At 40.4% G+C, this 118,430-nt stretch overlaps 6 protein-coding genes across 7 annotated transcripts; all 6 read left to right on the plus strand.

Annotated features, from left to right (window-relative positions):
• Positions 1 to 19,156: 19,156 nt before the first annotated feature.
• On the plus strand, positions 19,157 to 69,963 carry LOC117267478 (uncharacterized). 2 transcript variants are annotated; one of them, XM_033643452.2, is made up of 7 exons: positions 19,157 to 19,328; positions 26,369 to 26,444; positions 58,713 to 58,763; positions 65,327 to 65,496; positions 66,114 to 66,227; positions 67,378 to 67,535; positions 68,686 to 69,963. In XM_033643452.2, the coding sequence occupies exons 1-7, from the start codon at positions 19,307 to 19,309 to the stop codon at positions 68,722 to 68,724; spliced, it is 630 nt and encodes a 209-aa protein (XP_033499343.1). In that variant the 5' UTR covers positions 19,157 to 19,306; the 3' UTR covers positions 68,725 to 69,963. The 2 variants fall into 2 exon arrangements, with proteins under 2 accessions (XP_033499343.1, XP_078032176.1); XM_078176050.1 differs by lacking the exon at positions 19,157 to 19,328 and adding an exon at positions 19,565 to 19,691.
• Positions 69,964 to 72,131: 2,168 nt separating this feature from the next.
• LOC117267559 (5-hydroxyisourate hydrolase-like) lies at positions 72,132 to 74,347 on the plus strand. Its single transcript, XM_033643567.2, has 4 exons — positions 72,132 to 72,364; positions 73,385 to 73,524; positions 73,644 to 73,779; positions 73,946 to 74,347. Exons 1-4 carry the CDS (start codon positions 72,311 to 72,313, stop codon positions 74,033 to 74,035), a joined length of 420 nt encoding a protein of 139 aa, XP_033499458.1. The 5' UTR covers positions 72,132 to 72,310; the 3' UTR covers positions 74,036 to 74,347.
• Positions 74,348 to 75,340: 993 nt separating this feature from the next.
• On the plus strand, positions 75,341 to 81,355 carry pdcd5 (programmed cell death 5). Its single transcript, XM_033625074.2, has 6 exons — positions 75,341 to 75,538; positions 79,646 to 79,689; positions 80,019 to 80,080; positions 80,445 to 80,536; positions 80,631 to 80,702; positions 80,788 to 81,355. The coding sequence occupies exons 1-6, from the start codon at positions 75,473 to 75,475 to the stop codon at positions 80,833 to 80,835; spliced, it is 384 nt and encodes a 127-aa protein (XP_033480965.1). The 5' UTR covers positions 75,341 to 75,472; the 3' UTR covers positions 80,836 to 81,355.
• A 1,137-nt stretch (positions 81,356 to 82,492) lies between these two features.
• mvda (mevalonate (diphospho) decarboxylase a) lies at positions 82,493 to 89,166 on the plus strand. Its single transcript, XM_033647879.2, has 10 exons — positions 82,493 to 82,718; positions 83,430 to 83,500; positions 84,049 to 84,163; positions 84,268 to 84,414; positions 84,627 to 84,826; positions 85,056 to 85,130; positions 85,269 to 85,487; positions 87,398 to 87,513; positions 87,736 to 87,844; positions 88,290 to 89,166. The coding sequence occupies exons 1-10, from the start codon at positions 82,658 to 82,660 to the stop codon at positions 88,368 to 88,370; spliced, it is 1,194 nt and encodes a 397-aa protein (XP_033503770.1). The 5' UTR covers positions 82,493 to 82,657; the 3' UTR covers positions 88,371 to 89,166.
• Positions 89,167 to 89,610: 444 nt separating this feature from the next.
• Positions 89,611 to 92,811, plus strand: cyba (cytochrome b-245, alpha polypeptide). Its single transcript, XM_033617369.2, has 6 exons — positions 89,611 to 89,768; positions 90,026 to 90,095; positions 90,609 to 90,683; positions 90,776 to 90,859; positions 90,982 to 91,063; positions 91,898 to 92,811. The coding sequence occupies exons 1-6, from the start codon at positions 89,711 to 89,713 to the stop codon at positions 92,090 to 92,092; spliced, it is 564 nt and encodes a 187-aa protein (XP_033473260.1). The 5' UTR covers positions 89,611 to 89,710; the 3' UTR covers positions 92,093 to 92,811.
• A 2,631-nt stretch (positions 92,812 to 95,442) lies between these two features.
• tcf25 (TCF25 ribosome quality control complex subunit) lies at positions 95,443 to 116,573 on the plus strand. Its single transcript, XM_033632866.2, has 18 exons — positions 95,443 to 95,791; positions 98,121 to 98,267; positions 98,391 to 98,462; positions 98,657 to 98,781; positions 100,051 to 100,116; positions 100,241 to 100,323; positions 101,596 to 101,726; positions 102,173 to 102,272; positions 103,433 to 103,526; positions 103,736 to 103,828; positions 106,550 to 106,655; positions 106,776 to 106,935; positions 108,546 to 108,633; positions 109,900 to 110,058; positions 110,145 to 110,235; positions 111,665 to 111,744; positions 111,853 to 111,928; positions 116,295 to 116,573. Exons 1-18 carry the CDS (start codon positions 95,570 to 95,572, stop codon positions 116,460 to 116,462), a joined length of 2,061 nt encoding a protein of 686 aa, XP_033488757.1. The 5' UTR covers positions 95,443 to 95,569; the 3' UTR covers positions 116,463 to 116,573.
• Positions 116,574 to 118,430: the final 1,857 nt, after the last annotated feature.

The following is a 118,430-nucleotide window of genomic DNA, read 5'->3' on the forward strand; positions in this document are numbered from 1 at the left end:
CTGAACTAACACAACCAACACTGATAGAAAACCTTCTCCACACACACGCACACTATAATCCAATGCTCATTACCTGATTCACACATATGATGCTGTCAGTAGGAAGCGGTCACACAGGGTCCAACCTACCTGTTGAGAGGTTGTTTGCTGTGTGAGGACGACTGAATTGTCAGGCAAGTTAAGTGTCTTCTTGGCTTGTTAAAAACAAAAAGTATATGGCTCAAAGATAACAATGAACTAATACATAATCCAACATGAAAGACATGTTTAACATAATTATCTGGCAGATCTGACTGACAAAATTAGTCTTTATCCAAGGACAATGAAAAGTTCTGATTAGTTAAACCAGATTTTTTAAATATTTATTTTTATCTTATTCATTGGCCATCTGGAGGCAGTACAAGAAGTTATAAACACAACAGGACACTTAATTACCTCATGAAGTTTGTTTGGGAAACATGCTAGCAAACATCCATCAGATACAGAGCAACTTAAAGGTTTAGTGAATAGGATTTAGTGGCATCTAGTGGTGAGGCTGCAGATTGCAACCAATTGACACCTCTCCCATGTGCCAAGCGTGTAGAAGAACTATGGTGGCTGACGTGAAAATGCAAGTGGCCCTCTCCAGAGCCAGGGAGGCCTGCGGTTTGTCTGTTGTGGGCTACTGTAGAACAACATGCAGGACTGTGTGGAAGACATTGATGTATAAATAGAAGTGAATACAGCAGTGGAGGCAGGGCTCGATTTTATTCCTATGAAAGCTGCTCAGTGGTGCGTGAAGCCAAAATGGTTAAAATTACCGCAGTGTATAAAATTACCTGGATGACTGGCACTGCTTCAACAGTGAGACCCATAGAGCAGGTGCACGTGAGACTTCCGCCAGCTGAGCCTGCTATTTCTGGTTTAGCACTCTGTTAACTTGAATGGGAATAACGTTATTCAATCATGTGACTCTTCTAGACTTTCCAGTTTTTGGCTGACTGAATAGATTAAATTCCAATGGTGAAACAAGAGAGATTGTGGTACAAAACAAAATGTATCCACAGATTTAAAGATGTCTCTTTTTTGATGTAAGTCTATAGCACAAAATTTGTTTTGGCCACAGGGCATCACATAACAGTGTTATTAGACTATTTGGGCCCTGCAAATATTGGCTTCAAAGGCTAGCGAACTTCTTAGGGGCCTGGTGGAAGAGGGCCCACTCCATATGTAGATATCAATGGCTCATAAGGTAACAAAAGCACGATGATTCTTAGTTTTAGGTGATTATACACCAATGAAAACATAGCTGTTTACTTCTACCAATATATCCCCGCAAGTCTACACACTGGTCCATTCAACATTCCTTTAGAGAGGTGTTTCTGGCCACCTAACAAATCTACTGTAAGTCCAGTATTCACTCTCCATTAAGCTCTGTTTTGGTCTCCACCATCTCCTGAGGGAAATATTTGGCTCTTTAGCTCCAAACGCTCCACTATGTTCACCAGCTATAGTTGCTAACTTCAGCTGTCTGCCATGTACAGATGGTGCAATGGTTTTATCGGAGCTTTATGAGAACAGCTGCCTGCCACAGATGGAAATAACACAGATGAGAGCTGTGGGAGTGAACCAAAACAGTCAAGCTGCAGGCTGCAAAACCAAATGCTGTAACACTTGGTAGATCTGAGGAGTTAATTCCCACAACCGACCTCTTTTGGTACACATAGCCATTTGATCCATTGTTCATTCTGTATGATATATTAACTGTCAAGATGTTAAGTTAACAATGTCAAAGGTGGTTTGAAGTTACATCACATAATCGCTTTTAGTCTGGCCCCTCCCCTAGGACCACCTTCCTTGGGAGACCCTACCAGGTGCTACGGCCCCAGACAAATCAGCTCTCAGGATCACAGGGACTCACACACTGTATCACTATGTTAAGGTGGTGATTTTTTGAACAGTCACGTCCAACTGGTAGGAGGCCCGGGGTAGACCCAGAGAGCTCTGGAGGGATTATGTATCTCATCTGACCTGGAAAACACCTCGGGATCCCCCAGGAAGAGCTGGAAAATGTTGCAGAGTAAAGAATTGTTTGAAATACCTTGCTTAGTCTGCTGCCTACCACAATCTGGCTCGGGATAAGCGAAAGATGATGGATGGACGGACAGATGGATGATGGATGTATAGAGGTTCCTTATAGTCACATAAATGAATCAATTTAGATGTCTATTGATGTTATTAGATAAAATTATAGGTTCATAACACATACATTTCTTCCCTATACACAGCAGAAGTTTGGGATAACTGTCATGCTCAGGGCCACTTCAACAAGAGCTGAGCATTTAATTGACAACCCTACACCTGGACTACACAGCCTCCATCTGTCAGGAGTAACACAGACGTCAATCAAGCTTGTACATAATGTAACATTTGTTTCACATCTTAATTTGAATGAATTGTGATTTCTTTGGTTTATTCCCAGTCACATGTCAGCAGCATTAGTCTTGGTCTGTCATACGCAGTCTGACAGGAGCCAGCAGACGTCTGCTAAGACACTTTGATCGCCATGAAAGGTGCGTTATCAGACAAAGAGACGCTGTGTACGCTGCATCTGTCTCGCTGTGTTTCTCTGCCTTTGATTTTTTCACCATGATACCGCTACCAGCCATCTCCTTATCACATATAAAAGCAACATATTGATTTTTACTTCGTGCTGTAAAATCCATAGCTGGAACAGAGAGGAAGACAATACGATAAGCTTTATGTGTACTCATATGGAATGGCTTCATATTTCTGAATAATGAACTTGACATAAATAAGATTATACATCCCAGATCAGTGGCAAGTCAGACACACATTTAAATATTTATTTGATATTTTGAAATATGGTTTAATACTCTGCAGCAGGGAAGGAGATCAGTGATTGATTTGATATGTTTTCTTCATGTTCATCCTCAAATTAAAAACTCAGTGCACTTTTTAATGCATCTTATAACTCACTTGTTTAATTTGTGTTTTGTTTGTTTTGAATTGAAGACACTTCCTATCTTGTCAATTTTTCCCCTTTTCTCCATCTGTATCTATAACCTCTACATTGAAAGTTGCTATATAAGTGAAGTTTACTTTCTTTACTTTGTGCAGAGTCTACAACCTTTTTCATTCTTGACCAGCAGGAGACATTTGAAGGACTTTCTTCAAATTTCAGCGTACACCTATAACAATACCATCATAGTGCAGGTAAAATGTGATGAATGCATGTTTACAATGTTTTCATGTTTTTAGCAAAGAGCAATTCTTTGGGTCTTTTGTACAGAATGGAATAGTTGGAACAGTGTCCTTGCATATTTGGATCACATAGTTTGTTGTACTCACTTTGCATTGTTGTCCCTATTGTTGTGAATCTGCTTTGTAGAATATTGTTTGATAAAGCTACAGTGAATCCATTCACTTTTAAATCTTTGACATATTTTAAATTCACATTGCAGTCTTTTGTGCCTCACGGCATCAATAAAGTGACCTGGACCGATGATGGAGCTCATGGAGCAGGAAAAATACTCCCCAAGCCAGCTGTTCCTACACTCTGGACAACAACCTTTTATACCCTCAGTGGTGGCTGCTGGGCTCCCCCAGTCACGTCTGCACAAATTTCCTTGTCCAGATTCCATGCTGTGTTAATCTCACAAGCTCATATCTCTAACCATCAGAGTCCCGCTGCCCTCAGATACCCTTTGGTTAGCTTGTGTGTGCTTAGTCCCACAGGTGTAGTGTTATTTTGTTAAGTACCGCAGAGCACATGACAAGCATGCGTGCGTGCATGTGTGAATGTTTGTTTGGTCGTGTAACCACTGTTCTTACAGTGGCAAGTTTGCATACATCATTTTTAGTATTAAAGATGAATTTAAATCAATTTTAGTATAAGTTTATGTTGCAAATCAATCAACACACTCTTTTTTTACATGTTAATATGGCGACTTTGACCATTCCATTTGTTTTTATCGCCTCTCTTACACTTTAGTGATGACTGGATCTTCAAGGTCGTAGAATGTACATGATATTCACCTGGATGATGCAAACTGTGAATATCTTATTTGTTCTTTTGGAGAAAAAAAGTGAGGAAGCATCATTCCTGTGCGCTGCAGCAGCGCTACACCTCTGGGTCTTTTATTTACTGCAGCATTCTGAATAATTTGTTTGCATAAATATTATGTACATGATGTTAACCTCACTCAGACAGCAAAATACCTCTTAAACACTACACACACACACACACACACACACACACACAGCGTACAGTGCTACTAACCATAAATAGGCCCATACAGCACAGAATAATTGTCCTTGGACCTGAAATTGAAGCTCACAACAGGCAGGAAACATATCATTAGTCCATTAGCTTGCTTTATGTTGCTACAGTATATGATGTAAATGGCAAAACAAAGCTTAGCTGACTGTCATCTGATGTAAGACACATAGTTTTGGAGATACTGTATAGAAGAGAAAGAGAGAGGACAATATAACGATAATATTTGGTAATTATCTAGTTAAGTGTCAGTCTTAGGCCAAAGAAAATCACCCAAAGCTGAATGCTTAAATAGCCATTAAGTCACCAACTTGTTCCTCTCTCTGCAGCACAAGAAATCTGCCCTGAAATGGAAATCAGCTTTAAATCAACAAAGGGTCATGTGTGTATTATCTGTCAAACACCAAACACCATACAGACAATGTTAGAGACCAGCTAGTGAAAACTGTATGTTGCATTTAGCAGCTAAAAAGAGAGAGATATTTCCCTCTGGAGTTGGTGGAGACAAAGACAGAGCAAAAAGAAAGTGAATGTTGGACTTGATTTCATTGGATTGATGCAAACATGACTCCAAATGAACACTGTTGGATGCGTAACCAGGCAACTTTTTGCTCACAAGTTGGGCACCTTACATGCAGGTTTAAGAGAGAGTAAATGTGAATCACCTTACTTAGTCTTGTGTAGATACCTGTTGCCAGTTGTCTACAACAACTAATATTTTCCGATGATATTTCACGCATCAGACATCAGAATAATTTGGTAGTATACCTTTGCAATACACACTATAGATCAGAGGTTCCCAACTGGTGGGTAGTGGTCCAAAAGTGGGTCGTGAGGTCATTCTGATTGGACCACAAATGACTTGTAAATGTGTCAACTTTGTAGAAACCCACTTTATTTTTAAGTACTGTGAATATCAAGCACAGAGCTTTTATTTTGAAGTGCTGTTTCCTGCTGTAGAGTGAGTGACTAACAAACAGCTACTTAACAGAAACAGCAATCTAGCTTGAGAACATGGCCAAACGCAAGTACGACCCTGAATATTTCAAACTGTGTGGACCTTGAACAAATGTCCAAGGACAAATCTGGACCCAGTGGCTGTACCAGTGGGAACAACTTTTATAGATTATTCAGCTAGATTCAGGAGTTAATGTAATAAAATTAAGTCATCACCTGAGGCGTAATTACAACTGAGGATGGGGAGACATGTCTCCCTCTCTTTTCAAATTCCTGTTAGTGTCCCCCCTTTTTCAAAATCTTATTTTTTAACCGCAAAAGTCATGCTTTTGCCACAGTGCATATTTTGCATATTTAGATAGCACATAGTCCCTAAATGTATGTAGATATGCAAGGGGAGGACCCCCAGACCCCCCCTTTTTACTGGAGAGGACCCATCCCCCACTTCAACCAAAGTAACACCCTTGGTCACCACTGTCCATGTTCTGCAGAAATTAAGTGACAATATTTACTCTGTAGCACCTTGAAAGATGATAATCGGTCGGTGAAAAAGACAGCGAATCCAACATACGTGAAAACCAGAGTCAGACTCAGTTTCATGTTTCCTTTGTAGTATTTTGCTCTGGTATGTTATTTATATGTCTCTCTGCTCTGATTTCTGTCAGGCTCACTGGCTGACGCAGAAATGTCTGGTTAGTTAAGAGGTCCTTTTGTTTTGTTTTTTCGTCACAGCTGGGCAGTCCGAGTGAACAAGGCTATCCCTGACGCAGAAAGATAGGGCTGTGGGGGATGATGAATGGGGCTGTTTGAGAATGCTACTCAGTTCAGCCACACTCTCCATTGTGTCTGTCTCAGTGCACGAGGAAAGGGAAGAGGCGCTAATGCAAAGTTAACTGAGTTTTACACTCTCACTATCTCTGAGCACATGGTAATTGAATCCTCCTTCTAATTGCTTCTTCAGAGACTGGCCAATATAAGTTGGATTATCCTCTGAGGAACCTGCTCTGTTCCTCGTCGAGCCTGCTGTCTTTGTTCAATACATCACAAGTTTGGAAATGGCGCAGAGTCGGTACGTGTGTTCTGCATCCGAGAGATGCTCCAGGGAGAGATAGCTCCATCCAAAACTGAGATCAGGCTGGACAGAGGACACACACTGTTATCTCACATTCAACTTATCAGCATTAAAAACAGATTCTGACAACAAAGACAATGTCTAATTCCATGTTTTACAACACTGCGCACTGGCAAACATTTTTCAATCAAAACAGGAAATAAAAAATTGACTCCAAGGCTTTGATCCTTCTCCATCATATCCAGATTTCGAAACGTTAACAAAATAAGAGCAAATAAAATACATATGAATCATAAATTCCCAAGATAATGTATAGCTATACACACAAAAACGACACAGTGGTGCTAAAGAATGGTTTTTATTGAACAAGAGAGTCTGTTAAGTGTAATAGCTGGGGGCCGGCAGCAAAGCAGAGTGAATGAGGTGCCAGTTAGAGCCTTGTGAAATGTGTAGCTGGCCGCGGGCCTCTTATCATCAGCCTGGCCAAATCACACTGCCGCCACAGTTACCCAATGCTTGAAAAAGGGGGAAATCTCAGCACCTGGGCACTGTCACACTGATGGAGCCCTTCCTGATTTATTCACCACTGATCACACATACAGGTGCCTGCACACGCTCAAACAGACATGTATGTGCATGCATCCACACTCACACAGAAGCACACCGACTCAGGCCTGTACTAAAGCTCTCTGTCCAGTTGAGTTTGCAGGTCCAGCAGCAGTACATAATGAGGTTTTCACACTGAGACACTCCAGTTAGAGAGAGCGGCGGAGGAGGACGGTGTGAGGGGGAGTCAGTGGGTGTGACACGGAGAGAGAAGGGGAAGGAAAGAGAAAAGGCACTCAATGATAATGTATGAGCTGTCGGCAGTGCTCTATGGTGGGGGAAAAGAGTGCAGCAGTGCATTTAAAAAGAAGATTATCATGTCAAGATATAGCAATACCTCGGTGAACACTGATTTTCATTTGGATGTTGGTACTCTGCTCCGTCCGTCTGAATGTGAATACTCGGAGTGGCTAATCAAGAGAGGAAGGTGGGTGTTGGCTCCATGTCGTCTCATAAACTGACCAAGTTGAGTTAACCACTGATGTTTTCCTCTGTATCTTATACAGCTTTACTGTCTCTTAGAATTTATGATTATTTATATTAATGTGGTGGCTGTGGCTCAGGAGAGGGTAGTTCACTAATCGGAAGATTGGTTGTTTGATCACCAGCTCGTCCTGTCCACGTGTTGAAGTGTCCTTGGGCAACATACTGAACCCTAATTTCTTTTGGGGTTTGGAATGTGTTTGTACATTTGAACTGAGTAGCAGATGGCACCAACGCGTTCTCATCATCTCTAAATATTACGCACTAGGTATCCTTCTGCGTCTGCTGTTCATGTTCCAAGATGCTACTACTGTACCAAAGCAGGGACATCAACAAAAACACATGGTTAGGATTAGAAAAAAAGCTCTATGCGGGGAACACCAGGTGAAAACCCAGGGTTGTTGGATCCATCCACCACCAAAGTTTATGTCTGGCTGCGCTACAAACTTATGTCACCCATGAAAGGTGGCTTTTGATGTCAGGTGTCTCACACTGAAATCACTGACAAAGCAGCGTTTGTGATGACTTCAGAATGAGAACCGGCTGTTGGCACCTTGTACAATAGCCTTGGCCACCAGTGTATGAAAGTGACTCTGTAGTGTAAAAGAGCTTTGAGTGGTCGGAAGAAAGATGCTTTACAAGTCCATTTACCATACCATGGTTATTAATACACAGTAAAATGTGCTAAACGTTGGGTGAGCATTTGTAGGGAAGCTCAGTATTCCTATTAAGTGATGTTTTGACCTATAATTAGGCCCCGTAATGTGTTTCAGGCTTTGCCATCAAAAACCAACTGGGCCCTCTGGAAGGCAACACAATTCTGTTTGTCTGGCCTATGATACGATATGATACGATACGACACGACACGACACGACACGACACGACACGACACGACACGACACGACACGAAACGATACGATACGATACGATACGATACTATTTGATAAGATGCAATACAATATGATGCGATACCAGGGGCAGCTGGCCAATAGAGGGCGATAGGTCGCTGCCTCTCCTTGAGCCACAAAAGAAAAGAAAGATGATGATAATAAATGTATGATTATCATCATCATTATTGTCATATATACACACAATATATTAATTATTCTGATAATTTTCACTTGGAACAGCTCGTCTTGCCTCTGAATATCCAATCAGCCACAGTGGGAAGATGCGTTCCGACCCATTGGGGCGATATCAGCCTGGCTGGAAATTGCCCCGATTCACTCTCATAGACTTTCATGTAAAAGGCTCCAACGTATTTTCGTCATACCACCAAGTTTCATTCATGTGCTCCTCAGGTGGTCCGATTTCCCATGTTGGGAAGTCGTTTTCGGTACTTCATTGTGTGTTCATGAGCGTTTAAGTCATAATATGGAGACAACATGGACATTACAAAGAAGATGTGTTGTATTTTATCACTTAAAATGTTTAAAAAACACATTGTCAACCATTTCCACTGAAATATTGCTTTACGGTCAGAAAATCATTTTTCCGATTATTCCAACATCACATGAGGCAGCACCACTGCGCAGCAGTCACATTCAAGATCAACATGGCTAAAGTTTCCAGCGTGATCCAAGAGGCTTTTTAACCATATAGATTAAAAAGAAACGACGCATAGTGTGTCCAAATTCACACCCATTCTTCTCTATGGATTTTCTCCGCGACCATTAGTGAGAAGCCACTCTTATTACGTGAAACAGTGGAACTGTAGCTTTCCGACAAAACCAAGCACTTGCCGGTAGTACAAACTTTTTCACAGCGAAAAACAACAATAAATTTACACTAAAATCATGAATAACAGAGCTTTCATACAGCTTTGCACATTAGTCATGGATAGATTACTCGCGAATGCAGGGTCACGCAGGGTCACGCAGGGTCACGCAGGGTCACGCAGGGTCAAATGACACGCATATCACATGAAAGCGCAGGACCGGAGCTTTCCAGTGATACCACACACATTATTGTGCTGTCATCCCATCACGCTATAAATCCAGATTAATTGTCTACAAAATTACATTTAATTACAATTCATGATACAGATCTTGTTATCAGTCACTTCATATAGTGAGGAATATCGTATCTTACCACGTCTTAGGCTTGCGTGTGTTTCTCCCTGTCTATCCACATTTGTAGTCCAGCTTTCAAGATGCAAATATCTCCATATTGTCCAGTTGACACTCCATCAAACTTTGTATGTCAAGACCAGCACACTTCACACAGACAACTAAGGCCTAATTATGCATGCCTGACGGGGCAGTAGTCACCATATACATTGTGGGGGACACGTGCCCCCCAATTCCCAAAATGTCCCCCCAATATATAACTGAAACTGAAAAACAACAACAAAAAAACGTTTAGGTCAGGTCAAAGAGCAGTGATACTATGTGATGTGCATTTTATTAAGTTGTAGGGTATGCCTGCATTTATTTCTTTAATCAGAACACAAAATGAATTTCCACTTAGCTATGATAAAATGTTTTCTGATTAAGACTGACAATGACTCAGTGAATATCTTACTCAGTTTTATTTGATTAATGGTAAAACAGGTCTCTGTTCACATTCAAAGGTATTTGTGTGGACAAACTGATGAAAATGTCAGTGACCACAGTGGATTGTTCAGTCATTGTAGAGCCAAATTAATTCAAATTTACCCATTGAACGGGTCACCTCAGCCATCATCACAACAATTACCGCCCCTGAGAAATTTGGCAGGAGCCGCCACTGTGCGATACGATACAAAATACTTTATTTTCCCCGTAGGAAAATTCAGACTCAGGAGCTGTACAAGTATTGCTGCCTTACAATAATAGTCATGGCCTAGTGCACCTTTAAACTGCTTTTCAGGGTGTTTTTACACCTAACCAGTTAAGTTCAGTTAAAACAAACTCAGGTCTGTTTGTACGGTTAGCACGCTTCCTTTGGGCGGCAAAAACTGTCAACCAAACAACTGAACTGCATTTGGTAACCATGGCAACGTACATACACATCAGCATGGGTATTTTCCCTGATGAACAGGTCAAAAGCTGTTAAACCTGCTGTGTTTGTATCTGACTCTGTGTCCTCTGTCAGTTCATCAAGTCCATTAAGAAGTGTATGACAGTGATCCCACAGTAATAAGCCTCGAGTCATTACACATAAGGCACCTCCTCTCATCCTGTCTCCACCTGTTAGTCATCACTCAGAATGTGCGGTCAATTTGCAGTCTAATAGTACTAATAATAATGATCAGTTTTCTCTTCATGAGCTCTTTGTGACAATGGAGAACATAAATATACATGCAGGATGTAAGTTGCATAAACTTCTGTCAGTCAATGGAATTTGATTTTCCCACATGGGTACTGACGTAGCAGGATGACAATCACCAAAACCGTCCAATTCGTGAGTTACCTGTCAGTCGTTATAATTTCATGTTTACTTCTATTTACCAGAAATACAGGTAAGATGGAAGAAATTTGAATGTGTTGCACTGTATGTTGATTTGGTGCTCCTAAATGTTTTAGTAGGGAGCACCAGTGCTACTAGTGGGTCATGTCTCCAGGTATATCACCCTTTAGACAGGCTTGTTTTATAGCCTGAATTTGCCGGAGTGAATCTGTATCTGAACATAAACAACACTTTAGGTCCTCTTCTCTCCATTTACTGAGATTTTTGGGAGCTGGAAGCACGTCATAAATTGCTCCTAGCATGAATCTTCTTGTGATTGTGCCTCTGTCCATGCCCTCCAGCTAGGCTTCTTCTTTCCTACACTTTCCCAACTCATTCTCTGACCTGGTTGCCTGAGAGACTACACATAAAGCAGGCTCTTTCTGCCTCTGAATCTCCCCTACAACCACTTTTCTCCAACTAACTGCTGTATCTTTGTCCCAAGAAACCTGTGCTATGCTCAGTCCAAATTTAACATGCTGTTCCAACCCTACAATATCAGACCAGGTTTCCACCAGTGTATTGCAAGCCTGAGCACCACTAATTCTCGTTTCTGTGATTCCGTCCGACACCAGTCAGTGAGGTGAGTTGAGTGAGTTGAGTATTTAAGTTAACGTTAGTTGATGTTAACAGCCAACATTTGCATACAGTAAGTGAGCTGAAGATAGCGTAATTTCATCGGCTCAAATCATGTTTCTAACTTTAACCACTTACTTACTTATTAACTCCTTTTCAACCACTATGGGACATAAGACTGCAATCAGAACTCTCCATCACATTTTGTCTTGCTGTGCTTCTCCCCATTACAGGTACATCTTGTCCAGCACCTCCTCAAACTCACTGTAAGGCCCAGACACACCAAACCAACATCAAAGAAAAAGTGATGAAGGCTGACTGTTGCATAGCCTTATGTCGCCTGTATCTCCGCCAAAAAGTTTCACTTTAACACACTGCAAATACTACAGTAAACTAGCACATACGTTCTGTGCCTGGATTAGAGGAAGTATGTAAGTGTCCATACCAGCAGGCAGCAGTAGTCTGTACTGGTCATTAAAAAAGGGAAACTGGAAGACTGACATTTTATTTAGTGTACGCTAGTGAGCCAATAATACAATTACGAACCTGCTAAGAGCTCCTTTGGGTTCTACACGGTCTAATCTGTAATGCTGTAAGTTCTTTAACAAAACAATGAAAAACCCTAATCATGCTGCTACAGGGCCATATCATATTGCAAGAGTGAATACTGTGGTGGAAACAAATGAAAACATTAATGAACATTTTGCAGATATGTTCAGTTTTGCAACTTTGCCAATGTAGTATTATTTATAATATGAATTTTTCAGCAGTTATCAAAAAATGATAATGCAGGTGACATTACTGCACATTTCTCCATACATTTTCTACATTTTGTATGTGTATTTAAAGAAAAGAAAAAGAAAACCTTACTCTGGATTCTAAACAAAATGGAAGAAAAGGAAACAGAAATGTCACATACTAGAAAAGCAGGACCCAGGTAAATGTTTTGAACAGAAAGATGTGACATAGGTAAAACAAAACCATCTGATGAGCTATTTCATTTTGTTCATGTTCATGTTATTTATGGTGTGTTGTCGCTGTACATTAATGTACTTTCCACATCAAAAGACTGTAGTTTAGGTGCAGGGATAGATGTTAGATCTGTCACTGCAAAGACATAAATAACCCACAGTGTGTCATGGTGTGTCAGAATTTCATTGGTTTGTGTTCTTTTTTTATTGAGGTGGGGTGTCCCTGTGGTGAAGGTGGCTACAGCTGACACTAAAGGTTATTTAAAAAAAAAAAAACAAGACAAGAACAAAGAACAAAAGTGCATTTTTCCTCAAGTAAACTTAAAAACAATTGCATTAAATAAAACGCATGGTTAACAGTAAATACAGCACGTCAGGAAGTTTCTCTTTTAGTCCTCAGTCATGATTCAGTGTTGTTCGTGATACCATCACTATTATGATATTAGGATATTGTTGTTTTGCTCTAATTCTTAGTGTGTTTGTAGATGTTTTTGCCACCATGAATGTAAACTACAAAAAAAAGATAGATATTTGGAGTTTGTGGTTAGGTGTCAGAAGCTCATACTGAGCTCAACACTTTTGATATCTTATTTTCAGTTCTCTCTTCAAACAATTTGCATTTCAATCTTTATGAGAATTCAGCTGTGACTTGGTTTTAAATTACCAGTTTCAGTGTGAATAAGAAAAAGGGGCGTAAGAATCTTGGTTATCAATCTAGTACTGACTTCTCAAGACCCATCACACACCCAACAAAAATATGACCTGCTGTTTTTTTCCACACTTAAGTTTCCATGCAGGTAAACTTTTGTCTCACATTTTTTTGGAGGGCCTATGCTACCCATTTTTTTTGGTTTTGTTTTTAGTTATTATTAGCTGACTGCTGAACCTCGGAGTGGCTGCCTGCCTCCTCATGAGAGTTCATCAACACTGTATAGCCCAGAGCCTATATTCTTTGCCATGTGGTCAATTTGTCAGTTGACTAGGCACAGCTTGAATACGTCAGCTAAAGTAAACGTCTTTCTGCATGCCTATAGTTTCAACATATTATAGTAATGCTTCTGTAGGAAGAACCAGGAGTTTTTCCAAGGAGAATCTATGCTAATCAATAACCTCTGGTGAAATATCTTCAGCTTAAATGATTTCTAATCTATTTACATTTATTCCATTCATTTCTAAACATACTAGTTTATCCTAATGTCCTCAGCGAGGCTCCTGGTTATCTGCTTTAGTTTTTTTATTGCTCCTGCACTTGTAGTTTTTTGTTTCATTTTTCCTTGTTACATCCCCGCTGTCATACTGTGTCCATATTTGTTCTGTTCCTTGTACTTTTAAACTCATTCCAACCATTTCCTCAGCCTGCAGGCTAATTTTCCCTCTCTTTGCTTCCGCCCTCCCCCTCAGCTCTTTCTGTTATGGTGAATCAGTCAGCTGGGCTGCATCAAGCCGGGTTCTGCTCCACTACCTCTTCCCCTCCCCACTGTCCCTCTTTCACCTCCCTCGCCTCTCTGCTGTTTCTCTTTTAATTCCTCTGATAGCCCACAGTTCACCCAAATTCACCTATCTGGAAAGACCGGATGAATCAAAGCCATAAACAAATAAAGTAGGAGGAAACACCTTTCTTCCACAATTTATAAATAGCGAGGGCATTTATGTTTGGTGTGTGTGCTAGCACATATATAGAGAACTGTCTGTACATGTCCCTGCTCTCCCGTGTGCTTAAAGAGCTGGAGCAGGGCTGTGTTGTACTGCACTTTAGCATTATGGTTGCAGTCAGAGCTGGAGTTCATGTGATGCCATCTGGCAATTCAAACTCTGACAAAAACTATCACAAACATTTAAAAATAAATAAATTATCTTAAAGTTACCACAATCCAAACCATTTGGTCCGTCATACAGTAGTGGAAATGTACTCAGATCTTACACTTCAGAAAGAGTAACAATACCACAGCCTGGAAATACAAGTAACAAGTAAAAGTCCTGCATTCAAACTCTTACTTAAGCCAACGTATTTAGGTTGTTCTCATGCACTGCTCTCACATATACTTATGAAAAGTTATGCACCACAGTTCATATAACTCAGGAAGATGGCAATCATATGATCAATGCTCTGACAGGAGTAAAGGAGGGAGATTGAAAGTCAATGTCAAGAGGAAGGGGTGGTGGAAAAGTGGAAAAGAGCACAAGACTTAATCAAACCCACATAACTTCAGTGGCCTAAACCTAAAGACACCCTATCTTTGTTCTCCAAAACCCAACGAGTAATTTAAGTAATTTAACATGCCCAAACCTTACCTACGTAATTTTACGTTAAGTATATAACTTTACACTAAGTGTGTAACATCATTCATGGGGTGCTAATTCATTGGTCGTGGCTCTAAAACGGTGATCCTAAGGTTCCGGCAGTGTCAGAAATTTGGGATGACCATCTCACAGTGTGGCTGCTGCTACGACCAATGTCTACTAACCAACCAACAGAAACACACTGGCCTCAACCCAAACAAATAGATGGATAGCAGCTCGCAATGGATGGGCTTACCATGATCACATTAAGAAGGATGAAGCACGGAAGGAAATAGCAGCGGAGTTGCAGCCACTGCGTGAGCAACCTCACAGCTAGCAAACACACAGACACCAATGCTTCACCAATGGAGAGGTAATAACCCATGCAGCATTCTTGCACACACAGTATGGGAAGCTATTGCATCGTGCATTGTCGCCTGCGATTCAGTACGCTCTGTCGTTGTACAGTCTGCATACTTCAAACTTAATGTCGTACCCAAGTTTATTAGATCCATGTCACACAGTGTAGGTTGCACTCAATGTATAAGTCTGCTAGGAGGCTTAATGTGTTCTCTCCTGCAGGCATGGACTGCAGTATCTTCAGCAAGGTTAGATATGACATCTTAGCACCTGCTTGGTGGTAGATCATAGTATTTTATATACACTGTTAATACTGTTGATGATGATAATAATAAAAAGCTAAAAGGGTGGGAGAAACAATCATTAGTTGACAGGCAGATTAAATAGACACAATGAAAACTAAAACTGTTGCATGTCAATACAGACATTCCCATATACTACAAACTAGGACTGGGCCACTCTGTATTTATTGCAGAATATTTCAGTTATGACAATAAATGATAAGGTTAAAAGGCTGAGGATGAAATAAGTGCATCCATTAGTAAATAATAGTGTCATTGTGACCTTCTTCAGGCATACAAGACAAGTGAATGCAGCTGTACATAAGGGTTCGGGCAGTAACATCGCTTGATTGCAAAATGCCAGACACCTGTGTCAAACGTGGCAAAGGCTAGAAAAGCATCATGGGAATTGTAGTCCCAATAGTTATTCTAATAGCCTTGAACACAAGTGTCTACTGAAAACAGGATTACATGTGATAACTCCTCTTACTGGAAATGTTTTCCCTGTTCTGGGATGTGCAAAAGTATTAGTTTTCCATGTATTGTGGCACTGAGCACACCCCACAAGGGTAAATACAAAAAATGTTGTATATATGTTAAAATGCACCTGTGATAAAATCTACATTGGTAAAACCATTCGTCCTCTCAACCAAAGGATTAGTGAACACAAAAGTTCAATAAGACGAAATGATGTTAATTACCATGTAGCCTGTCATTTTAATAATCACTCTCATCCCATCTCCTCTCTTAGGTTCCAGGGAATAGAGCAAATTACTCTTCAGAAAGGGGGTGATGTTGACAGGCGACTATGTCAGAGAGAGCTTTATTGGATCCACACCTTAGAAACTTTACAACCACTAGGTCTCAATGAGGAATTTGACATGAGCGTTGTACTTTAAACATATCACAATAGATTTTATGCTCTACTATGCTTTATGATGGCCACTACCTGATGTTTGCATAGATTTTGTTGCTTTTCTCTATCGTGTTTTTGTACTCTTACTTTATGTGTACATATTGTACACATAAATAATTTCAATGTATTGGTGTTTCCTGTTTTCAGTAGACACTTGTGTCCAAGGCTATTAGAATAACTATTGGGACTACAATTTCCATGATGCTTTTCTAGCCTTTGCCATGTTTGACACAGGTGTCTTGCATTTTGCAATCAAGTGATGTTAGTGCCTGAACCCTTACGTACAGCTGCTTTCACTTGTCTTGTATGCCTGAAGAAGGTCACAATGACCGAAAGCTTGCATTAAACTGATATATGCACAGTGTTTGAGTGTGTGGCTGCTGTTTTGTTGTTTTCTTAGGCTCTAAGTTCAGCTCCAGCACTTCTTCTAAGTGTTTTGCCTACGGATGAGCTTTTTTTCACTTTGATATGCATTTAGTTAAAATGTGTGTGTACATTTTATGACACAGCCAGGCCTTCATCATTTCTGCATATACGCATGACGCAGGTCTAAATTTGTTCACAGAGCAGGGAAAAATCAGGTAAGAAAATACTGATGAATCCCAGATTTCTGCGAAAACTTCCAAACGCATGGTTTAGGCACAGTATTGCGTCTACGCACTGTTTGTGAATGAGGCCCATTGAACTTAGAATGTCACTTAAAATCACACATAAAATGAAGCTCCAACCATCCCAGTTTAATCATGCCTCCCATGACCTAACTTGTTTACTGTGGTTGTGGCTCAGTGGTAACCCTAGATTTGCAAAGCTCTGCCACTTCATCTTGTTCCTGGCATCACATATTATATCAGTCTCACCAAATAAATCTGAGCTGAGCAGACTGCACCTACACGAGGCAGCAGGAAGGCTTGGTTATAACCTGTGTGTTTGAAGGGAATACCCATACAATGTATTATTATTATGCAGCATCACACACATGACACGTCAGTCTGGGTTTAGATATTTTGATACGTCACTGACTCACATAGTAGCTTAGTTTACATATGGAGACAAACAAAAACACTTGCAGAATTTAACTGTAGCCATCAGCATTGCAATCAGGAAGGTCTTTGTATTTTACAAATAAACAAAAACACAACTCTTCACATTATGTTTTTTCTAACTTAGAGCTATTGTGTCTTATAGATCGACAACCCAGAGCTTATTTAGCTCCTTGTCACACAACAGAGAGCCCAGCTATCCGAGGGTTAATAGTTTAATAATGCAATTGTGCCTGGGTTAAGTGTAGTGTGAAAAGAGGTAATAATCATTTTAGACTTGACCAAGATTCAAGTTTGGCTTACAGCCAGTCTTACTCTGTGTTGGTTGTTAAAGAAGCTAATTAAACCCACATGAAATGCCTCTCCTTGGGAGCCAGAAAGATTAAACACCCTCAGGTGTAGTCTCTCTCCGACTACCACACAAACAAAAACGGAGCAGCGATTAGACAGCATGCAATATGTAAAAAAGTGATTCAGCTGGGTGTGTTTTCAGATGTGGTGTTAATCATAATCAAGATCTCAGTGATGGAAATAACGTTGTGATACATAGTAATAATGATGCTACTGGAGATTTATTAAAAGCCTCAGTTTGTTTACATGTAGCTCACCTCGCCAGTATGGTCCAGTGTGCAGATTAAGTCACTGTTTGTCTGAGCATTTTCAATTTATAATTGCTTATTAGTTCTGCAAATTTACCGTTGTGAGACAGCAATTGTTGTACTCACCGTTAATCCCTTTGTCTCCTGTCTTGCATAATCACATAGGAGATGTGTCCATGTCCTCGGTGTATATTATTGCATGAATGCCTCTACTTTAAATAATCGTTAACGCATAAATGATCCTCTTAAAACATGTCAAGTCTATTCTCTCCTCTGAATCCCCATGTGAGTGTGTGCATGTATCATTCTGTTTGCTTTTGTATGTCTATTACTCTGCACATTGTCAGTGTGAAGTGCACAGCAGTGTTCTCAGTGTTGGGAATAGAATGATGTTATGTGTTTTACTATAAGTTGTGTTTCACTATATAAGTTTTAGATGTGTGAACAATGAGAATACTGAGATGATTTCAGCTGATCTGAATGTGTTTGCTTTGCAGAAGTGGAGAAGTACAGGAGAGGAAGAGACATGAAGTCTGAGGAGCACATACCGCAATGCTTAGATAATTAGTTTCATATATGGTAAAAAGAATAGAAAGTGATATACAGATAGTAAGGTACAGCACGTGTAGGGAGTTGTGTTGTTCTCTTGTCTTTCAAAACAGGAACCACGCCCCCACCGCCAGCGGGAAGGAGTCAGATTAACACGAGGCAGGGGCGTGGTGTGGTGAAGGAGGAAGTGGAACTGCCAATGAGAAGAGGACAACGCCTTGCGTGCACAATGACACTCTGTTACGCTCAAATATACTGGGTCAGGGAAAGGACAGGAGGTCAGACTTCGTGAACTGACACACCTTTGTTGTTCGTCATGGACGTGAAGTTGAGACCCAGAGCTCTGTAATTTTATTCCTTTACTGCTTAATAAACTACATTAACTGAGACCGAATATCTTCTCCTATTGCTTCATTAAAGAACACGCAGGACTGAGCTCACACATAGCACATTAGAGAGTAGGATGAGACTCTTAGTCCATCATCAGGTTGCTGCTCTTTGACATGTGTATTAAAACACATGCACACACACACACACACATGCACACACACTCCGTCAGCTTCCTCTTCGCCTGGCTGGGATCTGTAAGCCCTGAGCTCCAGCCAAGCTCCTGTTGCTGAGGGGAAACCAGCTGCACACTCATCCAATCCTCCTGCCAGTTCTCCTGCTAATGGAACAGCCCAGTGCACCCCTATCCACCCCTGCCAAAGGAAAACATTTGGTACATCCCATTGGTGCTTCTCTAGCTGGTTTGTCACTGACTCAGTAGTATCACAGCAGTTAGCCAAATGGCAGCCTGAACGCACACACACACATTCATACACACACAGCAAGAGTGAGGACGTAAAAAGAGAGAGTTGCAAGAGAGACGAAAAGAAATCCTCTCCTGGTTGTTTTGCATTCCTGATATGACCCTGTTCAGCCCAAGATGTGAGTATACAGGGGTTTATCCCTGTGTGTTGGTGTGTTTATGCATGTGTCAGTGGGTGTTTGCATGCAGCACTGTGTTTCTGACAGACAATTTTTTTCCACTGTGCCTCATGTTTTGCCCTCCCCTCCCATCTTTCCCTCAAGCCTTTCTGTTCACAGACTGAGCCTGTGTTTGCTCATCTGGATCCCGCGATCCTTCTCACTTTTGCCTCTGAACGTTTTTTTCCTGTCTCTCTCCGCACCTACACCTTGGTTCAATCAGTTTGAGGTTTTGATGGTTGGTGCCGGGATGTTTTAGGTTATGGTGTTAACACTGTGATGCATTACGAGTTGTTTCTGACAAGTTCACCAGACACTGTGAAGGTATGTATGATCAAATCAATCTGTCTTCCACACTAGCAAGGTCAGGACCTGCTCTCTGAGTGCAAAGGTTTGTGAAACAGAAACATCCGAAGGCTTAATTATGTCTGGTGATGGACTGAAGCATTCTTTCTTTTTTCAGCTGTTGAATGAAACGTGCATCTCTTTAGTGGACACGTCCTAATTTGAGCTGCTGCATCTCCTTACAACTCACAGCTCTCTACTCGCAGTGTCTGTTGGGAAAGTCTTCAGCAGAGTTCAACACAGGCTGAGAAAGTGAAAGTGAAACTCATCTCAAGTTGTCTGTCTGTGGTATGCCATGATGTGAGATCTTTTCAGGGTCTATGACTCAGATCACGTACAGTCACTGAGCTTTCACTCACCTCATGTTTCACCACTGTTGTGTATAGAGATCGGTTTTCTCTCTGACTCACATCGGCATCTCTCTCAACATGCCGTCTGTTCACATCAACCTTTCCCACCTTTCCTGTCTGCTTCGTTTTATTCATCTGTTAAGGTTATAATCCATGTTTAATGTTGACAGTGACGCCTGTGATTACTCTGCAGTTAGTCCTGAGAGTGGAAACTAAAGCTTCATGGTTGCCACTTGGCTCTAAGTATGACCTGAGGTCATTTGCAGACAGAAAAATGGAGAGGATGCACTATGACAGAGTGCGGAGCCTGGCAGCAAGAAGCGTGCACGCTGTGCTTTTACATCCATGTTTGACAAACTACCGTCTCTTCCTATGTGGGGTGCCAGACTGTGGCCTGATTAATAAACTTTGAGGCAAGTGAGGGCTAAAAATGCTGTGTGCGTATTCAAGTGAAACTAGGCTCTTTTCTGATCTATTAAATGGTTTAAATATGCAAGGATGCAAATAGAGAGTAAGACAACAGAGCACATAATGTACAAAATTGATTATGTAATTAATTGGAAGTTTAAGGTGAAATACGAGTGGAACAACCATTGTCATATTTGAAGAATGGAACAAACCCTGGTGGAGAAATTTATTTTGTACTTATGCCTCTTTCTGCTTCTTTATCGCAACTAGAGTTTTATCTGGACAGCTTTGTTCTGAGCTAAGATTATCAAAAAGTTATAAAGTTTTAGTAGCGTCATTGCCTAGATTGAAAGAAGTGGCAGTAATTAAGGAAAATGTTCACTACAAAAAAAGAAAGAAAATAAGTGTCGTACTTCAGTTTTCACCAAGGTATGAAATAGTTTCTTAAATCTGCCAAAGCCAGTTAAAGAGAAATCAATTTTGCACTCTCAGTTGCCATAGTTTCAATTATTGTTGCCAAGACATTCAGTCATAATTGTTTTGTCTTCTTTGTCTTTTTTGGGTGAAATGTTTGAGAAAAGAAGACGTACGAGCAGCAGGATAACAAAATATAATTTTTTCTTAAATTGAAATACCACTGAAAATATTTGTGTCAATCATCAGCTTGTGCTTTTGTGTTCCGCTCCGAAATCAGCTGTGTGATTTTGAGGTGAAGAATACATTTTTAAAAAAATGTGTTTCAATCCATTGCATGAAAAATTGAAGAATCAAGAGGAAAGAAAACGATGGTAGAAGTCAGAAAATTGAGTGATGCTTTTATCTGATCGTGGTATTATCCCATCTCCGACACATCAGTGACTTCAAAGTGTTCAGATTAACAGAATATACGGTGGTAAATTATATTTTCTTATGCCCATTACCACATGTTAACTATTGTCTTGCTGTGTGAGTGTGTGTCGGTACAAGTTTCAAAGCAAATTAGGGTGCCTTTTTTTCCAAACAACCAGTAATATTCTGAGGAAAACGATAGTAGTGGTGTGTTTGCACAAGAAGATGAGGCTGCTTACCAAAAAGGTCTGTGAACATACTGTACACTAGTTTCAGCAGCGTCCATGACTGTCTCGATGTTTCTTTCTTGAGTTGATTGCATACAGTACATGAATCACAAGAAGCCTTATATTAAGTAGCGATGTCAAAAAACAGATTAATAAAATACTTAATTTAACCTGATAGAGTGTACACAGGGAGGTGAAAGCACAGGTTCAGACAGAGCAGTTTTCCGGGAGCTGGTAGAGAGGACACTTCAGGTTGCTGACAGACTGACTGAGGTCTTTAAAGGCTGTCCGGTCCCCCGCCTCCTCTGGAGATTAAGAATAATTCAGAATAAGAGAAGCTTCTCCACGTTGTTACTGTGTTATTATGTTCCCAGGTTGTGATTAAGCGGGCTCCCACTTTGGCTCACTATGAAGCGACAGTGTGGCACTCACCCTGACATCCGCTGATACAAACTGCAGTGACAGACCGCAGACCGTGGCAGAGGCGGAGGCTTTCTAACTCATTACAGCTGATCATGTGTGACCTTGATGTGTCCTCTGGTGTCCTTTGCTCCTCTTTCACAAGCACAGTGTCTATTATATATACTGTCTGATTCCTGTATGATCTACTTGGACTGGAGTCTCTTGGGCTCGTCTTTGATTCAGCTGATCTGTAGTGAGAATAATGGCACCCTACAGAATGTTATTATGCCACGATGCCACCCATGATAATGATAATATCACCATACGTACAGTTTTGTGATTTGCAATATCATGTACAGTACTTGTCTTTGATGCAAGAATCAGTTTTCCATATGCTATACTAGTGCTGTCATTTGCACATAAAAGTAGAGTTAGAGTCAAAACTTTTCACCCAACCAAAACATTAAAAAAGAAACATTAGAATTAAATTAAATTAAAGGAATACATTTTAAAAAGCACAGATGAGAAACAAAAGATCAGATATTGGTAACACTTTAATTTAACACCCCCATATTTAATATTTTACAAGCAGCACTGAAGCATTTTGACACATAGTTTACAACACTATAATTTAAAAGTTAACATGCATTTATGTATTTGTCAGTGACTTTAACTCTTCCTGTGGGCACCCATACTGTAAGTAGAAGCTGGTGTGTAAATTAATGACACTGCTGTAATATGATAAAACAGCCCACATCCTCATGGAGGAAGTCAAATACTGCGCATTAATAAGCACTTAAAACATCCTCATATTTGCATACAGCTACATTATACTGTGTTCTAAATTATTTATGATTGTGTATGTAGTGCTTATGAATGCTAAAACAGGTGGGTTAAAGTGAAGTGTTACTGTTACAGGTAATATTCAGGGAAAAATGTATAACTGCATCACAGCAACAACAATGATCAATCGCTATTATCATCACATTCATCATCACCACAGTCAACACAATTACTGAGCACAATATAGATCATCACTGCCTTAAGTGATATTTATACAGGCCTCTGTGTTTAAGTAGTCGAGCAAACTTCCATAAAAATTGCAATTCTCAATATAAAAGCTGTTATCAATACTTTTAATATAAATATATGAGTATGTATTTCCGTTTAGGTGTGTGTGTGCATGTGTGTGTGTGTGTGTGTGGAGTCTGCACTGGAGAAGTTAATTGTAGCACATAGGATTTTGTTTACCAAATAACAGTCTGATTACCTCCTGAGGTTTTGCTCCCGTAGAGCGAGACAACTGTGCTCAGCAGCATCCTCCCCTCTTCCTGTGTAATGGCTTCTTCATGCAGTCAATCATACAGTCGTCATGTCGCTCAGCAAACACATTATAAAACTCAGTTTTCTCCTGCCACACAGTCACCCCTGTCCCAGTCTGTGTGGATGAGGAACTGTCTAGTATATTTTTAAAGATATCTTTTAGTCATGGAGGGTGCAGTTACTGTCACAATAAAATATTATGCTGGTGCACAAACAGTACAGCCTATCCAGTAGAGGTGGGTAACAATATATGAAACTAGTTATCAAAGTGACTTTAAAGTAATATGTATAATAATATGATATGCCTTATAGTATACTGTTTCATTTTCTGGCCTTAGAGGCTGAATAACAACTTCTGAAATAGTTGAAATAACTGTTTTAAATGAGTGAAATTAACAATGAATGCCTCTACTCGTTTGGGTATGACATTCCAAAAGCTATATTTAGCATATTTCTAACATATCTTTTATAATGCCAGTATTTTCTACACACAAATATTGCCACTTAATTGTGTTTTAGAGATATCTAAAATATCTCTTTATATTAAGGCTGGGGGATATGGAGAAAAAATCTTATTTCCTGATATGTTTAACGAAATACCGCAATGTTGATCCTGCAACAATACTGTAGGGTTGACAGTTGGTACTTTCACAATGTATTTACACAATTACATTTCTGATGAATCATGATCAGTAATGTAGGTATAAAGATCAAATGGGTAAAGACAAATAATAGAACAGCTAGAATGATTTGATAAGTCCAGAGAATTACGTCACTTTACTGTAATGCAGCCTTTAAAACCAGGAAAAGACAACACTTTGGATATTACATTATCCAAAATTTAAGACAATATTAAGTCTCATATCATGATATAAATATAACATTAATACACTAACATTAACACTAATTAAGTTGTAACACTGTGCATCAATTAGATCCTTTTTGGGAGTCCATAAATTTACTCCAGTTTTGGCCATTAATGTAGATACGGGATGGGAACCTCCAGACATCAGACATAAACTTCAAGTGCATCAGCTTTGGAATAGACTTGTGAAGATGTCAGATCAGAGACTTACTAAAAAGCCATTTAATTGGGACATCTCCCACGGTCATCTCTAGGCCAGTGAGTTGAGATTCTTATTTTAATTGAATAACTTGTCATTTACACCCCAGAACAGGTTACTCTGTGAAATCGGGGAGAATAGGAGCAAAAGGTTTCTTATGTATAGAGAAAAAATGGTCTGTTAATATATGGTGTAACCCAAAATTATGAACTTAATGTCTCATAAAGATTAGCTGCAGCGTAGAGCCTTATGTGAAGTATAATTCAAACAAAAGACAAAGGAACAGGAACATTACCATTACCATTAGCCTTAGAGACAGGAAGATTTAATGTGACCCCAGAGGAGGACAGACTTTGTTTGTTGTGCAATAAAGGTGAAATTAAGAATGAGGCTCATTTTTTGTTTTACTGTCCTGCATATGAAGACACAAGGGATGTACTTTTAAGTAAAATGACCTCCATTTATGTTGATTTCTTTTGATAGGATGACCATGTAAAATTAGCCTTAGGCTATAAAAGTGGAACTTTTTTTGTGGCTGAATTTGATTGTCGGGCCTGTGAGAGAAAGCAGAGTATTTCTTTTGGGGACTGAGCAGTAAGATAACATGTACTTAAAATCAGTGATTCACAACTGGTCCAGCCATTGGGTCCAGATTCCTTCTTAGTCATTTGTTCAAGGTCCACACAGTTTAACATATTCAGCGTCATACAGTACTTGCGTTTGGCCATGTCATTGAACTAGTTTGCTGTCTCTTTATGTAGCTGTCCATTAGTCACTCACTCTACAGCAGAGAATGGCACTTGAAAGTAAAAGCTCTGTCCCGGAAATTCACTATACTTCAAATAAAGTTGTTTTTTTTTTACAAACTTGACACACTCATGAATCACTTGCAGTCCATTCAGAATGGACCCGGGACCCACTTTTGGACCAAGACCCACCAGTTGGGAACCACTGCCTCTGACCACTGCAATGATACTGTGATGGCGTCTTGTAAACCCTTGAGGGTTGGGCACATGATTGTGTGCATGACACAAAATAAAGAAATCAATCAATCAATGTATTGCCTAGCCCTCTTTTATATTTAATTTCTCTATATTCCTCATATCTATCACACAGTAGTGGTTTTCTGGTTGTGCATACATGCACAGCTCAGGCGAATAATAGTTAAGGTGTCAGCAGCAGGGGCCAGTTCCTAACCAGCAGAGTTGGCTGCAGAGAAGCTATAGCCAGCAGGTCACTGTTTGACTAAAACTGTCAGGAAATTATCACTGCTGTGGGAGGTAAAGGCGCATACACGTGTCTAAATTTCTTTTCACACATTCAAACCCCATACTTAATTAATTGTAGCTTCCAGCCATTTGACAGTCACGCTGTGTGAGTGTATGTGCAGCTGGCCCAGTCACACTCCATTCACCACCCATCTGTCCATGTCAGACCGGCCCCCTCTCCTCTCCTCCTCTTTTTACTCCTTCACTTTTTTCCTCTCTTTTACACTCACCTTTGGTAAATCACTGCTGAGCCACGACCAACGTGAGCAGTGAGCTGTTGGCGTATCCTGTAATCAAGATGGCTCGTGGTTAAATGGCCCATTGGTACATGTGTACAGGGGTGTTTGCAGGAGAGACGCACGAGCACACAGGGAGAGAGAGATGGGGTTTGGCTTTTGAGACAGGTCTTAAGCTGCACCAGGTTTCTGATGTTTGCTTGCAGACAGGAGACAAAAATGGAGGCGAACAGCTGGCTCGGAGTGGCAGAAGCAATCAACGGAGATTGATAGATGATAGATACACATGGAAAACAGTCACTGTCAGTCTTAGCCAGCCCTTCAGTCATTATCATGTCAAATCATGACAGCAGCTACAGCGGTTTAGGTTCGTTATGCTCAAATAAAGAGTAATTCTGGGTGCAGGATAAACACAACCAGTCGATCCAGAGAGGTTTCAGGTTAGTTTATCATCTGAACGTTCTTCCGTGTGCTTTGTACCCCTGTTGTGTTTTGTTATGATGCTCTTTACTGTATCAGCACAAAGTTAATTGGTTGCTTTTCCATGCAGACATGAGCATGAGTGGAGAGTTGAAGTCCAGCCGCTCCAGGGCAGCAAGTAAGAGGGCCAGCAACACCACTTATGGGTGAGTACGACCCCCCCACACCCACCCACTCCATGCGCTCTATTCTTTGCCGCAACCCTTTCTCTGTAACTCAATGGGTGCACCTCGGCGTTGCAATCAATGCAACATTATTCGTTATTAGCTTCATACCAGCTGTGTATGTAAGCTGCTATCGATTTTAGCCAGAGGTGCTGTCTCCATCCGTCAATGTTTTAATCTCTCTGTTGATGTAGTGCACACATATGAGTGGAGCTGATTACTGTTTATTGCTAGCAGTTCAATACAGCGCTGTGGAGCTGTACTAACACTAACGGCGTGCTTAGATAGCTGGCGAGGGGAATGGAAGGGCAGTGGGAGAGAGGACGGTGTGAGAGCTTGTTTAAATTCATTCATGCCTTCATTACTCTTACCTCCAACACTCTCCTTGAACTGCATCTCTTACTCTGACTGCAGCTCTGTAGGCGCCAGCTCTTCTAATGAGCATAAACCACAGAAAGTACTCTGTGTGAAGTTTGAGTTCTCAACCTACTGACTCTCCTATAGTACATACCCTCTGGACGACCATATATCATGCTTCTTGCAGCAGAGCGATGGACATGGAATCTATAAGCAAGGCCCTTAGAAGACATCACATTATCAGAAAAGAAAAAAATTCAATATTCTTAATTCCATAGATGTGGAATAAGGACGTTACTGTGTATCACTGCGCCAACACAGGCACATGAGCCTTTTTGCTGACAATGGAGATAGTGAGATATTCACATTAAAGCAACTGGGGTTGACATAATAAATAATACTGAAATAAATTATACTTAAATACTACTGGAATACAAATGAGAACTGGAAATGAATATTAACAGATGTAATAATACTGATGCCGAGCCAAATCAGCAAATCTCATTATCATCCTGCATAACTGGGACTCCACATATGTTTCCAGCTCCTCTATAAATACTGATATTTTTCTCACTCCTGGCAGCTCTATTTACTGCCTGTGTTGGTTTCATCACGGCATACTATGTAGGGTAATGTGTGAATATTGCAATATGGGGCTTTATATATTATGTCCCCAGCGTGTCCTTCAAAACAGTTAATCCAGCTCTGGCTGTGCTCCCTCCTCCACTCCCTATGACCACCTCTGCCTAAACCTTAAACCCCCCCAAACGTTATTTGCCTATTCCACCATGTAGTTATTCAACAGCGTGCGGCCGTGCATTAATGATGTTAGTCATACAACACACACACACACAATGACTAACCACAAATGGAAAACACCTGAGGTAGCAGTCCTGATATAGCCTGAGATTACATGGACTTAAAGTCGGCTCTCTGTGACCATTTCGGGTTTATGCGCACATTCAGTGAACTAAACCAAGCTGAGAACCCGTCCAGCCTGTACACTCACAGAACAGAGCAAGATTAAAAGTCTACAGGCGTGTTCGCAGCTCTGTGAAGCCGTACTTAGACACAGCAGGGCTTTGAGCAAAGTGCGAACATCAGCATGCTAACATGCTCACAATGACAATGCTTGTGCTGATGTAAAGCAGGTATAATGCTGCTCATGATCACCATCTTTGTCTAGCGTGTGATTATATTTGCTAATTAGCACAGAAAATTATCACAGCTGAGACTAATGGGAACATCATTAAAGGGATACTTTGTTGATTTTCAACAAGCTTTGTATCATACATGAGTAGTGTGTGTAAATGAATTACAGTCCACCTACCAGCTCCCAGATCTCCCTGCTCATCACCCAGCACAAATCTGCCCAGTTTCACTGGTTCTGGGGCTGTTGCTTGAAAAACAGGTTGTACTTTTCATATAGAGGCAAATTGAGAGATAGAGATGTCCCTCTCTCTGTCCTCAGATCAAACAGTAAAACTAAGCAGTGCTAATCAAATATTAACCAAGATTCTGTTACCGCATCACCTAATTCATTAGTAAAATGTTTTCAAAAACATATTTCAGTGGAATGTTTAGCTGTAATTGAAGAATTTGTGAACACAGTGGCCACCACTTACTTTAACTCAATAGTAACAATGGAGGCCAAAAAAACTGAGATCAAACAGTAAAACTAAGCAGTATTGATCAAAGATAAACCAAGATGACCTATTTCTTATCTAAAATGTTTTCAGATTTTCAGAAACATATTTTAGTGTACTGTTTAACTGTAATTCGAGATCTTTTGTTACCAGCAGGCCTCCATATTGTTTCCTGTGTCAAAACAAACAACTCGCATTGCCTCACCTACCCACATGTTTACTGGTCCAGTGTGGTGTAGTGCATTCTGGTAGTTGTAGGTTTTCTACCTCTTTTCCTATGTTTTCTCTGGCCGTAGAGCACCAATTTCAAAAGTAGCATTTTTCTACTGCACAGACCACCCAGTTAAATGAAAAGACCAAAATTATCACCAATCATACTGAGAGCAATGTGAATGAAACATCTAATTAAATTGTAAGGAGTCCCTACCTGTCTGTCTGATTTTCTCGACAACCATTCATCCAATCGACATCACACTCAGCGGGTGTTTTGTTGAGGACCCAAGGAAGTGCAGCACTGAGTGCGATCAGTGTGAGAGCTATCAATAATATATGGACACACTGTGTTTTGAAAGGGGTCCCCTATTAACTGTAACACTGCCGCACAGCATGCTGGGTACAGCTCGCTCTGCATTGCTCGCTACAGTACGTTCAAGAACAGATGACGAGAGCGAGAGGTGTTACACTGTAGCAAACTCAACCATTTCAAGCATCGGCAATGTAACTTCCAGACTGATGGCTTTTGATTTAGGACCCAAGAAGGCGCATGTTGAGTGTGAAGTTGTTTGGATGAGAGGTTCTGGGAAAAGCTGCAAGCAGCAATATTGGAGGACGAGTGATCAGCCTGTTCCAGAGGCAAGTTTTGAATTGGCGACAGTGCCAGCTTCAGTAAAAAACACAAATTACAGCATCATGGAGGCACAAGAGGAAAAGTCAGAGGATCACCAGAGTCAGTAGAGTTCATCTGCTGGGCAACATGAATGTCTGTGTATCAAATGTCATAACAATCCATCCAATAGTTGTTGAGATATTTAAATGTGGACCAAAATTAGCTGGCACCAACACTGCCATCCCTAGAGCCACGCTGATAGCATGGCTGAAAACATTCATATGCACATGATGATGTGAAACTACAAACATAAAAAGTGATTAAAATGGTTTTGCTTTCATGTTCATTGGATGGCAGCATCTAAATGTGTTTATCCCTTTCCCTGCATAACTCTATATAAATTTGAGTCCTAGGGAAGAAAGAAATAAATCATAAGACAAGCCAATCTACACGATCATTTCCCAGAAACAGAAACTACAATACAGCTATAGCCACAAATGTAAATCACCACGAGACAGCCACCAAAAATTTCTCTGTCCAGACTCCAATAATCCTGCTCCGTGCTGCTGGCAGCAGCGTGCCCCGTCTTCTCCCTCCTCCCACTGTTCTCACAGAGCTGGCCAACAAACACTGCTGCCTGTGGCCTAGATTACTTTGCAAACAAACTTTCCAACTCATGTCTAAGACGCTAAAGCAGTGTAATCTCCTCATGAAACACCGTGCGCGTTGCCAGCATTTTATTATTGCTAGAAAGTTGGATTATTTAGCTCAACAATTACATTTTCTACCTTCTCTCTACAATTAAACCCAATAAAAGTTTCTGTTTCATTTTATGCCTTAATGTAGCCCAAGTCATTTCTTGTCTCATGATAGTAGCTGCTTTTTTCTCCTCTTCCTCTCCTCCCACTTCCACTCTCACACATGTCTCCCCCCAGGCCATTTGCTCCAGAGCGACCCCGACAACACAAGGGTTTTGTCATCATTTATCGTCCGTGCTTTTCTGACTGTCGCAGGTCCCCTCTAGCTGGGTGAGCCCCAGCTGTGGAGGGAGACATGGGGTTGAGAGTGTGGCAGGCATTTCACAACCCAGATGCTGCTGCCGCCGCTGCAGCCATGGCCTTTGTGTGCTCCAGTGCACTACTATAAAAGCTCACTGCACTGTGTGGCCTGTATAAGAAGGCTCAGGTGCCAGAGGAAGGGCCCCAGAGGTGTGTGTGTGTGTGTGTGTGTGTGTGTGTATGTGTACGATAATCTAACGACTTAAAGAGCTGTATGGGTTAACCAGGACAAAAGGCTGCTGTAGTTAAGCAGTTTTTTGTCTCTCCACCCTGTTATTGTTATAGAAGAGATAGAGCAATAAAACTGCAAAGACTCTGATGTTTCTCTGCAGCCCTCCCGCACTGATCTTCAGTTTGTGGCTCTGTGGTTGTACCTCCCTTTGTAGAAATGTCCAGCCTGTGTTCAGGTCATTACAGCACTCATTTCATTATCTGCTCCATTTTGCATCCGAAGAGCGGACTGGCCTGAACACCAAGTGGCAGGGTGTACTGAGCATCTGGTCTCTGGTATTTTTGTCTGCTTTTGCCACGCTCTTCACTCTTTTAATATTCTCTCATCTGTTCTAATTATCAAAAAGGCTGGTCATAGCGGAGTTTAAGTTAGGAAGCGATGCAGCGGGCCCATCTGTCATACAGGCTAAAAGAGACTAACAGGGGCAGGAGAGGTGGTATAAAGTCTGCAGTTGGCAGGAGCAGTGGGTGATGATGTCCTCTCTGTTTTGTGTGATACACAGCATGTCGCAACTTAAAGGCTCTGAATCAGATTTTACAAAAATGTGTACAAGGGTGACAGGAAATGGGTTATATGTGTGGGCCAGTGCAGCAGAAAATATAATTCTGGTTTATTACAATTTGGGTCTTACTGTTTTGGTTTTGGCCATCAATTTCATTGGTTACGCTTACACTGTGCATGCCACTTTAATTGCTATAGTTACTATGGTGCAAGAGGAATGAACAGTCATATGATCATTACAGAACAAAAAACACATAAGTCAAACTTATTTGGAAGAGAAGACAAAGGTGAATGGTAAAAGGCAAACTGAAAGGGGCTTAAACATCCATCGCAGTTCACAGACTGACTTCCTGTTTCAAATTTGACCTCCCATTCTTGCCTTAGTTGTGCTTGGTTTACATCTAGCTAAGCAGTCGCTTGACCACTTGTTTCCAGCCCTGTCAGACTTATATTGATGTCACCATCTCAGCTATTAGTTTGGTAAATGTGATGTCATCATAACTGATGACAAAAACTATGGAAATAAAGACAAGGTTTCAATAGACCTGAATTATCCTTTGAAGGTCTATAAGATTTAGTGGCACCAGTGTTTGGTTTGTCCATCCAAGCTTGAAAGACAGGGGTCAGAAACCATTTTGATATGAAGTGCCATTTTTAAATTTTCTTGTTAATCAGTGTGCCTTATCAATACAGTGTCAGTCCATTTCACCTTTTGTTGACTGACGCACAGCCAAACATGATATGTTATTCACATCTATGCTCTCTTCATGTGTGATGCTAAATACCGTGGTTTCTTTCAAACCAATGCCATGCAGTGAGCAGTGAGATAGCTTGCTTCAGTAGTATTATTTTTAGTATCGGCTCACATTTTGAGGATGTGTGCTTGCTTTCCATACCCAGGTACCCAGCATGTTTGATGAGTATTTAAAATTTTCTCACATATGGTTTCAAAATGGTATTTAACACTTCCATATTTGCAAAGAAACTCTCTTGCAGACTTATTCCTAGTGTACCACTGGTTAAGCTGCACCAATGGTGGCACACGTGCCTAAGGTCGCTGACTCCTGTGTGGGAGAACTGTGGCCAAATCTAGAGCCAGCATTTGATTTATTAAAGAACAACATGGCGGACTCTGTGGAAGAGGATCCACTCCATATTTAGATATAAACAGCTCGTTATAAGGTGACAAAAAACACAACAATTCTTATTTTTAGGTGATTATAAAATAATGAAAACAAAATTATGATTATTATATACAATTTCTCCTAGAAGATAACCCTAAATCCTACACAATGGACATTTTAGGGTTTTCTAGAGGCAGGTATGGCATTGGGAATAGGGCTGGGTAATATATAGTATTACTATTGTGTTGATGTTGTGATATGAGAGTAGGTAATAATAATAATAATAATTTTATAGTATACAGTTATATCATGTATGTTGTCTTTTCCTGCTTTTGCATTACAAAGTTACAGTGACATAAATTTCTGAATTTCCCTGACTGTTCTAGCTGTTCTATTATTGCTTTTACCCACTTAGTCATTATATCGACAATACTGATGATTAAGTGTCGTTATTTTTTGAAAGCCTACGATATCCTCACAATATCAATGTTGAGGTGTTTGATGAAAAATATTGTGATTTTTGATTTTCTCCACATCACCCAGCCCTGATTGGGAACAGATCTGTAAAGCTACAGGAAGCAGCTTTTTTTTTTTAACAGAGTGTATTTTTAGTCACGTCTTCCTCCATCTCATTTGTTCCCGTGCAAGACTTGTCACTTATTTTGTCAGATTGTATATGTGTATCTCGCCTGAGGCTTGGCTGGCTGACATCTGTGAAAACCACCACAAGCAGTGAAAAAGCAGAGGGCAAATATAGAGAAATCTGCAGTTAAGAAAACAATGTCGAAGCTCCCCCTTTTTTATGGATGATGTCTTTCTGCTGGACATATTTCTGTGACATCACTCTCATTGTCACAACTCGACTGACCACCAGATGTTATGACACCTTCCCACATCTACATCTGTACACACAACATCCTGATTATTTCTTTTGAAAAATGACTGTGATAAACATCTCATATTTAACAAAACAACTCATATTTAAGTATTGTTAATGGGAAGAAATAGCATGGTGTTGCCTGAAAAAACACATGAATAAAAATATGTAAAATACAGTGCTCGATCTAGTCCCGCCCTCTACCCTTTTCCCAGTGTGGTTGTCAGGTTATGATGACTAACTGTGAATAGGTTGCTCCTGATCCTTGCAGGAGTCTAGTGTGAGCTCATGAATGGGGCAGTGTAAAGGGTACTATAACCATCCTGCAGGCTACCATTCATTTCCTAAGTGCGTATATCTGTCCGGTGTTTCGTGACTTGCCCAGTCAGTGCAGCATGAATTTGATAGTTTTTGATATATACTCAGAAAATCAACTACCAAAGGAAAATGAGAGGGCTAAAAAATCACCTACTGCAGCATGACCTTGGTTTTTGATGTTCATTTGTTGTATATTGAAAAGCACTCCAGTTCACAGTGAGGAATTTCTCACCATTTAGTTTCTCCTCACAAATAGCACCTGCACCTCAGTGAAATGAGGTTAAATGAAGTGTGGAGAGAGTTCTTGACCTGTGTGTCACTGTTTTCTGGTGTTCTGGCCATGTCAGACACTATGCAGCCAGTTACTGTAGGTCAGTGTCTGACTGTAGAATGAGCATTAAATCTGTTGCCTGGTGCATATTTAAGACCCTGGCTCACTCCCAGCGCAATACAGCAGGACTTTTGAGCGTTGTATCACATAATATATATATATACATATGTCCGAATAAACATTATTCTATTCTAAATCTTTAAATTTAGCCATACACACGTTTCTAATATTAGAATTTAGTTGGACCATGACAATTCATGGTAACCTTCTGAAACTGACAATCCAATTATCAAGTCCACTTTACACAGCGACTGACCAGATGTGTGGCAGTGAGAAAGTAGGTACCGGTCTCTCAAAGGTCCAGTGTGTAGGATTTAGGGGGATATATTGGCAGAAATGGAATGTAATATAATAAGTATGTTTTCTTTAGACTACAATCATCTAAAAAATAAGAGTCATTGTGTTTTTGTTACTTTCGATGAGCCGTTTATATCCACGAGGGAGCGGGTCTTTGTCCACATGTTGAGTCCACCATGTTGCACCACCATGTTTCTGTGGTAGCTCAGAATGGATAAACCAAACAATGGTTTGAGAAAGGGCCATTCAGTTTTCACCTCGGCTACTGTACTTCACGCCTCTGCCATGAGCAGCATTGAAAAAATCTTGACTGCTCCTCGTAAAAACCTCCTGAACATCTGGATCAGAAAAAAGGTGAGCACACATTAGCGGGTGTTCGTCACAGAGAGGCTGAACTGTGTCAAAGAAGCACTGATTAGTATCATGAAACTGCTTTATTCTGTGTTTTTACCAGTTTTGATCACTGTGTCCATTTGTCTTGGAGAGGAAGAGACCTTTGGATAATTCAGCTCCTGGTGCAAGAAAACCCTGAACAATGAGCACTGAAGCAATTCTAACTGGGAGTTCATGCTTGGCACATGGGAGAAGTTTCAGCTGGTTGCAATCCTTCTCCTAGATGCCACTTAATCCTACTCACGTCTACTTTGAGCTTTCTTTTTATTCTTACAACAACTTCAGTTGTGCAATCGATTGCCTTTAAGGAGAGACTGTCTTGTTAGTGTGTGACCATACCAGTGTCTTGTGGGGTCATTTTGTAACAGCTATAAACACTTGCCTTTAAACATGTTGGAACGACACCTGGTATGAACTACTTCATTTGAGGCCGAACCCAGCATCCTCACACACTATCCCTGAGTGAGCAAGTGAGTGACCGCCATTGGCAACAAAATGTAGCTAAAGCAAGCTTTTGCTGGTGCTCACTTCAGCATCAATTTTACAGCGTCGCTGCTATTTTCATTTTTCTGTCCAGCTTTTCCTTCTGCTCCTTGTCGGCTTTCTCTCTGCGTGGATGCACAGACGATGTGCTGTCTGCAGTCCATTCCTGGGAGAGATGATGGGGGAGTGTACTGTAGGTAAAGGTCAGTGCAGTCAGAGGTGGATGTACTGCTGGGGAAAAGGTCACTCCGTGCAGAGTAGGGAGGAGGGTGCGTCTGCCGGTTTCAGGGCTGCCGCCACAGCTTTTGAGACAGCGGAGAGCGACTGAGGATATGAGACAGGTGGATATAGAGAGAGTGATATGGAGGCTGTAGACATGATGCTCTGTGGCACAAGGTCATGAGTCAGCAGTGGTGGCACCGGCTTAGTGCACAGTGGCAAGAATGACCATGATCGCATAACTGAGAAAATGAAAATATTTTTCCAGCCATTTTGGTGTGTGTGTGTTGGTATCTATATTCTGTGGCTGTGTGCATTACCAAGCCAGATGAGTTATCGCTCCTGTCCTGCAGGCTTATCAGTCTACAGGGGTTGGTCCCTCTGCTAATGAAGTCATCTCTATCCCTACTGCCTACTCAAGGCTGGGAAGAGAAAAGAGGGGGAAGCAGGTGAGAGAGGGAGAAAAGGAGGCATGAGTAAGGATTGATGCAAAAGACACAAAGGGTGTAATACAGAGCAACAACAGTACAGTGTGAAACAACCGAAAGAGAGAGGAGTAGATAGGAGAGAAAAATGCAGAGAGAGAAAGAAATAACAGTCGGGGAGAGTGAGGGGTGAAGAAAGCAAAGGAGAGAAAGCAAGTGAGCACTGCACTGCGTGTCATTGGCCCCCTGGCGTGAACAATCCATCTCAAATTGATCTTCCAGCTCGGCCCAGCAGGGCATTCTGAATCAATCTCAAATTGATCTCAGTGCCAGAGGTCGGGAAAACTAGCAGTGGAGCTTATCAGAAATATAGTGGTGCTGGGAGGATCTGACAGGGAAACTTATCACACTGCACAACAGGAAATGGGCTCTGAGCCCCCGGGGCAGCGAGAGGACGAGTCTTCTCCCTGCACACACACACACACACACAAACCACACACTCACCAGCACACACAGATTCAATGTTTCTGCATGTACCCAACACAACCATACACTGACACATGCTCCCCAGTGTTCAGCTCAGTACTGAGAGCGTATATTGCATAGACACAGACACATAAACAAGCACACACATATACACACACACACGCTGCTCAGGCATCAGTACACACCCAGAGGCTACGTCAAAAAATAAAAAGTTTGCCAGAGCACAATATGTCAATATATTTTAAGTTAGACAGGTGAGATTTGAGGCCTGGAGCTCTTAATGGCTTATAACACATTTAATGTGTCCTCAGCAAGGCTGTGTGAAAGGCCGCAGGAAGGACAATCAATACCGGCTTGCATTTAGACGGTCAGTCAGCTTAGGGGAGCAACCTGCCTCTCCAGGCCCGGTGAAAAATAAAACCATATAAACAATTGTTCAAAAGTGACTTTTACCACACAGTATCTCTAAAAACACTTAAAGAATCCAGTCCAGGAGCAGAAGAAGTTCACACACGCGCCACAGCTTCCTAAGCCCACTGAGCTTGTGTACTCATGAAGTTATGAGCTAATGAAAACTCAGCTGGCTGCTGATATTTGACAACTTTTGGAGACTCCAGTGTATTAGTGTCTGGTGGCCAGTGTTCCCTCTTGTGTTTCTAAGGGATTGTTGAGTGTTTTTCTCACTTCTCATCGCTGCTTTGGTCATCAGATTGAAGCTGACAGCAACTTTACAGAGCCCGACCAGACACCAGAACACACAGAAAACTAACTCAAAGTTCATTTTGATGACAGAGAGAGCTGCAGAATGACACAGAGATAGGGCGATGGGAGCAATACAGGCAATGAGAGACTGAGGGAGTGCAGGGAAAAAGAGTGAGGAGGAGGGGAGGGCTCTTTGAGCATGTCAGCGATTGGGAGGCAGCAGGAGAGCCTTTGCTGTGGCCTGGACTGGAAAAGCTCTCTGTCAGCACAGAGGGGTAATGGGGGTTAGCAGGGTGAATGGAGGGAGTGGGGATAAGTGTGCAAGTATATAAAAAAGTGTGAGTGTGAGCACAAGTGGGAGAATGTACAAAGGGGCACTGCAGGATATCAGTGACCCCAATGACCCTCATGACACATGCATGCATGTATGCCCTTGCAATGCCACATAATGACAGTCACTCTCTGGAACATTGCTGCTAAAAGTGTGACTCTACAGACCAATGGCGACCCTCATGAACATTTTGTGCAGCCCTCGAACATTACATGAAATGCATATATTACATTTTAATCATTTGTAGTGCATATCAGTTCTTTCACTTTTAACAGCTTACATGTTATACACTACTAAGGGACTGCATCAAATTGTGTCCCCCTCAGACTGCAGGAGTTTTGGGCCGATTTAGTCCAGATTCACCTCTCCCAACAATTCTGTTCTGGGACCTTGGTCGGTAATAATGTTCAGCACAGATTATCTGGTAATGTGAGAGGCTTACAGATCCAGTCTTTAGGAATGACTTGTAAAAACCTACTGGTTGAATAGTAACTAAAGTTAGTAGCTTTCGATGGACAACTTTCAACTGCGCTGTGCGGCAATCATTTGCTGACTCCATAAATTGGCATGCATTCACCAAAACTCTGAGAACCCAAGCTCTATAAACTTAGGTATAAATATTAAGTAAATTTATTAGAAATGGCTTCTTCCACTTGGCAAAAAAACATCCCATAAGAGGGGGAAACCAGCACCTCTGCAGAATCAGCTGCCACAATACAACGGCAGGTGTTGATTCTAAAGACACATCATTAAGTGGACATCCTGTTGTGGCTTGGTCTTCCTCCACCACAGTGCCCAGTGGGCAAGCAACATATTATGCTAATGAATGTTTCAGCAAAAACAAGCCAGACCTGTTTTTGACCTTTGGCCCCCATGAGGAACACACACACGCCTCAGAATCTCCTCCCTGCAGCTGTACTGTACACTCCATTATTCTTTCAGTCTAACCTGAGGTACCCACTGACGAATGCCCTTCAGACGCTTCACTCACATTCCGGTGTTTTATCATTTTGTCGACCTTCCTCTGTTGACTAAATTAATCACAGCAGACATTTTGATTTGTTGTAGCAGGAAAAGCACATTCATTCATTCACTGTCTGTAACCGCTTATCCTCTTCAGGGTTATGAATGTGCCGGAGCCTATCCTAGCTGTCACTGGGCAAGAGCTGGGGTGCAACCTGGACAGGTCACCTTACTGTCACAGTGCTCACACATGGAGACAGACAACGATTCACACTCACATTCACACCTACAGGCAATTAAGAGTCATTAATTAACTTAACCTGCATGTGTTTAGACTGTTGGAGGAAGCCAGAAAACCCTGAGAACATGCAAACTCCACACAGAAGGGCCTCAGGTGAAACAAATTTCATAAACGCTGACTCGGTTCCATCAAGTGTCCCAATAAGGCATGACAGTGAGGCAGCATGCATCCTGTGATGAGCTCACCTAAATGGAATGAAGTCATTATTGATATTATTGATTACTCTTGTGCTATTTCTGCAATGACAAGTCAAATGGTACACAACAGTGTTTTGTGCATGTTGGCTCACTGTCACACTGTCATGGCTTAATGGGACACTTGAATAGAATGGAGCAGTTGTTGAGCCATGAGTTATGAATAACACCTGTGATTTTCCTGCTATGATAAGCCAAATTTCCGCTGTAAAAAATGATCTATTTCTCCACCCCGACCTCAACCATCACTGTGGAGGTGGGCAATATGTAATAATTATATCATGATATGTGTATATATGGAGAAATTGTGAAAGGGGAACCCCCACAGAGTCTTTTTATAGGTGTCGTGTGAAAAACGATGTACAAAGCCCCTTGTGGCTCCAGAGGGAGCTGTGTGAAGGCGGATAATTGTCCTCAAGTGATGTCACTTGAGTCAGTGTCAGCTACATGTAGGGCTGAATGCTCAAGTTTGAAAATGTTAATATCTTAAAGTGTGGCGTTAGAGAGAAGTGAACTTATCACATTAACAACCACCAGCATAACACACTTGAATATCTGAACAAACTGTTGAGTTGCATTGTAGGTAATGTAGTGTGTGTCAGGTTTTGACAAGGAAGAAAATGTGTTAAATAAAAAAGACAATATCTCCGGTTCTGCTGCATCGATTTATTTTCACTAGCCATCGTAAATCTTATATTTTTTAGGAGTGCAATGCTGAGTCACATTGATGCATAAGTTGCATTGAAATGCAATATTTCCACTTAATAGTCCCACTACTTGATTGACTACAATGAACAAATCCATCTATCTATCCATCCAGCCGCTTATCCTCTGAGGGTCTCGGGGGGGCTGGAGCCTATCCCAGCTGACATTGAGTGAGAGGCAGGGTACATCCTGGACAGGTCGCCAGACTATCGCAGGGCTGACATTTAGAGACAGACAACCATTCACACTCACATTCACACCTATGGACAATTTAGTGTCACCAATTAACCTGCATGTCTTTGGACTGTGGGAGGAAGCTGGAGTACTTGGAGAAAACCCACGCTGACACAGGGAGAACATGCAAACTCTGCACAGAGGGGCTTCCGCACCCGGAATCGAACCAGGAACCCTCTCGCTGTGACACAACAGTGCTAACCACCACCGTGCTGCCCCTGAACAAATACAATGGTTGTCAAACTTGTTCTACCTTGTACCACCTTAGAAAGTATTAGGTTTCTCAAAGTACCACCACTATGACCAATATTAAAACACAGTAGCGCAGGCCTACCCTATTCAGGACAGGCCACGCCTGAGGCAGGTTTATTCCTCATCAGATTATTTATTGTTGACTGTTGTCAGTCACAGCCATGCTGTACAAAGGGATGGCACTAGAATTGGCACTTAATCTCTTCCACACAACTCTCATACACAGCTTGGGCCAGACCCTCATCAGGTTGCTGTGGAGATTTCACTGGCACTACTTAAGAAGCCAGCAGCACTTGGGCTCAGTTGACTGTTGTCAACTTCAGTTTTAACAGCGCTGCTTGAAATATTCTCCTCTTGATCTGCACTTCTCTTCGTAATAGTTCCTGTTTGGAGCCACGATTGCAGTGTTCTTAAACCATTCATTTTACATATATTTTTTGCCATCAAAGTTTAGCTCGTGCCTTATCATGGATGCATGCGTGTGCTACATTCACATACCAGTGACCTAATACAACCAGAGAAAGTAAAGGAATAGCTAGCATCACATAACCATAATGAAAAAGGGTCTGATGATGAATATGTTTATGTTGTCTTGTTTTTAAAATGTGTACACATTATCATATTCACTACCAGTAAATGTAGAAATCACCATTTTCTGTTCATGTCCTTTATGCATACAGAGTCTATGTGAACACTCAGTTGTGTTGCATTGCTCTCGGATCTCCTGAAACTTCCGCTAAAAGCTTCTTTTCTGCAGTACCACCCCACTTAGTTTTTATCTGAGCTCTACAAACACAATGTCTTAAAGTCGTAAACTTGTCTCCCTCCTTTAAAACATCACTGTCTCGTCACTTTCGATTCCTCTGCCTTCTCTCAATCTCTATCTATACAAAAGCAAGGCAGATACAGGGAGGCTGTTGACTTAGCGCCGCTAATGTTAGCTGAGGTTAAAGTTTTGTCCCAAGAGGATTGCAGACTGCAGTCTGAGGTTGACTCAGTAAATGTCAGCGCTGTCTATCACCGTTAAAACCACAGACAGCTCTTCTGAGGGAATTTCTGAATGGCAGCTTATTATTTGCCCTTGATATCCCCCAAATGTTCAGATCCTCTCTTGCTGTCCGAAGAGAGAATTTGTTTGCTCCGTGGCTGGATGACAAAGTCTAACTAGGCACAGCAACACACACACACACAGTTGAAGCGTTGGTATTTTTGTGACAGTGTCTTGTCTTTTTCACTTTCCTTTTGGTAGCGAGCACAGAAGTTAATTTTAGCTCAGTGTAACCATGCTGCTTTGCCCTTCATGCGGTTGAGCTGGAGTGACTTTTAGCTTTTAATTCTTTGATAATTTCAGGACAACAGCGCAGCTCAGGACAACGAAACGATGCAGGGGCTTGACAGAACTGAAAAGGCTGAAAGGATTAATTACTCCAGGCAGCCTTGGGTAACCTTTTAACTTTGTGCTCTAAGTCGGTTCTTACGGGGACAGTCGCCCTGTTAGAGGAAGTGTCTTGATATCTGTGCTCTCGTAGCTCTTTACGGGTAATGGGTTGAGGGGAGGGGTCTCTGTCAGTGCCCTGGATGTCACTTGTCACCTTACTGCTGTCTAATGCTGCTAATTAGCACTAAATAACCTGAACTCTGAAATTTCCAATTACTGCTCCCAGCGAGACCCTGCAGCTTTTGATGAATGGCACCGAGCTAAAGCAGTTGGCCCTCCTGGAGAGAAGCCACACATATTCATATACAAAGCGGCACTGCATCACTAACAGGCAGATGACATGTCGACCCTCGTTTCCAACTACCTCTCACTTCCCCATAAGCTCCAACAGCAAGCTTTAATTCAAAAGAAGCTTTTCAAAGTTGGTTTTAAAAAAAGAAAAAGTAGCATCGTTTGCTCATTTTGTTACGTGTTGAGTTGTGTGCAGATGGTCTCAAGTCATGCAGAAGAATTGGACTTATCCCACTCCAAACACTCTGCCTCCAGGAGGATTAGGCCTCATTGTCGACGCTACTGAGGGGTGCATGTTTCTACAGCACGTACACATCGAGCTAAACCCACACTTATCTACATATGCACATATTTATGGTGTGCAGACATACCTACACCCACATACAGTGCCCGCACGCTCAGGCAGAAATCACTGCGGCACACACACAAACTATAGATTATACTGTATGTCCTCCAGTGATTTAAATTCAGAGGTTGGAGTTTTTGGCTCTGTGATCTTATTTTTAGACTTGCTCTGTATTTCTGTATCAAACAGGGGCCAAACGCAGCACCTGATCAGACTGGATTATAGGAAGTGTTTTTACTGTGACAACAAAACATGTGCAGTGTTATTCATTTATTCACATCCAGTCCTGCAAGAGTGCTAAATGTGCAATTAATATAAAAGCTCTTTGGGCTTTTAATCACAGTAAACACCTGTAAGAACACCTGATTTGAAAGGCAGATTATGCTAATCTTTTGTTTAGACAGTCCTTTATTTACAGTCCTCTCTCCTCTCCTCTCCTCTCCTCTCCTCTCCTCTCCTCTCCTCTGTACTGTATCTGCAACATCACTGTGTTTCCTCTCACTGATATGTTTCTTTTATGTTTTTAGTGTTGTGGAGCTTCTGTTCAGTCTTTTGAAGCTCTTCAGTTGCTGTGTGATCAAAGCCTCGTTGCAAATGGTGACATTAAGGTTTAATGGATACAGACTGTGAGCACACGATCTTCTGTCCCTTATGGGAAAACATTTAAAAACAGTCTCTTATATGGCTTAGTTTTGTCAGATAGGCATTTGCCACATGTCAAGCTGCGATGAAGCTGTCAGTTTTCCATCACTGTTTGCTGGTAATGATGCTAAAAACACAGGCTGATTCATGAGACTCACTCATTATTTCCAACTCTGACATTCTTTGGCTAATCAAACAGTAACCATACCATGCTACACCCCGCCTTGTCCCTGCCACGGCTGATCCTACAAGCCCGCCGCATCAGTCAGGAATGTCCACACCCCGACAGCTGAAGGGGAATCTGACTCATTCCTCTCTCTGTCCCCATCCTCCTTGTCTCTTTAATAGACACTCCACTCCACCCTTTTTCACTCTCCCTGTCCTCTCCATTTTATCCACTCTGGCTTGAGAGCTTTGGCAAGGTGGCTTTGCCTCCTCCTGCCATTTGATGAGTACACCTACGAGGGGACAAGAGGGATGCATTCTGATGGACAAATGGACCAAAAAAAAAAAAAAGAAAAAAATCTTTCTCCTATGGGACACTTTTTATTGAGTCTCCTGTTCCCTGATGCATGTCTATTGTCCGATATCATGTACTGCCTGTTATGCCCCAGCTCTGGTCCTGGCTCCTGTTCAATATTGATGTAGCAGCACTCCCCAGCTCCTCTCTATCAATGCACTGTTCTTACGCTGCTCTTTGTGACGATGTGGCTGCAATCAGACCTAAAGGGCTGTCAGCCATTCAGGGCTACTTAAACTAAAGTGAGGAAGGATGAGTGCAATCTGACACATAACCCTTATCTATGTACCTCTATTTCTTCCCCTGAATAAATTGCTCTCGGGCTATAACTTAACCTTGATGCATGTAGGATATAAATTTATGAGCAACTGGAGTTGCCATTACTCTAGTACCTCTCATGCTCCGGCCTGTAGCTGTACATCACCATCCTGCAGCGCGTACAGTATATCCAAATGATGCAGACCAGTGGGCCAAACAGTAATGGATGTCAAGGAGCAGATTACATGGTAATGTGTTATTGATCAGCCACTGTCTCGCAAACGTCATTGATTAAACCAGCAGAGTGTGTGATCGCTGCATGTTTAAGTAGGAGCTCAGGAAATAATAAAGATGCTATTTGTCAAATGTTAATTCTCCCTCAGGACGAGTTGTAAAAGTGTGTGTGTTTGTCTGTGTTTGTCTGTGTGTGTGTGTCTGAGTGTAAGGGTTGGCAATGTGGATGAAATCATCCATGAGTGTGTAGGTAGTTTTATACTGCAACATTGATATATTATACATAAAATAACCAGATGGGAATGTCATATAATGTCAGGTAGGAAAATCACAGAAGGTCGTAATAAAAATCCTGTAAATCCAGTGTTGCCATAAAGCAGTCTTGCTCATTGATTTGCAGCCCTGGATAAAATGTTGGTGTCGTACATTTCTGCAAACCATGAATATGTCACATTTGACATAGTTCAGATGATATGTATATGAGCTGAGTTTTTCATCAGGCACAGGAGGGGATGGTGGGTGGCGTGACACCCAGGTGAGATCGCTGCCAAGCAGCAGACAGCAGCAGACCACTGTTTGAGACCAACAAAAGCTGCTGTTTGTTAACAGCAGTTCGGGACATTACCCGTTTTGTTTGTAGTGACAAAGGCAGGGATTTTAAACAAGTTGTTTTCCTCACCCTAACAAAGTAGTTTTTGTGCCTGAACCTAACCACACATTAACCACAGTGTTGTCACAACATAAACTTGAAATGAAACATATAAATGTAACAGAGCCATTGTTTGTAGTCTTGAACAATGCCAATGTTTATTCTGGCAGTTGGTTTGTGATTTGCAGTGTTGCCTCCAGTGGAACCAAAAATAGTAACGAGATTATGTAGTGTAGCTACTGTGACTTCACCCATCTGCTTTGAAGCCTTGAGTGTGACATTTCGGCCATTGCCATCTTGGTTTTTGGAGCCAGAGGTGACCAAATTTGGGCAAGAGGGTGGACCTGTGGAGGAGCGAGCGGTGGATCTGACTCATAGACTGTAACAATACCTTGCAAACAACTGGTGTTTCTCAAAGTCAAGGATCCTTCCTTGGTAGGACGAGTCCTACAGAGGCAAGGCAACAGTCCTTTCTAGCATTCAGTGAACACACATTGGAACAGGCTAACGAGTGCCCCCGTGTGTGTGTCATTAACCCTCAGCAGACTGGGGTTTCAGGGTAGCTACTGTGATTATTTTGGCACTCTCTGGTGTTGTTTGAACAAATGTCAGTAGTGTTTCCAGTCATGACTTTTAGGCTTGTTGAAACTTTTGTGACACTCAGCGCTCTATCACTGCTGTTAATTATTAATTTAAAAACTTTTATGTTTATCTTAATCACGATATTTCAAGAATCTCATTAACTGACAGTGGACACATTGGAAAGTGTGAATTATGAGGTTTCTGTCAGTAGGCTATCTTTTTATGCTCGTATTATAAAAACTCCTGGATATATTAATCCAAATAAATTTTATCTAAATCCTGCTGAGCGCAGGTCTTATAGAAGAGGCCCTGTCTCCACTTCCAGCAAATCGTGCACAAAGAATTGTGGGTACTTTATACCTGCTGAGGATACACACGTGCATCCTTAAAAATTCTCTGAATGAAGGACTCTGTCCTTGACACATCCTTAGGCAGGATTTGATGACGTAGCATCCTTGAAAGTCTGCCATTTAAGGATCCTTCCTTGGCTTTGAGAAACACCTAATGTATCACTCAAGCAGCCAGGCCCTTAAACAAATATAAATCTTAATAAAATATAAATAGGCGAGTTATATAGAAATTCAGCCCCTGTACAGACCAAAACCATTTTTGCACCAGGCTGTAAACATGCTTATCCCTGCTGTAAAGTTGGGCATTTTAACTTGCAGATCTACGGGGATTGACTCTGTTTTGGAGCCAGCATCAAGTGGCCATTCAAAGAACTGCAGTTTTTGGCACTTCAACACATTTTTGGCTTCATTTTTCAGCTACGTAGGATGTGGCTTGTTAGTACCACAGTGTAAATGGCATAGAAAGGTTGCTGACAGGTGACACATTTGATTGACAGTTTATGTCTTTATGTGTGCAAAACCCCAACCAGAGCAAATTGGGGTACGTAGCTAATGTGGCATACAAATAACATCACTGATATGAATCCATGAGAAATAGTGTAGAGTTTTGTGGTTGTAATCATCTGTGTCCACGTGCACATACTGCACCCATACTGTAGCCATAGAAATATGTACAACATACAACATAGTACATAGACAAATCAACATTATATACAACATAAGAACCTCAAAAAGATAAACAACAATGTTTGCACAGATGCATGTGTGTGTATAATGCAGGTAGCTGTATCTGAAGCATCACTCATGCTTTTTCCACAAAAACAAGACAGGCTCAGAGAAGAAATTGTGAATGTGAGTAAAATGGAGAGAATAACAGCGACAGTGATTAAATGAAGGGAAAGGGGGAGTAGATTAGCTCAGTCTGTCCTTAGAGAGTGTCTGAGAGAGAGAAGGAGCTGCCAGCGCTCCCTTCATCTTCCCCTCCTCCCCCATCAAAGCTTCTCTGCTCTCATCTTGATCATACTCACCCTTAACATCCTATGGTTTCTCTTTCTTCTCTTTCTCTCTGTCTGTCTCTCTGTCTCTCCCCTTATTGTCAATCCATGAACACAAATGTAATTTTCTTTTTTTTTACAGGGTAAGAAGAAAATTCCACGGCACAGTTTTTGCGCACAGTAATCTCATTTCTCCTTGACTGCATGCTGTTGTCAGTCTCTGTGTAGATGTGGGCTGTCCAATGTGTTGTCTCTCGATTGTTCGGCTTTGTTATGTTTTTCTCATATTTTACAATAACTCTGGATAAGGGGGCCATGTTGACTTGTAAACACACCCTGTGTTTGTAGCTGAGTTTTTGGGTCCTTGTGAAGATATTTCAAAGTTTTCTTAACCACCAAGGTCATGAAAAATGCATGTTTGTGATTAAACAAGTCGTCCAGAATGACACATTCAAGCGTCCTCTGTTCTGATGCCACTATTGATAGGATGCCATCGTTTGTCAGTGTCCTCCAAAACCATTTCAAATCACCATTTCAAAACGGATTTATGATCTGATTCTGCTATAGTTAAGCTTTGGTTCGGTCTAGGCACTAAAACAACTCAATGGAAAGATCAAACAATGACTGCTTTGTTCACATTAGGGTACCGTCATTGTCATGGTTATTAAAATAACCAGTTGGTTAAGTTTTGGAAACAATCACGGTCATGGTTAAAAGAAACCAGCATTGAGTGTCAGAAAGAAACTGACATTTTGTTGACCCATCCATCCTCCCAGACCTTCACTCTTTGCCAATATAGTCATTCAAGAACCTCACACTATTTTCTTTTTGCTCCTGACAGACAAGATTCATCATTCCTATACCAATTGAACATAATTGGATACATCATTGGTGAAACCAGCTGGTTGCTGCCAGCTTCACTGTGTGGGTTTTGACTTTTGCCAAGTGATAATGCTATTGGTTATGCAGGGTTTTAAAGCATATGCTACATTAACTGGTACTGAATAAATTAGGGATTGTTTTTTAACCACAGGATGCATTTATTTAATTGATTGATTTTGATGTGAAATGTTAAGACACCCTCAAGATAGCTCTGCTGTGTCGCATCGCCTCTGGTACAATGAGGTATTCATTTTAATCATTTTAAAGAGACTACAGTTGTACCTGTTGCAAGGCCACAGATCTGCGTGCAGAGAAAAAATAGACCAACTACGTAATAATAGCTTCGAGCCGCACAATGCCAAAGTGAGTGGGCAAGGCTTCCGAGTTCAGTGTAGCGGCTTCAGGTGGTTATAATGGACATGCTTTGCTGCGGGCATGCTGCAGCAGATGTGTTGCACTGTGTCTGTGCCCCATGTATTTTGGTCTTTAGTCACTCACTGAAAATTGTAGTCAAATTAAAGTCATATTTTACTCCTCCTGGCTATTAAAATTCCAATGAGAAGTAAGCATACCTTGAACTATTTGTAGGCTCAGAGTGTGTTACTGACTTACAATGTTTCTTTCATATCATATAAAAATGAATGCCTAAATGTATTTTTATTGCTACAACTTTATACGACTGATATTACTGAAGTCTTCCGCTAAATTCAGCATCATGTTTTACTCAGTAGAACTTCGATTTAATAAATTGGTAGATAAAAAGATGGCATTGCTAAGGCATTATCTGAGAAATATCATATTTATTCACTTTACATGGGGCCAAAATTAATACCAAATTATGTTAAGAGCCAACTATTTCAGCTTGTCTTTACGTGAAATGATGAACTGAGATTTAGCTGTATTTTGTGTTGCCAGTATTTTTGCTGACATCAATATTGTTAAGCAGGTGTGTGTGTTAAAGTTGTGCCATATAGGAAAACATCCTGTCGTTATAAAATGGCACAGAGTAACTGATAGCTGCCCTTGACACATTTTCTACTCTACAGTCTAGCAGTCTGTCTTAAGGTTTCATCAGCTGTATTTTCATCATGTCTCATTGCACTTCACTTTGACGTATGCAATATAACAACCTTTTTTTGACCTTTACGTGTCTATCACAAGATACAGAGCTCTGGGAGTGACTGCTGGGACTTTAGGGGTAGTAAAACTAAGAGAGAACATGACAGGTTTGTAACCAGGGAGTGTCTCTGTCTCATTTTCAGTTAAACTGTGACTTGACTTGAATTTTTTTTTTTTCTTTTTTCCAACCCATCAGCATCTCTCTTATTTATCCACCTGCTGCCTATTTGTCAGTGTTTGCTGAATGAAAATTGAATACCACAGCTACCACACATTACCACAAGTACGATGTGAAATGACAAAAGGTCAAACCATCTACACACGTATCTTCATTGTAGGAACAGTTTGCTATCTAATCTTTAAGTCACAAGGACCTTGGTGAGACATACCGCATTATGTTTGTCAAATAAAAATGGGTATTCTTTCTGCACACTCTTAATTACTTGTTGTGAATATGATTAAACAGCAAAGTCTCAGCACTAGACCCTGATCTGAGTATTATTTGTTTACTAAGGATGCAGAATTCTGTTGCCCCTATATGCGCGAAAGAAAATTAATTATGAACTATTTGTTCTGAGATTAAGTAAGTAAGAAAGATTTATAGACCTTCACAACACATTTTCTACAGTGCTTCACTATTAGAACTAGTAAGTACAAAGCCAGGGAGGCAGGCTTGTGAAAAATGGAGAGGAATATAAATATATATATTGAATGCAGTACGACAGGCAATACATCAGTCTGAAAAAGTGAGGGACTAAAAATGAGTCTTGAGATTTTTTTTTTTTTGATTTTTTTTTTTTTAGCCAATCAAATTGGAAGATCTCATGTAGGAGGTAAATGATTCCAGATTGCAGGTACAAAAACAGCCAATGCATGGTGTCTCTTAAAGGCCCAGTGTGTAATACTAAGGTGGATTTAGTGGCATCTTGTGGTGAGGATTGCAGATTGCAACCAACTGAAACTTCTCCCGGTTAGAATTCCTTCAGTGTTATTTGTTTAAAGGGAACTGAATTATCCGCAGGGGTTTCTTCTTCCTCAACAAATGGACCTGATGATTTAAACCAGTGAAAAAAAACAAATAAAGCAGATCACATCACTGATACAGATCAGTGTGTCTACTAAGTTGAATGGCATGTCACAAACTGGCTGTTCTCCCAGCAACTGCAAGCAAGGGAGCATGAGATGGATCGGCGGTTTAGTGCTGCTTCTGCAGTGACCGCTGGACCGTCATGGTGAAGAGGGTGCAGACCTGAAAGGCAAAGCTTTCGACTTACTGGTCCATCTACGTCCCAACCCTCACCTATGGTCATGAACTCTGGGTAGTGACCGAAAGAATGAGATCAAGGATACAAGTGGCCGAAATGAGTTTCCTTTGCGGGGTGGCTGGACTAGAGATAGCGTAAGGAACTCGCACATCCGGAAAGCTGGGAGTAGAGCCGCTGCTCCTTTGCGTTGAAAGAGGTCAGTTGAGGTGGTTCAGGCATCAGATCAGGATGTCTCCTGGGCACCTCCTGTTAGAGGACTTCCTGGGCACGCCCCACGAGGCAGACCCAGACCAAGAACACGCTGGGAATGTGGCCTGGGAATGCCTTGAGATCCCCCAGGAGGAGCTGGAAAGCGTTGCTGGGGAGAGGGATGTCTGAGGTGCTTTGTTTGGCCTGCTGCCCCCTGAACCTGGCCCTGGATAAGCAGATGAAAATGGATGGATGGATGGTTTTCATCATGAACTAAATTTTCTGCTGAGGTTTCCCCCTCTCTAAAACTAACAGAAACGGTGATTTAAACCATTTATTTCCAAATTGGTTAAAACACAAATTTAAGCAGTTTCACATTAGAAATCAATGTTTTTCAAATGCTCTTTGGCATGACAGGCCACTAGCTTAGCACCTGCTAATTTGTGCCCACCTTCTTTACTCTGATAATGTCACATCTAGGCATTCGGGAGATTTTTATCAGCGGTCAAATCATCCACAGAGGTCTCTCCATCTCCAAAACAACCTGAACTGGTGTTTTAAACCAATAAAACCACTAAAATTACTTTCGCCATGCTCACTATGGTGGCTGATGCAAACATGCAAATGGCCCTATCTAGAGACAGTGTTTGGTTTTTTGTTATGAGCTACTGTAGAAACACTGTGGCACAACATGTCGGACTTCATGGATTAGGACTTGCTCCTAATGTAGATATAAACAGCGCATTCTAAGGTAATGATGACACAACAACTCTTATTTTCAGGTGATTATACGCTAAAGAAAACATACGTATTATATTATATTCCATTTCTACCAGTATATCCTCCTAAGTCCTACACACTGGACCTTTAAATTGGATGATCTAATGTAAGAGGTAAACTATTCCAGAGTGCAGTAGCAAGAACTGCCAATGCAAGTTGCTTCCTGTACTTGGATACAAGCCCAAACAATCCAGAGATGTGCACAGGTGCTTCACCCTGTAGTAGTACTTGATAGGTAATTACCAGAGTTTTAAATTTAACTCTAAACTCCACTGGTAGATAATGGAGAGAGGCCAACATTGGAGTAATGTGCTCCCTGTGCTTTCTCTTTGTTAGAAGATGAGCTGCAGTGTTTTGAACCAGCTGAAGGCGAGCTGCAGCTCCTTGGCTGAGGCAAGCACACAGAGAATTACAGAAATCTAAGCGTGAAGACACAAAAGCATGGATTAATTTCCCAACACTTTAAAGGAGGGAATGTGTCTCATCCTAGAATTATTTCTTAAGAGGAAATAGCATGACTGAACAAGTTTGTTAATATGTGAGAAAAAAGTCAGACAGGAGTTAAGATGGGAAGTAAAAAGATAGCAGGAGGTAGCCTAGTTTGCGAGGTCTGATCTCATGATTCTCTCTCCATTTTACTGCATTGCTTTTGGCAACTGTCCCTTTGCACCGTTTGCAGTGGGGGGAAATATGGAAATATGCTCCCAGTGTTTAGACAGTATTATGATGAGCTGGGGTTCACAGGTCGGAAAAACTTAGTGACAGATCTCTACTTGAACTGCAGCTTTACTGACAGGCACACCATAAGCTCAGCAATAAAGCCACCTTTGTATTCACACTGAGACTGTCACCAACTGTCACACAGCATCACTCTAATCTGACTGGATTTGCTCCTATGACTAATTGTGTAACAACAGGTGAGATGTGAAAACAATGGCTATATTACAGAACACAATGAGGAGCACATTAACACTATTAAAAATGACGGCACTCACATAACATGAGACTTATGTCCATTAATCCTTTTCTACAATGAATGCATACACACTTAACCCCCTGCAGTGCAACAATAAGTGAGGTTTAAGGCTATATATTAATAAATAGTTATAAATGAATAAACTTTGTCAACTAATGACCTTTTTGACCGACACTTGGTCGACAGTTGGGGGGCAGCCCTATTATCTACTTAATGTAAAATTACATACTTACCATTAAGTTACATATCTAAGGTTTAGGCAAGTATAGTTACTTGGGTTAGGTTTAGAAAAAAGGATCATGGTGATGATGTACTTTAAAATTGCTCTAAGTTCACACAGTTCCGAATGCTGGTTTCTTGGGGAAATCCTGCGCTTTGTGACCCATCCACCATTTAAACCTGCCTCTTTACAGATATTTCTTCCTTATTTACTCCCGTCAGTCCGTTGATGTGACGAAAACCTTCCCAAATGCACGAGTAATACACGAAACTGGCTCATGATTACATGAGACATAAAGGAATTTTGTTGCATTACTTACAGTGCATGAGATCCTGTCCAGGTCAGGCTTGGTATCCTAACTCTGCAGCATCAGAATTGGTGCCTGTAACTGGTCCGAGAACTATTACCACAAACGTTTATGAGGAAAATTAATTAAGCAGCTCATGCTGCTCATCATAATATGTAATATGTATGGAATAGTGCATGATTACATGTGCTTTTTGTGCATAATTTCCAAAATACATCTGTATGCTGACGATGCGACTTTTGTCCTGTGCCGCTAATGTTATTCATTCAGCCATTAATGTTTTAATGTCAGATGAATTGGATGATCCTGGTGTCCTAGTACCAGAGTCAGAAATATTCAGGTCATTTTTTAATCCGAATAAAAAGGCTGGCTTTTTGTCCAGAAACAAAACCAGTTCTGGGTTATGGCAAAATAATTTCAACATATGCTGCTTAGATTCATTTCAGTATTCTACTCTCAATGGTTCATTATCAGTGATGAATGCAACACTCACACCTGTGTTTTACATGCTCTGGAAATTCAGATAATATCTCATCTGCGGTAATAACAAGCTGCTGCTTGAGGAACCCTGCAAAACTGATTTAGGAAAGACCTTTACTGTTAGCACACTGGAATAATCTGCCAAACCACACCCCCTCTGTTATTTCTCAGTGATCCTCCAGGATTGGCTCCTATCATTTTTTTAATAAACCTGCATTTTGTCCTGTGTTAAATCTGTATTCTCAATAGAGCACAAGACACTCATGAAACATATCTGTCCTTCCCCTAATTCCAAATTGAAATGTAAATCAATGACCATCACATTTTCCATGGGGGGTGGAGGAGAGAGAGCTCATAATAGGTGTTGCAATGCAGTAACTGGAACTAATTCCTCCTTTCCCTGCGACAAGTGTGCTTTACAAATCTTTGTGTTATGCATGACGAATGATATCCAATTGTTATTCTGTTTCATTAATTCTGGGGAAATTTGAGTTTATTGCACACGTTGCCTCATGGATCATGAGACTACAGTATATCTGAGTGTGTGTACATGTGCGTGCACACCTAATTTCATGCAGTCACAAGCGTGTAGGAACATCATGTACTACACGCACATTATGTTCCCATGTACTTAAAAAATTATTACTGAGCTATACTGCAAAGAAAAAGGGACAGTCTCAAACTGACAACCCAACATTTACCTTAAAAAGTATTCAAAGATGAAAAGGTACTGAAGAGTGATGCAGGTGTGGATCTTCACTGGATTTTCATTTTTATTTAATTTATTTTTTTCGGCTATTTTTAACTGCAATTTACTCAGTAACTTCTTTTGGTTGAGCCTCAACTCAGCTGCTGCTTTTTAGATCTACTGTCCAACTGCAGGTCGATGTTTCACTGTAACATCCACTTGCTATATATCTATGTACAGAAATAATGATCATAATTTGTTGAAATGACCGTATTGTCAGTGGCGATTGCATGTTTGACGCATGTCGATTTTTAACATCTTTATATAGTTACTTTCACTGTTTGTGCCATACGTTGTATATGTTGTATTGACTTCAATATTATTTTAACTGTCCAGTCTGATAACTAAACAAAGAACTGCTGACACTATTGGGAATTGATTGTAAAAAAAAGTGCAGGACAAAAAACTGCAGCGGTAAATATTTATCACCAAAGATGTCACCACAGTCGAGAAAACAAGAATCTTACATGAAATGTCACTTTGATTCATTGTCAGTGAGATTTAAATTGCATCTGTCAAGGCTCTAAGCCAATTGAACTACATCTCTAATAATTCATCACACACACACACACACACACACACCTTCGAGGTTCTCTCATAGATTTAGCTGCGGTGAAACTGATGGTTTTCTGCCTTCAGCGGGTGTTGAGTGTGCATGTTGGAGGAAATCTCTGGGATGCTTTGTTCACAAAAACTCGTCTTTGGCTAATGCACACACACACACACACACACACACACACACAGGCACGTGCCTACAAACACACACACACACACACAGAGGGAGACAAGCACGCTGAGGCTGAGATGATTTATAGCTAGCCATGTCTAATGGATTGCTTTGGCACTTGAGAAATTATGAAAAGAAATTAATTAGCCTTTAGTGACCCTGCTGTCCATCTGCCTCTCTCTCTCTCTCTCTCTCTCTTTCTTTTGCATGCACACACACACACACACACACACACACACACACACACGTACACACGCACACACCCAGCTAAAAACACACACACAGTGACCCAGGCACTTGGCTGCTCACATCGGATGTAATTACGCTCTAAATGGTTTGTGCTAACCTGTCAAAGATTTAGTGTCGCTAAATCATATGAAAATACCTGTTTGTGTCATATCATGGCTGCACCATGGTTACATATTTAATGACCTGACCCTCATTACAAAATGAATATGGAAATATTTATTATTCAGCATTTAGCTGTTAAAACTGAATGATGTATGTGGTCTATACAGTTTACATTTTTTTATGTTGAATTCTTTTTTATTTTCTCAAATAATGTGGACTGTATCATTTAACATTAAAGGTCCAGTGTGTAGGATTTAGGGGCATCAACTGGCATAAATGAATATATTATTCATAACAATGTTTTTATTACTTTAAAATCACCTGAAAATAAGAATCATTGTGTTACCTAAGAATGAGCTGTTTTTATCTACATAATGAGCAGTTCCTCTCCTTTGGAGTTCAACATGTTGTTTCTATAGTTGCCCAGAACAGACAAGCCAAAAACTGTCTCTAGATTGGGCCATTAGTGCTTTATTTTTTCTGCATTGTCGGGTTTTCACATTGGCCACTGTCCAGCCAGCCACCAATGTCATTAGACGTTGATATTTGATTTAGGTTGTGACGGCGGGCGACCAAATTCCAATGCCAGGACAATGTCCAATGCAAACGTCAATTTGATGTAATTCTGACGACAGATGATATTTTGTTGTTAAATAACTAAAATCCATCGTCTGCCAAATGTTTCATGCCAACATCATCTTGACGCAGAATAACTACATTCAGTTGTAAGGTATGAAGAACAAAACCTGACTGTAAGGTTGGTCGAGCGGTGAAGTCAAAAGGAAGAGGACTTTAAACTGTTCAACAGTCCAATTTTTTTATTTCCCTTTTCTCTTCCAGCAGTGGGTTAGGTGCAGCAATATGTACAGTGCAGTTCAGCTGGCCAAAACTGAAGAAAAACTAAAACAAAAATCAACTCTGCACCAGGCTATGCCCCCTTTAAGTTTGGGCCCCAGGCAGTAACAGCCGCTGTGGCCGGCTTGCTAGACAGATCTCAGAAACTCGAGAGAAGCTTCCAACTCCTGCATATATAGACCGTAGCTCCTCCTACACATGGGAAATACAATTAATAAATCAATCAACAATCAGTAGTGATTAATTCATACTCTTCAGACTACTTTTTATAAGCCAACAGTGAAAAACATTGCTACACACTCCAAAAGAGTAAAAATGTTCTTAAACTGCTCAAAATCAACACTTGCACAAATATCTCCCCAAAACTCCCCCTCATCCATACTACACTTGGCACATTCCCCCAGGAACTTGACTATAAAAGGAATCCAGATGGGTGGGTTCTGGTTTGGCAGTTCCTGAGTCCAAACCAGAGGTTGGCCAAGTGCAGTCTAGAGGAGAGGCACACAAAAGAATTAGTCAAATAAAGAGATTTAAAACCACAATATTGTCAGACTTTTCTTCCTGACTTCATGTAAATGTGCCTGTGACACTGAAGCACCAAAACAACTACACACCTACAACTACCAGGTTTCAACCTTAATTGTGCTAATTACCAACCCCAGACACCTGCCGGCTAGATGGTGTGTGAAAGTGCCTGGAGGTGGACAAGCATTGTGTGTGTTTGTCTTTTACCATTAGAGGTCACGGGGCATCACTGTGACACTGACCTCTTAAAAATGTCATGTCAACATCCACACAATGTGGAACTGTAACGTTGCTAGGCATTTGAAATATTGTCAACCTGATTTTCCTTCCAACCAAAATTAAACATCTGTCTGATGTAAGAGTCTCTGCTCAGCAGAGATGGCTAGATGCCACTGAATCCTACACACTGGACCTTTAAAACGAGGAATATGTAAGAATTTATCATTATTTATTATTGCCACATTTTAAATGATTATGATATTAAAAACTAGGGAAGGTGGAGCCAAATGTATAAAATAACAGCATATAAGACAACAGAAATAATTAAAAAAAGATTAAAAGCCAAAGATTATAAAATTACAAAAATAAGTGATTTAACAGTTGATAATTACTCTGTGACAGAGGCCTATAAACATTAGGATGATGAAGGTAAACCAGTGACACCAATGTGAGAGTAACAAACAGAGAGTGAACAGCAGCTTAGTTCCCCCTCAGTGGGATTTCAGTGAATAGGTATTATTTTCTGTCTGTCTTCTGAATTCACTTGGAGAGCAGAAGACTCAGCTCAGCTGAAGAGCTGTGGAGTCACTGTGTCTCTTGTCCTTCCCTCAGTTTGTCCTTAACAGATACAAGATGTACTGTAAAAGCACAATGCACTGAAGATGCCCTATTTACTTTTGTGTCCTCAAATGTGTAAGTACCAAGACAGAAAATGAGATAACACAACATGGAGACCTCCTCTGTTTCAAACAGGATACCACAGGGCAGTCTTTGAAATAGACTGAAAGTACACTTTGCATTTTTGGCAAGTGTGCCGCTGAGAAATGAGCACCGAATTAGTTTGCAGTTTCCTGCCTCCTGAGCTCTGAAAATCAGCTGGCATGAGGCAGAGAAAAGTCTGCGAGAGTCACGCTGGAGGAGACGTGATTACGGTCCACTCCAAAATAAGTCTACACTTCAGATCCAGAGACCCACACACAAGCACACCTCCAGCTTGTCACAGCCCGGTGATGTTTGTCTGTGTATGTTTGTACATGTGTGTAAATCTGAATGTGAAGCAGTATGAGGTTTAGTCCCCTGCTGTTTATCCTGACGTACAGAAAAACATCCCTTCTTTGAGATGAGCTGCATGACTACAACCAGGAGAGTCACTGACGGACAGACGGATAAGCAAGATGGCAAGGACTGTGTGTGTTAGCTTCCCAAAAGTGTGCTGAAAAATTACATATCTTTTACTCATATACATGAGCTGCCACTTGGATACTTACATGATAACAAGTCACTCTAAATGAGACCTGTTCAAATCAATGCAAGTGTTTTGTTATCTGTAATTAGCTGCATTGACTGAAGTGCCGTTAGCATCAGCCACGTCAGTATTGTGTTGACATGCCAGGTGCCATAAAATGAGCAACATTCGTTGTTGCAAGAGTGAACGACACTCACCTTCAAGTTCATTTCAACCAGGAGAGACAGAATAAATTACAGATGAACGTTAATGCGAAATATAAGTGTACTAATTAACAGATGATTTGTGCTGATGAGATTTTAACAAAGTCTTTGGTGCTTAGACACCAGAGGGAGATTATTTGTGATCGTGGGACGTCTGAGCGGCAGCAAGACAAATCCCCCATGGAGTCCAGACACTGCTGAGGTGAATGGAGGCCACCGCAGGCTCTTAATGGAGGTGTGAGCAGGCGGTATTCAGTTGGTTTGCAACCTCATTGCTAGGTGCAACTAAAGCCTACACACTGCAACGGCATGGTTAGCATTGTCGCCTCACAGCAAGAGGGTTCCCGGTTGGAATCCAGGGTGGGGGATTTGAACTACAGGGTGGGGAAGCCCTTCTTCTCAAGTTAGCGTAGGTTTTCTTCGGGTACTCCGGCTTCCTCCCATGGTCCAAAGACATGCAGGTTAATTGGTGACTCTAAATTGGCCGTAAGTGTGAATGTGAGCATGAATGGTTGTCTGTCTCTATGTGTCAGGCCTGTGATAGTCTGGCGACGTGTCCAGGGTGTACCCTGCCTCTCGCTCAGTGTCGGCTGGGATAGGCTCCAGCCTATATGCAGCTTGTGACCCCTAACAGGATAAGCAGTCACGGAAAATGAATGAAGGCTCCTTTGAACGATGACGATATGTCAGTGTTGTTTTCACAACTTGTTTCCACTGCCCCCAAGTGGCCAAAAAATCATTTTTTATAGGTTTAAGTCATACTCATGATAAAGGCCACTGATTCAAAGCAGTAAGCAGGAATCTTCTTTTTTTTAGTCATATATCTGCTTACTTTCACTCATCTTGGAAGTAAAGCTCTTGAATTAAAATGCAAGACTGATTAGGAGAGAAACGAGAGAGTGAGGTCAGTTTAAACAAAGAGAAAGCATGACAGATAAATAAAAGAATGACAGAGATGGACTGAGGGGGCGAGGCAGCGAGAGAGACAAAGAGAGACAGCGGGAGGGTGAGAAACCTGGAGGGATTATTAGCGACTCTGTGTGCGGATTAGAGAGGAATGCTGAGGTCTGACACACCAGAATGTGATCTCTCCGTGGCTTAGTGTCACTTTTCTGTCCTTCACTTCCTCTGGTCTGTTCTGCAGGTACACTACAGCTACCAGCTCTTATAAATTTACTCCTGTAACATCACTCACCTGCCTCGCTGCTTGCCTCACCAAGCTCACATATGGAGATGTTCAGTGAGTGGTACAGTTTGCACATGAGACAATTTCTATAGATTTTCCACCTTGGATGCAACAAAACAAATCCAATGTCTTTTTCTAGCTGGCTGGAGATCATGAACACTGCATTCTTTCCAGATGAAGTGATTGTGCCATATAACTCTGTTGAGGCTCACACACATTTACACCCTGACACACCAGCCGAGCTTACTGTTTGTGAAGTGAAATGTGTGATCGCCATGGTAAAAGTGCATCGCGTAGTTTTGACAAATATTTTACTAACCACCTCCTTGCGTCTCTTTCTCCTCTTCTGCAGATCTGAATTCGACCTGGACTATGACAGCTACCACGAGGACTACTATGACAGGTACTGTCAGAGAGCTACGCATGGCAGCTCACACACCTTATTGCTTGTCTGCATGTCACAGGAGGCTAAAGGAAGAGGCTAAAGTGGATTCCTCATCCTGGCTGTCTTCAATAGTCTCCGCTCCTCGTTGCTGTCTGTGACACAGCTGTCAGTCATCCTGTCTCTGCTTACAATGCTGCCTGTTACTAGTACACCACCAGGAGCTCAGTCGTCACACACAGATACACAAATGCACATTTTCTGCACAGATTCCCAGATTGTGAATTTGTGATTTATGGTCCCATTCAAGCGCCTCCAAGCTACATTTTTGAGTCACTCTGGCCCTGGCGGCACATACCTAATTGTTGTTGCTAGTTTCAGACTGACACAGTTGTCATTTTCACGGCCAGCGCCTACAATGCGTAAGTAGCAAATGTGCCTGTGCCCATGGGCGTGAGGGCCTTAAAATAAGGTGTGATCAGGCGCATTTTTGGAGTATCGCTATTTTGAGGCAGCAAGAAGCGATTACAGCATTGACCAACAAAAATCTGGTAGAAAGTCAATGGTGGAGTACTTTCCTGCTCATTATTCAGATAGTAAGATGTGCCTACATAGACAGGTTCACAGTGTGCATACACTCTACATCTACATCTAACCAATGTAGAGTTGGACACACCCTATGTACTTGCGGCATGTGCCTTAGACCATGTGCTATAGATCATTTAAATAGGGCCCTGTGTTCAGCAGTCTTAGTTAAATCACTTGATTAAGCTGCATCCATTTAAAGTTAACAATGTCACCTTGACTCTGACTACAGTAACCATTTAGTAGCATATAGCTGTAAATGATCATAGTACTGTATATTGACAAATGGGTTACTTGTGTTTTATATCAATACAAATAATCTAGTGATCACGCTGTTCCTTTCACATCAGGGCGCCTTATAAAAACGAAAATCTCATGACTATTATATTGCAAAATGCTCAACATGAGACATTATTGGTACATATAGATATTGTATTAATATGTTTCTTACCATGTGCATCTGTCAGTGTGTTGACAGTGGAGGAAAACTTTTGCCAAACTCAGGGCAGAAGACAAAACTATAACTGTATTGGACCAAAATAGAAATATACCCTTACTGAAAGTGTAAGAAAACCAATGACCTTTCACTTATGATTCACTATATTTTAAAGGTCCCATGAAATCAGAGAAGATGTTCACATTTTGTTTCTTATCACTTATCGTTACCTGTTTGACAAAAAAAAAAATTGTAGGTATTCTCAGTGGTATTTTAAAGTTTGTCATTTCCTGGAAAACTATAACAAAGAAAATGCTGATGACTCATCCTGCACAGGATGTATACTAATTTTTCATCCAATAAAATGCTTTTTCTCAGCTCTATAGCAGGGATGAGCCTGCGTCTCTCCTTCACTAGCAGCACTGCTGGCTTTGGATCACAGCTTAACCATGTATGGAGTCACTCCAGAAACGACATCATCATGGTTGTCTTCATCCTCCATTTCATGCCCATGCGATTTGTCAGTGAAATCCGCAGGCGTAGGCGATGTTGGTGCCGATAAGTTCTCTACGATAGCGGTTCCCAACTGGTGGAGCCACAGAATCCAGGTTTTCGGTCCACACAGTTTGATATATTCAGCGTCATACTTGCATTTGGTCATGTTGTCGAGCTAGTTTGCTGTCTCTGTCAAGCACCTGTCCAGTAGTCACTCACTCTACAGCAGGATACGGCACTTCAAAGTAAAAGCTCTGCGCTGGAAATTCACTCTACTTCAAAATGAAGTGGGTTTTTTACAAACTTGACGTGTTTGCAAGTCACCTGCAGTCCATTCAGTATAAACCCATGACCCACTTTTGGACCGCACCCCAACAGTTGGGAACAACTGCTCTACAACTACATGCCTGCTCTCCATGTTGAAACCTGAAAGCAGCGCTATTGACTGCTTTAAATGCAAATCAATATCCACAAGTCTCTCCCTAGCTCCAGAATCAAATAGCACTCTGCTAGCTGTTTTATGGGAACTTTAATTATCACCCAAAACCAAACATTAGGTAAACATTATGCCGCCCAAAATCATTGAAACTGGGCGTATTGTTTGGCACCTATCATGAACTCACTTAATTTGCAGTGTGTGTGCATCAGTGTTGTAGTCAAGATCACCTAACCTGAGACCCAGTTATGACCAAGACCAGGATAGGACAAGACTGAGCCAAGACCAAGATCAGAGCGAGTCCCTTGAATCACTAACATTAAAATAAAGAACATGCAAACCATAGACACTCCTCAAATTTATCTGAAAGATCCACATTGCCATAAAAACACCCACAAAAAACAAATGAAGACTTGTCTTCATTCACGTCTTTTATTGACTTTCTGTATACCCTGTACCATGAGAAATGTCTTGAAAAAATTGCAGGGGTAAATTTTATGTATGTAAGTGTTTATTGTAAGTGTTTTCTGTGAGCAATCATTGACAAACACTAGCTGAAATCAATTAACGCTCTTGTTTGCACAGGCAGTGATATCCCTACAGTTGTGATCTTGAAAAAAAATTCTGGGACGTCTTTGTCCAAGTAGAGTATGAGACATTCAAGAGGCATTTATCCATGTTACTGCAGGATACACTCTCGTGCCATGTGCAGTCACGTGCAGTAGTTAGGTAGATGAGGTAGTGAGTTAGACTGAGCGTGTTCAGAGTGACTCTGTATTGTTGATCCTCCACTGAAATTGTGCAGGGACCTTCCTATGTCCCCTAGGCCTCACTCATAAACACTCCTCTCAGCACATCTGAATAAAAGTGGGCAGTCACAATGTATACACACACACACACACAGAGGATATACCTCATTCCAGTGAATTTCTCGCTCATGTCGATGCTCTGTTGCTCTGAGTATTAACTGTCATCTTTTCGTTGTTGTTAGGTGTTTTTTTTTTGCATTTGGTTTGCCTTGCTCTGCATTTTTCAGTCTTTGCTCAGGGGGGAACACTCACCACTGATTTTCAATTTGTTTTTAACACAGTGCATGATTATTCCCCATGCTGTTGGCTAGCACTACTGACAGCTGTGTGTGGGGGGGACAGAAGCATATGTGTGCATATTTATGTGTGTACGCACATGTGATTGCCTCTAGGTGTGAGTGCGTGGGGACTGTATGTGTGTGTTTTTGTTTCTGCGTTTGTTGTTTTGTGCAATATCAGTATGTGGGAAAGGGAGAAATGACTGTTTTTGTCCGCTGTCCTCTTGTGGGAACACGACAGAAAAGTGTCTTTTAACACACAGATAACAGCTCGAGCTGACAAAGCTGCTTTCCGTGTGGGGTCTAATCCATAGAGACAAACACTCCCTCTCACACACTCACACACTTTTCTGTAATCCTCACTCGTCTACAGTCTCTCATTGTCTGAGCTTCCATTCTCTGAGATGACACTTCAAAGCTGGTGTAACAACACATTGTCTATCTGCCCCTGCAAACTGCTCTAAAGGACTTAAAGTCTTTGGTCTCTGTGTCTCTCCACACGGACAATGCTCAAAGCCTCTAATCTCACACACTTATGGTGGCCTAATACACTTCATCCTTACGTGACATTGGGATGCATGTGTGTCAGCGTGCGTGCTGTGGACGTGTGAAGAACACAGTGTGTGCAGAAATCTCAGTATCAAGTCCAGAGGCTTCAGAGAATATAACAATACAGAAAACTTTTCAGGAGGCCGAGCTGCGCCTGACTGACTGGTTAACAACTCAATCAGTAAATCTACATTACAGCCTGACTCTAAGTCCTTGAAGCTGACAGCTTACCTCCTTGCTGTTGGTGAAGATTCTTAGTGCTGACTTAGAATTACCTCCCTGTTACTGGCTGGTGACACACAGAAGGAGAGCTTTTCACTCTCGTGGCTTTGCAGTAACCACTTAGGCTGTGCTGAGACTGCCCTTGATCCAGAGTCTGCGACTAGATCAAGATCTAAATTGTTTCATCTGCAGGTCTGAAAAATACTTAATTCATTTCCCTCATAAAAAGGTCAGATATTTAATTTGCAAAGGTCTTGAATGTTTTTTCCTTCCTGCCGTAGAGAGTAACATTTGTCGTAACGTTTTTGAACGTGGTTGTCGGGAGACATAAGACATTGCGCATACAAGAGGCTGTTCTTTCTTTGTGTTTCAGTCAGTGCCATCAGACCTAACGCAAACACTGTCCCTACTGCTGGCCACAGTAGCTAGGAAGCTCGTCATCTCACAACATGCAAGTGTCAATTTTAGCAAAAAGTCAAAGTAATTCATTATCTTTAAAGTGGTTAATTTAACCTACATAGCCGTAGGCCACATTCATTGATTAATTATACAAGAAATTATTATTAACAGCTGAGAAGTACTGAAAAAACTTCATATGAATGTCAATTAATTAATGTTTAGTGTTATATTATGCAGGATTTGTCAGCTAATGTTTGAACAGTATTGCCAGCTAAAGCGAAAGTGAAAGCTGACCCCAGATTCACTCCATCTGGCATTTCACCTTGCTATATTTGCAGGTTTTTTTGGTGCTGTGTCTTCAATTTTGGTAGCTTCCTATTGGATTTGTCGTCAGGCGGTCTGGCACCTGGTCGTTATCTTTAATAAAGTCCTGACCTCACCTGTGCACTGTGCCCAGGAATGTCCCAAACACAGCAAAATAGGAAGAAAGTACAAGCAGAGGGCAGAGTCTCTGCAGATAAATGCACCACCACATACTTCTAGTGGGTCATAAGTGATGATTGAGAGGGGCTGCGTCTGTCTAAGTCTATTCTATGTACTAAAAGTCCCTTCATTTTGTGAGTTGTTGAGTTAAGGGAAAACTTTATAAACTGTGTGAGACACTGTCTATGACAAAACGTTGTAAACTTATTGATACTTAAAATTATTTTTTCTTTGTATAAAAACACTCAGTTTGTCCCAGCCTGTTATATTGGCAGATAAAGTCTACCACTCAAATGAGTGTCACACATGCTGTAATTTCTTACTGTATATCATTCACTTTTATGCACTCTGCTGAATAACACATCTCTTTGAGTTTTCATGGCCAGATTAGAAGGTGGCACATTCAATAATTTCATCATCCCTCTCGCTACAGCTTGTACTTTATGCATCAAAACAATCTGTATCTGGGTTTTACAAAACACTTCAGCATAACATATTCATGACCTGATCATCATGATATGAAATGATAGTAATCATAATAGTATGCTGTGTGTGAAGAACACGCCCTTAAAACACATCAAATATGATAAGAACAGCTGATTTCTCAGCCAATTTCAGCTTATATATCACTAGATAAACCCTAGTGTAGATAAACCATTGCAACTGGTTTCCACACATGGTGCTTAGGGGTGTAACGAGACAGCCCCGTGTTCACTACGTCATCGCTGAGGATCTCATTCCAGTCACATACTGGTTTAGGACCCAGCAAGATCCAAGCAGGGATCCCCAAGGTCCTGCCCAGGCCCCATCACGGAGCAGTGGGGAATTCTAGACGGCTGCATCTGTACACTGTTTTCTTGGAAAATCATGCATAATATACCTTTAACAATTAATTATATGCCCAGTTGTCCCTGAAAGAAACCCTGGTTGTTTTTTTGAGCCAAATCTCTCTCAATCTGGTGCTGCCGTAACAGCTGCTACAGTTAAATATAAACATTAGTATAATCATTCATAGATTTGATTGGCCTTCTTCCCACACTTCCTGCAGCTTTGCTCTTCGCTGGTTGGTTGGCTTCGAGCCTGTAGCTGTGTTTCACTTGGATATTGAGTCCGTGAGTGCTGAGGTCAAATGTGAGGTCACTTTCACAACATCACCTCGGATTCTACTTAAACATACACAGGCACACATGCACAAACACACAGTGTGCTTTCAGTAAGCACTATAGAGTTTGACTGTGATACACCCCCTGTCACCAGCACTACTAGCCTGGCAGAGAGCTATTGATTGGCCCTGACAGAACCAATTACATTTAGTGACAGATAGAGACATGAAGCTGTCCACAGGGAGGAGGCAACGCCAGCGCAAGAGAGACAGAAACAGAGATAGAAAGTAAAAGACAAAGGAACATGGAATATAAATATCCATATTTATCTATGAGATGCTTGAACAGATGATTTTCTTCATTGTCACATCTTTCCTTTAATATCTCCTTTTTTCAGCTTGTATCACTCGCTTGTTTGAGCTGGGGCTGGGTTTCAATACTGACAGCAACATAATACTTTTTATGATGCCTTATTATTATAAGACATATGAACATGTTTTTGTAGAATACCATTTCTTTATCATTGAACCTGAGCCGAAGTTCCCAAATTGAAGTGCTGCCTAAACACAAGCAGCTGCACTTAAATAAAATGGAGACTAAAATTGGCAAATTTTGATTTAAATGAGAAACTCTATCCACTTGTGAGCGAGCTCTCTTTCATCATGATTTCAGACAAACACTTAGATTGCATGAAAACACCACACACCTTCCCACAAATTCATCAAACCCGCTGCACACACACACAGTTAAAGATGAGTTGTTCTAAAATCGTGTCTGCTGAATTTCCAGGGTGTATGACTATCAGCGTGTGCCGGCGTCCCTGTCTCCTCTGCCGCTGGGACCAAGTCTGGCCAAGCGACCCCGTTCCTCCTCCTACTCCACTGGGCACAGACGCAGTCGAGACAGAACCCACTCCAAAAGCTCCAGAGCCCACTCCACTAGTTCAACCACAGCCAAGTGTGAGTAATATGAATGGACGCCAAAAAAAGGTGGCATTAGAAACTGCAGATTTATAGCCTATCGTTTGTCTAAAACTCTGGTAAGGGGAATGAAAAATGAAATGATGAGTATAAAGCTTGGATCAATAGAGCTTTTGCTTCTCATCCTTTCAGTATGAAGCAGCCACAGACAAAATAGGCTGTGTGTAGTATATTGAAGTCACAGCACACAATTTCTGGGTATTGAAGTTCAGTCAAGAGTTTTAACCTCTTTTTCTGTGATGCTACTTTGATGAGAGAAACGATGCAGCGGAGAAAATTAGCTGCATTCAAACCACAGCTGAATGGCAAATCAGAAAAACAAGTCGTTCATGAGATCCAAAATGATGCCAACACCAAATAGTTTACTGTGCATGCACTTTTCTTCTGTCATAGTTGCATTTTATTTAAGTAACAGACAGTTTGAGAAATCTGCATATTTGCTTTCCTGCTGGAAGTTAAGGAAGCTAACAGCCACTCATGGAAAGCAAATATCTCCCAATATGTCCAACCATTCCTTTAAAGCTCTCCCTAAAGAGATTTTCAGGTTGTGTAATTTCCTAATGTCCTTTTCGTTCTCACTCTGGTCGTTCCTGCAGTGGGCATGGAGGAGTTGCAGGTGATTAAAAAGGAGCTGACTCTGATAAAGACACAGATCGATGGGCTGCTTGACAGTCTTGACAGGATGGACACACAGAGGAATGACCACAAAGGTGAGACACTCATTCACAAAGACAGTGGAGGCAGGTAGGTGCGAGATGGAATGATAGATAATCTATTCGCACATCAAAAACATCTTAAGGGGGCCTCTGGCGATATGCCACTTTCAGATTTCTGCTTGATTAGCTCCACCAGTCACAACCCTAATCAAAATGATTCAGGATCTGTGCCGCAGGAGGAAACTGGGGGATGGGAATGCACGGCACCACCAGAGCCACTCCTGTTTTACCTGACAAATCAATTATTTCCCTTCAGTCAGGAATTTTTTAAAAAGTTGAATCGCGGCCGATATTAGCTGGGGGTGTGGGTGTCTGGATTTATGGCTGTGAGCAAATTATGGAACATGCTGAACAAACAGGGTGGTTGAAGGAACTGACTGATTCAGGAAACAGACGAATATCAAAAACTGAGCGGTGTGTATGGAGGGAAGAGCTGCTGCTGCCATCATGTGGACATGTGATCACAATACAGTGACTACGCCTGCCAGCAAGTGCAACAGCCCCTAGGAGGGAACAGGACAAAGCTTTATTATCCTTCCTGAGGAAATTGGGTTTTACTGAAATTTTAATTAAACTGATCATAAACTGAAACAGAGTTTACACCATTCATTTGGTGCAGCCCACCCTCCCCTGAGCCCTGTGTCCTCAGTCACTGCTAGACAAACATGTTCTTGTAAAAACAAACTTTAACCTTGAACCTAGAAGCCATTATCATAGCATCAGGATGAATGTACAGATAGGCCGTGTGCTAAAAAGAGAATGTGTCCTGTGGCTACTGCAACTGTAGGTGCACACGTTCAGGGAAGTGTGTGTGTTCTGTCTACTTTGAATGACCTTGGGCGATTGATAGCTCTCATCTTCATATTAATTTATCTCTGGCTCTACTTGATTCCCCTGTCCCTCACTATTCAGCTCTGCTGTCTCTCGCTTCCCCCTCACTATCTCTTCATCTGTCCTTCATCCTGTCACTCCCACTCTTGCTTTCTGCCTGTCATCTGGTACAAAGTCAGTGGGATGCACACAGACGTTTTTGTCTCTGACCCACAGAAAACATGTATTTTCCTAACACTCCACAGGAAACAGGACGTGCAGTAAACTCCACACCTAAACTCTATGTATGGCTCTGTTTATTCCTGTTTCATAGGGTCTCCCCTGAGAGAGGACAGTCCAGCTGGCTCACCGTACGCTCTGTCTGCCAGCAGCCCCGAGCACTCCCTCTCCTCCCTCTCTCCACCCAGCTCCCGCCATCGAATCCACAGGGAGGACCCTGACCTGAGGGAGCCTGATGATGACAACCACACGGTAAATGGGCCTGAAGTCTGTGTGCAGTGCACTTGTTCAGGAATGACTAAAAAATGTATCAGCAAGGGCCGTCCCTCTTGGTCATATTGCATGATGCTGGTTTCTGATTGTGTTAATGAGACTCATTACAAAAGTCAAAATCCATCCATCCATATACTTATCTGGAGCCCGGTCGGGGGGGCAGCAGGCCAAGCAAAGCACCCCAGACGTTCCTCTCCCCAGCAGCACTTTCCAGCTGCTCCCCAAGGTGTTTCCAGGCCAGATGAGATATGTAATCCCTGCGTGTTCTGGGTCTGCCCCGCGGCCTCCTACCAGTGAGATGTGCCTAAAACACCTCCAGCGGGAGGCGCCCAGGAGGCATCCTGATCAGATGCCTGTACCACCACAACTGACCCTTTTCGACGCGCTATATTCATTTTTTTACCAGTTCAAATCTCCATGTCTGTTTATTTTGGAGGGGACAAAACCTCCTGAATATCTGGATTTTAGGTTATCAGAGAGTTGAGCACACATTAGCAGGTGCTGTGCTAGAAGTCGAAACACCAACTTGTTACACGAAACTGTTTTATTCAGTGTTTTTATCGGTTTTAATCACCTGGTCCATTTGTTTTAGAGGAAAGGAGACCTCTGCTTGTTATTCAGCTTCTTGTAAAAACCTCCTGAACAATGAACGCTAATGGAAAACTAACCTGGTGACGTTTTAGTTGGTTGCAATTTAGAATCCTCAGCACAAAATGCCACTAAATCCCAGTAAATCTTACACTGTTCCTTTAAGCTGTGTGTCTGTTAGGGCCCCATTTAGTGGATAAAAATATATTAATTTACAACAATAATACACAAGAAAACTCACTCAGAAATTCAACAAATTTTTGAGATTAGATTTGAATTTTAAATTAATTACAATTACTTTAAAAACTTTAAAGTAAAGTTTGAGTTAAAAAAAATTGCACAGACAAGTTTCAACCAGATTCTGTCCTGTGAGGTGAGTGAACGTGACAACTACTTAGACTACCGTGAAATCAATTCATACCTGCACCATTAAATTTTACTTAGTCATTGTGAGCTTGCAGCCGAATGAAATACCTCTTTGTTTAAGCTATCACTGTTCTATCTTTGTCTGTCTGTCTGTCTGTCTGTCTGTCTGTCACAGATGAGCAACCACAGCTCTGACCCCGAAGAGGAAATATGAGGGAGGAACAAGAGAAGACGTAGAAGACATGGATTAAGTGCCAAACATGGAGGAAAAGAACAACAACCATCAAGCCAACTCTCATATCTGTGGCTCAGCTCCCCTCCAACAGGGTGTACATATCAGATAACATATTACATTTAAGTGTATCACAGCAGCTTCTTTTCTGTGACCATACTTCTAAGTCAAACTGAAACACAAGTGACTTATATACACCAGGTACACACACATCTGATTGAGAAGAATTTGTCAGACTAAAGGAGTGACAGACAGAGTAATTATAACGAACAACTGGAAGCACGGAGGTGAATTTAACTTTTTATAATCCGCCCTAAGTAGGCATTCCTATTATATGATATGAGAGTTTGCACCAATGCCAATATTTCAGTATTAATCCAAATGAGACAAAAGGGTTCTCTGATTAAAACACTGTGTAAGGAGCTTACCACTTTATCTCGTCCACATTAAAAGCCTTTTTCTAAAACAGGCAGCACATGCCACTATCACACTGTACATACAGTAATAATCTATGTGTAGTCAGTGGGTTCTGCACCATGTTTCTGCTGTTTCACCAGTTTCTCCCCAGAACAAAACTCTCACATCTTTAATTAGATAATGTAAACCATGCAAACAGCCTACTTAAGATTTATTATTTTCAGAATAAGTTGAATATTGTGTATATGTACTGTAAAATGAAAGTTCCCTCTGTGGATCTCAAAGTATTTTGACTTGTGACAACAAAAGAAATGTGTAAACTCTCAAATATGATCTTTCAACAGGGCTCTTTGTTGACGCCTGACTCACTTTTTGTCTTTATTTTATACTTCTAATCACAGTTTAGCTAGTCAAAGTACTGTAAATTGCAGTAATTCTTAAGAAACTGAATAATCACACTGATCATCAGGAGATAAACTGGTTGTTTTCTGCTCTGTCTCTGAGTGTGACTCTACTTCATATCTATTACAAGAATGTTACAGCTCTCTTCCCCCATGTATTTGGCACTTGTGAGACGTGCAAAGGCCCAGGTCAGTGTGTAATATTGTGTATTATTGTAAACTTTACTGTAATTGTTGAACTGTCTGATTTTAATCTTGATTTAGGACTTCTCACATTTTTTTTTTAAGAAAACGATGTTATTCCTATGGTGTTACATGTTTTTGTTTGCATTCTTAAGATAAGCCAAGTGGAAATACTCATTGTCACAGTAGTAAAAGTATTTTCATATTGAGTATAAATACAGCATGGGAGTGTGTTTTTATTCTTAGAGACCAAGATAGACATGGAAGACAAAGGTGAGAGAGAAACTGATCAATTTGGAATCATAAAATGTTAAAAGTACTGCTTCAAAACTGGACTGCTAACTGTGCAACTAATCCAAAGTGTATACAGCATACAATAATTAAGTCCATCCTGAACAGAGGGAAGCTGGTAATGGTAAATATCACCAATCACAGATCTCTTTGACTCGCCAGCATCTCTTCTCCTCAGTGCATGGATGGTTTGACCAAAGGTCAGTCTGACCCTCAGGCAAAATTGCTCACATTATTATTCATACTGCGTATCTTGCTTTGAGGGCTGCTGCATGCCTGGTTCAAGATGATACCATCAACACTGCCCAAACTCAGACTGCAGCAGTTTCCACCCAGAGAAAGTTGTCCATCGCTGATGTGACGCCAAACTCCTGTGACAACAACATGGCAGCCAGGCTGAAAACAAATCAAGAGATACACTTTCTGTAGACGGTCTTTTTTTGAAAGAAAGGAGTTTAGAACAGTCCTCCCAATATGTTCTCTCTTCAACAACATATGGTATCTTGCTGACTCACTACACTGAAACAAAATCAGCTGTGTTTCACAAAAACATTTACACCTGCAGCCTCTCTCCACCACAAGCTTTTGCTGAAACGTCATCTTGGCGTGAGAAAGACAAATGAGAGAGGAAGAGACACATTAATGGAGTTAATAACCAAGATACTGAGGCCATATGGAGATATGGCCATATCATACCAATATATATTATGTTAACATTTATGCAACAATATTTTGGTGTAGCATAAAATGAGAGCAAACAGAGTGCAGAGTTTAAGTGGCCAAATGGTCCATTTTCTTGAGGGTTGTGGGGGCCAATTTAGAGTCACCAATTAACCTATGCCCAATCTGCATGTCTTTGGACTGTGGGAGGAAGCCAGAGTGCTCGGAGAAAACCCACGCTGACACAGGGGAGAACGTGCACACTCTGCACAGAAGGGCTCCCTCCTGGGATTGAACCAGGAACCCTCTTGCCACCTGTGCTAACAGTGCTAACCACTGTGCTGCCCTGAGGTTAAATTAAAAGTGAAAACAAGACATGATAGAACATTTAAAAACAAACAAACTAGAAAACCATTTAAACTGTCAAATAATATCAGGAAGTGTAGTTTGGAATAATCAGTGTTTATCGCTGAGATCAGTTTATTTACAGATGACAAACCGTTTTAACCTGAGCAAGTTCAGTCTGCTGATGAAGTCCATGTGTTATGGTAGAAAGCTCTGGGGACAGACTTTTCTTTATCTAAGAGGAAAAGCTATAAATAATGACTTCAGTGTCATTGTAGCACAGGTTATCACTATGGAGTATTGCCTAAATGCCAGATCATATTTCTGTCATGCTCAAAGTTTGTATCATTTGTCCTCATAATATGATCGGCAATGCACTTTAGGCAACTCAAAACCATGTGAATTACAGGAAATCACTGCAGCGATTTCAAAGAGGAAATCCAGTAGATTATCTGTTGGAATAGTCACCATGGTTTAATGTGTTAACAGAGCTGTGCTTGTTGCCAACATTTAGTTCCATATTCATATAATATTAAATTGAACAAAGAGATCGGAGGGTGAGAGGAGGTATGACATTAACCTGTGGAATTCCAGCAGGAAGTTGTGGGTTTTGTTTTTAGAGTTCAGTAACCCAGCAGTCAAACACACAAGCGTCAGAAAAAAAAATGTTTTCCTTATAATTCTGTTAATTGTGCATGGCTGCATGTGTCACGTCCTCAGAGCAGTCCATTTGATCATCCATTGCCACTATTTTTTAACACAAATAACCCAGCAGGGTGGGGGGTCGGGGGTGCAAGGCTGACACCCAGAACTTGCAACATACATTAAATCTCATACATCCTTTTAAACAAGGCCTCACAACTGAGAGCAAGCTAGCCCTGGACGAGTGTCCCAGTGGTCTTCCAGGCCCTTATCTAAGTCTTTTATTGGGCAGGCTGCCTGTTCTGTGTCCAGCAAGTCTAAGTATTCCTCCAGCCATGAACCCCCAGAGAATCAGGCTGGTTTATGCTCTGTCCAGTTAAATCATCATCCATTTCCACTGAGTTCAAAGTGCTGAAAGCAGAATATGACAAAAGGAGCTCTTGCACAACCGGTCTTCTGTTGACAAAACGATAAGCACGTGTACTTAATCTCATTCTGAATAGGGCAGGTTGCAGGACTGCATGAGGACAATGAGACGAAAATCCTGATCTGTTTAATAAACCATAAAATTGCTCTCTCTTTTTTGGTTATAACTGCTGGCTCACTTTGGATTTGATTCATCAGTGCACATGAGTGCGTACAGGCTGCAGCAACTCAAGGGTCAGATTGTGCCTGAATACAAGGTAAGCACAAAACTTAAAGGTATATAAAACAACAGAAGATTTTTTATTCAACAGTCCAAATGTTAAGTGATGGAGCATCATATATTTATTATGTTTGATCACTGAAATAAACATAAAAACATCTGATTTAATACTTGTGTGTAAAATATTATATCCAGGGTTTCTATTTATTAGTTAGATTTTAGCACCCTGTACTGTATCTACAGAGGTCTTGATATGTCCTTTTATTCAACTATCTTGAGAATTTTTACTTAATAAATCACAACTTACAATTTGACATTTACGAGCCACAGCAAGGTAGCAGGAGCTGGTATTGTGTCTCATCATGGCAAAATGGGGTCCTGGTGACAGTTGTACCCACCACAGAAGCCATTTTGAATATTTTGCCAGCTGACTGTCTGTGGAAAGATTTTGTCATCACAATAACATTGCAATCATGCACAATGGAGTCACAAAACTTGACAGGTGTGTTATTGAGATCAAAATGAAGACTGAATTTGAAGATAGCCATGGTCTGACAAGGGAGCCAGAAGTAAGAATTAGAAAAGAGGCCTCCGGCACCCCAGTTTTTACATCCCTGGCTCTGGGAAATTTACAGGTGTGTAGTCAAGATCATACTGAAGGCTGAGTTCAAAGATGGGCGTGGTCTGCGCAAGGGCGTTGAAAGGTGGGAAGGGAATCAGAAATCAGTTTTAAAATTCATGCACACAGCCAAATACTCCTGTAGGGCAAATTTGAATTTAGTTTTTGACATGGTCATTGTCTAAAAACTTTAATAAAGCTGTCCTCTGCGCATTTAAGATGGGTGTCAAATGCGTTATCTTGTCAGTTTGGAATAAACCGCCAAAGATAATTCAAAATACAGTGAACTCAATGTTGCTTTAAGGAAAATAAAAGCAACATAGGCCTGTATGTTTTTGCCAGTTGTCAGAGAAGTATTTGTGTTTCAATGCTGGACTCTAATGTGATTTCTCTAGATTTAAACAGATCCATTTAAAGTCTTACTTCCTTGCTATGCAGATCACAGCAATGGCAGGCTCACCTAGTCCTCTGACCACCCACGTGCTGAACACTGCGATGGGCGTCCCTGGCTCGAACATTGCCATCTGTCTGTACCGACAAGACCCCTCCAATAATGCCTGGAGTTTGATAACCGTTGGGTAAAGACCTGAGGGCAACAGCCATAAAATACCACACACATAGTCACAAAGTATGATCACAGGAAAATCTCAGATATTACAACTGGACAACTCTCTCCAATCACATTTTATCTCTACAGGGCAACTAATGCTGACGGACGCTGCCCAGGACTCATCACAAAACAGTTGTTTACTTCTGGTGTGTATAAAATGTGTTTTGAGACTGGTCAGTACTGGAAGAATATGGGAGAGACCTGCTTTTACCCATATGTTGAGGTGAGGAAATGCTGTGTTGGCATGTCAAATGGTGCTTTGCTTGCTTGTGGTGTAACTGTAGTTTCGCAACTAGATCAGTGAACTTATATCCTCATTTAACCAGTCGTATGCATGTGATGCTTACTTTTAATTGTTGACCTCTCTCATGTTTGGTGTTCTGTTGCAGATTGTCTTCACTATTAATGACCCCGGCCAAAAGTACCATGTCCCTCTGCTCCTGAGTCGTTTCTCTTATAGTACATATAGAGGAAGCTAGGGGTCAAGTGTGATGACCATCCTAAGGCTACCTCCATCTATCAGCTGTCATACACATCACAAGCAGAGGCAGCACCACCAAGAATATTTATACCAGCACCAGCCAAACAGTCACAACTGCTGACAACACACAATGCTCCGTCTGAATGATTCCTCCATTTGAATAAAGATGTTCTAATCAATATTTTTTTTTGTAATTAAACAAACCATATTACTAATATACGAATATTGCTATTATGCTACCATGATATTTAACAGATTTAAAACAGTTATCATGACATGCAATTTCTTAATGAACCTATTAAATAAAGTGTTTTTTTGTCAAATGTTTCTTTTGTTTCATTGCCAAGATCCAAATGGATCAGTGGCCACTCATAAGGGAAGTGAAATAGAGGTTGTTATCTGTTATAAATATCTGGGTATTTTGATTGATGATTACATTTTAAGCCACATGTGCAGTACCTGGTGAAAAAGCTACGCTAAAACTGGGTTTTTATTTTCGAAATAAGTTGTGTTTTTCTTTTGATATATAAAGAGACTTTATGATCATCCGCTCTGGCTACCCATGCTCTGTCATTGGTACACTTTTGGCCTGCTCCCATACTACTTATGTGTCTTTATCCACAGAAAAGTGTCAGACAATACTCTTGGCATTCTCAAGACTTCATTTTTCTTTCCTTTTTAAATGCCCATAAGGAAATTGGGAAAGGGGCAATTATGTATTCTGCACCCTTGGCGTGGAAAAATGTTGAAGGATGACTTGAAACTTCAAATATTAATCTTGTTAAATACTTTTAAATCCAGAGGGTAAGAACTAGGTAGATTGCTTAAGATGTTGATGTTTTTAATTTACCTGGTTAGAAAATAAGCTCCTTTAAACTTCTCCTCTGAGTTTTGAGTTCCTTTTGCTTTACTTAATTTTCATTTTGTGTCAAATCTGCTTGCCCTTTTTCAGTCTCTGTATTTTATACTACATTAAATGGACTAAAATTTGCATTATGTATAAATACCATTAAGTAAAGTCTATACACTCTTCTTATAAAGAAGACTTTAAAAGCCCTGCCAATTCATGCTGCACTTGAGCCATCTTCATCCATAACAGCATTACTGTCTCACAATATTGAATATTATCAAAATAAATTGGTCTATAATACTATAAATCATACAGCTAAAATACAGCGAACTGCAACATTTATTTTAAACATTGCCACAAATCCATAAATCTGCCTGCAGTATGGGTACAGTATGCTCACAAACTCCTTTTCATATGCGATCCTTGAATCTGTGCTCGATTGCTTCACCCTGAGTGTTGGATCGGATGTTGATTACAGTCCCCTGGACTAGGTAGGGCCTTACCTCTGATGGGAGTTTAGGGTACATTTTATTACGTTACCTCAACACTTCTCAGCCTTCTAGGTCCACGATACTGTTGTAAACCATGGCGGACGACGAATTAGAAGCAATTAGGCAGCAAAGGATGGCAGAGCTTCAGGCAAAGCACGGGGTAAGCACAAAACACGAGCACGGAAGCGTGTTTGCGCCCGCCTTATAAGGAGATGCTGAGTTCAGTAATGGTGCTGCTAAAGTTAGCTAACGTTAGTGTGGCTAAACCAGTCACCACAACTCAACTCATTTAACTGTACCGTAACTGTCTTAACTCGGGGGATATACACAGCCAACGTATGAGAGCAACGCTAGCTGTAATAAACTCTGTAGTGTGTTATAAATCACAGTAACCAGCATCATCTCACTGACACTGCTAGCTTGGTATTGACAAGACAGCGCACACCCCTCTGACAATGATAGTGTTAGCTGAGCAACACTGAGCAACGAGTTATAAAAAATGAACCTATGTTAACCCTCCTGCTGTGTCTATTTAATATAAATTAATCATCAATCAAAATTAAGTGTTCCCTGTTTAAAATGGCCGTCCCATTATAGCTGATCACACATCCTTAATAATACATACTGTAACGTTATCACCTAATGTTGTGTCAGATCTTTAGTCAATTTAAGTTATTGTGAGCATAACAAGTTTGAACTTATATTTGATATTTATGGCACGTATGGGTGCATTGACCTAATCAGCTTGTTTTTTAGCTATAAAACAAAACATAATCTATTACTTCATATTGATTATACAAATACTCAGATGAAACACATTGTACTATTTATCAGACTACTTTGCATCAAAGCTTAACATGGACACAAAATATCTCTTAAATTATCTTTTGTATGATTTTATTAGTAAAGCAAGGACAAAAGCCCAAAACTATAAAAACGTTACTGTATTACAAAATTATTGTCTGAATACCAACAATAACAGTATTCTACAGTTATTGACACTTTTTCTTCTAAATCTATCTTTATTGTCAATTTCCTGATCTGCCCTGCCTCCTCCTCACTATTGTCATGATGACAGATATGGTCAAGAGTCGTACATATGGTATATCACTTGGTTATTGTGCTGCCACAGAAACAATTGTTTGCAAGGCCTCAAAAAAGTTATCTACTGTAGCTGCCAGAAAAGTTCCATCTGTCATGAGCATGACTTAAACAATGTTGAATGGGCATTTTCTGAACTTTTATACAGTAATTGTAGTCAATGACAGGGAACACACAGGTATACAAAAGTTAAACCCTAAGAAACAGAGAAAACTTGTAATTTTGTCTAATTAGAGCTGAACACAATAGGAGGGTGAGAAGAAGAAGAATGAAGAATGTTTCTGGACAAGTATAGAAGAATACAGTCAACTGGTGAGCTTAGTTGGAGTGGTAGGACAGTTTCATTAACGTAAGTGTATCTTTACTAGCCACATAATATACTGAAACATTAATAAACAGTAAAAGGTAACAACTTTGTTTTATGACTGTAATAAATATAGGCCTGTATTTTAATTATAACAGCCATGATGTGGTGGCATCTTGTATGAATAATTAAAATGCAGGTTTAAAATGCAGATTTTAGTTAATGCTGTCAGGTTTCAGCTGAATGAACACAGTGAATCTTACATAGAGCCCAACTGATAAATGGGCTGGGCGAATATTTAGAAAGCTTGTAACTACTCAAAGATAAATTGTATCTGTGTAATTTTTGCCAGATAAATAACAAAACATTACAGTACAGAAAGGCTAAAGATGTATTTAAAGTAATTTTGAAACAGTGTCCTGGCTACATAATTTGCCCTCCAGAGAGTGCTGAAGTTTATTTTTCAAATTTAAAATGTCCTACTCAGTGACAGTCGCCAACAATCCACCAACCTCTGCCAAGATGGGGACAGACATTCAATGTCTGACTAAAGTAATATCTAAAAATGGGGAGTAAAAAACAGAAATTCAAATAATATGAAGAATTGGTAAACATTTTTTTAGAAAGCAGATAAGACAGACAGGTAATGTACAAGGTTTCCTGGACACCTAAATAAATCACATCATAAAATTGAAAGGTTGTTTGACTTGGTTCAAGGTGTAAACATAAACAGATTAAAATGTAAAACAAGAAAAACAATACTGCAAGTTATGATACCCATCAAGATTAAGATATATAGCTAATTCTTGTACATCGTTATAGACACGATTGCTAATGAACTTTCTGATGCAAAGTGGATGGATCCTGGTGATGTTATTTTTTTAACTATACATGAGTCACTTGGCTCCAACTGCGCTCATTGTCTTGAACCATACAGACCTGGTTTTTATGATGAGTATTATCTTGATACTGGTACATTGTAGATTCTGGTCTTCAATCAAATGTCAGATCTTTAGCCAAATATTTTGTTCCACTTTGAAAGGTGAAACTTTGCTTTAAAAAAAAAGCTAAGTTTTAATAAATTAACCAAGCAGCATGGGGAAATATATTTTGACAGTTATTAAAGTTGTTTGTGAGGCCATTACCAAAGTTGTGGGAATATTGGGCTGGTATGAATAAGAAGAATAAGAAATACAACCTACAGTACAGGCCAAAAGTTTGGACACACCTTCTCATTCAATGCGTTTTCTTTATTTTCATGACTATTTACATTGTAGATTCTCACTGAAGACATCAAAACTATGAATGAACACGTGGAGTTATGTACTTAACAAAAAAAGGTGAAATAACTGAAAACATGTTTTATATTCTAGTTTCTTCAAAATAGCCACCCTTTGCTCTGATTACTGCTTTGCACACTCTTGGCATTCTCTTGATGAGCTTCAAGAGGTAGTCACCTGAAATGGTTTTCCAACAGGCTTGAAGGAGTTCCCAGAGGTGTTTAGCACTTGTTGGCCCCTTTGCCTTCACTCTGCGGTCCAGCTCACCCCAAACCATCTCGATTGGGTTCAGGTCCGGTGACTGTGGAGGCCAGGTCATCTGCCGCAGCACTCCATCACTCTCCTTCTTGGTCAAATAGCCCTTACACAGCCTGGAGGTGTGTTTGGGGTCATTGTCCTGTTGAAAAATAAATGATCGTCCAACTAAACGCAAACCGGATGGGATGGCATGTCGCTGCAGGATGCTGTGGTAGCCATGCTGGTTCAGTGTGCCTTCAATTTTGAATAAATCCCCAACAGTGTCACCAGCAAAACACCCCCACACCATCACACCTCCTCCTCCATGCTTCACAGTGGGAACCAGGCATGTGGAATCCATCCGTTCACCTTTTCTGCGTCTCACAAAGACACGGCGGTTGGAACCAAAGATCTCAAATTTGGACTCATCAGACCAAAGCACAGATTTCCACTGGTCTAATGTCCATTCCTTGTGTTTCTTGGCCCAAACAAATCTCTTCTGCTTGTTGCCTCTCCTTAGCAGTGGTTTCCTAGCAGCTATTTGACCATGAAGGCCTGATTGGCGCAGTCTCCTCTTAACAGTTGTTCTAGAGATGGGTCTGCTGCTAGAACTCTGTGTGGCATTCATCTGGTCTCTGATCTGAGCTGCTGTTAACTTGCGATTTCTGAGGCTGGTGACTCGGATGAACTTATCCTCAGAAGCAGAGGTGACTCTTGGTCTTCCTTTCCTGGGTCGGTCCTCATGTGTGCCAGTTTCGTTGTAGCGCTTGATGGTTTTTGCGACTCCACTTGGGGACACATTTAAAGTTTTTGTAATTTTCCGGACTGACTGACCTTCATTTCTTAAAGTAATGATGGCCACTCGTTTTTCTTTAGTTAGCTGATTGGTTCTTGCCATAATATGAATTTTAACAGTTGTCCAATAGGGCTGTCGGCTGTGTATTAACCTGACTTCTGCACAACACAACTGATGGTCCCAACCCCATTGATAAAGCAAGAAATTCCACTAATTAACCCTGATAAGGCACACCTGTGAAGTGGAAGCCATTTCAGGTGACTACCTCTTGAAGCTCATCGAGAGAATGCCAAGAGTGTGCAAAGCAGTAATCAGAGCAAAGGGTGGCTATTTTGAAGAAACTAGAATATAAAACATGTTTTCAGTTATTTCACCTTTTTTGTTAAGTACATAACTCCACATGTGTTCATTCATAGTTTTGATGCCTTCAGTGAGAATCTACAATGTAAATAGTCATGAAAATAAAGAAAATGCATTGAATGAGAAGGTGTGTCCAAACTTTTGGCCTGTACTGTATATGTGATGGTGCTGTCTCATATATTCTTCCAGGATTCTTCAAATAATCAGCAGCAAGCAGAGGAGGCCAAACAAAGGTAAGTATGCCAAGTCAGTATACAGATACAGTGATTAATTTGTACTCCCACAGTCAGTTTCTGTATAGCTCAGTTAAACAGACTTATCAGACATCTGTTCACTGAATTATTTCCAAAATATTGTGAGATAATTATTGTTAGAGAGCCACAGTATACTTGAAAACAACATTACGAACTCATTGTGTAATAAGAACCTATCAGTGTAATCTTTTGATGGCTTGAGAGTTTGATAAATGTATTTTTCTGTTTCCCTTTTACTGGTCTCAGTCCTAGATCCAAATAGTTGTAGGTTGTGCTGATGTGGTATCATTGTTACTTGTTATTCACAGAGAAACAGAAATGAGGAACTCTATATTGGCTCAAGTTCTGGACCAGTCTGCCCGTGCCAGATGTAAGTGTGCTCTCAGATTTATTGTTAAGTCTGTTGAAAGGAATCCCTTGGAAATAAATCATGCTCTTGTAAAACCAAAAGATATTAAAAATATTTTTTTTTATTTGGCATACTATAAATTGGTGAACAACTGTAATGTAAAAAATTGTGAAATCAGAATCATCACAACACTCTTATTAACTCTTATCAGAGATTTATATTCAGTCTAAGAAGAGTGTCATACAGCCTTCCATTTTAAAAAAAACTTAAGGCTCCTACCTCTGAGTTTGAAACTGTTTTGTGTGATGAATAGGTTGTAGTGTAGACCTATAAACGCCACTCAATCGTGAACACAAGGTGGTTAAATATTTTTACTGTTTTTCAGTAAGCAATCTTGCTTTGGTAAAACCGGAGAAGGCCAATGCAGTTGAAAACTATCTCATTCAGATGGTTCGTTTTGGAAAGTTACCAGGAAAGGTAAGAAAAACACCTCCTAATGCTTGAAGCTCTGATATTGTTGCTATTCCTCGTCATGCCAGCAGTGCAATGAATGGATTTTCTCTTTTGTCAGATTACTGAGTCAGGCCTGATCGAGATTCTAGAAAAAGTCAGTCAGCAAACAGAGAAGAAAACAACTGTCACAGTAAGTTGCACTGAAATGTCACCTGTGTTTGATTCATTATCAGTCACACATCCGTCTTAAATCATTTGTGCTCTGTTCTTGTCAGTTCAACAGACGGAGAGTGATGGACTCAGATGATGAGGATGATTACTAATTTTAAACGGGAGCCCTGGGACAAGCCAAGAAATCAGGAGAGGATATGCTTTTCTGGGACTCTGATACTATCTTTGACCTGTTAGCAGAATCCTGGGATGCCACACTTGCTTCTGTGTGTCTCTGGAAACTACATTACCAAGAGCGGAGTTTACATTGTGACATAAGTGGTGGGGGGTAGAATACACACGGTTTCAGACAAGGTGTTCTTTTGCGATCTCTTTTCAATCAAATTGCTACAAATTTGCTCTGCTTGTGTTGTACTCCTGACGGCTCATGACACTGTTTGACTCCTCTAGTCTCTTTCAGTAGTTACTTTTTTTTCCCACCATGTTTGACTTCCGTTGCTCAATCAGAAAAAAGCTAGATGAATCTAGACTTTTCTGTGAATACAATACATTGTTTTCTATTTAGGGCCAGCATCCCATTCGCTCTGGATGGTGCACTTGGATTTATTTCTTTTTGCGGACATGTATCTTGAAGGTTTACATAAAAAACATTAAAAAGCCTTAAATTCAAAAGTTTGTTTCTCTGATGAGCCATCTCTGAAGTGTTCAACTCCCTTTTTAAAGGTTTACATTTTGGGTTTTCACACAGACTGTGTTCTTTGGATCAAGGCACACAGTTATCACAGTTGTGACCATGCTCAACACGAGAACAGAAGAATGTTGCAGCTGCATCACACAGTATCCTCATTACCATAGAAAAAGCTGACATACTGTTTCTTTATTGTTGGTTGACTCTTTTTGCTAAATCAACCATTTAAAATTTTGGATTCCAAGAATTAACAAATGCCAAATGTATCCAACTACTTTTAAAATAAAAAAAGCGTGACTGAGAAATGTGATTTAATTGTTACGTTATTTATCATTATCGGTAAAGTTTATAAGCCACAGTTGACTAACCAAAGGAAATATGTTTTATAACAGTTGCATTGCCTTGAATTAGTTAGCTACAGTAAGCATGACTTTACAGTCAGCATACATTCATACAAACACTACAGTTTAGTGATACTTTTATTAACGTTCATCACTGCTTTGACCTTTCTGCTCCTGCATTGCCAAGTGGAAGAGAAGAGACATCTAATGCTCCAATAACTTACTTTATTTCCATTAGTGGAAGGGGTTTTACTAAAGTGTCAAAAAAGGTCCACGACAAAAGCCCTGCATTTAAAAAGTTTACTTAAGCAAAGGTAAAAGTACCTAATTATTATCTAAATTTGTGTACAATTTGCCTCTGAAATTTTGTGAGTTCAATTAAAAAGTAGTACAAAATGGAAACACTAAAGTATAATTAAAATTCCACTGAAGTAGCTACACTACTTGAGCATTACAGTGTGGCACACCATTTATTTTTTGTACTTTTTTTATTCCAGCTTTTGGTATACAATTACAACATTTACAGTGAGTTCATTTTTTAAATATTTTTTATGCGTCATAACTATCAGTTACATGCATTTTCTAATTATTGTATGATTAATAGTATATTTTAATAAACCCTGACTGAGTCTTTGGGATGGTCTCTGTCCTTGCCCCATTTCGCACGAGCGTGGTCAGATGATCCCTCATTGGCTATTCCGACTGCCTCATCAAAATAGCTCGGCTCTGATTGGTCGCGGTGTTTGTCACATGTTCAACACCAGCCAATCGGGAGACACCGAGGAAAAGCTGTAGTAAGGTTGGCTAAACTGTAGCTGCTAACCACTAGAAGTAAATGTCTATACCCAGGTATAGCCTGTCAATACTCAGGTATAGACTGTCAATACTCGGGTATAGACGATCAAAACATACACAGGCTCACATTCAGCTGTACCAGGGGACAGTATGGACAAGCCAAACATAGTTACATGCACCGCTCCGGTAAATATAGCTGTGATCAAGTACTGTAAGTATCTTTCTTGACTTATCCTCGTGTAGTAACGTTTGGTTTGTAGCTTTAGGATGCAAAGGTAACTATGTCATGTCTTAAAGGGGACCACTACCTAAATTGAAAATACCAATATATTATTTCTGTGGCAGAGGAAAGTTCAATCAGTATTTGTGAAGTAATCTCTCTCAAAGCCAGAAACCAGAGAAGTAAGTCTCAAACTTGTGATGTCATAGGGTATAAAGTGTGGAGCTTCTCCACAGACAATGAATGGGAATTTAACTTTGTAGACACACAGAGGGGTTGTTTTCTTTTTATACCCAAATGAGCTTTCCTGAAACAGAACATGTACCCATATACTCAGAACACTCCCCGGGGTGCTCTCAGTGTCATCTAGGACACCTCTCACCATTTATTGTCTATGGAGCAGCTCCACACTTTATACCCTATGACACTGAATATTTGAGTTTTACCTCTCAAGTTTTGGATTTTGGAGAGACTTGCTTGTGTTCACTAATACTTTTAGACCACCTTATACCATAGGAATGGCATGTATACATTTGAAAATGGATGTAGCTCCACTGTTGTTTGTTATATGGTGACTTTTGTATCATGTCTCACTGAATATTGGACATTAAAGGGTGGCTTTAGAGTTGAGCATATTCATACTGTTTAATTGTATCAATCTGACAACACCTCAGTCATGCACCTATGAATCTTCCTTTTCAGGGGGGAAGAGAAATGAAGACTTAATTCTACCCATCAACTCCTCATTGAGCGTCACATTGCATCAAGACCAGGTATTTATGTACACAGCATTGTCATCAATCTGACTATGAATGTGTCTGTGTTCTGTAGGAAAACAGGCTTTGAGCTTCATCAGTGTGCCAGTGTTAACACTCCTGCCCAGAGCTGCTGCCCTGAGTGGCTGTGTATTCCTCCCATCATGTATAGACTCCAAATAAAATAAGAGAACAAAGAGGCTAATGTAATTATGCCACTCATAGCATTTTTGTGTTAACTGGTAGTTTAAGCTCAGCTGGTCACTCTTGAAACATTTATATGTACTTGTGCTATTTCAAGCATTATGTACACAGTGTGGTAAAACTGTGACAAACTTTGTAGCAGAGCTGGCATTAAAACGTCATGTCAGCATTTTGAAAAATACAATGGAAACATTGCAAGAAAGTATAAATACATGACTCTGATTATGTAAAATATTGACCTCCGTGTTGAATATTGCCTTGGATGATGATTAACATAAATTTTGTCATGTATAATGTTTAAATCTTGAAGCAAAGGTGTTAAATCTGATATAGATCTGACTTTTCTTCTTCCTTCTTTTAAGCTGAAAACAACCACAACAGTTGCAACCAGCAGATCATTTCAGGAAGATCGAATATGGCTCAATGGCAAAGAGGAGGACATAACCCATCCAAGACTACAATCCTGTCTGAGAGAGAGTGAGTCCTGTCTGTTTTGTTCCTCTTAAAAAGCCTGGAAATGAGAAAAACTGAGAGTTAGAGAGTGCAGGCCATTGTGTCATTTTCCTGTGTTCTGAATTTAGTACGACGACTAGCAAGGAAGAGACGTAATGACGGGGACCCCGCTTTGGATTCGACTTGTTTGTCTCACAAAGTTCACATCTGCTCCGTAAACAACTTCCCCACTGCTGCCGGGCTCGCCTCTTCAGCAGCTGGATTTGCTTGTCTCGGTGAGTGTGAGCACTTCACTAATGACAATAGAGTATTAATTTTATCAAGAGCTCAACAGCTGCATTTCAGCATAGAACAGAAACAGTTCAAACTATCTTATGCTGCCTGTGTGTGCCCATTCTTCAGTATTCCATGTCTTTCTCATACTTATTACATCTTCATTTTTCTCAGTCTCCTCTGCTCTTACCCCTCTTTCATCACTGTGTTGCAGTTTACACTCTGGCCCGGGTTTTTGGCGTAGAGGGGGAGCTGTCTGGGATTGCACGGCAGGGATCGGGCAGCGCGTGCCGAAGTATGTATGGAGGGTTTGTCCAATGGATCATGGGACAGAAAGACGATGGAAAGGACAGTCTAGCCCAGCAGGTGGAGCCAGAGACTCATTGGCCTGAGCTCAGAATCCTCGTACTTGTGGTAGGTCAATTTGAGTGTTTGTGAGAGCGACTGAAATAATGATATGAGTCAGGTATGTCTTGGCACATTTGTTCTCTATTGTGAAGGTCACATACCTAATTTCCTCCTTCTATAAATGACAGTCTTGCGAAACATGTTGAGCAACTGTGTTGACTAGTGCACAAAATGCACGCTTTAACTGAAAATAGTAAAAAGTTATATCACGTGTAATTAATTCACTTTTTCACAGGCCAGTGCTGAGAGGAAGCCAGTGGGCAGCACCTCTGGGATGCAAACCAGTGTACAAACAAGCTGCCTCTTAAAGGTACTATGTTCACTTGCTTTAATTTACATTTTTCAATGTACTAACATGACTGTTAACACTGTTAAAAGTGGAAATGAGATGTGTTTAAAGCGAACTTATTGTCACTCACAAGAAGGTCAATCTTTTCTGTTTGTGTAGCACCGGGCCGAGTCTGTCGTCCCAGGCCGGATGACACAGATGATTGAAGCAGTGCGAAGAAAGGACTTTGCTGCATTTGCTGAACTGACCATGAAGGACAGTAACCAGTTCCATGCAACCTGCCTTGACACATACCCTCCTATCTTCTACCTCAATAGTGTGTCTCAACAGGTTATCAATTTGGTGCATCGGTATAACAGACACTACGGGGAGACTAGGGTGAGCAACAATATCTATGTAGTAATCATCTTGGTATATTGTGTTGGACAGCTGTGAGTTTACCTTTTGTTAATGCATTATTATGCAACATTAAAGGTCCAGTGTGTCAGATTTAGGGGGATATATATTAGAAGAAATTAAATATAATAAGAATGTTTTCTTTATTGTATACTTTCCTTAAAATAAGGATTATTGTGTTTTAGTTACCTTAGAATTATTCATATATATCTACACAGGGAGCAGGTCCTCGTGTGCAGAGTCCACCATATTGCACCCCCATGTTTCTACAGTAGCCCAGAATGGACAAACCAAACACTGGCTTTAGATAGGACCATTTGTGTTTTGTGTTGGCCACCGTAATTAGCAGCCCCTCTGTGACAAGAAAAACATGATTTCTTTTTTATGTAAAACTTCTTAATTCAGTGTTTTCACTGGTTTAAATCACCTGATTCATTTGTTTTGGAGAGGAACTTCCGCTAAAAAGATCTATATCAAAATAAGGTGAACACACATTAAGTTATCAGAGAAAAAAACTGAGCACACATTAGCAGGTGTTGGGCTACTGGCCCATCTGTGACAAGCCAAACAGTACAATAGAAGCATTGATTTGTAATGTGAAACTGGTTTATTCAGTTGTTGTTTTTTTACCAGTTTTAATCACATGGGGTGTATTCTCAAAGCTTCCTAGTATGAAGAGTTGCTCTTAGTGACGAACTTCTAAGAAATATCTCAGAATAGTGACATTTTCGAGCTCCTAAGCTGAAAAACTGTTAGGAACAGGGAGGAGGACTTTTAAAAGGCTTAAGAGTTTTTTTAATCAGAGGAGAAAATGGTGAAAACACAAAGAGGTCGGAGAAATATTCTCCAAATGCTGAATGACAGTGAATAAATGAAACGCTACAGATTAGATCGTGCAGGAATATGTGTGGTTGATCTCACTAGGGATATGCACACATTTCCCATTTAACACTATAACACCAGAAATAAAATGATCACATTTCTAAGATGTTTTGAAAACTGGAAAAATGCAACAGTGCAGCAGTGATGACTTGGGTTTGTCTCAACCTTCCATTAGCAGAGTGATCACACTAACAATGACAACACTTTCACAGTCAGCAGTTGATTTCCACTGGGTGTCCACACCTTGCAGGCTCACAAAAAGACGTGTCTGTGACACCCAATCATATCTGTTAACAGAATGCATCATACCTAGCAACATGTTCAACCACACCTCCTTGCAAAGGTAAAAGGTTTTGTCCCTTCCTTGCTCAGAGTTGCTCTGAGAACTTTCCTATATCATCCTATGCTAGGACTCCTTAATAAAACGTTTTGTTTGGAGCTCTCTGAGAGTGTTCTCAGAATGTTTGTGAATACGGCTCCTGGTCTCTTTGTTTTAAAGAGGAAGAGATCCCTGCGGATAATTTAGCTCCCAGTAAAAACCTCCTCAACAATGAACACTGAATAAATTCTACGCGGGAGAAGTTTCGGCTGGTTGCAATCTGCAGTCCTCACCACTAGATGCCACTAAATCCCCTTAACTCTTGCACACTGGGTTAATTTCTCTGCATAATGAAGTGATGTATGGAAATGTGGCTGCTTTGAAGGTGATACAATTGTCGAAAATATCAGTTATCAATGGAGCCAAAACATGTATACCACATATTTTAAAAGTTCTTAAGATCATTTGTCTGTGGCGGTGTGTATGTCTTAAGATCATGTACTTCATGCATTATGTATAACTGTAACGTCCTCACTTTTGTATCATTGAGTGTACGCTCTTTTTTTCTTATGTGAAACATTTCTCTCAGTTCATGCAGCTGAATTTCTGAGATGATGTAATGAAGATGTGAAACTTGCGAGGTAGTTTTCAAACTCTACGTGACTGTCACATTCTGTTTGTTCCCCTCTAGTTGGCCTACACATTTGATGCAGGACCCAACGCTGTTATCTTCACTCTACAGCAGCACGTTCCTGAGTTTGTTCAGGCGGTTCAACATTTCTTCCCCCCTGAGACCAACGGAGGACAGTGAGTTGACAGTCACCAAACTTACTTAGCTTGAGGGAGCAATCCTGACAGCTGACTCCTGACTGACATACAAATTAATAAATTTATCTAAAAATATGATACATATACATAAACAGTCAGTGATACATGGGTGTTTTTGACTCCAAATAAGCATTTTATTGAGGTGTGTTTGCATTCAGCCTCTTTGAAATTAGTCAGTGAATGTCTCTTCCTTCTCTGCAGGTTTTTCAAGGGTCTTCCTGTCAACCACGCTGCTCTTTCTGAGGAGTTGAAACAGGCTATTGGTCTAGAGCCCATGCCAAAGGGCATAAGCTACATTATTAGTACCAAGGTAAACACATACAGATAGATGTGATCACTCTGTAGCTCAGTTGTTTTATCAGTTCACTTTAAACAGCGACAGAAAATCACTTTTATCAGTTTTTTTTATTCATTTTACTTTGTGTCTATCTTAAGGCTGCAAAACATACAGTAGAAAGATGGGATACATGAATTGTCAGTTTGCGAGACACATTCAGATTTATGTCCACATTTCCTTTTAGCATGCTTTTACGAAACATTGTGTTGCACTCCTTCGACTGAAAATTGTGGCACATATTATGATGCACAGTAGTTCCTCTGTCTTACTGTTTTTACACTAAAGACGTTTATTAAACGGCACTTTATTAGCCTTTATTAGAACAAGCTTTAAAATAGCATTTTTAAATGTTACCACACAGACACCCAGGATGAATCTGTTGTTTGGTGTCATGATCATTTCTTGTTTTGTGTTCAAGGCTGGACCAGGCCCTCGTGTTGTGGAGGATCACACTCAGCATCTGCTTGGATCTGATGGGTTGCCGAAGAAAACCGTTTGATGTCCTGCAGCCCTAAATGGACAAAGATCCACTCAACAATAATGAAGCTAATTCATCAGAAATCAAACTTGCTTTAGTCACATGTAACAGGTTTTTACAAATCCCAGCAACACCAGATACCTTCCTTACCAGTGTGGATTCTAGTATGTCTTCTTTTAATAGTGCAAAGTCTTAGGGCTGCTGTTAAACTGCACCTACTTGGGCAACAAAAAAGTTTATCTTGGGTGCATCGGTACAATGGACAACCAAGAAAGGGTGGCAGTGGAGATATCTGCACACCAATGCGACTGGGCTGGACAGCCACAAAAAGGTCCACAGGCTGAGATCAATGTGAAAAAATGTCAATTTATTTAGGGATATCTGTCTTGATACTTTCTGCATTGATGTCAGCCTGTGGAAGTTTTTGTGGCTGTAGCATAGGTTGCTTTGGTGTGCAGGTATCTCTGCCAGCCTTCCTTTAACCATCAAACAGTACTGATGTGCCTCTCATCTCTTTATTGCTTTTAGAGGTACTGTTTCAGGTGTAGACATGAACATGTGCTCAACTCTAACTTGGTAAATAAATGGGCACACTGCTGCTGCTTAAGGGCACTACCAGCGTGCTCTTAAGCAATGCACAATGCAACATTAAGTACTTTTTTTGCCTATGACGGTTTGAATTTATGTTTGTAGCCATGTGTGTAAAGAGGGTGTTATGATTATGTTTTCATCTTTTGAAAATTGAATTTAAACCTACAGGATATCCTTAAATCATGTTGGTTTTATTCTGTAACATGAAATAAAATATATTTTAGCCAATATAATGTTTTGTTGTTTGGTCCTTTGCCGTTTCTAGATTCAAGTTTGCTTTTGCGAGAATTTTTATTGAATTTTTATTTATTTTTTTGGTCAACGACCAGTGACTTTAAAAGCTGAAATGATCAGAATGGCAGCAAGCACCTGTTGAGAAATCCCCTATGACTCAACTATGTAAACATGAAGTTATTCTTTAATCTAAGGCAAAAAATCTGACACCTTTAAGAGATTTGTTTATAAACGTAGACCAGAGTGACGGCCTTAAAACGGATGGCAATTAGCAGCATAAGCATATGAAATTCAGGTGCTGCACCTACCTTTTTTTAATAAATGCTCAGACCTGTCCGGTAAGTTTGAAAGGTTAGCCACTCCTCTCCACTGTGGCCCTGCGCTATTCGGAAATGACGACTGCAGCCTCCCGCCCTGCCTCCCCGTCGTCACACATAACACACCTCGCATCTCGTAAAAACATTTCTTCCTTGTAGAAACAATCAAAGTTAAGAGCAGCTCTCTGGTGATTCACAGCAGCCTGCAGAGTGAACGCGATGGGCAAGATAGAGTGGGCGATGTGGGCCAATGAGCAGGCTCTGGCCTCGGGACTCAGTGAGTATAAAAACTTTACCAAAATATTAAAAAGAAATCAGAGAAATTAATGACATAACTTCCAAGAACATTTTAATTGAAAGTCATTAAATACTTTCAACTGTACTGTAAGTCTACGTAAAGAATAAATTAAACTGAATTTTAGAGTCAAGTAAATGTAAAATTTAACATACTTTCCTCTCTGAGTGGAGTGACAAAAGGGAGGCTGTGTTGTTTGTTTTAAGTTTTAATTTTATCTTCCTGCTTCCTTCTTTCAGTTCTCCTCACTGGAGGCATAGTGGGGGTGGCTGGACAGTTCAGAGGCTGGCAGTTTGCTGCTTATGCGGTGTATCCTTTACACTTTTCAGAGACCGAAATGCTAGAGTCCCACTTCAAATATGCAAAACTAAAGTCTGTGCAGCCATTTGCTGCCCTTATTCAACTTTTACATGGCGGCCCTTAAGTACAGTTGCATGCTGTGTAAGAATTCATAATCACATGCCTAAGAGAGAGCTAGAGAAGTTATTTAGGACAGTTAAGTAAATATATTTACCTTTTTGCAAAATATTCAAGCCTACATTCCACCATTTGAAGGCACGAGGCAATATATAATCAACACAATCATGTCTGCGTGTATTTGTATACACGAGTCAATAAAGTTTTTCATTAGTAAACCAACAGTATAGCAGAGGTAGTTTTTGTTTTAATGTGATATTCTTACAATATCCTGCATATATTCACTTTTATATCAGAAACAATCACAGGTGCTTATTTGAATTTGCCATGATGTCCTATCACAGTCATTACACGACTTATTATTAGTGAACCCTGTGAGATGAAACAGCCTTGACAGATAACTAGTGCTGCTGGGACCTTTGTGTGTCTGCTGGAGTACCCCAGAAGCAAGAGGGCCAAGGGCACGAGTGTGGCGAGGACGTAAGTGATCTCATTTTCCTATGATTTAGTTTGTGCAACATGTAGGCTCTACTTCAGTCACTGCTCACTCCTGTCTCTTGTTTTTCCCTCAGGGGCCAGTACTGCTTCACTGTGGTTGTGAAATCCTTTGGGCCACTCACAAGAAACTACTATGTCAGAGCATTTCTACATGCTGCGTGAGTTCATTATATCAGCCACTTTCCTTTGCTTGACAGCATTCCTCTCATTCACCATCTCACCATCAAAAGACAAAGGACTATATTGTCTCTTGTCCTCAAAAGCTATGTCTCTTTTGTAGAATCTGTGTACCTGGAGGTTTTATGCTCGCTACTGTCCTCGGATGCGTCTGCCTTGGCATTGCCAGCCTCATCTACCTTGTGGTAAGTTGGTACCTTTTACCATATCAATCTCCAGTTAGAGCAGGTTGAATATACTCAACACTGATAAAGTTGTTAGATGAGGCAGGAAGTGGTGGGCCTGATGGAAACAAGGAAATAGCAACAAGGAAGGGACTGTTTCATTACTGGTACCTCTGTTGAGACATGGCCTTGCAGTTATGAAATCTGACCAGTCAGGGGTGTGCCTGAACTCTTCAGAAGTACGTGATGTGGTAACCAGAGTTATAAAGCCTTCCAGGCTGCACAGTTTATCTCATTATAAACATGCACACAAATATGAGTGTACAGGATAAGGGCCACTGATATGTACCCTCACATTATTGTTGTTAGGGTTTGAATAATAGGTTTCAGCATGGGCAGATATTGAGACAAAGGGCCCCTAGGCACAGACATGCAGAGGGCTCCACCACCTCTCCTACACAGGAATAAAACACAGACTTTGTGACGGCTTTGCCTCTTTTTTATTGTTGTTTTGCATCTTTCTTTAGTCATTATGCATCTTCTTGTGGATTTCGTATCTTTGAGGAAATATCTGTCTTTTTTGGTCGTTATGTGTCTCTTCTTGTGGTTGTTTTGCCTGTTTCTGTAGTTATTTTGTCTCTCTTTGTGGTCTTTTGTGTCTCTTTGTGGTATTTAAGCCTCTTCCTGTTCTGTAATTTGAGTGACATTGTGCAGATAAAAGTCAAGGGATGCCCTGACACATTGGGCCCCTGGACTGGTCAATAATCCATCCATGGGTTTCTGGCATGCTTAACTTGATCTTATTCTAGCCAACCATCACTGACTTGTATTCTTTGTCATCATCTTGCTTTCTAGGCAGCTATCCGAGGTGAACACTGGGAGCCTATCCTTCCAAGGAAGGACGTGAGCCGAGGGGCAGCAGGAGGACCAGACAGCATCAAGCAACCTCCTCAGAATCCACCACCAAGACCTCCTCCTGAGATGCGCAGAAAGCGGGTGGACGACCTGGAGGGAGCAGCCTACGACAACCCCATCCCTGTTACTGATTAACCAGTCTAGTGCCAGCATCCTCTGCAACCCTTCCCCCTGTCTGCCTGAGACCTCGAAACAATGAAGCCCATCAAAACCAGTCACAGTGGGACGCCACCAGATTCTGTGACTCTGGACAAGTGAATAGTTTTCTAAAGCAAGTGACTGGTTGTGACGACATGTTGGGTCCACACCTTCATACCTCAACCTGCAGAGAAATATCTTTAAACAGAGGAAAATGTTTTTTAGTTAGTTAGTTTGTTTTTTGTAAGAACTGAGAATTCAAAGTAGGATGTAATGAATTTTACTTCGGAACAAAAAACCATGCCACTGGAGACAAATGTAAATGCTGTAACTGTTAGGTGGCGACCAACTACATTAAGTTAGTTGTGAAAGACTGTAGGAGATGTAGGTATTTTTACTGCTGTTTTAAAAGTGTAAACCTTTTTTTCTGTGCTAATCCCCACACTGTATGTTTTAAGCTGTGTTTGATTCACTGTATTGTGTTGCCATGCACAGATCTTACAATATTTTGTATTGTATACCTACACGCTGTTATTAACCCCTGTATATTTGTGGATTTCTCAATGTCACTGATCACAATGCTGTAGGACAACATAGCACTGTTTGCTAGGATTATTTTGATTAATGGGTTTTGGCTGAATCAGGCTATTAGGCATTTGTCATTATTATGTATCTGTACTTTGTGATATTGTAAATAAATTCATTTTGCCCCTTAATTCATGATCCATCCAGGGTTTTGCTTTTATATGTCATATTTTTTCAAGTTTCCTTTGCATGATTATTTTAAGTAGTGATATTTGCAACTTCCCTCTTTCGTAAACACCGGATTTCATTATCTCAGAATTTCCCCTTCTCATCTGTGTTTCTTTTCCCTCATTGTTTGTTAATTTTCCATCCTTTTCTGGCTTATGCTGGACACAATGGCAGACAATGGGTGACTTACACATCTGCCCGGTTGTTGGACAGGTTCTGCTTGTTCGTATCATTTCTGTAGTCACGTCTCTTAAGTGTGTTTTTTGTTGGTCACAGCTGACCTGTCAAGCAGCTGGAGTCTGTGGAAACCAGAGGTACAGTGATACTTCCTCATTTCACTGTGTGGGGCTGTAATGTGAGAAAATCTTTGTGCAGCACTCTGGATATACAGTTTATATTTTATTTTAGCTTATTTTTACCAGTAATCAATACAATTTAATGTAGTTTTCTAAATTTAGTAAAAAATTCATAAAGGTGAAAGTTACTTAAAACTTGCTTGTCTTGTTTGGGCAGTTTTATCTAGGGTAATGCTGCCACCTCCTGCTGCACAAGAGAACTTAAATGCACACTGATAATTTGGTGCAGTAGTGTGTTACATTTGTGTTTTAAGCAAAGACAAAACATACATTTCATATTGTGGGACTGTTTAAAATCACTTAAAAAGTTTAACTTTAAAAGAAATTAAAAACAATAGAGTGCAATACAGATTTTCATGAGATACAACATCAAAGTGCATTAGCAAAATAGCTTTTATAGAATGATTTAACTATATAAAAGAGGGAAATAATATTATCAAGACTTAAATAAGTGCCTCCTATATCAATTTTCAATCAATCAATTTTACTGATAAAGCTCAATATCATAAATCACAATTTGCCTCAGACGGCTTTACAGCATACAACATCCCTCTATCCTTTGGACCCTCGCAGCGGATAAGGAAAAACTCCCCAAAAAAACCCTTTACCCAGCCAACATTTGTATGTGGGACCCATGTAGGTAGTAAATGGGCTAAAAAAAAATGGGCCCTATATGGGATTGTCCATGGGTTCCATAATGGCCCCATTCCAGTTGCCCACATGGTTGGGTTTAATCAAGTGGGCTCCACATAGGTTATGCTAGGGCTACCTGGGTACCAAGTGGGTATGGGCCCAAAATTGGCATCTTATCTGGGCCCTTACTGGATAAACCCACTCATGTGTGCAACTGGCATGGGGCCAATGTGGAACCTGTGGACAATCCCACATAGGGCCCATTTTCACGTCCATTTACGACCCACATGGGCCCCACATACAAATGTTGGCTGGGTAATGGGAAAAAACAGTAGAAACCTCAGGAAGAGCAACTGAGGAGGGATCCCTTTACCAGGACGGACAGACATGCAATAGATGTCGTACAGAACAGATCAACATGATAAATTAACAGTTATCCGTATGACACAATGAGACATAAAGAGAGACAGAGACAGAGAGAGATGCAGGACAGATGGTAATAACAGTAGCTTACAACAACATTAATTTAAGTAATAACATTATAATAATAATTACGGTTATTGTGGTACAATATGTTGTAAGTATATAATAATATATGATGGTATATGTATGTGACAATAATCATATGTGTAAAATAACAGTAGAAGTATGACTAATGATAACAGCAGCAGCAGGAGGCATCTGGCAGGACCACGGCAGCAGCACAACCACACACGTCACACTATCCAGGCACCACTGTGATAGAAGTTAACCTGCCAGACAGTGGAACACAAAGGCTCCGGAGAAGAAGTCGAGTTAGTGACATGCAGTATGGCCGAGTTAGCAAGATGCAGTAACAGGACATGAGAGAAAGAGAGAGAGAGAGAGAGAGAGAGAGAGAGAGAGAGAGAGAGAAGGAGAGAGGGTGACCGGTGTATTATAGGGGGGTCCTCCGGCAGACTAGGCCTATGTCAGCCTAACTAGGGGCTGGTACAGGGCAAGCCTGAGCCAGCCCTAACTATAAGCTTTATCAAAGAGGAAAGTCTTAGGTCTAGTCTTAAATGTGGAGACGGTGTCTGCCTCCTGGACCGCAACAGGAAGATGATTCCACAGGAGAGGAGCCTGATAGCTGAAGGCTCTGGCTCCTGTTCTACTTTTGGAGACTTTAGGGATCATGAGTAACCCTGCATTCTCAGAGCGCAGTGTTCTGGTGGGATAATATGGCACTATGAGCTCTCTAAGATATGACGGACCCTGACCATTTAGAGCTTTGTAATGTAGGAGATGGTTTTTAAATTCAATTCTGGATTTTACAGGGAGCCAGTGCAGAGACGCTAAAACAGGATACAGGCGGCCAGGATGACTATGAGTAGGCTGTCTTCCTCCATCTGTTAACTTCATGTATCATTTGACTTCTGCTGCTCTGATATTGCATAATGTCTGTTTATTGTTATCTAATTATCTTATTTAATATTTTGCCTCAGAGAAGTGATGCTGATCGATGTGATTGAACCCTGTAGAAATGAAAGAAAAAAAAAAATACACTCCATGTGTTGATTGGTTATCGATGCGATTCTCCATCCCTCCTGCAGAGGGCAGTGACGCGCCCAGAGCCGTTGAAACATTTGGAAGAACAAGAAAAAGAAACCAATGGAACTGACCCCTCTTTTCATTGGTCTGCTGTGTCTGTCACCGACTAAACACTACTTTTATCACAAATATTGACGTGTATGTGTCCCATGAGCAGTGGAAAATGTCTACCCGGGCTCTGCGACGGCTCAGAGGGAAACAGCGGGGTCAGGAGGCCCTGGACCTCGGGGATCTAACTTTGGGTGACAGCCCGGAGGAGCAGGCTGCGGCTGAGGAGGAGCAGCCAGACACGGCTAACGTGTCTCCCCCGTCTCACAGCAAAGCCAGCAGCCGAAAGGCAAAGAAAAACAAGACTCAGAAAAACGTCAGCAACATTTATGAATTGGTAAGGTGACGGTGTGATTCCCCAACTAGCTACATGTTACTTTAAACATAACGCTGTTTTGTGTTTCTTCCTGACATACGTTTACAGCTAGCTCTCTGTTGACAAACTTTGCTAACTCAAGCTAGCCGTGTGACGTTAACATTAAGTTAGCTGATATCTCCGCTTATCTGAAGCTAACTGTTAAACTTAAACACATTATATAAAGGTCCAAGTTAGCAGCAAACTGTCTGTCACATTAGAAAATCACTGGGAAGTAGTCAACCTTGAGAAAACACTGACAAATAAGGTTCAGTTTACTAAACAACACAATGTTTATTAGCCTTTAAATTGTATTCAGAGTGACATACAAAGAAACACATAGCTAAAAATCAGCACAGGATGTAACTTACCTCTCTTGTCTTTCTTTCTTTATTTCTGGTAAGGACGATTTTCCATTAGTTTTGATCAGATTTAATTTTTAAAACTTGAGTCAAATTGATTTTGAGATGATATTGAGTTGAACTGAAAGTACATTGAGTTATTGTGATAAATAAACACTGATCAGCCCCAACATTAAATCCACTCACAGGTGAAGTGAATAATGTTGATCATCTCGTTACATTGCAGTGTTCATCAGCGAAACTGTAGGTCCTGGCATTCATGTGGATGCCATTACATGCTCCAACCACCCAAACACGTTACAGACCAAGTACACCCCCTCATGGCACCAGCCCTCCCAATGGCAGTGCCCCCCTCAGCAGGACAATGCACCATGCCACACCACCATCACAAAAACTGCTCAGGAATGGCCCAAGAAACATGACAAAGACCTCAAGGTGTCGACCTGGCCTCTCAATTCCCAATGTGACCATGTCTTTGTGGCATGTGCCGATAGCAAACCTCCCCACCCACAGGACTCAAAGGAAACCATTGTCAGCGCTCCGGTGCCAGACACCACAGGACATCCCTCAGAGGTCCTGTGTCAGAGCCAAGTCCAATCCAAGGAGGACCCACTTTGGAATCGCAGTATCTCTGGGGTACCAGCACATACCACGAATGCTGGATCAGATTGGAATCTGGGTAATTTGGAGGCCAGGTTAACATCTTGAGATCTTTGTCACATTCTTTGGGCCATTCCTGAACAGTTTTTGCAGTGTAGCATGACACATTCTCCTGCTAGGGGGGCAACTGCCATTAGGGCGGGGGCACTTGGTCTGCAATGGTGTTCGAGTTGGTGGAGCTTGTCAAGTGGCATCTACATGAATTTAAGGACCCAAAGTTTCCCTGCAGAACATTGCATTGTAACAGAATGATCACCTCCACCTGTCAGTGGTTTTAATGTTTTGGCAGATAGACAGAGAGAGAGAGGTATAGATTGATAGATCATTTATTTATCCTTTAATTAACCAGAGAGGTTAATTAAAGGAAAGAGTGCAGGTCAAGATGGGCAGCACACTTATAAGTTTCCAGCACAAGTGCAAACAGGGACAGATGACGTCAAAAAATACATATCATCACGACAAGAGATACAACTCATAAAGGAATCGGGGGCTAAGAAGAATCATGGCAAATGATGACACCTGTTATAAGCAATAACAGTTTTTCTGTAAAAACTGATTTTAAAATACTTTTACACATGTCAAGAGAGGGTAAAGTTTCTAAAATTTTTGACCGTAAAAAGAAACTCACACAGTTTATTTAAGCAGTGATTAAATTAGATTAGTTTTGTGTTATGAAGCAAAGATACACTGTAGATCAGTGTCAAGCTAAGATTAATTTTGCTTTAACTTCATCCGTTGTCAGAATCATAATGCATGACTGAATGAATGCATACATTTTTTTTTACTTTGTGTTAAATACATTTTTCAGTTGTTACGGTTAAAATTAATAGTTGATATTATGATAATAACATCAATTATCATTCTATATTTATTCGAGCACCATTAACACTTTAAAATAACATGTCAAATTCCTTGCATGTGCACACATAATTGGCCATTAAAGCTGGTTCTGATTCTATGACACAGTGTCACCAGCATTTTAAGTTGTATTATTTGTCACAACAGGAAGCTTACAGTGAGCTGTTTACACCAGCCAGCTAAAATACCTTAAATCTGAGCCTTACATTCCTTTTTATTCACACCACAAGCCATCCACAAGCTATTGTTCACAACATTGAGTTTGTATATCGTTTATGTTGTTATCCTGGACGCGCAGATCTTGTCTATGGAGTTGATGTCTCAATGTTGGACAAAGCTTTTTGCAGTGTTGCATCTAGCTATGGGGTTTTAACTCACTTTTAGCTCTGTTTACCCAACATGCTCTCTTTCCAATGTCACATTTTTACCAGATAGGTGATGCAGACAATGAGGCAGAGCAGATCTCAGCTGATGAAGAGGCAGAGAAACCAGATGGAAATAAAACAAGTGGCACGGAAAAGAATGATAACAGAGACACCAAGGAACCAGCTCAAAAGCAAGAGGAAGCGTCTACTAAGGTAAATTTGAAGCAATGTGAGAATTATGTCTCTCTGTGATCCTCTGATTGGACTTAAAAATTCTTCTGATCTAAATGTACATCATTTTATATATTAAACTGCCATGTTTCTCTTTTTGAACAGTCTTTGTCCGGAGACAGAGTTAAAAAGAAGAAGAAAAAGAAGAAGACAAAAGTGACATCAGAAAATGGACAGGTACATTTGTTGAGAAGGGATTCAATATCTCTTATGGTAGGACATTAAATACAATATGTGATAACCTATGCTATATTGTTTGAATTATTGACTTAATGACTCACTTTAATAATATTTTTAATATCGATATAATGGAATTAAATTAATTGCACTAAAAAAACAATTAAAGGTTGTCTTTTTAAAATGATTTTCAGGAGGCTGCACCAGACGATAACATTGATTTACTGCTGGAGAACCTGGAGCACTCCAATGGTCTGAGTTTACAAACCGAGGATTGCGGAGGTTTCGACAGGAAATCTGTGCTACAAGTTGAGCACAGGTAAAGAGACCAACATCTCTCATGTAGACAAAGTAGATAGATTCAGATCACATATCATTTTTTCCATGTTTATCTGTACATCTACATCCACACAATTCTCTGTTTTCTAGTGTGCTGTATTATTACCATATATTTGTGGTAAATAAATTAAATCTATCACAGTTAAAAATAAGCACAATTATACATGAATGTGTGTTGGAGTAGTGATACAAAAATGTCTCATGACCAATGCACAGCTGATTTCACTTGAGTCAATGGTCAGTTCAGTGGCTTCACCTACTACTGTACAATGTACATTTCTGTGATTCCTTATTGCCACCATGTGGTGGCGCTTTGCTCACACAAGAAAAGTAAACTGTTCTGAGACTGTCTAGCTCAAGAGATCCGCTGTAATTGCGAAAGGTGAAAACATGGTTTGTTTAATTATCCTTTCAGAAACTCTCTTTTTTTGTAGCAACTGTCAGACAAGTCCAACCACAACAAAAATACAATGAAATAAGAGACAGACATTTTACCAGAAAGTGCTCCACAAAACTAATCAAGAATCAAATACAACAACCTGCAAGTCACACACACACACACACACACACACACCATATCACCCATATTGTTTAAAAATGTTGCACATCCTGCTACACAACCAGTGACCAATTTAATTAGTCAAAGGCAAATTACCTGTGCTGATAGCAAAGTATGTGTAGTCATGTGGGCAGCTGTTTTCACTGATGCAAGCGTTCAGATACAGAGCAAGCAAGTTTGCTCCCCTGTTGTTAAGATCAATTGCCCAACATTATGTGTGCAAACACTGTGCAGACATTACGTCATTAATGAAGTGTCCATAATATAATACTATGTAAAAAAAAAAAAAAAAAAAAACACACTAAAAAGTTGGTGTTTGTTTAAGGCTGACTTTGCTTGCCTCAAAACAAGCAAAAACATGAGCTTGGATCAGGTGTCCCACTGGCATGATTACTTACTTAATTTTGCCCTCCATTTGCTCAGTATGGTTGCCAGTCAACTTGTCAGTGTTACGTCTTGAAAATGGCAAAAATAATATCAAAATTATGCCTTGGGGGTTTTGTTTTGCATTTGTGTTGTAAAGTCTAGAGCACCCACGGACCCACACGTCTAAAATGTCTAAATCAAACAGCCCCTATTTTTACCTTGAAATGTGTTTCCTCAGCTGGCCCACATTGCCATTTAATCTGTCAAGATCTAAATGTTTTAGTTTTTGTTTTTTGTGTGTGTGTGTGTGTGTGAATTTCTTAGGAACCTCAACCCAGAGACGGAGCTGAAGAGATATTTTGGGGCTCGAGCTGTTCAGGGGGATCAGAGGTAAAAAGAAAAGTGCATACTGTTGTAAGATTGTTTGGATTTAAATGTCTGCATGTTTACAGTATATTCTTGTGCTCTTATTTCTTTTTTCTTTTTTTTTTTTCTTTTTTTTTTTTTTTGACAGACCTCGACAGAGAAACAGACAGTTTCACCGTAGCACCTGGATGACCAGTCCTAAGGACAGCTGGCCTCGCTTCAGCCGCCCAGGTAGACATTTCTATTCTGTCTTCTGAATTTACTTTTTTAGATGTGTCATTTCAGACTGAAAATCGACTGTTTGCCAATTTTAATGACTCTTCTCGTGGTTGAAATGAGCTGTTGCAAAAAACAGTAGAAAAATACATATAATTAGATAGAAAATATACGATATTAAGTGCTTAAATGCCACAAAACTCCTGTTTTTTCTGGATATATGTTGTTTAAAAATGCAGGTTGCGTTTCTCCAAAAGTTGAATCTGTTTCAACTTTTCTCCAGCTGTGTCTGTCACCCCTTCCCACTGCCCATGTTTATAAGAATGGGAAAAATTGCTTTTTCGCCACAACACCTGATCTGGTGTAAAGGCTGCATTAATAGTACAACATATTCTTCAATATAGACTTAGGCTGAATGTTTCTTTTGTTATATTGACGTCATCATAGAGACTGCCTCGTTGTGTTCACATTGAAAGTCACCATTGATGCATTATGTAACCTGTCTGATCATGTTCTTGGATTAGATTTTTCTCACAAACGTCTACTTTTACTGCTGTTAAAGTGAGAAACCCAACCTTATCAGTACACATGGTACTTTGTTTAGTACATTTGTTGACTCATTCAACTTTCAACTTCATTTTTTCCCCCAAAAGGCAGTTGGTTTAGCAGTATAGAGTGCATTATAAAGACAAACATGAAATAACAATAGTCAGAGTAACACAGGCTCAGCAGCACTGCGTCAGTAGACAAGCATAATCATCGGAGCAGCATTGAGAACAATACAGGATGACTACTCTTTTATCCCCCTACATAAAAGTATGACAGCATGGCATTATTACCAGGATCAAATACATCAACAGAATGCTCCAGAGGCAACAACATAATCAGAGATTCAGACTGTGACGTCTAACACCTCCATATTATTAGAACAATGTTATATCGCTGCACAAATCTAGAATGTCTTCCATCTTGTTTAAAAGCTTGCAGTGATTTGTTGTTTGACAGTGATATGCTGTGACTAACAGTTGTTTTAGCACAGTCAGAAAATGTGGGTAGACACAAAAATGCTCAGTAAGTCATGTTTGTCTTTTATTTATAATAATGACATAATAATGTTCTTTTAAAAATAATGTTGAACAGCAGATAAACACAATGGTTGTGAAGCAGCACAGCCAAGCTTACATACATTAGTCATCTGCTACAGTGACTTAAGTGTGTCCTCACCATTCACCACCCTGTAGAGCCTTTTTTTATGTGGTGTTGTCCTTAACTCTGATGTCTCCACAGGAATCTCAATGACCTTACTGCAGTCAAAGGATGGCCTTCAGTACTTCACCTTCGAGCACAGTCGGGACTACCAACAAGTACAGTTCAAGTTCCTAGATGCCGTTGAGTCCATGGATCCCAACAACATTGTGGTAAAAGAGTTAATCTCTGCTGTGCACTTTGGTGTCAGTGAGTTTTATTATGATGTACTGATGTTTTAAATCGGTCAGCCTCAGTGTTGATGTTGCCAAGGATGCATAAGTGTAAGTGTTCAGTCCCATTGAGCAAAAAAAAACAAAAAACAATCATTAAACGAGCTTAAAATTCTGCTTCCTGAATCTTTAGTGAAGTGAAGTTTAGATGTTAAGTTTTATAGTTACCCTGCATTATAACACAGTAAAAACCCAGGCCAGTGGCAGTTTGCCTGCCTGCCTGTAGCCATACTGGCAGATCTACAGAAATAGCATAACTACATGCATTTCTATTACCTTTTGACCCTTGTCTTGTGATCCAACTTCTTCTATTGAAAGCATGTCCATCTCATATCTCCATCCATCTCTTACAGTTTCACCATTGTCTCTTTTCTTTTTCTCCCCAGGCATTGCTACAGCTGAACCCCTACCACATTGATTCCTTACTGCAGCTCTCGGATGTCTGCCGCATACAGGAGGATCAGGAGATGGCCAGGGACCTTATTGGTGAGGATTATTCTGTAAATCATATTAATTCTGTACCAAAGAGCATTAAGCAGAAGCTGTTAAAAAGCAAAGAAAAAAAAAAAAGCAGGGCAGCTCTGCGTCTCTCCTCACACATAGAGAGATCCTGCTCTCAGTCTGGTTACACTTCACTAGAACTAATGCGGACAATGGTTGTTGCTAAGTAATGCACCATTTTTAACCACCTAGCTCCCAGTCCATCTCTAGTTACCCCTCCACTTCAGGTATGTTAGGGGTCTTTTGACTGCAGAGAACACTATGAGCCAGGAGAGCTCCTGATTTCTGCCTGAGTAGGCAAACATGTTGATCTTGTTGCTCCACCTCTGTATTTTCTTTGCAGTAAATAGTTGTCTATTTACATTGTTTAGATTTCATTCATCATCACATTATAGAGTCTATAGCAATGATTTGATCTAAACAATGCTGGCACAGATTTTCGATTTAAATGGAGTGCACACATACAAAGAAAAAACAAAGCAGTGTTAATTCTGTTTTTAATTAGTTTCCTTTTTAAGAGAACCATTTAAGTATTGTAATTATTAGGGGTATCGGTAAGAGTGGTAGTACTGTTAGAACCTTAATGATACCCATCCCTGGAGCATAGTGTTAACTTATTAGAATGACTCACACTGTTGATAGAAGCGCTGTGGTCAAACACTGATGCTTTCTTAGTTTTTGTCAGAATATTAAGCTCTGAAATTGTGGGGACTTTGGCGCTCAGCGTCAGTGTGCTTTTGTAAGATATAAACTAACAAAACAACCATCGTAAAAAGTTAAAGGCCATGCGCCAGGCAGAGCACAATACTGGATTTATTAGCACAGACCCTGTCCTGGACTGGAAAGCAGAAATTGTGTTTATGTAGAAGACGAGATGTATAATTTAACAATGCCATTTGTCTTCTTCCCCTGATAATTCAATTTAATTTAACATGACATCTGTTGAACTTTAACACAAGAAGTAACACATTGATTTTCACTTCTTGTCTTTGGATGCAAAGCCCTGCTGGTGAGGTGACTGTGAGAAGAATATAACTGCTAACTGTTTGTGCCATGTCCAGTTTGCTGAAGCTACAGTGAATATGACAAAAAAATGTATATAATTTTTATATAAACTATGATTTTTTGTTGTTTTTTTATTACAGAGAGGGCTTTGTACAGCTTCGAGTGCGCCTGTCACCCTTTATTTAGTTTGACCTCGGGTACCAGCAGACTTGATTATCTGCGACCAGAGAACAGGTTGGTCTTTTCTTTTCCCTCTTGTTTTTCTTCTTCTACTTTTTCTAATGTGAGACATCTGTGGGACCCCATATATTATTATTATTATTATTATTATTATTATTATCATATAGATTAAAGATAGCCATAGATTATATAGATTATTATTAAGTCTTTGTAACTTGTTTTTGAAGGACTCTGCAATTCAGTTTCATCATCTCTGTTTGCAGGGCCTTTTATCTGGCTCTTTACAAGCACATGATGTTCCTGGAGAAGAGAGGATGCCCACGGACTGCTTTGGAGTACTGCAAACTGATCCTGAGGTACACAGGAAAAAAACCTTGAGCACTTGGAAAGGCTAGTTATAGCGTTAAAGGGAGGCAGTAAAATCTATACAGTAAAACCCACCCGCTTCTCCATTTAAAGGTTAACCAATAACATAGCTTTTACCTTAGTTACATTACCTCCCAGGGGCCAGACGCATATACAGTGTTTACACAAAAAAAAAACACGCATACACCTTTTCCCACACATTAACTGGTATTTATAGAGACAGATTTTTGCAGGCTGCACAGCGTTCTTAATTTAATTTCCCTGTTAGTGATCATTTGATTTTTAATCTGTGAAGCACTTTGTTAAGTTGGTTTCAAGAACTATGACCGAATCATTGATAATCCTTCTGACGTTTAGTAGTGCTAATGACTGTGATTGTGCCGCGATAATAGTTTTCAGAAATGTGATGAATTCGTGGTAAGGACATAACAAATCGCCACAGCCTTGCATAATGACAACCGCTCCTGAACCTCTCCAGTGCACCACAGCCTTTGAAATTGCACCCTCTTTACCATATTTCTCATCGACAGCCAGGTCTAATGAATGGTGGAGCCGTTTAAGTATCGATATGCAAACACATGTTTAAGGGTGTTTCTACATCCATTTATGGCGAACTGTGGGTGTGGAAATGAAGCTTGTGCACGTATGCCCAGCACCACAATGATTGGGGTTTATAAAACAGAATCAGGTGTGTGCACAACTTGAGATCTGAAAAGAATGTGTATACATATATCTGTCGTTGTGCGTGCAGACATGAATCTACACAGAGCTTGATGCGTCTGTCCCCTGGTGCCTCAATGGCTAACTCATCTACTCTGTTGCCATTATCGCTGACCAGCACTCTGTTCCTAAGGAAGATGGAAGTTTAGGGGCTCTTACTTTTTCTGTTGTGTTTGTCATTTGACATCACATGGAATCGTAACATATGATCACATGAAAGATAACAAAAAAGAACTTTTAATTTCCTAAATAAAGTAACCACCAACAGCAATCACTAGACTTGGATCACAGTCCTCAGAGAGTGTTAGCTCAATTAATAGATTAGTATTCTGACTTTTGGACTTTCCCCTGTTTGGGCACAGGGGAAAGTCCAAAAGTAATATTTTGTGGTGATATGTTTTATTTTTTATGTTTTGCAAGTGACTGATAAAAGATGTCCCCTCAAAATAATGTATGAGGTGGAAATAATTCGAAAATGTGTCTCCTTCAGATTGTGCTGTTTTATTGTTGATAAGATGCTTTTTAAAGATATTTCAATGCTTTTCCCCATTTATTTAACTGTAATTGATAGATGGTGGAATACAGGCTAATTTAAGATCATATAATTTACATTTATACGTTATAAAATCCCAAAACAATGTAAATTTTAACATCTCATTACATAACATAGAACCTCCCATGTTATGCTGGTACAGAGACCACTTACAAGGCTTTGTACATACTAAAGAAAGCTGGTCCCAGGCACTGCAGCCATCAGTCTGCCATAGCTTGAGCTTTACAACCTAACCACATAATGGTCAATGCTTATCTGTGATTTTCATCAAACTCTGACTTCCTTACTTAATGATAGCTATGTTCTGGTGTTTTTGCAAAGTAGCAGTGTGGGAATAAAAGTTGACAGCTGTTCCTCTCTAACCAGCAGTGAATAAATCACTGTCAGCTTAAAATGGCAACATGATTAATAACAGTTCAACATCAGTTTGAAGAGTGACATAACATATATGATGAGATTAACGTTGCCATTTCTAGAGAGGAAAAAAAAAACACATAATATTTGTATTCCCTTGTTTTCAAACTCAAACTACTATATTAGATATCATGTTATATATTTTGGTTTTAAGAAAAACAATATTGCAACTATATTGCTGTAATGTATGTGACATACGACCTACTCGCAACCCCACGGTTCTCTTATGTTTCGTTCCTATGAGTGTTCATATGTATGTGTGCAACTGTGTATGATTGTGTATGACTATTTAGACAAATGGGTGTAAGTGAACGTGTGCACTCATGAGATCAGGTGCACAGGCATATGTGTACATATACCTTTTGTTCTTCTCTCCTTTTTTGTTGTTTCTTTTGTGTCTATAAGGGCACCACATGGCTAGCATTTGTATTACTTAGCCGCATCATATTGTACCCATACCTATTTCTGTTCATTACACTGATGCTGCCCATGTTTTGTACAAAAAAAACATGAAAAAATAAAGTTTAAAAAATATATATATATATATCATGCAGATATCATAATATATATATATATATATATATATATATTAGATATCATGCAGGTTCAGATAGAATTAAATACATTGTGGTGGATTTTAAAGGAAATCAGAATTAACTTATTTCACTAACGTTGTCAATAGCAATTTGTGCACAGCAAAGCCACTCCATGGTTACCTCAGTTGTCCTGCTGCCCAACCTTCAAAATTTGCCCGGAAAGCAAATAGAAGGGGGATTTTTAGGCTGTCTGGTTTCCGATGTCTAATGTGTTTCACCCTGAAGTGGGGACATTTGAAATTAAACTGATTGATTGCTGTGACCAACAGTGCCTTTAAGGATAGAACAGTGTCTCCTACAAGTCGCACTTAATTTTCTGCCCTGGAACATGGGATGAGACTTTTAATCGTACCTGGATTCAGACATTTGGTCAGCAGGCCTTGTTTGTGATCATTTGCCTCTGGTCTTGTGTGCCGCTCTTTCATTAGCCTGGACCCAGACTCTGACCCACTTTGCATGCTCCTGCTCATTGATTACCTGACTCTGCGCTCCAGAGAGTACCGGTCTCTCCTGCAGTTATATCAGGACTGGGAGGTAAAGTGTGACATTTATGTGCAGATTCTCATACCTGTGTTTGTGTGTGTGTGTGTGTGTGTGTGTGTGTGTGCACGCCACTGTTAACTAATAGAGAAATGGTTTGTTTTGGTGTTTCAGGAGCACAGAAATCTGTCACAGCTGCCAAACTTTGCATTCTCCACTGCTCTTTGCCATTTCCACCTCAGTCAGCAGGAAGATATGGATCCTGAAGAAAGCAACAAAGAAAGGCACAAAGCTGACCAGAAGCTGCAGAACGCCCTCATCATGTTCCCTGGAGGTTAGACTCTCAGAAACTAACCAACACCAGTCTATGAATGTTTAGACATGAGTCACTTCTTCATGTTGTTTATGGCATGGCTGAAAAGATCTCTGTGAAGTAGAAGGGATAACTTGCTGTTGACATCAAGGTAGAGCTGCACGATTCTTGCTGAAATGTGGTTCATGTTTTTTCTCCCTAACGATTGAAATCACAGTTCTCTCACACAATTCTTTTTTTTTTTCCCAACAAAAGTATTTATTGCACTCTCAAATGCTCAAGTGAAACAACATGCCTGAGATGCTTGCCGTCTAGACGGGGCTTTAAACAGATGACATTAACGTCATTTATATCAAAGTGCTTGACTTACATATAACATATATCAAAGTGCTTGACTTAAACTTAAAATTGTCTTGCAGAATCTTGCTCTTGTAGTCCAACGTTTTCACAGCGAAAAAAAAATGATTAAAAGTTACACTAAAATGATGTATAACAGCTTTCATACAGCTTTGCACACACATTACTCTTGGATGGATTACTCGCGAATGCAGGGTCACGCAGGGTCAAATGCCACACATATCACATGAAAGCGCAGGAGCAGAGCTTTCCAGTGATACCACACACATCATTGTGCTGTCATCCCATCACGCTATAAATACAGATCAATTGTCTACAAAATAAAAACCTGATGAATTTCTTTACAACCCATTATACAGATCTTGTTATCAGTCACTTCATATAGTGAGGAATATGTATCATACCACGTCTTAGGCTTGCGTGTGTTTCTCCCTATCTATCCACATTTGTAGTCCGGCTTTCAAGATGCAAATATCTCCATATTGTCCAGCTGACACTCCATCAAACTTTGTATGACAAGACAAGCGCACTTCACCTTTGCGCACACAGACAACTGCAGCCTAATTATGCATGCGTGACAGGGCAGTAGTCACCATATACATTGATATAAAAATTAATATAAAATACAGGCACATAGAAAAACATGGAATGATGGCAAATCTGGTTAGCCCAGATTGTCTTGAAAAAAACAAGATATAGCATGTGTATGTAGCCTTTATAATGACTGTGATATGAGCTTAAAAGTAAAGGCAGTAAAAATACCCCAAAAAGGCCTAGGGCCCATAGGGTTAAGTGGATTACAATAATAAACTTGTTTGGATTATTTTATTGCACTTACAATGATATAATGACAGGTTGTTAACTCAAGTAATGTCCCCTCTGTCAGTGGTGAGAGAAACACAGCTGAGCAAGAGGAAAACACAGTAAAGGCTCTCACACTGAGCTAAAATGAAACGAGTGCTCATAAAGTAGTTAGATAACATAAGTAAAATATTTACTCTTTCATGGGTGTCAGGGGAGCCCGTTGGTAGAGGAAACACTTGATAGCAACTGGGATTATTCCGCAGCAGATAAGTCAACATGTGACTGCAGCCTGACATGAATGCATAGGGAAATGGGAGTGAGTTAATCGTCCTCATTTAGAAATGAGATTGCATAGACGTATGAATTGAGATCTTTTTTTTTATTTTTCTTAAATAGTGCAGCCCTACGTTAAGGTATTTGTAAATGTAATCTTCCACCTATACTGATGTTGCTGTTGTTGTTTTCTGCAGTCTTGATTCCTCTGCTGGATTTGTGCACTGTGCAGCCGGATGCCACAGTCACCTCACATGCCTTCTTTGGCCCAAAGAGCCAATTAGGGTAATGTATGCTCTCTCTGTTTTGCAGCATGGTACAACTCAATACAAGGGGTGGGGAGTTTGATTCTTAGATGCACTGCGATAACCCCTTGAAAGATTAAGTCTCCATGCAGAAAAGCCAAAAATCATCAATCTAAAACCCAATTCTCGACTTTAAGATCGCCTGTAACAATTTTGTAAGACCAGCCTGTGTGTTCCTCACAGCGCAACCAATCGTATGGTGAAATGCAGTGGGCTTGTGTTGTGTTGTGTTGTGTTACAATGTAAGATGGGCTACTTCTTGAGCTTTGGTGAGGATGGCTAAGTGTAAGCAACCACAGATGGATACAATGCAACCAGCATCCTCTGGCTTAAAAGCATTTTGACTTCTATTAAGTTGAAGGGAAAAGGGGCCTGGACAAGAGCCATACTGTTTGCAAGATGTGTCTAACTAAACTAAAATATTTAGTGAACACAGCAAACATGAGAACCATATTTTACGTTTCCACCTGGAGCTGGAGGAAAAACAGCCAGTTGTAGACGCCGCCAACCAGAAAACAATCAAATAAGTGATATAAAAACTAGTAGAAAAAAAAGATAGTTGAAGTGAATTCATTTCATTCATTTATTCATTTATTTTAATTAGGGATTATTACAAATACGCCATGTTTTAAAAGTAAGAAATAGTCACACAGTGCAGTGTGATCTCATCCCTGCTCATCATATTTTGCCATCGGCACTTAAGTTTTGGCAATTAAACTACTTGGTTGTCGTTAGTAAATGAGCGTGAAAGTCAACACTCATCTTTGAGTGGCACAAACATGGTTTGAAAGGCAGCAATGTGTCACTAGAAAGCACAGTTACCACCTCTCCTGAGTCAAAGTCTGGTTTTTGTTGGACTCATCCACCTCCCCTCCTCCCAGCATGAGCCGACTTTCACACTCTTTAAACTAGGTCCCGGCGCCATCATAGTGATGGCGTGGACACTGCCCAAGAGACGTATTTTGACGCTCTGGGAGTGAGACAAGGCTGAGAAAACAAAAATCATGTATAGAAATCGCATATAATCACACCGTAGCTCTCTGAATTAGACTCATTTGGGAGGTGCTTAGAAATTCCCACTGCTAATTAAAACTGTATGGCCATTAGCTACAACAAATTAATTTTATTATTGCTACAAATTGTTTCACGGCCATTATTTTTATCTTCATTTTGTAACCATTTTGCTTTTCCATTATGTTTCTGTCACCCTCACTTTAAAAACTCATCCTGCTCTCTCTGTCTCCAGGCAGTCCCCAGCCCTGGCTGAACTGACGGCTCTGTATGTGGGAAGGACTCACAGCCTGTGGAGGGAGGCAGCAGTAATGCTGTGGTTGGAAGAGTCTGTGAAAGAGGTGCTGCGTCGAGTCGATGCCAAAGACCCTCTGGTGGAGGACTGCCAAAACAAGTAAGACCTCAACGAGCTGCTCTGCTGCCACATTTTTTGTGTAGTGATGCTCAGTACGTGACCATGACTCCATCACTCTGTTTCAGGAGGAAGCAGAGGTACCAGAGTGCGCCAAGGAACATCCATCGTCACGTCCTCCTCTCTGAGATTAAAGAAGCCACCTCAAGTCTGCCTTTCGTAAGAAATGATTAGCAACCACACTTTCATACAGTTCACTTTATCTACAGTGTCTTCAGTCCACTCACCAGTAGATACTAAAGGGGGTGATGGCATCATTAAAATCTAAGGTCAATTTTCTAATGCACTGTAAGGTTTTCCAAATATTCCTAGAATCCAGAGGACTATAATGAATTTATAATCACACTACAAGAAATTTGCAGCCTCCCGGAGGTCCCAGTCTGAGATTGTCTTGATACAGTGTATATGAATGCACGCTCTAGTGCTCCCTGATTTCAATCAGATTTAATGCTAGAAGCATGAAATTTGGATCAAATCTGTGATGACATTATGCATATTGCACATTCACATAATATATATACATAGCCCTCCATAACTGTGACCACATGTGGCCTCTTAGTTTTTGCAGTGTTTTTCACAGAATTACAGTCTATGTATGGCGGTAGCTAAGGCTGGGGAGGGGTTGCAGGCCGAGCTCTCCATGACTTAGTTTTCTTTCCTCAGCAGCAGTTTGTGAGTCGCAGGATAGATAATTGATCTGTTGATCCGTTCAGAGCTGATCAGATCAGATCAGATTGATGGAGAGGAGCAGCTGCTGCACAGGCGAGTCACACACAGTTTATACCCAGAAGAATGAACGGTTAAGTTTTGCTTTCAGTGCTCCTGATGTTCTGCTGCTCCATCTGTTCCAAGAGTTCACTCTGCCGAATGGTATATATATTTCAACAACGCTCCTAATGAACGGTCCAGCTCCAAAAATAAAAAAGCTATTTGTGGCAGCAGATGTTTTGATCGTGGCGGGCTGCCACAAATAAATGAATGTATGGTAAATCCTGATTGTGTATATATTTCTTAACTGCAACGGATTCACCACCAGGTCACCATCCCCAGATCAGCATTCAAAACTGCCAATGAAGATAAGACAAACGACTTTGTGGCTAGCCGTGCCTTTTTACATTAAAGGAAATGCCTGGAATTTCTTGTGGTGTGATTTACCTGGCAAGAGACCAAAGTTACCTATCATTCTGCAAATGGTGCAACTGCCGATTAAAAGGTGTGAAAGTAGGTTATTCTTGGTGAAGGATATTTTTGAAGATTTTGAATATCCAGCAGACAGTTATTGGATCATTTTTCACAGATTGTTTTGCTTCTGATTCATAATTGTGGTTACACAAGGACACTTGAAGGAACACGAAGAGGAAGTGTAATGGACTTAAAGATGGTCAATACTGACTTTGAGACAGTCATATAATCTGTGCTATACAGAAGATCCTCCCAAAGCCTCCAATCAGGGTCTTACATGATTTTGATTTGAGGTGAAACTTAGTTCCACACCTGGCTGTATTAGTACAATAGCATCAACAAAATACTGATCATGTATCCCTGAACTCGTGCATCTCTGAGTAAGCTATTTGTTGGATACCCTCAGGAGGTGACCAGTCAACCTGTGATGGGCTTTGACCCTCTGCCTCCGCTGGAGTCAGTGTTGTCGTACACCCGACCAGAGAGGTAATTGAGTACCCATACATTTGTGCATTTCAAAACAATAGGCTTTTTATCCTTTATTTGCCTTTACACCGTAATGATATTTTTGTGTATTTGTGTGTCTGTGTATAGGCAGCATGTTGGTGCAACCAATGAAAGCACATTGTCGCTGTTTTTCCGGTCTCTGCTGCCAAACTTCAACCTTCAGGTGAGTTGCATGAATCAGACACGATAGCTCTGTCAGAAGATGGGTCTGGAAAAATGAAATAATCGGGGGTTGCACGCTACAGGGGCAAATAAGAGTTGTGCTTTAGTCTTATGGAATGATACACAATAGGGTTGTCCTCAATGAGTTGATTAAAGAGAGCAAAAACACCTTAAAACTAATTCACTTATGTGGTTTGTATAACGCTGTACATCTCAGTTATAATTCGAAAATTCAAGCCATCCTGAATCTAAGGAGCTAAGTGATGTCATCTTAAGATGAACCTTGCTGCTGCATTTATGTATCATAAAAACCTTCGAGGACTCTAATAAAGAACTCATAGTGTGGACTTTGGGACATCATGTTATTACCAGCTACAAGCCTTACATCAAAATAAAACTTAATTTTAACACATTGTGTGAGCTCATAGTCAGTGAACAACTCACTCTGAACTTCAAGTGTCTCATTCGATGAAATCATAATAACCTTATTGACTCATGGTTACCCCTCAGGGGATGACAACTGCAGAATATCAAAGAAGGCATATGACCATGTTACAGTTAATCCACCATTGGTTATCCACCATTTTCTAGAGGAGCACAACAATAGCGACATTCATGAAATGCAAAGTTATTTGTGGCCTTGGCTTTGCTGTCCCTTTTCTAACAATGAAGCTTGATGTTTATATGTTTATTATTAATTTGTAGGGCCAAGTTATAGAGCAAAGTGAAGTTTACTTCCCCCGATTATTGTGGGACATTTTCTGAGTCTTAAAGGAGCATTATCTTTTGAATATCTCTTGTGTTAGTTGAGCCCGTTCCATTTTTCTGCTCATACTTCAACATCAAACCATTTCAACAGTTCCAATAATAGCTGGCCTTCATTGTGATGTCTGGATTTTGCTACACTGTGCAGGTAGTCCTGCCGCCTTAATGCAGTTTGGAGTTTTTTCAAAAGGAAATGGAGTGCAAAAGACACAGACATCCATACATATATATTTTTAATTGTATAAAATCACTCAGTTAACCAGAGTTATAATTAAAGTGTTTCAAATATCAGCAATATATTTATCACTTTAGATTGGGGATGATATCATAAAACTTAAACTGCCACAGTTCTTGAGCTTTCCTTAGTCCACATCTTTGCCCTCAGCAGCGAATGAGTGTTTGCTCTTTCCGCTCATGCACTCCACATTATTTGCTTCCCCCTTGTTCCATATGGCTTACCATATGGCGACAAACACACTGTAATGTAGAGCAGGACTGTGAGATGTGGAATTACAAAACCACAGCAGATTGGCTGTTTTGAGGTGACCACTGTGGTGTACAAAATATGAGACTTCAAGACAGTAGGCTTAGTTTTCATCTTGTCTCCGACCAGCAGTCAGTGTTCTTTGAATCATGAAGGGGATCTTTCCGTACCCTTAACTAGTTTTAGATGCCAAAACCAGATTGGAAAACCACTACCTGACATCACTCATTAACTGGTTTACATTTAATCGTATTTGCCAGGCTTGGCCCCAATAATAAAAACATACAGGCGCTATCTGACTCCAAAAAAAGTGCAGCTAACCAATTGTAGATGACTGTTTAAGAGATGAGGAACTGTAGAGTGATTAAAGACATGAAATTAGCAATGTACTTTGACAAAATTAAAGATATTTGCACCATGAATTGATGCAGAAAATGCACCCCACCCAATGTTGACACAAAATCTATGCCCTTGAGAACAAGTGATCATCACATCTTCTCATAAAATTGAGGAAGTGACTGTGTAAATCAAGAAAGCACGCACCACTCTCCACAGAAAATTAGAAAAGCTGAGCTAATTGATATAGCATTGTTACAAAGGAAAAACAGAAGAGGGCGGCATGTTTTTCAGACTCAGCACTGTATGATAACATTTATACAGATGTATGTTAGTATTGTATTGTCGGGACATTCAGTGTGACAGTGGCATTCATGTAATATAGTAAACAAGTTGATGGCACTGAGGATGGATCAGAAATGTGCAACATTGTCTGCACTAGACACTCAATATCAAACAAAAACCAGAGACTGTGTCGTATTAATTATCTGTGAGTCGTAAGTTCACCACTTCCAAGAAGAAGAGAGACAATAATGTTATCTTGGAGCCTTGTGGTGGAAAGTTTCTGTGGAGTTTTTGACCATCAGTAGTGCTATGGAGCAATGCTCTATGACTGGATCCCCATTTTGTTTGTTCTCAAGCACAAGCATGAGCATGCAGGCTATGTAATGCTACTGATAAACAAGAGGCAGTAAGGCACCAAGAAGCGCCACAGTGCGGCAACTAAGACAAGGAAGAAGATGGCAAGCCAGTAAAGAAGGGTCTAAACAATGCACAATTTCTGCATTTTATTTATTAAAAAGTCTGCTTTGCAACTGCTTAAATGGAGGGAAACACTTTCGACACGTTTGTTAGACCTCCATGATGCATTTGAGCAACACTGAATGCAAATAGAACTTGTCTGTGTACAAGGAAACTCCACAAGGTCCCTTTTAGTCTGTGTCGTAAAAGCCATTATGTGTAGCATTTGAAATTTTCTGATTAAAAAAGGCAGTCTACCACACAGTGCTTTTGCTGAATGGACTGAAAGCAACAAATTGAACCATTTCTGGGCACGTTTTATTTTTTTTTTTTTCAGCAAAAACTTAACCATCAGAATAATTTGAAAGATTCTTATGATAACATAACACTCTGTAATGGTCCATGTTAAGACTCAAAGGCTTGGTTTATGTTCAACCAGGTTAAAACAGGGGTTAATGACAATTTTACAATGACTGAGATGCTTAACAGAAAAACGACTGTAACTAGGGGGCCATAAAGGTTATATAACGAGTTACAGAGTTATGTCAGCCTCATCATTGGTCTTTTAGTCCGCGGCCAGTGTGCAGCACAAACCAACTGCTGCCTCTTTAAGAGACATACATCCGATACACCCACACATCGAGCGTCTTATGGCTTAGCTATACATATTTTAAGTTAGCACAGGCCCGAGGCGTGTTTCCATCAGAATAGTCCATCCATCCTAATCATGTTATCCGCTCATGGAGAGGAAGAGATACAGTATGGATAACAGAAATTTGGTTAAGACCAGGGAAGATATGCTGCTTAGATCTTTTTTATAATATTGTATCTGCTAACAACATAATGCTATGTTAGATAACACAAACACCTTTTATTTCATTGTGTTTCTAAATACATCATAAAAGTTCTTTGGGGTGATGCATTGGTACCAGCGTCTGAAATTAACACTCGAGAAGTGCCAAATCAGGGTAGATTTTCTACTTGGCGAGTCAGTCCTGGAAGGCTATCTGCTGGGTGAGTGTTTGTACCAAAATAGCCATAAAATAAAAAAATTCAATGCGTAGTCTCTACTGAGTCTAGGTGTCATAAACGGGCATGCTGCTTCTGCACACACATAACACCAGATGTTTTTACATGTGTCTAAACAGTCTCAAGTGTTCCTAGTTTTGCGGCACTTTTTTAATGTAAGGGACATCAGCTTACTGCAATACTATGACTTGATGTCGTCAGGAGCAGGGGCCCAGACTTCATGATCTGTTTAAAGAAGGTGATTGTGGTGAGGAGTCTGATGAGGAGGTTTTTAGATTGAAATGATGAGGCGTGCGATAGGTTTACAAAACCTTTAAGTTTAGCTGTTAGTTTGATCCCTGAGCAGATTTCATTTTAAATATTTAGTACAATGTTGAAGCATCAACTTTTTGATTAGGCATTGATCGAAATATTGTATTAATTTTGCTTCAAGTTTTACTTTGGCCTCTTCTTTAAGTTTGTGTTCAACCTTATTATCTCAATGAAATGTGCTGAAACAAATGTAAATGTGATACAAAAAGGCAGTTTAGTATTTCGGTCGGTAAAAATATATGCATGACCAGTGGGTGTTTTCACCTCCCAATGTAATTCTCCATGTTAATTTTGTACACTGGTTGGCACTTTGCATTTGCTCTTGTTCCCATCAAATGAGATCATTTAGTGTCAATAATTTACTAAAAAAAATAACTAAAAAGAGTAGGACTAATTGTTATGTTCTTACAATTTTAAGTGTCTTTCAACACTATTAAGTGCTTCCAGCTAAGTGAGATTGTTGAACCCATGTTAACAGTCGCAGGATTTTCTCACAATACACATAACAGAATGATCCGATAGGTCACTGACTGTCTTGCATTGGCCAGCCATGTCAGTAATGAATCCACAGAGATGAGTAAATAATACAGTTAAGGATAGTTAAACAGAAAGTAAAATCTGAGTAGGCCAAATGTCAACATAAAAAAGGACTTAGATTTTAGATAGTTGTATATTAACGGAACTCTCTTTTCTTAATAAGGGTGGACCGAGGCAGGAGGATGACATGGAAGTGGCCCGCGCCGGTCAGGAGCTGAACCAGGAAGTGAATCGTCTAATGGTGGCAATGAGGGACATGCTGGCAAACATCAGGTTTCAAGAGCCCCCGAGAGAGGACAACCCCTACAGAGACGATGAGGAGTGGGACTGAGAGAGGAGGGAGACAGGTGGAAACAACATGACAATAAGAAAAAAGCAAATATTTAATGGTGTTTATAATAATTAAAGTATTAATTAAAAAAGATGGAGTGGCAAAACTGAACAGTTTTTTTTTAATTGTCACAATTTTAGAGTGCTCAAGTGAAAAGAAGAGATGACTTAGTGTTATGAGCCTGTCCACTTCTCTGCTTTGGTGGCATTGATTTTTAAAGACAAACCACTGGAACAGTCCAGCCACTTGTGAACATGTGGAACATTTCCACCAGAGTCTGGAAACAGATTGGTTAGTTGAACCTAACATGTTGCATTTGAAAAAAACATTTAGCTGTTCCAACATGTCCGATCATTTTCAGTGGGCAGCGCTAACACATAATGGGCGCTACTCTTCCCTCTGTGGTTTCTAGCTCTTAAAGTTATTTAATGTTTACAAACAGTGGGTCGATTTATTAAGTATGAAGTTGAAATTGTTTTATAGGTTCAGTTGAAGTTATGCATTACAAAGACAGCACTTTGATGTTTATTTTTTGCCACAGAATCTGAAAGAAAGATATTATTCTTGTTCACTGAGGCCAACTGTTAAACGAATGATTGGGAAATTAGTTCAATACATTTAAGATCATGAAAGGTGAAAACTGAAGGCTAATTCATCATTTTGAACACACTTGTTGTTTTACTTGAACATGGAAATATTTTGAATCTGTTCAGCCTCTTTTTACAAATGGAAAATGAACCTCTTTCATGCTTGGATTTTGTGTTGGGATTATCACATATTCAGATATATATATCGATATATAGATATATATGTCAAGTAAAACAGATCGAGAAAAGAGCCAGTATATGTGAAGCTCTTTTTGTAAATAATGACTATGTTTGTCGTCTTCTCAGACCACTGTGCTTTCCTACCAAATAACTGCTAAAAAAAAAGTCCAAAACATAATAATGATAATAATAATAAACTTTATTTATGTAGATGTAGCACATTTCAAATTGAAGCTACAATGTGTTTTACAAGACAAAATAAAAATGGTAGACAAACAATGTTAAAAACAATTTTAGACCAGTTTAAAACTTGAGAAAAGTAAAATAAGATAATATAAAATAATTGAAATAGTCAATAAAATAAAAGTGTCTTAAGTGCCTCTGTATATAAATAGAATCCACATGCACAGTGAGGTGTTAAACCCCAGGGCTTTGAGCTTTGTGATGAGCCTGGAGGCAACTATGGTGTTAAACACTGACCTGTAGTCAACTACCATCAGTGTCACATAGCTTCCAGACTGAAATGTTCCTGAGTCCATTTTCATCAAAAAAGAAGCAATCAATTGTTCAGCAACAGCTTTTTCTAGAACCTTACAGAGAAAGAAAGACCATTTTAGAAATTGGTCTGACGGAACCATTGAATTGTGACATGTTTATCATGTACAGAGTATAGGGACTGACTGAGAAATCGTGCAGGCAGGATGTCAAGAGCACTTAAGGAGGGCTTCATTAATTACCTCAGTCGCTGTCAGAAGATGTTGTTTTAAAGAGCTAAGAAGTTGTGATTTTAAAAGACAGTTTGTCCTGTGCATGAGGGGGACTGTGCAATTGGATCCTGACAACAGGTTGGAAAAATTCTTCACATTTCTCAGGGTAGGAATCCATACTGTCACTTGGAGGAGCCTCCGTGGCACTATAATTACATTGAACAAACCCTGGAGTTGTGTCAGTTCTTTTCAGTATATTTCAGTAAATACAGAGCTCTGGCATTTTACCTGTGTATTAAAATTTCTCATAAAATCTCCTAAAATGTCAAAGTGCAGCTCTTTTATAAGGCATGTATGCTGTCGGTAATCCATGGCAGGAAAACTTCAGAGGGTTTTTTTCTGCTTAAATGGTGCAATCTGGTCCACAATCTGGACATAGCTAGTATTAAACTTATTCTGAGCTGTAATAATATCTTAACTTGAGCCAAGAGGAG

The sequence above is a fragment of the Epinephelus lanceolatus genome, chromosome 2 (genome assembly GCF_041903045.1).
Source record: "Epinephelus lanceolatus isolate andai-2023 chromosome 2, ASM4190304v1, whole genome shotgun sequence".
Lineage (NCBI taxonomy): Eukaryota > Metazoa > Chordata > Actinopteri > Perciformes > Serranidae > Epinephelus > Epinephelus lanceolatus.

Coding starts and splice junctions, on each gene's coding strand:
- LOC117267478 (XM_033643452.2), top strand. CDS start 19,307: ATGACCCTGTTCAGCCCAAGAT. Junction 19,329..26,368: donor GACCCTGTTCAGCCCAAGAT/GTGAGTATACAG, acceptor TTTTCCATGCAG/ACATGAGCATGAGTGGAGAG. Junction 66,228..67,377: donor ACAGAGGAATGACCACAAAG/GTGAGACACTCA, acceptor CCTGTTTCATAG/GGTCTCCCCTGAGAGAGGAC.
- LOC117267559 (XM_033643567.2), top strand. CDS start 72,311: ATGAGTGCGTACAGGCTGCAGCAACTCAAGGGTCAGATTGTGCCTGAA. Junction 73,525..73,643: donor TGGAGTTTGATAACCGTTGG/GTAAAGACCTGA, acceptor TTATCTCTACAG/GGCAACTAATGCTGACGGAC. Junction 73,780..73,945: donor GCTTTTACCCATATGTTGAG/GTGAGGAAATGC, acceptor GTTCTGTTGCAG/ATTGTCTTCACTATTAATGA.
- pdcd5 (XM_033625074.2), top strand. CDS start 75,473: ATGGCGGACGACGAATTAGAAGCAATTAGGCAGCAAAGGATGGCAGAG. Junction 79,690..80,018: donor GCAGAGGAGGCCAAACAAAG/GTAAGTATGCCA, acceptor TGTTATTCACAG/AGAAACAGAAATGAGGAACT. Junction 80,537..80,630: donor TTGGAAAGTTACCAGGAAAG/GTAAGAAAAACA, acceptor CTCTTTTGTCAG/ATTACTGAGTCAGGCCTGAT.
- mvda (XM_033647879.2), top strand. CDS start 82,658: ATGGACAAGCCAAACATAGTTACATGCACCGCTCCGGTAAATATAGCT. Junction 87,514..87,735: donor CCTGAGACCAACGGAGGACA/GTGAGTTGACAG, acceptor CCTTCTCTGCAG/GTTTTTCAAGGGTCTTCCTG. Junction 87,845..88,289: donor GCTACATTATTAGTACCAAG/GTAAACACATAC, acceptor TTTGTGTTCAAG/GCTGGACCAGGCCCTCGTGT.
- cyba (XM_033617369.2), top strand. CDS start 89,711: ATGGGCAAGATAGAGTGGGCGATGTGGGCCAATGAGCAGGCTCTGGCC. Junction 90,096..90,608: donor CAGTTTGCTGCTTATGCGGT/GTATCCTTTACA, acceptor ACAGATAACTAG/TGCTGCTGGGACCTTTGTGT. Junction 90,860..90,981: donor AGAGCATTTCTACATGCTGC/GTGAGTTCATTA, acceptor TCTCTTTTGTAG/AATCTGTGTACCTGGAGGTT.
- tcf25 (XM_033632866.2), top strand. CDS start 95,570: ATGTCTACCCGGGCTCTGCGACGGCTCAGAGGGAAACAGCGGGGTCAG. Junction 98,268..98,390: donor AAGAGGAAGCGTCTACTAAG/GTAAATTTGAAG, acceptor CTTTTTGAACAG/TCTTTGTCCGGAGACAGAGT. Junction 100,324..101,595: donor GCCTCGCTTCAGCCGCCCAG/GTAGACATTTCT, acceptor ATGTCTCCACAG/GAATCTCAATGACCTTACTG.